Source organism: Podarcis cretensis (assembly GCF_951804945.1).
Source record: "Podarcis cretensis genome assembly, chromosome: 13".
Classification (NCBI taxonomy): domain Eukaryota; kingdom Metazoa; phylum Chordata; class Lepidosauria; order Squamata; family Lacertidae; genus Podarcis; species Podarcis cretensis.
The window spans coordinates 21816482-21938377 of record NC_137182.1 but is presented as its reverse complement, the minus strand read 5'-3'; the positions used below and the strand labels follow the sequence as shown (position 1 = coordinate 21938377).

The 121896-nt window shown below is 47.6% G+C and overlaps 3 protein-coding genes and 2 long non-coding RNA genes across 10 annotated transcripts; 2 read left to right on the top strand and 3 right to left on the bottom strand.

Annotated features, from left to right (window-relative positions):
• Positions 1-518: 518 nt before the first annotated feature.
• SLC35B1 (solute carrier family 35 member B1) lies at positions 519-22864 on the bottom strand. The gene is made up of 10 exons (XM_079949674.1): positions 22787-22864; positions 21599-22065; positions 18895-18998; positions 17065-17195; positions 15719-15749; positions 13682-13842; positions 10496-10622; positions 5180-5286; positions 3541-3694; positions 519-928 (listed from the first exon to the last, which is right to left on the bottom strand). Exons 1-10 carry the CDS (start codon positions 22847-22849, stop codon positions 876-878), a joined length of 1398 nt encoding a protein of 465 aa, XP_079805800.1. The 5' UTR covers positions 22850-22864; the 3' UTR covers positions 519-875.
• LOC307201202 lies at positions 22074-24354 on the top strand. Its single transcript, XR_013832643.1, has 2 exons — positions 22074-22430; positions 23255-24354. It is a non-coding gene; the product is annotated as an uncharacterized lncRNA (long non-coding RNA).
• FAM117A (family with sequence similarity 117 member A) lies at positions 23329-62945 on the bottom strand. Of its 2 annotated transcripts, none has more exons than XM_079949824.1 (8): positions 62729-62945; positions 42715-42887; positions 32616-32705; positions 30849-30962; positions 29470-29604; positions 28216-28444; positions 26168-26288; positions 23329-25042 (listed from the first exon to the last, which is right to left on the bottom strand). In XM_079949824.1, exons 1-8 carry the CDS (start codon positions 62832-62834, stop codon positions 24700-24702), a joined length of 1311 nt encoding a protein of 436 aa, XP_079805950.1. In that variant the 5' UTR covers positions 62835-62945; the 3' UTR covers positions 23329-24699. The 2 variants fall into 2 exon arrangements, with proteins under 2 accessions (XP_079805950.1, XP_079805951.1); XM_079949825.1 differs by lacking the exon at positions 62729-62945 and adding an exon at positions 56898-56952.
• An 8568-nt stretch (positions 62946-71513) lies between these two features.
• KAT7 (lysine acetyltransferase 7) lies at positions 71514-101650 on the top strand. Of its 3 annotated transcripts, none has more exons than XM_079949593.1 (15): positions 71514-72172; positions 76013-76160; positions 76946-77122; positions 77960-78199; positions 78317-78399; positions 79611-79700; positions 81311-81409; positions 83914-84024; positions 89950-90141; positions 90334-90423; positions 91602-91742; positions 93955-94048; positions 95228-95374; positions 96464-96570; positions 98468-101650. In XM_079949593.1, the coding sequence occupies exons 1-15, from the start codon at positions 72158-72160 to the stop codon at positions 98567-98569; spliced, it is 1836 nt and encodes a 611-aa protein (XP_079805719.1). In that variant the 5' UTR covers positions 71514-72157; the 3' UTR covers positions 98570-101650. The 3 variants fall into 3 exon arrangements, with proteins under 3 accessions (XP_079805719.1, XP_079805718.1, XP_079805720.1); XM_079949592.1 differs by having other exon boundaries at positions 83914-84042; XM_079949594.1 differs by lacking the exons at positions 93955-94048; positions 95228-95374; positions 96464-96570; positions 98468-101650 and adding an exon at positions 93848-93948 and having other exon boundaries at positions 83914-84042.
• Positions 101651-103059: 1409 nt separating this feature from the next.
• On the bottom strand, positions 103060-110076 carry LOC307201056. Of its 3 annotated transcripts, XR_013832494.1 has the most exons (4): positions 109850-110076; positions 107066-107165; positions 104270-104323; positions 103060-103289 (listed from the first exon to the last, which is right to left on the bottom strand). It is a non-coding gene; the product is annotated as an uncharacterized lncRNA (long non-coding RNA). The 3 variants fall into 3 exon arrangements; XR_013832495.1 differs by lacking the exon at positions 104270-104323; XR_013832496.1 differs by lacking the exons at positions 103060-103289; positions 104270-104323 and adding an exon at positions 106442-106786.
• Between the last annotated feature and the right edge of the window lie 11820 nt (positions 110077-121896).

The following is a 121896-nucleotide window of genomic DNA, read 5'->3' as shown; positions in this document are numbered from 1 at the left end:
CTTTGTCCAAGCAACTGGAGACTGCGCCTGCATCAAGCCAACCTCTTCTCTGCCCTTTTCATGCCTCTTCTGGTTCTGGGAAACCATGGGGGAAGGGGAGATTGTTGCAGCAGGAGAGACACCAGTGACTCTTCACCGGCCTGATTCATCTCTCCCTCTTGGCCTCCCCTCCTCCTCGGCTGCTTCAGCTCTGATCCCTGACTTCACTCCGTCACAGATACTCCCTGCTCACAAAGCCCTGTTACCTCTTCAAGCTTCCGACAGCTCCTCTCCCCTGTCTTCTCCCTCATGGTCATCTCACCGCCGCTCCCCAGGCTATGAGCCTTCTTCCCTTGGAGGTTTCCCAAGCTAGTTCCTCCCACCATTCCTCTGTATCCAACCAGCCCATGACAATCAGCAACATCTAGAGGGCCAAAGGATCCCCACATATGAACTGGAGGACGTCCGTGTGACTCCCACCCAAAGCCTCCAAGAGTGAAGGACCACAAGGTGACAAAAAAAGCAAGAACACAAATCTCTCTCAATCTCTCCTCCTTTTATTTATTATGAAGGGCTCCTCTCCTTTCGTCAACTGCTTCTCTTTTTTGCCACCTGCCAACCCCAGCTTCGATTCCCAGCGCAGAGGGGAGGAGGCAGTACACGTGGAAACCTTCACGTTGTTGATTTCAATTAAAACAAAACCTTTGATTTCTCTTTTAAAAAAATATTCCAAGTTTCTTGGAGCCGCACCAAACTAATGCCCAGCCCACACTCCCAATAAAACCCCCTCTCCCCCAAAGCAGAAGTCCATATCCGATAATAGGTGCCGGGGAGTAAGACAATAAGTTAACAGTTTGTTCAGGTTGAGGTTTCCAAGAGAAGGACCCACTGCTGTCTTAATGTGAGGTTTTCTTGGACGCTTTCCCGTATCTGGCATCCAGTCCAAGTCCTGCAGAGAAACAAGAGGGGAACGCGGCTTTAAGAGGCCATCCTCACAGCTGTAGGTCGTTCCTGTGGGTGGGTGTGATTTTATTTACAATGAATGGGAGAGAGAAGTGCTTCTGCCTTCGCCCCCACCGGCCAATTACTCTCCAAGAGCCATGCTGGCTTTCAGAAGGCAAAACTGGCACCTTTGACGCTTCCCCTTCTCAGGCTAGGAGGCTGCCTCAAACAGGAAAGCTCCCTGCTTTTGTAGGGATGGTGAAAATGTGACTCGTGTTGTGTGCAGGCTGCTTGAGCTGACCGACCCCGTAACCGATAAGCTCCTTCCTCCTCTCATTTTCCCCTGCACATGTTCACACATGCAGTCATTTCCTTTCCATTTGGTCCCCCCCCCTGCAGTTTTTAAGGAATTGAATGCAAGTCCGTATATCTCTGGGTCCCCACCCCAGTCCAAGCATGCATACACCTTCCCCTTCTTTGTGGGTGGGGCCATTTGCAATCCGTAATATAAATTTAAATATTGTATATGTATGTGTGTGTGATCTATCTATCTATCTATCATCTATCTATCTCAGGCACCAGGAGAAAATGCTCCTCTTCAACCAGGCCTTTGGTTGAATAGTATTCTACAGTCTTTTGAATGTGTCTGTGCAAAGGGGTGGGTGGGGGGAACGTTTTGCTGTTTTGTTTTATTTATTTTCGTGCTTTTAACCTGTATTTTATTCTGTGAACTGCCCTGAGATCTTATGATGAAGGGCGGTATATCAATCAATTAATCAATCAATCAATCAAATAAATAAATAAATAAATAAATAGCATGCAGCCTCCAACTATTTTATGGAATGACACACTCTCTTTCTTTCTCCACGCACAAAAATGCACATTTATGCTTATACATTATGAAAATACATTATGAACACACGTGGTTCACACGACTAGCACAACCAGGAGCTGAGACCTTCTCTCTGACCACAGTAGTCTATAGGACAGAAGGTCCTACAGTGGTACCTCGGGTTACACACGCTTCAGGTTACAGACTCCGCTAACCCAGAAATAGTACCTCGGGTTAAGAACTTAGCTTCAAGATGAGAACAGAAATTGTGCTCCGGCGGCGCCGCAGCAGCAGCAGGAAGCCCCATTAGCTAAAGTGGTGCCTCAGGTTAAGAACAGTTTCAGGTTAAGAACGGACCTCTGGAACAAATTAAGTACTTAACCGGAGGTACCACTGTATTTTCATTATTCATTCTATGATAGCCTCCTTTTCTATACCAATATGTATTCATGTGGCTTGTTATTAGGAACCAAAATCTCGGGAAAGGGAACAATCTAGTGCTCCCTTGGGGAGCGGCCGAGGGCCCGTAGGATGCTGTGAACCTCATTCCCTGTGGTTGGCGGGTGACATGCGTGAAAAGCAGCCTCTGCAGAGGGGCTATGAAGCATCTCTGTTGCTGTTGCAGACCTGTCCTCTATGTAGAAAGGGTAACAGTGCTCTGGGGACATCATGGTAGTGTTTGGATCCAATGCCCTCTGGCCACGTCCCCTGGATCTGGGCTTATGTTCCTTCCCGTTGCTGGTAAGCAAGGGGAGGTGGGGAACGCACAAACCTGCTCCCTCCTGACTTTTTGCCCTGGCTGGTGAGAGTGCAGCAGGGTTTACAAAGTGGCGGTTCCTCCGCCCGGCGGCAGACTCTCCCCAGCAATCCTTGATTTTACAGAGCATCGTGGCAGTTAAATAAAACAGCTGCGGGACAAGACCCTGTTAGATGGTCCTGTCTTAAAAATGTTTTCTGAACGAATTAAATAAGTAAATAAATAATCCCCTCTCCCCCCTGAAAAACTCACCTAAAAGCTTTTCTGCTTTCCAGGCGACATAACCAAAAACTAGAACCCGAAAACCTTTTCCCCTGGGGAATCGGCCCAGATCATTTGCTCATCAGATGACCTCCCCTACCTCTGGTGCCCACGGAAGGTGCAGGTTGGGTGCTGGTTGTGGCGCTTTGTACTTAGAAGAATGCAGTTCCTGGAGAAGCTTGACATTACACACAGCGCCAGGCAAATATTCCCACCCGCCTCTTAATTTGCCCAGGCCTTCCAGCGTCTTTTATAATGGGTTTTACTATTGTCTTTACAGCTCTGCATGGATTTTATTGATTTTATGGCTACTGCTCCCGTGTATTTAATGCTTTATATGGAAATTTTTTATTGCCTTTTGTTATTCTAAATTGGATGCCACCCTGGGAATCTGTAAATAGATTTTTTAAAATTAATAATAAAACCATTCCCCGCCCCCTAACTCCCCAATGAATGGGGAGGAGAAAAGGATAGCACCGTCCTGCCTACAGACCGTCACAGGGAGGGACTAGCCAGGCTGCCCCTCCCAAGAGGAAATGCCACTTAAAGCACCAGACTTTGCAGGACCGCTTTGGCAGTTTTGCTAGGAATTGCAGAGTTGGAAAGGACCGCAAGGGTCATCTGTTCCAACCCCCTGCAATACAGGAATCGCTTCTCCAAGGTGGGTCTCGAACCCATGACCTTGAGATTAAGAGTCCCATGCTCTACCGACTGAGCTGCTGGAAACGGAGTCAAAACTCCCCCAGAAACAAATGGAGCTGAAACTTACCAAGGAATACTAGGATGGTGCCCACCCACTGCAGGCCGGTGATCGGATTGGCAAACAGGATGACCGATGCCAAGATGGTGAAGAATTTGCGGGTGGTGGTGACGATGGAGCAGGTCAGGGGCCCAAAGTATACCACAGTCATGAAGATGAAACTCTGCAATGAGACAGGGGCAGATGCGCAGTCAGGCTGGATACGATACGATACGATACGATACGGTATCTTTATTGTCACTGTCCCATACAGAACAATGAAATTGAAAAATCTACATAAGACATTCAAAAAAACCCTAAAAACTCTAAAACCCCATTTTAAAATACAATATACTATAGAGACTCCTTATGCTGTGTTTAGAACCAGAATTGCATTTGGGTAGAAACTGTTTCTCAGGCGGCTAGTCCTGGTCTTTATAACCCTATACCTTCTTCCAGAAGGCAGAAGCTGAAAGAGATAATTTCCAGGGTGTGTACTATCCTGCACTATCTCTGCAGCTTTCTTATGGCACCTGGCAGCATAGATTTGATCCAAGGTGGGAAGAGTGCACCCAATTATTCTCTCTGCAGTCTTTACAACCCTGGACAGCATTGTTTTTTCCCTGGCCGTGCAGCTCCCAAACCATACACACAGACCATAAGTTAATACTCTCCACAGTACAATGTTAAAATGCCATCAACGAGGGAACAAACAACAGCAACACAGATTTTGCATCCTCCCAGGTGGTTTTGCTGCGGGACGTGCCCCTGCGCTGTCGAGTTTGCACGTGACCGGACGCAACAGTGGGTTACATGGCCCTTTCCCCTTGGAGTACTGGGAAGAGGTAGTGCTGCTTTTCACCCACCTAGGCCAAAAAAGATTTGGGCAGAGTTTCCTTTTTCAGAGGCTGTGTCCTCCGCTCCCTCTTAGGGAACGTGGCAGCAGCCTTGCTGCTGAAGCAGAGAGGTCCAAGTAAAGAGGAAAAGCAGGGACGTGATTCCCACACGTTGCAAGGAGCCAAATGGGTGGCTTCTGAACCCAGCATGGGAGCAGAAAGGCAAAAGGCACTCTCTTGTTGATTTGCACGTCAGAGCAAAAGGGATCTAGGTGAAAGGGGCGAAGATGACAGAAAGCCCAGCTGCAGAACATGCAAGAGAATGGCCCCTCCGAGCACACGCAGAACGTCTTTTCCTTGCCAGCAAAGCGTCAAAGTCAGACTGCAGGGACAGGATGAAGAGGCAGAGCCTTAAGAACACCCCACAAAATGGCCTGAGCTGCAGTCTCTGGGAATCATCTGCAGGAGTTAAAAGGTATCTGTAGTGCACAGGACTATTGGGAGAAGATACACAGATTGTCCCCTCCTGATTCACATGATGAAGGCAAAGACCCTTGCCTACCCATGTACAGGAAGATCTTTTTCATGAGCAGTGGGGAATCATATCAGGATAACCTAGAGTTCGCTCTATGGTGGTGAAGCGCATCCTGGGAAGGGCTTCTCACTCTGGAAATAGTCCCATGAACAACCTACCCGGAAATCCATGTACTTCAAGCAGCAGACTTTATCCTACCTTTCGCCAAACGCCTTGAGAACAGAGCAAGAGTTAACACACACATCCTGGGCTGGTTAAAATGAAGAAATGCACAGAATAGCAAACGCACGCCACTCACCTGGCCCAGGGCGCTTGTCAGGCCAAAGAGGAGGATGTTGTAGATGATGCTGGGGTAACGCTCGGTGAAACTCAAGAATTCCCAAAGCTCTCCTGTAAACAAGATACCTGCAAAGGGAGGGGGGTGTTTAGAGAAATAGAATGTGCTCTCCTGTGTCTGCTTTAATCAGTAGATGTTCAAAGTTATCTGGCTCCAACTGCTGTGATGGATCGGGCCGGCAATCTACAGGGCTCAATGGTCTCACTTGACTGGGACTGGCCAGTTGACAATATTCAACCACCGAATTTTGGTGGTTCAAAACCATAAAATACTGGCTGGGGAGAAATCTGGACCTGGAAGAAACTGCTGTCTTTGTGTGTTTTAGGTGTGCATTAGGAATACGCCAGAAAGGTAACTGCAGCTGTGTTCACACGCATCTGTGCATATTGTTCTTCTAAATATTTCTTCCCATCTTTCTTCTGTAATTAAACTTGAGGCAGTGTATGCAGGGTTCGCAGATAAGTCTTCCATCCTGGCACAGACCAGAAACAGACAAGTGATATAGAGAAAAATCTAAGTCGCCAATAGCAGCAGTTTATCAGAATGAATCTAAATAATTTGTGTGTGTGGTTGTGTGATCATAAAAGATGAAATAGAAACCATATAAAAGCATTCTGATTCTATTGGTGGTTTGGGTGTTCTCTCACATATTTATTTAGAATTCAGCTCTCTCCCCCCCCCCCTTTAAGTGCCTTTAAACTTTCCTAGGCAAAACATTTATTTATGCTTACAGCCCAATCTTCCCTTCACTCAGGCAGGGGGTAAAAACAGGCAGGTGGATCCTGAAAGAGCTTGCAGGATAAGGCTACGTCTAACCAGAACAGCTACTTACACTTCATAAAGCCTAACACCCTACAGCTCCTCAATGAAAATGAGAGAAGTGTGCTGTGGAAGAACAGGGGAGCAGGCTCTTATTGAACAAACATATCCCGTTGTTCCCAAGCTTTTTGGTGATATGGACAAGATGACTCAGTATCACCAGTTACCTAACAATGATCCTGTGTGCAGCAGAGGTGCTGCTCCTGTTCATAACACCTGGAAGCACATTATGGTGGAATCTCCTCCTAACTTGCCCTGAGAAAAATGCCCTCCTCTTTTCTATTTGGTATGGTGACCAGACTACAAAATAAAGGAGCTTTTTGTCATTTAGGAGGGGAGCATGCCAGCTTCCTTGAATACACGAAAACTGGAGCCCTGATTTTCCCCCCAGTGGCTGCTGTCATGTATTCCAAAAGGAACACCCTCCAAAATACACAGGGTTTGTGTGTGTGTGCGCGCACTGCTTAAGAGGTTACGCATACAGATAAACAGCATGTAAATTATGTAAATATATAAATAAGCTGCAAGGATTGGGATGAAATCAAAGCACTGAATCCTCTCCCACCCCCTGAAAGACACACTGCAAAGTGATTCCTTTCCACTTCAGCCCCACCCGGTCCTTCTTCCTGTGCCAAAATGGCTGGAGACTCCCTCACAACTACTTTTAACTATGGCAGCCTTGTCTGCAGGCAATTCAGGCTCCAAGTATTTCCATCCACTTTCGACCAGCATTCTGCATCCTTGACCATCTCCTGTTCCACAAGAAAACAGGTCCTGTCTAGCTCGCAGGTAAGTCTGCAACGCTGCAAGCAGCGTCTGGAAGAGGAAAAAGCCAGTCCCTCCTGCTCCTTGCTCAATGAGCTATTTTTGAATTCGACGTGCCCGCCTAGCTGCTCCATGTTTTCTCATCTGCCATCACATGCAAAAGCCTCCAGCCACCTTCAGGAGAGAGAAAATGAATGGAGCAGAAACCTCCATTTTTCAGTACCAGGGAGGCCAAAGGCAGCATGTAAAGCATTCAAATGGGGCCCGCCGGGCCTCTCCACTTGGTTCGCAAGGCCATCTTGGCCAATGTCACAGGCGCTTCCCAGCCAAAGGAAAGCTGGACAGCACAGTTGGTTAGAGCATGGTGCCAATAATGCCAAGGTTGCTGGTTCAATCCTGATAAGGGACAGCTGCATTGCAGGGGGTTGGACTAGATGATCCACGGGGTCCCTTCCAACTCTACAATTCAATGGTTTTACATTGCAGATAGTTACGTCTTTATTGTCAAAGGTAACATCGCCACTCTGAACAAAAAAAATTCCTTCCAGTAGCACCTTAAAGACCAACTAAGTTAGTTCTTGGTATGAGCTTTCGTGTGCATGCACACTTCTTCAGATACACGTGTATCTGAAGAAGTGTGCATGCACACGAAAGCTCATACCAAGAACTAACTTAGTTGGTCTTTAAGGTGCTACTGGAAGGAATTTTTTTTGTTTTGACTATGGCAGACCAACACGGCTACCTATCTGTAACCGCCACTCTGGATACCTACGCACACCAATCTAGCGTCTAGGCAGCTATTCCAAGGTCCACGCTCTATGGAGCAGTTGCAGCAACACGGGACCAATTCCCCTCCGCCGGTTTATGTCCCTTCTCTCGACGGACTGCGTGCACACAGCCAGAGACCATGCCTGTGTGGAAACATCCTCTGCTCCTCCCTTTTCAACCCCCTCTTGGTTCTGGGAGACAGTGTTGAAGAGGGTAGGGAAGCCCTTGCCCCTTCACTTTCCCAACCTGCCTCCTCTTCTGACTCATCCTGTGGCTTCACCCTCCAGCTCTGAAGCTTCCCCTGGCTCTTGCCTCCTGGCTGGTACAGATTCCTACAAGCCACTGCCCCCTCTCCCAAGTCAGACTCCAGCCCCGCTTCCCCCGTGGCACATTCACCAGCATCCTGCCAGTCCCTGACAGCCAAGCACACCTACACCGGTAGTCATATGCGTGACATCAAGCGTGGGACAGGTAAAGGTGTAGCAGAGTCAAAAGGCAATTTTTGCAAACAATGCCCATCAGCTGGAGACTCCGCCTCCTACCTACGGGACCGCCTCTCCTGGTATGCCCCACAGAGAGCCTCAAGGTCCATAAATAACAACACCCTAGTGGTCCCGGGCCCTAAGGAAGTTAGATTGGCTTCGACCAGAGCCAGGGCCTTTTCAACTCTGGCTCCGGCCTGGTAGAACGCTCTGCCTCATGAGACCAGGGCCCTGTGGGATCTGATTTCTTTCCGCAGGGCCTGTAAGACAGAGTTGTTCCGCCTGGCCTTTGGCTTAGAGCCAATTTGATTCCCTTCCTCCCTCTCTCTCTCTCTTTTTTTCCTTTTCCTTCTCCTCCTGCGATGAGGCTACATTTTAATATTTTAATGTTCCATTATTTTAATGTTGTATTTTATTTTTGTTTTTAAGTTTGTAATCATTCATCTTGTTTTTATTCTTGCTTGTAAGCCGCTCTGAGCCCGGCCTTGGCTGGGGAGGGCGGGGTATAAATAAATTATTATTATTATTATTATTATAAAATCTCAGAGTCAAGGGACAGGAAAGGTCCCAATCACAGGGTAGCGTCACCATCCTCCCGGGACCAGCTTCTAGGCCAGGAGTGGGAAACTTTGTGGCCCTCCCTATTATTTTGGAAAGAAGTGAAAGCTGGACCATATTATATTGAAAGAAGTGAAAGCTGGACCATAAAGAAGGCTGATTGCTGAAGAATTGATGCTTCTGAATTATGGTGCTGGAGGAGACTCTTGAAAGTCCCATGGACTGCAAGAAGATCAAACCTATCCATTCTGAAGGAAATCAGCCCTAAGTGCTCACTGGAAGGACAGATTGTGAAGCTGAGGCTCCAATACTTTGGCCACCTCATGAGAAGAGAAGACTCCCTGGAAAAGACCCTGATGTTGGGAAAGATGGAGGGCACAAGGAGAAGGGGACGACAGAGGACAAGATGGTTGGAATAGTGTTCGCGAAGCTACAAGCATGAGTTTGGCCAAACTGCGGGAGGCAGTGGAAGACAGAAGTGCCTGGCGTGCTCTGGTCCATGGGGTCACAAAGAGTCGGACACAACTAAATGACTAAACAACAACAACTATTATATTGAACTACAACTCCCATCAGCCTTAGCCAGCATGGCCAATGGTCAGGGATGATGGGGGCTGTAGTCCAGGAGCACCAGGAGGGTGACAGCTTCCCCAAGGCCACCAAGAGATGACACAGTTAAGGATGTGCCGCCAGGAGGAATGGTCTGGTGTGCTGTCAAAGATTGGCATTTGAGAAAAAAGAAATAAAGCTGATCACCCTTCCTCTTCCAGTCAGGAAGACCCTTCCTCACAGGTTAGACTGGCTAACAAACCCTGCAAGGCTGGTGTTCTCTGTATTTTGGGGTTTTTTGCCTGGCACTGTGGACCACGGCTTGACTCACCTGGAGAAGGAAACTGCACAGTTTAATACTTAATAATTCATTTGAAGATGACAGGCCAACCGGCTTCCTTTCCACTTCTACAGAATTCATTTTAACACACTGCCTTGTTTTAAAATAATATACAGGGGAACAATCATTCTCCAAATTACTTTGGCTGCAAGGGACTGCTCCTTTTCATTAATTATCAGCTGTTTCTCCTAAGGCAGCCTCAGCGGAGAGGTCTAACAATTGCATGGGGGGGGGGGAGCCAAACTGCAAAGGTTTAACTCTTGGAAGCCTAGCAGAATGTGGAAACCACCCAGGTTGCTGGAACGAGGGAGACGCCAAACGGCGGAAACAGGCTGTTGCTGCCAAGCTGCAGTGGGACCCCAGGCAAAAGTGAGTTGCGCGCAGCACAGGAATGGTTTTTTGGGAAGGGGAGTCCTACAGGTGACATTAGCACCACTCCATGGCCATGTGGAGAAATGCACAGCAGTCGCAACCCAAGGGAGGCAGCCCTCAACATATTCAGAATTGGAAGGGACCACGATGGTCATCTCGTCCAACCCCCTGCAATGCAGGAATATTTCACTCAACGCAGGGCTTGAACCCACAACCCTGAGATGAACAGCCTCATGCTCTACCGACTGAGCTATCCAGTTTATTTAAACTGGCTTCCTGGGCAGTCTAGCTGCCAGCCAAGGAAAGGTTCGCCCTAATTCAGCAAACAGCAATTTAGGCGTGGAAACAGGTTCCTGCAGGTGAATTTACTGGACCCAGGCATATTGTGTATGAGCAGGAAGCGGGACAGAAAATGCACACCCCCATGCCTTACATGCCACAAGGATTCTGGCGTATCCAAGGCTCGTGTACTAACCAGGCTTAGACCTTCACCCTCTTTTGCAGGTACAGTCACATGCACTTAGCCTTCGGCTGCTTCCATGACGGTGCAGATCAGGGCTACTGAGGTCAAACTAGGCCGTCCTGCTTCTCCCCCCGCTCCCTGTGCCACAAGAAAGTGCTTACCGGCTCCGAGGAACAAAGTTGACCACAGATTGACATTCAGCATCATGTGATTGGAACCAGTCTGGTAATGAGCTCTCATGTGGTCCTGAGACACTCCGGTCAGTCCATCCAAGGTCAAGGATAGTAACTAGGGTGGGTGAGAGAAGGAGAAATCACACGCACATGTACGCCTGCTAATTTCGGCACGCTGGGCTGAACAAAACCTGCTTAGCAAGGGGATTAGCAACACACACATTCCCCCACAAACACAACACTCAAACAAGGATACGCCAAATCTGGTTCTGCAGCGCAGAAATGGGTGGTGTTTTCCAAGAACAGTGAACTGCAGCTTTAAGGAGAGGCCGATATCCAGCCTTTAGAGTGGGAAAGCTAACACATCTAGGCAGTTACTAATGAAGATTTAAGAATCTCCAAGTCACACGCGCAGCTTCCCAGACACTTATTCCTGCCCCCTTGTTTTCCATACCTGCCTTATCTGCATCTCCCTCTGACCTCCCTAAAAGCCTCAAACAAAAAGTACGCTTGTGTTCAATGATGACAACAGCTACTCTACAAAGTGGTAAGGTGGTCTCCATTTCCACATACAGTGGTACCTCTGGTTACGTACTTAATTTGTTCCAGAGGTCAGTTCTTAACCTGGAGCACCACTTTAGCTAATGGGGCCTCCCACTGCTGCCGCGTGATTTTTGTTTTCATCCTGAAGCAAAGTTCTTAACCCGAGGTATTATTTCTGGGTTAGCAGAGTCTGTAACCTGAAGTGTATGTAACCTGAAGCGTATGTAACCCGAGGTACCACTGTAAGTGTATGGATTAATTTAAGGCACAAGTACGGAAGCCCACCACCAAGTCAGGTTATTAATTTAAATCTCCCCCCATCCCAATTTTCACACTATGGAGCTACCAGCTGCCAAACAAAGTCAATGAACAAAAGATGGAGGAGTCATCTTTTTGCACCCATGATTTATTGAGTATACACATGTGCGCATGAGTGTGGCCTATATGGTTGGCCACACCCGCCCTGTGCCATGCAGCTCCTGGAGGGCTGGCAAAGAGCAGCCTGGTCCTCCAGCTGAGAAAGGTTAGCCACCCTGCTTTAAAATCTGAACGCACTTTAAGAATGCGCCCCTTCTCCAAGGCAAACCCCTTGCACCACAGCAGCTTCCTTCGGTTGTTGCAGCTTCATCACGATGCTATGCACTGGGATAGTGGGAATGTGCCTTGTTTGCCTTGCCCCCTGCCAACCCCAGCCCCTGCCACCACCCACGTTGCTGTAGGCCCAAAGGGGGGGGGGGCTCTTCTGCACCGCCCAGGCATGCTCCCCATGCAATTTCCCAATGATTGTAGATGGTGACAGGTGCAGACTGGAAAGGCTGTGACAGAAGAGGAGGCCCCAAAGAGCACTGGCCACTCCATCCAGGAGTAGCAGCAGAAGGGAGCAGAAAAAGGAAGCAAGAACAAAGGAAGAACAAAGGGAAAATCCCTTTCAAGATGGTGTTCCCACCTTTTCTATTTTGCCGAGCCTAGAGCAGCTGGCTAGAACAACCTGTAGAGGAGCTGGCAAGAAGCTGAACTGGAGAGAGGGGTTGTCCCAGCCCCAGTTGTAGGCTCTCAAAGTTTTTTACTCCCTGCCAGTGGAGAGGTAGGTGAAGCCAATCCAAACAGGATTTCCCCCTTCCTTCAATAGAGGAGAAAGGGCTGTTTTATAGGTGAAATGTGAGCACGATCAGAACCCACAGAAAATGACTCACACAAGAAGTGATCGACTAGAGCATCCCATTCAGCGTTGAGGTATGGAAGGCCTTAACACGAAGAAGCCTCTCAAGAGTCATAGAATGATAGAATTGTCTAGTTGGAAGGATCATCTAGTCCAACCCCTTGCAATGCAGGATATGCAGCTGTCTAACGCAGGGATCGAACCCGCAACCTTGGCATTATCAGCACCACGCTCTAACCAATGAAGCTATCCAGGCTCCTGGACAGCGATATGGAGCTGAAACAAAAGCTTCAGTCCAACATCTGGAGAGCCACAGGTTCCCTGCCCCGTGGCAGAGAAAACTCCCTGTTGCTATTATTAGCACACTCCCGAAGTGTGCTAATAAATTAACCATCACCCAGTTCAGCATGGCCGACTACGCCAGCCTTGTATTTAAGCACGTGCCTGGGAGCTCCAGGGCTGAAGAAATGAACCTATGTTGCCAATTCTCGTAGAAGACCAGCTCCTGTAGATATCAACAAAGGTAACTTGGATCAAACAGAGTGTCGGTGGTGTTACGCTCAAGGGTTAGGTATCAGCGAGGATAAGTTTGATCAAACGAAGTGTTGGTGATGTTACGCACAAGAGTTAGACAGGGTGCCGGCATTTGTCACCTGTTTTGCCCATGAAGTCTCGGGTTTCTTCAGTAAATTCTCTCTCACGGTTTTGAAATATTTATAAACATTTGAGTCCATAAGTTACATTTCTTCTTAGATTAAACTATAATATTTAATTTCTTTCTTCAGGAAATTCTCTCTCAAGATTTTGGTGTATTTACATTCATTCAACTTCATATGCTAAGTTCTCTCTTGACTTAAGCATTTATTCATTTACTAAGCCGACACTCCGTTTGATCCAACTTGCCTTTGTTGATATCTACAAGAGCCTGGCTAAAGGAACCTTTAAAGACTGAATCTTCCTTTTGGACACAATCTGAATGAGTTTTCTGTTTGTGGCTTCTGTAGTAGATCTTGTACATAGCTCTCTCAATTTTTGGATTATTAATATAAGATTTAGAACGTAGAATGGTTTGTTAGTGTTTTGTGTGCCGCTTATGTGCTGGGAGCTCCAGGGAGCAAGGCACTGCATGCAAGTGAGTGAGTGGACTGGCCACAGAGAGACTGAGAACTCCTTACCTCCTCTGTGCCCAGCAGAGAAACTGAATGGGTCGCCAGAGGAAAGAAGCACCCCTTCTTGAGCATCCAGCACAGAAACACAGCAGGCTGCTGCAAAATGGATGGAGTTCTCCATCTCTCCTTTGCCAGCACCCAGTAGGCTAATAAAGGAAGGAAGTGGCAGGCTGGTAACTTGTGTGGACTTATTCTACAAGGGTGGCTTAATGCTCCAGGCATGGGTGCTCCTCCTGCTGCGTCCAGCACCAATTGAGCACCCTGCCACTGCTGCCACAGACTTATGAATGCTCAGGGGCTTACCAGCAGGAGTTCTCCATACCCAAAGAGATGGTCGTCCCCGATGTCTCCTCCCTTTTTTGGTTTGTACATGAACAGGGCCACGCCTGTGACGATCAGCAAGACACACAGGTATTTGGACAAGGGGTATTTCTTCCTTAGCACCGTCACCCCCAGGAGCATGACTAGAAAGAAAGGAACCATGGGCAAGGTGAATCCCTGGGTGGCTCTGTTAGGAAATATAACCAACTGTTGACCTTTGCAGACTCTGCGACGTCAGCTTCCGTGCTGCGGCAATCTTGCTTCCCAAAGAGCAGGAGACACAGGCCTGTCTCAAGAACAGGAACTGTCACACTGAGTCCAAGTGACGCTCTAAACCTGCTGAGTCTCTGCCTGGTCCTGTGAGAATATGGCCTTGGAAACAGCCCCGGTCAAATAAACAAAAGATGCTTTCAGATCTGCATCTGGAGGGATCCCACGGGGCTACAAAATGTGGGTTGGCATTGCCCAGCTTGGCTTTTACAGGCTCCCTTCCCTCCCAGGAATCAATCTGTGGGGAGGACCCAAAATGAATTCTCCAACCCTGTTAGCACAATGGTTCTCAAACTTTTCCCCCTGGGCCACACTTCCAGAAAAATTTTTGCTCGTGCCACACCAAGCTATTTTCGGTAAGATATACATTGGACAACAAAAAGGAACTCTTAGCGGTGCCTGATTTATAACATAGAACACAACTAGTTTATAATATGGTCCTGGGGCATCCAGAAAGTATAAAACAATGCAGCTGCATAAGAACACGAATCACCCCCAAAATATAATTATAAATGACCCTCTGGCATGAGCCAGCCTATGCCTGGTAATCTCATTTATATTCAGTCTAATTAAATGTTTATTTGATTGTCCTGGAATTTTCCCACCATACTTGCCATCCTCTCCTGTTGCACCATTGCGGTGCACCACTCCATGTGAGAATCACAGCATTTCTAAAGGATATGCAGATTGTCAGTTCCTACTTAAGGGCTCCCTGGGCGTCTGTAGTAGCAGAACCTCTACTAGTACAGTCAAACCTCGACTCCCGAAAACCCGGAAGTAATGCTCCAGTTTTCAAACGTTTTTCGGAAGCCAAACGTCCGACGCGGCTTCCGCTTGAGTGCAGGAAGCTCCTGCAACCAGTCAGAAGCTGTGATTCATTTGTCGAACATTTCAGAAGCCGAACGGTCTTCCGGAACGGATTACGTTCGACAACCGAGGTTTGACTGTATGCAATGTTTTTGTAAAGAAAGAAAGGTGAGAGACGTTGCATGTTCTTTGTAGTTCATGAAAATCTTTAATAAAAATTATTTTATAAAAAACCAAAAGAACCTGCATTGTATTAGGTGCTGCGTTTCATTAGTTATCATCTTGAGCCACCTTTCCCTCCAAGCAGCTTAGAACAGCCTGTATTATATGAGGCTCCCAGCCCACCCTTTACTTTCAGAGGTGTATCTGGAGCCTTTAAACCACACTCTAACCCCCTTTGCTGCTCAGGTTTGGCTTTTGGTGAGTGGCATTAAGGGTCACTTTTAATTTGACTTGTGGTTATTTAACATTTAGCACACTTTCCGTTTTCATTCAGCTGCATCGTTTGAAAAGTGTTGCTACCTACCCAATCCTTCTGATGGATGGGACAGAATGCATCAATACCTGAAAGTGAAGCACTGGAGGGGTTGCTTTCGACACGGGAGAAATCTAGGTTCAGATTTCCACTCAGGTCAGATAGTCACTGGCTGCACTTAGGCAAGCCATTACCTCTCTGCCCACCTCAGGACTGTCTGAGGATAAACATGCAATTCTAGGCTCATTAAAGAGACGGCAGGCAGCAAACTCTCAAGAGCCTCCCCTCCCCTCCTTGCCATTCCAGTCCTTAACTCTGACTTCTGGGGTGAAGTCTGAATCTGGGAAGCAAACGTAGCAAAACCAAGCAGCAGGGATGCAGATTTTGTCGATATGCTCAACTCAACCACATAGTTGCTCTGCAAAGAACAAAACATGGTTCTGGTTACCAGCACAGGGGCTACGTACCTGGAATAGGTTTACAGGACTTCCCCAGCACCTACATGGGAGAAAAGGGAGAAATTTATTTAGACCTAACATTCCATAGCCTCACCCTTAGCAGCATCAGTCAGTGCCTGAGTCAACTCCGCCCCGGAGAAAAACTGATGCTTGAGGTGCAGAAGATACTCATTGAACAGACACGAAGAATCTCTGTTCTTTCCTTTTGCAAACTCATCACATCCGGCACCCTCTTTAAACTTCTATTCCTTAATTTTAAAAGCTCTCACATTCTGTGCTCTATCTCTACTCTATACTCTCTCCCTCCTTTCCTTCTTTGCTAACTCATTCTTCCCTCTCCACTATTACAAAATCACACCCCTCCCTTTTTTACATTGCCTGCGAAATCTTCCTGGTGGTGTTACTGGCCATTCCTGCTTGGCTTCTACATTCCTGAAGCCACGGCTTTCTCGGAATCCCAGCTCCTCCCCCACCTGCAGTGTTTAGTCTCCTGCACACATCTCCAATCTTGCTCATCCCTTTCAGCAATCCCATAAAGGCCATGACCCCTGCTTTGGAACCATGGCCGGTGCAAAAGGCTGTCTGGGTTAAGCAAAATGCCTAGATTTGTAAGCCCAGGGAGGGCTTGCTGAAACAACTGGGCCATCACTCTCGCCTTTGTGCCATGTGTCCAGGCACCTCTCTCACAGTCTTCTGTCTCTGTCAGCACATTGCAGGAGACTCAGGGAACAGACGATACTGTCACTTTGCTCTGGGTTGCAGAAAAGCTTTAAGCAGCATAAGCAGCTTATGCTACTTCCAACTTTACTGGAAGAGGAGCAGACAATGAAAGACCCCCAGAAACCTCTGCAAGAAAAAGTGCGCAGGGGCCTGTGTATGTAGCAGAAAGACGAGGGGAATCTGGGTGAATGTTGAAGTGGGGTGTATGCTGGTCTGGCTGCTTTCTTTTTAATACGGGTGTCCACAAATCCCGGAGCAAGCCTTGTTTGGCAGATTCTAAGCACCAAACTCTTCTAAGGTAGTTAGCAAAAAGGCAGGCAAAATGGTTTGTTCTACTGTTGATATCCCCCCTTGGAGGGTCACACACTGTTGAGAGCCTCTTATTACTCCTGTCTCATTTAAGGACCATTATTTCAGAACCATCATGGAAGAACATCACGTCTGCCACATTTATGCAGCTAGTATCCTGCTTTCAATATATTCTCTTTGCTATTCCCTGGGCTTAAGGTATCATGCATGCAGCAGTGAAAAGGTTGCCAAGCTGTGCACCAGAAAGCAGAAGACATCCCATTTCCCAGACCCTCTTCATCTCCTGCTAACCCCCTTGCTCCCACTAGCAACCTCCCCTTCTTCACCTGAGTTGGGTAGTTGACAAATTGCAGGGCAGAGTTGCTGGAGACCATGGCACCCAGGTAGGAGAGAGAGCAAGCTGCGTATAGCCAGTTCTGTGTCCGATCCACCTTGACGCTGTCAAAAAACTGGATCACTGATTGGGGGAGAAAAAGGTGAAAGAAACAGGCATGTTGGCAACAAAGCAAGAGCAGCCCAACCAATGGCAGAGCTGCATGGCCCTGGCTTTCATATGCAGAAGGTGAAATGGTTAAGGTGCTCATGCCTCTTAACTCTAAAACCTGAACATGGAATAGAGGCAAAGCCATGTCTAGGAGGACCACACAGGTATACATTGGTGCAAATCAGCAGCATTCTAACACTTGTTTCAAGGGGGGAGGGAACCAGAACCCTAAAAGTCTTTCATATTGTTTCTTACAGCCAAACAAGACATTACACATGCAATTTTCTCACAATACTCTTAAAAAAGAGATAGCAGCATCAGAACCCTGTATAACTGATTACACCAGCAGCTGGGATGGTAGGCAATAGAGGGCACATAATCCTTTCCCCCTCAGCCATTTTTTCCCTGACCAAATCACCCTCCCCTAAGCTGTTTCCCCCCCATCCAGGAAATCTCTGTGGAGTATCCAGCAGGCCAATATATATATATATATATATATATATATATATTGGAATAATATTTTATTAAGGGTTTTCTTGTTTTACAGTGTGAGTGTAATGCCTCGTATTTTTTCTCTCCATGTAACATTTTTACAAATCCGTTTCATTTGTTGAGGCATTAGGGGGAAAAGAAAAAAGAAAAAGAAAAAGAAAAAGAAAGGGGGTGGAGGGAGGGCAGATGGATGGGGGTGGGGTCGGGTAGCAGTGTTTCTATTATGCTTAATGTATGTAGAGTTTGGTGTCAGCGTGCTTGTGTTGTTCACTTGTGTTCCTTTGGTGGTGAGAGAGGTTGGGGTTGGCCTAGGGTGTGATTGTTTGTTTGTGATTGGCTGTGGTGATCTTTGTTTTCGTGTGTGAGTGGGGTGGGTGGGTGTTTTGGATCAGGTGCAGGCCAATATTTTTAAAGGAGGGGAGGGAGGAAGATAAAGGGGGCTAAGTTAAGTTGCTTGATGGTAAGACTAACTCTCCCTTCCACCTGCAATGGTAGTTGTGCTGAGGAAATGGATGCACTTGAAAGAGTGTACAACCTTCTGCTACCTTTCTGAAGCCATTTTTGAATGGGGAAAAAGGGGGAGAAAGGAACAGAGATGTCTTCTGCATGACTTTTTGCCCCTACCCTATTTTGAGTTTTCAAAACCAAAAGGCATGTGGCGGGAGAGAAAGGAAAGCGCACAAGCAACAGGAATTCTCATTCACCCGCTCCTCCCTTCCTCAGAGAAAGCTGATGAGGGTGATGCAGAGCTATCAAAAGGGAACTGAATTTCCTATCTGGATTGAAAACAGCCAGCCAAATCTCTGGCTGCAGGTGTTAATCCGATCAGGCCAAAGCAACTCCTTCCTGCAAAGGGTGTGCTTCAAACCTGGTGGGTTTTACAAAAAACTTTCACAAGTAAGAGATAGGCAAAGGGCTCAGAGCAGCCACATCACTAATTTCTTTGGAAATACAGTGGTGGTTAGCATATTGGGTTAGGACCCAAGAAGCTAGGGTTCAAATCCCCACTCAGTCATAGAACCACAATGGGAGAAATCAGGCCAGTCACAGTCTTTGAACCTAGCATACCTCAGTATTCTTGTGAAGATAAAATGGATAGGGGGAGAACCACACATACAATCTTGAGCTCCTTGGAGGAAAGGTGGAATAAAAAGGTTGTAATAAATAAAAAAGTACTTACACAGTTTGGCGAAAATAGCATTGATCACACATTGGATGAAGACCAAAGACAGAGCATATCTGAACTTTTCCTGCTTTGCTCCTTCCCCATATTTGCCTCTTGTACTGCAGGAAACCCAAATTGAGAGGGTAGAGTCAGTTGCAAAGGAAAAGGCATCAAATGACTCAACTTATTTGCACGTGTCAGTAGCAAAGGGTAGGCATGCGCTAGTTTTACGGTGGATTGAACATCTGAGATAGGCCAAGGTACATGTACTTCTTTTCAGTGAGACAAAAGGCATCAGGATCTTTCCCCCTGTGCAGTCATGGGTATCTGAGGGGAACAAAGCACAGGAATGCAATTGGAGGATTGCACTTGTGTCCCCGTCAGGAGAACACACAAACTGTAGGTCTTTTCAGATTTGTGTGGTTTCTTGCAGGGCCACGAGACAACAGCTGCTTTGGAAACAGACTACAAGGAATAGAGAGGGCAGCCCAACTCTTGAAAGTGCTTTAACTGTGGAGGAGGTAGGGGAGAAACAAGATCAAAGCCAGATAATGAGGCAGGGAGGCATAGGGAGAGGAAACACATACTCTCAAACAGCTCATAACAAGTAAAATTCAGTGGTACCTTGGGTTAAGAACTTAATTCGTTCTGGAGGTCCATTCTTAACCTGAAACTGTTCTTAACCTGAGGTACCACTTTACCTAATGGGGCCTCCCACTACCGCCGTCGTGTGATTTCTGTTGTCATCCTGAAGCAAAGTTCTTAACCCGAGGTACTATTTCTCAGTTAGCAGAGTCTGTAACCTGAAGCGCCTGTAACTGAGGTACCACTGTACAGGGGAATCCCTGCTTACGCAGAGGGGTTCTGTTTTAAGTGGGGATTCCCCCGTTCTGCCCCCTTGCAGCGCTGAAAATGACACGTGTGTCTGCAGGAACTCTTGTGCTGATCGTGCACAAGTGGGTTGGCGCTTGTATAAAAATCCAACCTCCTCCTCAAACAGCAACTGTAAGAAATGCAAGAGACGTAAGAAGTAAATCCACCAAACAGAAGGGACAAGCTGCCTTATGCAGAGTCAGACCACTGGCTTAATCTTGCTCAGTACTATCTATACTGAGTGGCAGTGGCTCTCCAGGGTTTCAAACAGGGAATGTTCCCAGCCCTACCTGAAAATGCCAGGGATTAAATCTGGCGCCTTCTGTGGGAAAAGCAGATGCTCTGCTATTGAGCTATAGAGAACACCTTAAACTCACGTGCTTTATTATAACATACAAGTGCAGCTCGTTCGTGTCCCTACAATGGAGCAAATACCGTGGTACCTCGGGTTAAGTACTTAATTCGTTCCGGAGGTCTGTTCTTAACCTGAAACTGTTCTTAACCTGAAGCACCACTTTAGCTAATGGGGCCTCCCGCTGCCGCCGCACTGTGGGAGCACAATTTCTGTTCTCATCCTGAAGCAAAGTTCTTAATCCAAGGTACTATTTCTGGGTTAGTGGAGTCTGTAACCTGAAACGTATGTAACTCAAGGTACCACTGTAGTATGATTTTTTGGTAAGGTCTATATGTCAAACGTCAGAGTTAAGTTTATGTTCTTGCTCACCGCCTTTCCCACCCACTAGCAACTCCCCCACCTCACCCCCTTGCAGGAAGCTAGTGCTGGCCTGGAACTTATTTAGTCATCCCAACTTCGAATTTTCAGCTGCAAAATTCGAATTTCATTTCTTATAGAGATGGTGGTACAGTGGTGCCCTGCAAGACGAATGCCTCGCAAGACAAAAAACCCGCTAGACGAAAGGGTTTTCCGTTTTTCAAGGCGCTTCGCAAGACGGATTTCCCTATGGACTTGCTTCGCAAGATGAAAACGTCTTGTGAGTTTTTTCCCTTCCCCCCCCTTTTTCTAAGCCGCTAATAGCTGCTAAGCCGCTAATAGCGCTAATCCACTAAGCCGCTAATAGGGATGCTTCGCAAGATGAAAAAACCTCTAGACGAAGAGACTCGCGGAACGGATTATTTTCGTCTTGCGAGGCACCACTGTATAAAACAGGGAGAACTTAAAGAGATTGCCCTCAATTTCAGAGGGCCCCTTTGCCCCCACAAGTGAAGCCTCAGGAAATTGCTCCATCAGATGCTTTCCCTTAGCTTTTCACTTAGTCTAAAAAGACCTCACCACACGAACACCACATGATCTTTGTCAACAACAAATTGTCGCTGTTTTTTATGAATATATTCTATATGGTGACTTATGGACCTAATAGGTACCTAAAGCCATTTGCACATGTTGCCATGCAAGCAGTCCATGCAGAATGTAGGCGCCCTATACACAGAAATGGGCAAACCAGTGATACTTTAGGGAGCAGGCTAGCAGGTGGAGCCCATGACTTACATCATAGGAACCTACACAACACAAAACACTGTTGCTGTATGTAGGATTTGATTTCTTTTTTATGTTATATTTTGGAAATGCACACCAAGAGTTTTTTCTCCCTTTATTTTTTTGGGGGGCCCCCAAGAGTGGGGCCCTAAGCTATAGCTTGTTTAGCTTATACGTAAATCCGGCACTGCTCCCCGCCCCCCAAGTCAGTGGAGAGAGTCTGGGGACTACGTTGCGAAGGTAGGAAGACGACGTGTGTGCATATGGGAGGCGGAGGCGGCTTTGAGGTCGCCACCAAGCAACCCCTCAAAGCCAGAGGCGCGTGTCGTGCGCGGCTTCGGGGCAACTTACATTGTCTCCTGCAGGACGCCGTACCAGAAGTAGCAGACGAAGACGCCCAGGCAGCAGAGCGGCAGACGAAACCGCTCAGGGAACAGGGCGCCGCCGCCGCCTCCGGGCCCGCCGCTCACCCCCATGACAGGCACTGGAACCGCTCCCGGCGCCGGCAGCCTCAGCGCCGGCAGCTCCACGCAAACATCCCTCAGCGGTGCCGCCGGCGGGGGGAAAGAGGGCCTCATAGAGGCGGCTGCGACGGCGGCCCGGAAGGACCCCCTCCGACTCCCGGCCGGGGGCTGCCCGCCGCGGCGCCTGACGAGGAGGAGGAGGACGCCGCCGTTTGAACGGGGGTCGGCCGAGCCGCGCGGGGGTTCGCTTGGGGGGGGGTCTTCTCTCCCGCTGCTCCGGAGCGCCCGCGTTGTTTCTTTCGCGCTTGTTACGCGCCTCTTCAGGCGCCGCGGATGGCAGCACCTCGGCGGGGCCTAGAAGGAAGCGGGCGAAAGGTTTAGACGTCGGCAAATGTGGCTCGTCGCGATGGTTCGGGAGGCGGGACCCGCGAGGAAGGGCTTTTGCCTCGTGTCGGAGCCTTATTGCTGGTTCCGGGAGAGGCGGAGCCGCGGGGGGCAGCGGCTAGGCGGCACGGTAACGCGAGGATTTGGGATACACGTGTCAGGGCGTCCAAAAGGACACGCGTTTGCTGCTGCAGTAAATTACTTACTGCGCTTATTTACCGCCTTCCTTCTCCCCCCCCCCAAAGTAATTATAATTAAGGAGGAATAAACGAAGCAGCGCCTACACAGGTACCAAGTGCAGAGTCCTGGCGGGATGCCACTTCCAGTCCCCTCTGGTATGGACGTGCCTTCAATTTAATGCACAAAAGACACACAAGCTGCTTTTTCTTACTTGCTAGCCTTCATCTTAACCTAAAATTACCCCCGTCCTCGTGGCCTTTTGGTTGAGCTGGGAGCTGACATGCGCCTTCCTAACCTCTGCGTCTGATTTTAATGGCTCAAGAAACCTAGCAAATTAATTCCCTTTTAGGGAAGGTTGCCCTAATTAAATCCTGCCTTTTACAACCCAGAGTGGCCTGTTTTGCTTAATTAAGAAAACTGATATGTCTCTTGATCATTAAAAAAGCCAAACAAAAACTTCAGTAGTCATGGTGACTTCCTTTGAAGCTTATATGCTGTCTCAGTTGAACACCTGGTCTTTATAGATGTTACCTGGCTCCCAAATGTCTCTCCTCTGCTTCTCCAAGTTCAGCATGCTATGCAGCCATTGTTGCCATCTACTACTGTTACTCGTCTCTGAACTCATTAGGATGGCCTTGACGTGACATGGGAAGAATGATGTGGCAGTCACAAACCTCCCATCAGCCAAAGTCCACAGCCTCCTGAAAAAATGTTTTGGCTCTTCTGCTCCTCTAAGTTTTAACATGGCATTGCTACCAGTCTCTGAGCTCATTAGGATGGTCTTGACATCATCAGGAAAGGAGATGTATACTTAAAGCCTGTATTAACTGAAATCCCCAGCCTCCTAAAGTATATTATTCCCAGTTTAAGCCAAACGCTTTCACTAGAGATTAGTTAATAGGTTCAACTGATGGGTTAACAAGCAAATACCAACCCAAGAATATGCCACCCATCTGTAGATTTCTTATTCTTTTTACAGAGCTGCAAGTGTGTCCAACACTTCATCCAATCCCACTGACCAATCTCTACTCAGACAAGGCACAGTACAGATACTTCAGATACCGAACAATTTTATTTTTTTAATTGGTTTAAACACCAAAATCTGCAAAAGCCTCTCCAAGACAAGGCAGTGATCCTCCAAGGCTAACATTCTTCCTTAAGCTTTTGTGATACATACATTAAAATTTACAAAACTTCAAAAGTAGCTGCAAAAATACTGTTTTCAAATAGAAAATATAGTTTCCATCTCAGGTTCAAGAAAACCTTTTCAATGCAATCCAGAGGCTTAGCAAAAAGAAGAGTTGCTTTCATTTCTAATACTTTGCAATCAAGGCATCACCAGGTTTAAGGCCTTTCACAGTTGTGCTGTGGGGGGTGGGGATGCGGGTGGCCTAAAATGTAAGTTTAAGTGAACCATGGGATCTTTGGAGTGTTCTGTGCATTAAAAAGTAGGGTTAAAGCTGAGCAGATCCCCCTGACTCATCAGCCAGAATTGTAGTAGTGTCAGACCTAACTGGACTGGCCAAATCATTACAATTAAAAAAAAAGGAAGGAAGTGGATTTGATATGCTAAGAGCTGCATTCCACCAGGGAACTTTAGACATTGTTCTGGCTTCAGCATCAGTTTCCTTTGCCAGAACTGTTGCAAGAAATCAACTCAAGAGGTCCACTGGAAAAGATGTCTGGGGAGTGTATGAAGGGGAAGGGGAAAAAGAGAGAACATTCCCTTATTCTTACTCCATAAGGGAAGGGAGTAAGACTTCAAAAAAGGCACACAAGTTGAATTTCTGTCAATTCAACTTCTAACTGTTACAGCATGATTGGAAGAGAAAATGCTCCTTTCAAGCATTTAGCTGTGTTCCAGTAATGCTAGTCTCATAGAGTGCAGGGCAGGATGCAAAATAATCTCTAGATGTCTCATTCCCTGGAAACAGATTGCCCAGCACAACTCTTGCCCAGCAGCCATCTGCTAGAGCAGCGTACACCAGTTCCTCTGGATACATGTAAACCCTTTCATCCTCCCTAGTCTGTGGAAAGCCTGAGACACATCCTTAGGATAATTCAAAACAAAACAAAACATACATGAGCTCTTGCCTCACCCAGCAAGCAAACAAGAGGAGGAAAAACCCGGTAGCTTATAGTGTGTATATTCCATCAGAGAGGATGAGGGACTCTTTGGACATCGCAATAGCAGGACAGTGACATGAACTTGTAAGGAAATGAAGTGCTTTTAAGTACCAGGAGTCAAAAGGGGGGGAAAAAACTACTGCGGCTGCAGAAAAGTCCAGTGGCAGTCTGCATTTTTTAAGGCAGTTGCTGGAGGACTTGTGTCCTAGAAGTGCTCTGTTCTCTCCATTCCAAGGCACTCTTCTCCACAGGCCACGGAGGGACCACAGATTCATTTGGGGTCTGCCCCTCTGAGCTTCAGACAACCAGGGAGCTGTGGAAGAGGACGGTGTCTTCAGCCTGGTGCCGCTTCCAAGTCTCCAAGCTCAGCGGAGGAGATTTTGGGTTCTCGACGAAGTCGTCTCCCCTCGAGTCTTTCCGCAAACTGAGGATTGGGACCGTGTGAGTGGGCTGGCAGGAGGAGAATGTGCCTGGTGGCATGGGGCTGGGAGAGGAAGAGAAGTCTCTGAACAGGAAGTCCACACTGGGAATAAAAGGCTTCACCAGGCTGAATCGGCAAAAGGCAGAGCCAGTTGGGTTGAAGTGAACTTTGTTCTTATCGGGACAGGAGGGCAGGAAAGTCTGATCAGGGCTTGGAGGCCTGGAGAGGAAGAAACCACAAGGAGAAAGAGATGAGGAATGCAAGGATTGATGCCATCAACTGGCTGGAGTTTCGACTGGTCGTCGTAAAGATCCTTTACAGTGGGAACAGCAAGGAGGAGTGTGTGAAGGAAGAGAATCTTTGACGTTCCTCGGTTTTGCACTTTGGGACATGGGCGGGGAACCTGTGGTCCAACAAGACCTGCACGGTCCAACTCCTATCAGCCCCAGCCATCGTGACTGATGGTTAGGAATGCTGAGGGCTGGTTGGTAGGTTGGATCGTGATGTTTCCCCAACCCCTGTGGGCCACTCACATGTCAATCACTTGACATCATCATGACATTAGGAAAAGCATTCCTCCCTGCACCATTTGCTGTTTAACCTTTCAGCCAAAAGGCTCTTATAGAAAGCCCAAATTTGGGCAGGGTTTGCTGTCACGGCCAGTCAGCTGATTGTTCTTGGCAAGTAGGGCTTGCTGTCAATGCCAATCAGGGGTACACTTTAAGGCTCCCAGTTTGTCATTTGTCCCACACATATGACATCAGGTGCATGGGTGTGTATTTTGGGGGAAGCAGCCTCAGGGGCTAAATTAGGACCACGGGACACAAGTGGTGCTGTGGGTTAAACCACAGAGCCTAGGGCTTGCCAATCAGAAGGCAGTTTGAATCCCCGCGACGGGGTGAGTTCCCGTTGCTCGGTTCCTGCTCCTGCCAACCTAGCAGTTTGAAATCACGTCAAAGTGCAAGTAGATAAATAGGTACCGCTCCGGCGGGAAGGTAAATGGAGTTTCCGTGCACTGCTCTGGTTCCCCAGAAGCGGCTTTGTCATGCTGGCCACATGACCCAGAAGCTGTACGCCGGCTCCCTCAGCCAATAATGCGAGATGAGCGCCGCAACCCCAGAGTCGGCCACGACTGGACTTAACGGTCAGGGGTCCCTTTACTTTTACCTAGGGATCTAGTATTTTACCTAGGGATCTAGTATTTACTTTTACCTAGGGATCTAGTATTTGGACCACAGACCAGAGGTTTCCCAGGGCTGATCCTGTAGGAAGTGGACTGCATTGTATAAGACTGCAGTATCTTGGCCTGCTGTGTCCCTAGAGGCAAGTACCCTTCTCACTTACGCAGCTTCCTCAAAAGCCCGGATTTTCTCACAACCCTCTGGAGGTTCCCGCTTGAACATATAGGTGTGGTTGGGACGAGGAGACAGGGCAAAGGCAAGGACTGGAGAAGAGCTGCCGTTTTCTGGCGGAAGCGGGGGAGAAAAAGAGAAAGGCTTAAATGTGACACAGAAAAATGCAGAACCAGTAATGCAGTAATGCATCTATATCTGGAAGAATTGTTTGCATAATGTCTCATCCAGGTCATTGATTCTAAAGCTATTCTTGTCGTGTCTTCTGTACACTCAGCCTTATTAAAAATCCAGGGTTTTTTATCTGTATAGGCAAAATCCCTATGGAGTCACTGATTAGATGGCAACACTTTTATACTTTTGTTGCAAACTGCAGTGACACATAGTTTTAAACAAATTGGTGGTTGGTAAAGGTGCTTATCAATAAATGTTCACATGCAGATTCGGGGCTGTCTGTGTATCCTGTAAACAGAAGGAAAGTTTTGGGTTTGGTCAGTTTTGGAAGTCTGGCCTGCTACCTCCCTTGCTCTGGGTCTCTGCTTCCCGTTTCCAACTTCACCCTTCGCCACACATTCCCAGTCTTTCTCCCTTCTTACACATTCAGGGGGCACTCCCAGAAACGCCTCCAATATTTACAAGTCCTCCCTCCATCCTTTCCCCCTTCACTGGGGTATCGCAGAATACAGTGGGCTTTTCCCTGCCCTTGCTGCCATAAAAAAAAGAAAAGGTTACAAAACTAGCAGCCAGGTCCATATGTAGGCGGATGTAGGGTGGGATTTTCACCATTTCTCTTCATATAAGACTTGAGAAACTTGGTTTGATACACGTTACAGTCAGGAGGATTCTAAATGCCCAAATAATTAGAACGGCAATTATTTAGGGATAAAAGATGTGATCTCCTGAATGAGCAGGGTCAGATTTGGAATGAAGTTCAAGCCAATTAGATTGCGACCTTGTATAGGCACATCACACTGTCTGCGATCCCTAATATCCGTACTCTTCCCTGCAACTGGTTTGTGGACACTGATGATCCATGGAAAGGGAAGAGCAGGCTGGATCTCTATTTTAGGGTTTAGTTGCTCTGAGTTAGCAATGCAGCGCAAGTCAGTAAAATGAGGTTCATGCTCCATTGCTTGCCTTTGGTTACCCTCCCCCACAATTCCAAGGCAAGTCTATGAGCATCAATGTGCTGTCGCTGTTTATTTCCTTGACATCTGACGGTAGGGTGTTCCACAGGGTGGGTGCCACCACCGAGAAGGCCCTCTGTCTGGTTCCCTGTAACCTCACTTCTTGCAGTGTGGGAACTGCCAGAAGGCCCTCGGAGCTGGACCTCAGTGTCTGGGCTGAATAATGGGTACCGAGGCCTTTTAGGGCTTTAAAGGTCAGCACCAACACTTCCAGACTGTCTTGATTACCCATGCCATCAAACTCACTTCGTGCATATATATATACACACACATCTGAATGGCTGAGTTCAGATGTCTTCTGTAAGTTGTGCAGTTCTTTATCTCCCTTGACATCTGATGGGAGGGCGTTCCACAGGGCGGGTGCCACTACCTCTGCCTGGTTCCCTGTAACCTCACTTCTTGCAGTGAGGGAACTGCCAGAAGGCCCTCGGAGCTGGACCTCAGTGTCTGGGCTGAATGATGGGGTTGGAGACGCTCCTTCAGGATTGGGAGGGTCTTGCGCCAAAAACAGCAACAACAAAAACCCACTTCCCCGAGAGATGGGACTTTTTGCAGTAAGCGTCTGGAAAACTGGGGGGAGATTTGCTTTGATGCAACGTCATCTACACAAACCAATCAGAGCGAAGGCTCAATTTAATAACCAACACCGTCTGACCTCCCTGCAAACAAATCAGGATGACTGTTCGATAAATAGTGATGCCTGGGGAGCACCCTATGCTGTCCTCCAGCTTCCAGGCTGTGTTCTCATACTGGGGAGGGTGGGGGGCAAACAAGGCCTGGAAAAACCTCTTTTAAAAATGTGCAACTTTCTAAGGCTCCCATCATGCCTCTTAGTAGCCCCTTTGTGGCTTACCTTTTCCCTTAGCTTCCACTGGCGGCTTATCCAGCACACTGGGGGAAAGTTCCTCTGTTGCTGCTTGGGCTGGCGTGTGTGGGGACCGCCCAAAGGCAGCTGAAGGGGACGGAGAGAGAGAGAGGCTGCTGCAGCTGCTACTGCTGTGCTCCACCCGCAGCAGTAAGGCTTCTCTGGTGCTTCTCGCCAGCGGGGCTGGGGCTCTGTGGCCATCGGGGACATCCAGGATCTAGAAGGAAGACACTTCTTAAATTAATACTGGTTCACTTAGGGCCTTTTTACCCCAGCTCTTATTTCAGGGCAGCTACTGCAAGAGGGACACGGGTGGCGCTGTGGCTTGCTGATCAGAGCCTTGGACTTGCTGATCAGAAGGTCGGTGGTTCGAATCCCCGCGAGGGGGTGAGCTCCCGTTGCTCGGTCCCTGCTCCTGCCAACCTAGCAGTTCGAAAGCATGTCAAAGTGCAAGTAGATAAATAGGTACCGCTCCGGCGGGAAGGTAAACGGTGTTTCCGTGCGCTGCTCTGGTTCATCAGAACCGGCTTAGTCATGCTGGCCACATGACCCGGAAGCTGTACGCCGGCTTCCTCGGCCAGTAAAGCGAGATGAGCGCCGCAACCCCAGAGTCGGTCACAACTCGACATAATGGTCAGGGGTCCCTTTACTTTACCTTTACTGCAAGATCAACGTATTTATTAGGAGGGGGGGGACCCCAAGACCCTCTCCTGTAGCAGTGCAGGCATTTCGCTATAAACAGCTGTAGTTTGCCCTCCAGAGCTGACGTTGCACATCTGCTGTGACTCAAAGGCCAGCTATGAAGCGAGGGAAGGATGCAATGCAGCCCCAGAGTTCAGGACAACCAAATCAAACATGTGCTCAAAGTGTGTTATGAACCTTTAGGTGTGGTCTGTTTCTAAGTCATGGGAGACGAGGTTAGTACCGTAGGATTCCTCAAGCATTTGGAGATTTCTTTTAAAAATAAAAATAAAATCACCATAGAGTCAGCGGCCCTCATTGAGAAGAAGGGGCTGGCTGTGGCTAGCTGCTGATGCTGTAGGTTTGCCCTATCTGTACTTTAAAACAGCCATAACTGTTTCTAGATGAGTGTTTGGCAATTTCATTGCAGAGAATTTCAGTGTACAGCTCAGCGTATTTCAGGAGTGGGGGCTTTGTATTCAGCTAGTGGTGCAAAAGATGGCAAAAGGGGCCACAAAGATGTGCTCTGCCCAGCAGTTTTGGGAACCAGCCGTAACTCACCCTGAGGAGCTCCTCATCTCCTTGCTCTTTTACAAACACTTCTTCCAGTTCTTGATTGAGACTGTCGAGGCTGTTGTGCAAACAAGGGCTGATCGGCGCAACAGTCAGGGCTGGAAAGGGTGCAGGTGGGGAAACCTGCAATAAGGACATCCAGCAATGTGGTAAAACAAGCCACCGACACCTTTTTGCAAGGAAAGTATTCTCTACAGCAGTGGCTCTTTAAGGGTGTGGCTAGCATGATGGGAAGATTCAAGGAAAATCAAATATCTAAACATTTCAGTATAGTACAGCATTAAAAAAAAATTAATTTGCAGAATGTGGATAGGTTTCTTTCCAAAATCAAGCACAGCTAGCTGTTTCTTTTAATTTTCCAATTTATTTCTTATCACTAAAGAAATTGGTTGTGGCACGAGCACATTTTTATTCCGAAAGTTTGAGACCCACTGCTCTACAGCCAATCATGTCCTTCCCTAATACTGAGCTTCGAATCCCTTTGTTTGCCCAAGGGATATTGAGAGGTCAGGGGTTGGGGACCCTGCTGACGAATTCTATGAAACAGTAGTCAATATCCGGAATCACTGTTCAGTGTTGGACATCGTATTTGTTGAATACACAAAGCTTCATCGTACAAAGTCTGGTACCTCGCTTCAGTTAAAGATTTTCAGAGACTTTGAGACTAAAGATTTCATTTTGTACTTGTTATGGTTTGAAGGAATTCTATAAAGATTATCTATTGCGTACGTACATGGTCATCGTGTTGCCTAGGCATTGCTGACACTGGGCCATGTGGGCAGGAGCTACAACATCTGGAGGGGCACCGGTCAAGTAGGTGCATACTTAATAGGCCAGTTCCACCACTCTGGTCTAGTATGAGGAAGACTCAGAGCACTGGTCCATGCAACCTGTCCCTGACCCATCTGGCAATGCGCTCTCAAAGGTCTCTCCTAAGTCCTGCTTCCTAATACCCTTCTAATCACATGCCTCTCAAACACTGAACCCTCTCCTTTTTTTGGTCCAAGGGATGCCGAGAGACCTGGATCCTGAGAAATGAACCTTGAATGCCTAGTTCAAAGGGCAGCTCAAGAACGATCACTTGAGCTTGGAGCAAGGCTCTTGACCTCCACATACACAGCAGCCAGCACAGGCCAGAAGGAAGTGTGTGTGCGCCCCCCCCCCCAATTCCTCGCATTGTTTTGGGTGGGGCTGAAGAGAACGGTTTTGCCCTCCCCCCCTGAAAATGCAGCAGCAGAATTGAATACTTCAAACTCTTTCCCCAAAATAGCCTCGAGCTCGTCTCTTGCCAACAGTCCATCGACAGCTGGACCCTGTTTTCCTCTGGCCGGATGGGGGCAAACAAAGGAGAGGGATGCGGTGCATACCTTGGCAGGCGAGAGGACACTATGATCCCCCTGGACGGGGGAGATCTGGTCTTTCTCTTTGCTATTCCGGGCACCAAGTTTCGTTCTCTGGAGCTGCTGCTTCAGTTTGGCAATCTGGGGAATGAGAAGGCAACCTGCATTTAGAAGAGGCAAAGGACCTCACAATTTCTTCTGCCCATGCGCAATGCATGACAAGCACAGGGGGCAACTTCTGCAAGGTGCCCTTCCAGTGCCGGCTTACAGCCATGGAAGGGACCCTGAGGATCCTTTTGTCCAAATCCCTACAATGTAGGAAAACAAGCCGTTGTCCCATCATGCATGCAGGGATCGAACCTGTGACCTTGGCATTATCAGACCATGCTCTAAGGAACTCAGCCATCTGGGATAACTTGCTGCCCAATTATCAGATCGTTCTGATAGGACCAGTCGTTCCTCTAAGGAGGTGTCACCTTTTTGAGGTGTTGTCTTTTAAGCAACTGGAAGTCACATAGCTAGGCCTGGTTTTTTGCAAACACAAGCCAGGGAAGCAGCAGCAGCAACAGCTGCTCTGCTTCCTGTGGGCAATGGAGGCCTCTTGTTCGCTCTGCAGGGGGCTCCCTCTGAAATCTGTGGGGCCGTTTCTGCTGTGAGTTTTTTTAAAACACCCACACAAACACAAAGAGGATCCTTTCGAAAGGAAGAGGCAACACCTAATAACCACTATTCATGGAAAAAAAACACATATGTATGTATATGTATATATGTGTGTGTATGTACGTATGTATATATGTATATATGAGAAACTCGATGCATCGAATGTGTTTTACCATATAGCTTTTGCACGGGAAGAAACAAGCACTTTGAACTGTTTGAGAGAACCTACAGGAGGAGTTGGGAACATAGCTTATTCTCTAGGTGGCCTCTAATTTCCCTCACTGGAGAAGAGACACTGCCAGGTTTATTATATTTTGCCCTCAAAGATACTTATGTGAAATCCATTGGGTGCATGAAACCTTGTTTAAAAAATAAATAATAATCTCCTTTTTTATTTTGAGCTAGTTCGAAGGCTTCTGCTAGGCACTGTAAGTAATGCTGAGTTAATGGACCACTAGCCTGACGTTGTCTGCAGAGTCTTGCCTCTTAGGGCAAATGGGGCGCTGCCCCACCCATCTCAGCCTGTCCTCAGCCAGCCCCTACTCCCTGCCTTCTTACTTACAATCATTACAGAGGGTGTCAGCTTACACCTCCGTATAGAACTCAACAAGGAGGATGGTAATAAAGGCAGAATCAGCTGGCTCTGGCTCCCCCTGCTGTTGGGTCCCTTGCCTTCACGCCCTACCAATGCGCACCAGCCACTACTGCTTTTGGTGAGCATGGTGCCTCCTCCCTGCCACTGCTTGTGAGGATCGCAAGCAGCATTCAGCAACAGCAGCAACAACTGGTTTGTTACTATAAACCATGGTTTCCCAAACTTGGGCCTCCAGCTGCTTTTGGACTACAATTCCTATCATTCCTGTTTGCTGGTCCTGCTAGCTAGGAATGAGTTGTAGTCCAACAAGGAGTTGTAGTCCAACAGGAGCTGGAGACCTAAGCTTGGGAAAGCCTGCACAGGGCCTAGTGGGAAGGTTCCTTATTTGACGAAACTACCTGCCGATTTGTATTATCTGTGAAGGATGCTAATTCTAGGTTTCTGGGATGCTCAACACAGGCCAGTGGCTGAGTTTCCTTTGTGCACTGTGCTGTGCGGGAAGCATCTTTTTTGTTTGGCTTGCTAAGCAGCTCTCTCACCTCTCTGCGGTGATCCATGCTACTCCACGAGGCCGAGCGCTTATGGGCAGCGGCTTTCCCCACCTCTGCTTCGTGCCAGGACACAGGAGTCTGCAAAGAAGGGAGCAAAGTGTTCAGCAGAGCACGGCCAGTCCAAGCGAGTTCCAACACGGCAGTCTACTTTGCAAGAGTCATTCTGAAAACACGCCATTGGAGGGAGGAAGCGTCATGCCAAAGGGCTAATTTGTGGGACTTTGGAAAATGGAAAAAAAATCACTTTCCTACAAGAACTAAGAGTACAACCACATTGCCATGCTACCTAGGAAACTCTGGCTGCTGCTCTCAGTGCATCTGGAATCCAGGGCAGAATGCTTGGCCGGTGTTTTCCTACACAACGACGTTGGTATAAAATGTCATGGATTACACAGGCCTGGATGGAAAAAGCCCAACTAAAACTTTCAAGAAAGATTTGCGAACGACTTTCTATGCCTTCACGTCTTCCTTGCAGAGTACGATAGCCAAAATTCACAAAGAGCTTGTGTTCCACACAAGTTGCTTTCAGGAAAATTATCCCAGAAGTGTTCCCAGAGGAGGAAAACCTTAACTCAAGAAGAGTGTTCATCCACATTTCAGCCAGTGAAGTCCAAGTGGAGCTCCGTACCACTTCTTTTTGAGGGAGAATATAAACCACAGAGCCTAGGACTTTCCGATCAGAAGGTCGGCGGTTCGAATCCCTGCGAACGGGTGAGCTCCTGTTGCTCAGTCAACCTAGCAGTTCGAAAGCACGTCAAAGTGCAAGTAGGTAAATAGGTACCGCTCTAGTGGGAAGGTAAACGGCGTTTCCGTGCGCTGCTCTGGTTTGCCAGAAGCGGTTTAGTCATGCTGGCCACATGACCCGGAAGCTGTATGCCGGCTCCCTTGGCCAATAAAACGAGATGAGTGCCACAACCTCAGAGTCGGCCACGACTGGACCTAATGGTCAGGGGTCCCTTTACCTTTAGGGCTGGGTGATATATAATCAAAAACCGGTTTGGAGTCCATATCGTGATTATCAGTTTCATAATTTTCAACCTGGCAATGTACTGCAAATCTTGATGGGTGTGTGCTATACAAAAATCACCAAGTGTGAAAAACTGAAGCCCGCCAAGGCATCTCTCGATTCCTGCAACCTCTTAACTCTGGTGGCTCAGCTCTCCCCTGCCTCATACAGGGGGGCAGCGAATCACAAGAGCAGGTGCCGGCAAAAATCACAACGTGAGAAAAACTGCAAAGGCAACCAACACTTCTACATGGCACAATCCTTATTTCAGACATCGTGATATATCCTTGAGACCTCCGGGTATAAGGCAGTATATGAATTCAATAAATAATAATAATACCTGCATTTTGTGATGTTTAGCTGGTGATATATCACAGTGTTGAAAGCCAGATATCGCCCAGCCCTACTTCCCACATAGCCCTGCAATAACATTTCCAGCAAACCTATAGGCTTCCATGCTTGGGTCTTTATTTAGGAACCGTAGCCCATCACGTCACAAAGTCTCAGGGCAATTTAACACTTCATGTACACAAAACAAACTCTTAAGAAAAATAAGTCAAATGCTACAAGCAAAATCCTAATAGATTCCAAGTAAAGGTGACAATGAAATTAAGTTACTATAGGCAGAACATTATTCAAAGACTAAGGAAAAGCCTTATATTCATTTTATGACACCCAGCACCTCTCATTCAATCTCCGTGACCTGCTTGGAAATGTATTATTATTTATTAAATTTATATAAATTTATCAAAAGATCCCAGGGGGGTGGTACAACATTAAAACCACATCACAGAACATTGGTAATGAAAACATAATAAAAAGCATACTGATATAAAGCCTAATAAAATAGTCATCATCGTAAGTCCCACATTTTCACAGGCCATACATAGACTACTGTATTTTTCGCTCCCGACCATAACATGCACATAGTTTTTAGAGGAGGAAAACAAGAAAAAAAATATTCTAAATGAAACAGTGGATGTATGATTTTTGTGGTTCATGCTGTGGCCACAGACATGGGATCTGACGGTGAGTTTGGGGTAGCCCAATGCAAAAATCCTGAGGATCCATGTGGATCCAGGCTTTGTAACCACATTTTTGCACCACTGCGGCCCCAGGCAACAGTGGGTACGTGATTTTTTTGGTGCAAGCTGTAGCCATGGACATGCTATGTGATCTGATGGTGAGTTTGGGGTGACCCAGTGCAAAAATCCTGAGGATCCATGTGTATCCGTGCTTTGTAACCACGTTTTAAGTGGGGAGGGAAGGAAAAGCACTCAAGGGACAAGGAGCACGAGTGGGGTGTGTGGAGAAGGATGCTGCTAATAATGCAGAAGAGGGATATAAGAGGAGAAGGCTCCTCTCCTCTCCCACTTTGCTCCTTTAAACAAAGCAGGCTCTGCTTCTCTCCCTCCTCCCCGGCTCGCTGGAAAACTTTGCTGCTATTTAGCCAGCTGAGTGGGGAGGAGAGAGGGACAGAGAGCCTGCTTGCTTTAAAGGAGCCAACCGGACAGGAGCCGCTTACACTCGTGTAAGCGGCTCCTCTCCTCTCCTGCTTTGCTCCTTTAAAGCAAGCAGGCTTTCTGTCCCTCTCTCCTCCCCACTCAGCGGCTCTTCTCCCGCTTTGCTGTTTCAAAGCGAGCCACGGAGGAGGGAAGGAAGGGGAACCATGGATCCTCTGCTCACGACTGCAGCAGATCCCCCCGCCATCCGTAGGCATTCGCTCCATAACACGCACAGACATTTCCCCTTACTTTCTAGGAGGAAAAAAGTGAGTGTTGTGGAGCAAAAAATACGGTATTTAATAGCCATAGGCCTGAGTAAAGAGGAATGTTTTTGCCTGGCTCCTAAAGACATGTAATGATGGCGCCAGGTGAGCCTCTCTGGGGAGAGCATTCCATAGATGGGGAGCCACCACAGAAAAGGCCCGTTCTCTTGTTGCCACCCTCCGAACCTCTCTCAGAATGGGGGGGGGGCATAGAAAAGGGCCTCAGGTGACAAGTGAAGGGTCCGGGTTGGTTTGTATGGTGAGAGGCGATCCTTAAGGCTGAGCATTGCACTTGTCTGTTTCCTGCTATTCAAGGGGTTTGCCATGCAAGCACTGCTGGCCTGTGATATCAACGACCCTCAAGGTGGGGGCTGCACAGAAGCAAAGGAAGTAGTGGTGGCAGAATTGCCTAAGTTTGGGCAACTGCTTGCAGACAAGTGGCTTGCCAGACCCCCAGCATTCAAGCCCCCCCCCCCGATTTACAGGACAAGCCACCCTGTCCTACAACCCAGGTGGCTGGGCTGCTGGGACACATTACGCTTCCATCTTGTGGAGCATACTCCAAGACCAGCAGCAACTGAGCAATACCAGTGCAGAGAAAGCTATTAAGGACCAATCACCCTAGAGCTCTGCACTCAAGACCATGGTCTGGGGACAGCTCTGTTTCTCCGGTTGGTCCAGCTGCCAAGGCAGCAGAAGGGGCTTTTCTATCAGCAAGACCGGCCTCCCTAGAAAGGCTGTTGTAAAACAGGAAATCTGGCAGCCATTTCTTATGTTTTTTTGTTTAAACAGCCCTGTTGAACAACCCTGCAGCAGCAAAGGATGCCATAGGCTGGAAAGTTAGTTCGAACCTCTGCAAATCCTGACTGGTACAGGCCTTGCAAGTGGCGGGAGAGGAGTTGCAAGGGGCAGGACCCAGACATTTTGCGGAACTGTAGAATGCCAATGACTCCCCCCTGGCCCCCACTTCATGCCAGGAAAAAATGTGCCCACAAGTGTTGATGCGGAGCCAAGAGTTGCCGCCCAAGCCTTCAGCAAAGCTTTTCGGGAGCAGGAGCAAATAGCAACTGCCACTCGAGGTATTTTTAAAATCTCGAGATAAACCCTTATCTTTCAAGTTATGGAGCGCCGGTCACGAGGGGGAAATTCCACCCATGCAACCCGTGTGGGGGAGGCTAACCCCCCCCCCACGTGCGGCAGCGATGTCTCAAAAAACTATTTGCAGGTGAAACTGCTGCACCCTGGTGCAAGCCTCCTGCCCCGGCTGCAAGAACGGCTGAGCTGCCCTGCCTGGAAATCCCACATCATGTTGCAGCGGAGAGCCCAGAAAGCTTTGTTTTATTTTGCTTCGTTGCTGAAATGCACATCGGCTGGCAGATTTCATGCTCATTTGCGCTCAAGGAAAGCTGTAAGCTGCCTCCATTCCTAAAGTGTACACAAGGGCTTGGAGGAGTATATGGAACAAAACATTGCTCTAAAAAGAATATGTTGATATGCATGGATTAAGTATGTCAAGTATCAGTGAGAACAATAATTAGAAGTGGCCATAAGAGATGTATTGTCCAAAGAATGCAATGATAGTATTTACATTTGAGCTAAAGGAAGTCGAGTTGTGGTGGAGGGAAGTCATGGGGGTATGTAGCGTTTATGTTACAGAGAACCAGGCAGAGGGCCTTCTCGGTAGTGGCACCCGCCCTGTGGAACACCCTCCCACCACATGTCAAAGAGAACAACAACTAGCAGACTTTTAGAAGACATCTGAAGGCAGCCCTGTTTAGGGAAGCTTTTAATGTTTAATAGATTATTGTATTTTAATATTTTGTTGGAAGCCGCCCAGTGGGGTATAAATAATAAAATATTATTGTTATTGTATTATTATTATTATTTGCAGGGTAGGGGGGTACATGTATTTTCTTTAGTTTAATTTTGTATTAGTACAGTGGTACCTCGGGTTAAGTACTTAATTTGTTCCGGAGGTCCGTTCTTAACCTGAAACTGTTCTTAAACTGACGCACCACTTTAGCTAATGGGGCCTCCTGCTGCTGCTGCGCCGCCAGAGCACAATTTATGTTCTCATCCTGAAGCAAAGTTCTTAACCCGAGGTAGTATTTCTGGGTTAGCGGAGTCTGTAACCTGAAGCGTATGTAACCTGAAACATATGTAACCCGAGGTGCCACTGTATTAGTTTACTTGATTTTAATTTTCTGTAACATTTATTAAGAAATAAATAAAAATCAAATACAAATAATAAAGTGTGCACTGGCTAGGGGGTGGAGAGGGAATGTGGGGCAGGAGAGAACACCCTCACACACACACACACACACACACACACACACACACAAGCTGCAAGCTCTTGGTGCTGCTGCCATGGGGGAGGCCTGGCTTTGAGCACCCTGCCCCTGAGGAAACTTTCAGCCATGAGGCAGGAAGTTTCCAAACACGTTATTCTAGTGGTGGCCAAACAGCTTCCGCCGAGCAGGAGAGAAGGGGAGGAAAGTGCTTTGAGAAGACAACCACAAGGTCTGAAACCACAAGGTCAGATAATCTGCAGGGAAGGGCGTGCCTCTCGAGCCTCATCCCCAAGGCTATAAATATAAATAAATCCTTTGTCTTCACAGCAGAAAGCCAGCCACAGCACCCACAGAAAGGCAGGAGGTTTGGGAGGCTCTGTTGAAACGTTAAACCAGCTCTTGCACACAAGAGAAAAAAAGGATTTCAGGCACTCGCTTCACCTGCGACCTGAGCTTGCGCAGTCTGCCTCAAGATCCCCACGCTCCCCCTATGGCAGAGAGGCGGCGAAGTGGGCGCAGCACCAGAACGGCAGGCTGCACAAAGAACGTGCCGGCCTTGGGCTAGGAAGACTCAGGTTCAAGTCCTCGGCTGGCCCAGGCTCTCAACCGAGCTTATCTAAAAGGGTTGTTGCAAGGATGAAAATGGGGGCAACCCCCAAGTTCCTTGGTCTGGGGCAGGTTCAATAAGGAAGCCTTTGTGGTTGTCCAGACTGGCTGCGCGTCTTGGCTAAACCAACATTACAGTCACTGTGCAAGTGCTACCCTAGACCTGCCTTGCACAGGTGGACTTGCATAGCTCTGATCCAACCTCTTCTGTAAGGGTCATAGGTCAGGACTAGAGCAGCTACTTTTCATGCAGAAGGTCCCAGGTTCCATCCTCGTCTTCTCTACCTAAGCTTGGGAAGACCCACATCAGAAAAGCTTTGCAGGATGCTGCCAATCAGTGTTGGCAATACTAGATGGACTACAGGTCCAACTCAATCTAAGGAAGCTTCCCATGTAGAGTGTTACCTCGGGTTAAGTACTTACTTCGTTCCGGAGGTCCGTTCTTAACCTGAAACTGTTCTTAACCTGAAGCACCACTTTAGCTAATGGGGCCTCCCACTGCCACCACGCCACCAGAGCATGATTTCTGTTCTCATCGTGAAGCAAAGTTCTAACCCAAGGTACTATTTCTGGGTTAGCGGAGTCTGTAACCTGAAGCTTATGTAACCTGAGGTAACACTGTACTTCTTTGGTCACCCAGATCAGCAGATGCCATAGGGCTGTAGGTTCCAACATTGCAGGAGACCCAAGGCCTGGTTCTTGCAGAAGCGATTAAATTGTGGGAAGACTCCACCGCTTCACATACACATCAGTACTCCTGCAGGCACTCCCAACTCCCTGCACTTGGAAGTCTAGCACACCAGGAAGAAAGGGTTTTCAAGTTCTCCATGCGAAGGAGTTTCATTTTTATAAAAGCCTATTCAGCAACGTGAGACTCCACGCATGGTTTGAAGAGGTATGGCGCAGGCACACATTTACCGCTGCGCCGAAAACCAGCCCTAAGTCTGGCCAGGAGGGACAGCACGCTTGGTGATGGTACCGCCATTTTGGAATTCTATCCCCAGGGAAACCTTCCCAGCCACTGCTTTGCAGCTTAAGGCTCCCAATTAAAAGGTTTGTTTTTCTAGGATTTAATACCTCGGGGCCCAGTTATGTTGTATTTTTATAGCTTCGTTGGGCTGCTTTTCCAGCTCCCGCCATGCTGTTAACTTTGCCTAGTGGTGGTTTTTTTTTTTTTTTATGGATCTGCCTCCTTTCCAAGCTGTTGCTACTCCGAGTACCTCTCTTAATGGATGAAACGCTGAACCCTGCAGGGAGCCACTCAAGCTAATGTACCTATTTGGTCACTGCTTGCGAGGCTGGTTTTGTAACACGCTCTCTATCTAGGCACTCCAATTAAAAAGGCTAGATTCATCTCCAGCTGAAAGGGGCCAAGGCTGTCCTTTTGTCTCAGAAGGACCATTTGTTGCTCTGCAGAAATATTTATGGGTTGCCAAGGCTTCCTCGATGGCTGGAGGCTCCCCGCTCCATCCAGGAGCACACACGCCTCGCGCTGAGCAAGCCTCTCTTCCATCGCAAGAGCCCTCGATCTCAAAATCAGCGCATGGCACACAGCCCTGAGAAATGTTATATAAGGGTTTTGGCCCAGGGCGGCGAGCCGAGCTGAAAGAGCCTTGGAGCACTGAGCCCCTTTCCAGGAGGACAGCTGCCTCTGCAACAAAAGCCAAGGAAAAGTCAAGCTTTGCCTCTAACCAGCAGAAGCACAACAGGGAAGGCCTTCCCTAGAAAGCCAGACACAAAGAGCAGGGTATGAGACTTAGGAGAGCACTCTCACCCAGCCTGGGCATGCATGCATTTTGCAGGGAAAGGCATTTAGACTTCTAGTTTACCCGGCTCAATGTTTTCCAGCAGAATTTTTTTTGCACAATCTAAGTTAAATTTTAAAGTCCAGCTTAAACCCTTGCACATCTGGTTTTACAAGAGGGTTGCAAAACAGTGACCAGGATATTCCCCTCCCCGGGTGCATAGCCTTGGTTTAGCTTCCGCCAAAGGGAAAGGCGGCTGGGCAATGCTGTTGCTGAACAAAATACGGTCCCCTGTGGGGCAGCACTAAGGGTTCTCAGTACAATGGTACCTCGGGTTACATACGCTTCAGGTTACAGACTCCGCTAACCCAGAAATAGTGCTTCAGGTTAAGAACTTTGCTTCAGGATGAGAACAGAAATCGTGCTCCGGCGGCGCAGCAGCAGCAGCAGCAGGAGGCCCCATTAGCTAAAGTGGTGCTTCAGGTTAAGAACAGCTTCAGGTTAAGAACGGACTTCCAGAACGAATGACGTTCTTAACCCGAGGTACCACTGTACAGTCGCAGGCTGTTGGAGACAGCCCTCACTCCAAGCCCAGCAAATCCATTTCTGCCCATGGGTTGCTTTCTCCAGGTTGGGGGTATTGCTGTTTGGCCAAAAGACACAAAAGACACACACAGTTTTATTTTTAAGTACTTCCATTTCTGACTTCAGGCCCCACTTTAAAGTTCCTTAATGTTTCCTACTCTTCCTTACAACGTACAGCCACCAAATGTGGAGACAGAATATGGGTTGTAGCGTTGGAAGGGACCCTGAGGATCTAGTCCAGGCTTCCTCAATCTCGGCCCTCCAGATGCTTTCGGCCTACAACTCCCATGATCCCTAGCTAGAAGGACCAGTGGTCAGGGATGATGGGAATTGTAGTCTCAAAACATCTGGAGGGCCGAGGTTGAGGAAACCTGATCTAGTCCAACCTCCTGCCAATACAGGAATAGTCAGCTGTCCCATACGGGGATTGAACCCGTAACCTGAAAATTAGAACAAAGAGGTTACGTTCAGCTACTGGGTTGAATGCCTGGGAAGGGCACACCTGTCTTTTACCTGCCTCTCCAACCAAACAGTCCGGTAGCACCCTTTAAGGACTAACAGACATATTAAATGCTTTTGTGGAGTATAGCAAGGATGGGGAACCTGCGGCACTCCAGATGCAGCTGGACTGCACCGCTCGTTGCCCGTCATCCAGCAACTGATGCCTCCTTAGCAACCGCCTCTCGCTTCCCATCAAGCACTGTCTGCTTGACAACCGTGTGGGCTGCAAGTAAGATGAAAGCAGAGGTTCTTCAGATCACCTGCATCGCCACAGAAGCCAAACCCCGTGGTTGTGCAACACAACTGCAAAACAGCCCCTCCAGGCTAGGCCTGGGCGATATATCAATATATCGCCCAGGACCGGGATGAGGAGCAGACCGCAATGTCGACTTCACTCAGAGGTATATTGCTGGTGAAACTGACACCGCCTCCGAGTCCCTCTGCTAGCGACTTCCTCCAGCAAGCGCTGCTAGCAGAGGGACTCAGAAGCGGTGGCAGTTTCACCAGCGATATATCATACTGTGCAGAGGGGAAAAATCTGCATTGGTGAGACGCCGATACAGCTTGTTCCTCCCAATGCATCTGTTAACTGCTCAGCTGAGGAGTGAGCTAACCTCAGCCGAGCAGTTAAAGGATCCGCCAGCCCAGTGCTGGCTCTCACACAAACAGGGAGAGCACCAGGGATGGCTCAGTGGGGGCTCGGGAGCCCTCCCACGCCCCAGCTGAGCTGCAGAAACAAACTGCATTGTCCCAGTCCGCTAGGCAAGGGGCGAAGCTGCCTCAGTTCCCACGGTGAGAGCTACGGCAATTTCAACCATGCCTCGCAAGCGGAGGCCAATGCAGCTTGTTTTTCAACATCGTGGTATATCGCCTGGCCGCGATGTTTGGCTGGTGATATACCGTAATGCTGAAAAACTGTTATCGCCCAGCCCTGCTCCAGGCATCTCTTGCCTGTAGCCAAGGGCCACTCCTGGGAGATGGAGGGGGAAAGTTCCCCCAAGACTTTGCATAGTGTTTACTGGGGCTGGGCACCAAGATTGCCATACTGCAGACAGAACTGTATGGCAACAAATTGGAAGTTTGCAATAAGGCAGGAGACAGTGCTGGGGTGAGTAGGACTGAGAGATAATCTGGTTTTCAACATTGTGATATACCAACAGCTGAACACCACGATGTTCAACTCTGGAATGTATCTTGGCTGCTTCTTCCTTCCCACCTTAGGTTCCTTTTGCCTGCCTGCCTGCGACTTTGCTGTCTGCAGGCCATTTGAACTGGCACGGTTTATCGCCAGCTCAGACTGTCTGAAACCAGTATAGTGATGTGAACACCATAATCGTTTCAGGTAATTTCTCAATGCATCACTCAGCTCCGTGCAGGACAAGGTGAACCTCTGACCTGATCTGGCAAAAGCTTTTATTACGAAGCGGTTAAGTTGAGAGGGCTCGTGTAAACACATCACTGCTGATCCCAGCCTGACCTCTGGGAACACCAGCCCAACCAGGCAACATCTCCTGCCACCTTCAGGATCTGCCCCATCATCCCTCCATGATCTCCCACTGTCCCTGCAAAAAGGTAGCTCCAGTACCTGGGTGGATTTGTCACTCATATGCGCCACGGCAGCTCCTTCCGCATCCCGAGGCCACTGGCCCAAGAGGTACGATCCAAGGACGGTGTCTAGGGAGGAAGTGCGCCTCACCCGGGGGGGCCTGTTCCGGCAGGCCTTCTCGACCGGACCGGCCGCAGCACATGGGACACTAGCTGGAGAGGAAGAGAAACAAGTTAAGAATTCAAAGCATCACTCCTAAATCTCTTCTACCTGCAGCAGGAGCTTATCTGTAATGTAGGGAAGTCAAGCTCTGTGAGGGGGCAAACTACAATTCCCAGGAAGCCAAATCCTTTAAATGTATGGTGCATAGACCGGCCATATGATTTTCCTAACCTTTCTGATGCATGTGCTTCTGAATAAGCAACAAGAACTAAATCAAAAAACCCCAAAGGGAAGGAACAATTATTAGCAGATTCCCTCCGCACCCTGCCAAATCTCCCCAAAATTTTGCAAATGGATGGGGCTGCGTTTTGTTTTTGCATATGCCGTTCATATAATTTCGACACTTTATCTGTTCATTGCCAGAGGTGCCTTAGGTTCCCCATTTGGAGGGAACCCTGGACGTAAATTCCACAGAGAATATATTGTTTTGTTTGATCTCGCTTGTTTGATAAACTCAGAGGCTGTGAAAAGTAACGAGGATTAACATTGGAATGATTTATGGGAACTATCACGGAAATTATGAAAGCGGTAGAGGTATGAGATGATCAGAGCCCCCCAACCTCAGAACATGGGAAGATACCTCCATTTTTTTATATATAATTTGGCATAATACTTGGACTGTTTGATTATTGAATAATATGTATAATTTGGAATATTTAATATGGTTTGATTGGATTGTTAAAGTGGAAAATTTAATAAATAGTATTTTTTTAAAAAAAAAATAGATTCCCCATTTGGATACTCCAGCTTGTTCAAAATTCAGCACCTAGAGTAGTAGTTTAATTAATAAATATTATTAGAATTTATATACGGCCCTATACCCGGGGGTCTCAGGGCGGTTCACATAATAAAATCAAGATATAAAAACACAAAACACCTAATAAAAATAAAAACCACCCAATTACACACACACCCCATTTTAAAAGAGCATAGGATGTAGTAAATCGGATCAACCAAGTGCCTGGTTAAAGAGGAACGTTTTTGCCTGGCACCAAAAGGTGTATAATGAAGGCTCCAGGCGAACTTCCCTGGGGAGAGCATTCCACAGACAGGGAGTATTTACCAAAGCTTGGATTTTGTTTTTTGGACTACGGAGCTCTCTGGTGTTGTGCCGTCTCCGTTGGCTGCCGGTTCCCAAGCACAATCCAAAGTGCTAATTTTGACCTTTAAAGCCCACACTATCCTTAAGGTTGCCTCCTCCCACTTGGATAGCATTTGACGCCCTCCTCTGTGAACCCTCACCATCCAAGATGTGGCGGGTGGGCACATGGGATTAAGGCCTTCTCTGCAGCGGTCCCCAGGTTTGGGAACTCTTCCCCAAGGAAAGCTCATTTGGAAAATGGTCAATGCGCCCTACTTTTTATGGAGGGCAGGTTTACAGACTCAAAAGGCTATCTGGTCCAAGCCCAGTTTCAAGACCCCTAAGAAGGGAGAGCAGGAGGGGTCCTGATGTTGCCAAACAACCGTCAGCACCTTGACAGCAGACCGGATAGGCACCCTGGTCAGCTGGCCAAGCTTCCCCACTCTAGGGAGTTGTATTAGAGTGAAATGTACTGTATTTATATACACAGCGTGCACACACCAGCATGCACAAATTTCATGCAAATCTGAGTCGCTCTTTTTACTCCTCTGATCCTCTCTTGATTTGCTTATAAGATGCTCAGTCAAAACTCTGCTTTTGCTCATCAGCAACTCAATTCTTTTTCCTTTTATTGCTACCGACCTCCTGTTACTTGTTGCACCGCTTTATTGCTTTCATTGCTTATTTACTGTAACCAATTTAAAATTTGTTCGACTGTATTTCATTATTGCTGGCCTTGGGAATTCCAGGACGCAAAGGCTGCCACGCATGGTTAATGGTTTACTGTGAACGCAACTCTCCTTACCATGTACAGCAGCGACAAGCCGGGATATCTGGCTTTAGCTTTACGATGGACCATTTGTTTAGCTCAAACAAGCCATGAGAATAAACCTTGGCTCTGTGCTGTGGTTTGTTTGGAGCAAAACACCACGATCAGACATAAAGCTAAGCCTAGAAGTGCGGCTTGCAACTCCTGTGCCCATGTTAGGGGAGAAACAAAACAGGACCCCTCTCTGTGTTCACAGCATATTCCTAGCTACGGTTTACTGTGACAGGCAAACCGGGACAAAGCCAGGAAGAGCTCACTTGTCTACCTTGAAGGCCCCATGCAGCAGGTCAGCTTTCTAGATTGCAGGAGCTAGCAACAAGTTTCCAAGCGTTTCTTTAAGTCCTGCTAAACCCTCTTCCTGTACAAGTCAGTTGGGAAGGGTGCACCTGTAAACAAAGCACTACTACTGCCCTTCCCCTTTAAGACAGGCAGCATCGACTGTTTCCGAGCACAATTCAAAGTGTTGATGCTGACCTTTAATGCCCTAAACGGCCTCAGCCCAGTATACCTGAAGGAGCGTCTCCACCCCCATCGTTCTGCCCGGACACTGAGGTCCAGTGTCTAGGACCTTCTGGCAGTTCCCTCGCTGCGAGAAGTGAGGTTACAGGGAACCAGGCAGAGGGCCTTTTCAGTAGTGGCACCCGCCCTGTGGAACGCCCTCCCACCAGATGTCAAAGAGAACAACAACTACCAGACTTTTAGAAGGCAGCTGCCCTGTTTAGGGAAGCTTTTAATGTTTAATAGACTATTGTATTTTAATATTCTGTTGGAAGCCGCCCAGAGTGGCTGGGGAAACCCAGCCAGATGGGCGGGGTATAAACAAATTATTATTATTAATTATTATTATTATTATTATTATTATTATTTAATAGCTCAGTCGGTAGAACGTAAAACTCTTAGTCTTAGGGTTATGGGTTCGAGTCGCACGTTGGGCAAAAAGATTGGACTAGATGACCCTCGTGGGTCCCTTCCAACTCTGATTCTATGTGTGAAAAGGACTGGCTGCACCTTCCCCAGGTTTTTCCAAAGGGAAAGGGGGACTCACACCTCCTTTGCAACAGAGGCAATCTAAGCGCCTTCTGAACAAACTGCACCTGTATCCAATTTAGCGTGAGAAACACGCCCCCCCCCAATCCACTGGCTTGCTCAGTGGCCTTGGGCAATTCTCTCAGCTGAACCTTCCTCACAGGCTTAGAGATGAAATACGAGATGAGATGGTGTAACACCTAGCCCTTGGGACAGACATCTAATTGCATCTTAATACATTCGCTTCCCAATTGCTTCTGTACAGGAATGCATCCCCTCCTCTTATTTTTAGACTGTACGCATGTAGGCTGGGCCTGGTGTAGGCCTCCCCAAATTATTACAAGGATCTGCAACTATTTTCTTAGTAAAATGATGATTACTATTTCCTCGACTGTGCCGGGGCAAGTCTATTTTATGCACTTATTTCTGATGCCAACGGCTGCAGCCATATTTAGGAACAGCTGTGCTCTGTGAACATTCCTGCTTCCCAGCATGCCCAGTCCCTGGTCCCCAGCATTTCTGGAAGTTGATAGGCTAAGCCTCAGTTCGGGGACCCAAGATCTCAGCTTTGCCAAGCCATAGCTTGTTGGCAGGGGAGGAACGAGACCACAGCTCAGTTGTAAAAGCACAAACTTTGAAGGCAAAAGGTCTTAATCCCTGGCATCTCCTGGTAGGAACAGGAGAGATACCCTTCTTGGAAACAACCCTGAGCAATGATCCAACTTTATCTAAAGCCACTAGGTAGGCTTAGGCAGGCCACGGTGCCTGATCTTAAGTGTTAATCATAGCAGGTTTTATTACTGAAACCTCAAGAGCCTCTGCACTTTTGATTTCAGATGCGCGAGAGCCAGCTCACTCATTGGCAAAGGAAGCACACTGTACAGCACTCACAAGTGCTGTTAACCACATGGGTCCTATGTGACATTTGCCACCTCAAGAACCTTGACGGATGGATATAAAGCAAGCTGTGCCCTGAACAGTGTCGCATGCAGTTTAATCATAATGGAGACTCAAGACCCGTAGGAAGCTTTGCCTTGTGCAGAGTCAGGCCCCTTAAAAACAGAAGAGATCAGGCCATAGGCCAATCTAGTCCAGCATCACAGGGGCCAAGTAGATGCCTATGGAAAACGTGCAAGGAGGACCTGAGTGCAACTGCGCTCTCTCCACCAGTGTTAGAAACTCAGATATATAAGCTAGGGGCCAAATGGCTCCTTAAACCAAGGTTGCAGTCGCCAAAATGGAATGTCTAGTTGCCATTTGGGGGCAAGATGGCTCTAAAGTCTATTTTTCAAATGACTGTGATTGACCCGCAGTTAAACATCTGGATAGTTCAGTTGACAACTTGAGCTAGATTAAGAACTTTGATAATTCAAAGAAAAGTCACTTGATTCAGAAACAGTCCACATATGTATTGGCCTACTGCGACTTCTTTTCGTTAATGGCAACTGCTCCTGCTCAGGCTGCACAGAAAAAGCATTTTGGTTCCAGACGTTCATTCCGATTGTGTAGATAAATGTAACTGATAGAATCCTACAGGATGGGGTATTAGTGAGTCACAACAGTCCAGGCAGAAGACAGATTATTTCCACACAGGGAGACCTGCCTCTGCATCCTATTCCTAGGCAAGCAAGGTTCATGGTCGCGGTTAAAGGACACATTCCAGCCATGCAAAACAAACACACTTAAGGAAAATGTGGCCTGTGGGAGCGGTGTGTGGCTTGGGGAAGAGCCCTGGGGGCCACACAGAGAGGCATGGAGGGCCGCATTTAGACCCCAGAAGTTGCCCATTATCCAGGCAGTGTTAGAAACTGAGATATGAAAGCTAGGAGCTAAATGGCACTTTAAACCTAGGTTATGGGTGCAGGAATGGAATGTGTAGGCACACTTTCTTTTATAACAAGAATAGAAAGCTGAAAATGAATGAACTGCAGCTAAAATACTATGCTTATTTTTCACATGGCCTAGTGCTTCCCCTGCACACACCCCTAATATTCTTAAGAGGGTCTCTTCTCCAGTCTTAAGAGTAGCTGGAAGTGGAGAGGCAGAAAAGGGCCCTCCTTTTCTTCCATACTCTGCAGTTTTAATCTGAATTTGTAGGCATAGTGCTGCGCTCAGAGCTCAGAAACCAAATGCTAACCAAATTCCCTGTCGCAAAATGTGCCTAAACAAGGCATAGGCAAACTCTGGCCCTCCAGATGTTTGGAATTACAATTCCCATCATCCCTTACCACTGGTCCTGTTAGCTAGGGATGATGGGAATTTGTAGTCCCAAACATCTGGAGGGTCGGAGTTTGCCTATGCCTGGCCTGAACCATGGGTAGGCAAACTAAGGCCCGGGGGCTGAATCCGGCTCAATCGCCTACTAAATCCAGTCCGCGGATGGTCCGGGAATCAGCGTGTTTTTACATGAGTAGAATGTGTTCTTTTATTTAAAATGCATCTCTGGGTTATTTGTGGGGCATAGGAATTCATTCTTTTTTTCAAAATATAGTCCTGCCCCCAACAAGGTCTGAGGGACAGTGGACCTGCTGAAAAAGTTTGCTGACCCCTGGCCTGGAACAATGGGAGTTTCGAACACTGCATCCAGGGTATGTTATTGCCCTGCTCTGTCCAGCTTCCCCATTTCTTGGGGGTTGCTTTTTCATATTTAGCTTTTTAAAGGCTAGACACCCCCGGCTTGCCGGCACAGAGTGCATGCTTCCTTCTCTCACCCAACCAGTTTCTTTCGTAAAGCAAAAAGGGGGGCAGCAGCCACCCCCTTGCATCAAAGTTTTCACCCTCCCCACTTTAGTAGTAGTAGTAGTAGTAGTAGTAGTAGTAGCAGCAGCAGCAGCAGCAGCAGCAGAATACTGGACTATTGGCAAGTAACTGGTACTAGCCTGATTAGGGAGAAGAAATGAAAACGCTGTTATCATGAGCTGCAAAGGCCCCAAGAACCGCATTGTAATACTTCAGATTTATGGAATATCTAACCACTTCACAACACATTATCGTAGCAAACTCTACAGCCCCTCCCACAGCACACGCCTGCGTTATCGATGTACTTTGGGGGGGGGGGTGGAAGCGCTGACACAGACCAAGTGGCACAGAGCCACCCGCAAATTTGTGGTTTGAGCCGGAGAGCTCTGAAGTGACGATTTCCTGGCTCCCAGCTCACTCTCAGCTATCACGCTCCCGGCTACCGTGTTTAAAGCAAAAGAGAAATGCCAACCCAAGCCCCAAGGCTGGAGATTGTTTGCTTTTTCATTAACACGTAAATTAATATGCACTCGTAATAACCAAAGCCGGGACCTCCTGGTACGCTGCCAAGGAGAGATCTCTGGCAGCTCAGATTGAGAGCTCCTGACTCACAGCAGTTTAGCAGCTATTTAAGGCACCCCCTCCACCGGTTGTTGACTGAGCATCAGGCAGGCTCTATTTGAGGCGCATGCAAAGCGCACTCCATTTCAGAGCAGTCGCAAGCCAGCTCGAAGGCTGGTTCAGCAGCCCGAAAGCTCTGCCCTTTAACCCTAGAGATGTGGCCGCTCAGTGGTGAAAAGGCAGTCTGCACAAACTCACGATCCCAGGGTTGGGGTGGTCAGCTGGTAAACGCCCCCCCCCCCATATAACTCACACCTGATAGGCCCTGCCACGCTGAAGGCACCTGTGAAATCAGTGGCTGCATAGACAGACAGAGAGCAGAGCCAAGAAAGATTGCAGTCCCTACAGCTGGCCTGGGAGCACTTCTCAGCTCCCGTCAAAGCAGCACGGCCTAAAAATACACCAGAGGCAGCAAAACAATGCTCGCTGCAAGACAAAGATGGCATGCGAGAGAAGCAGAGGCAGGGTGGGGTGTCCTGTTTACAGCACAGCTCTATTATCAGCCTAGTCCATTAGGCTGGGTTCAGCCCAGCCACACCTGGCTGCATATTCTAGACTCCCATCGCTAGCTGAGCATCTCCGATCTGGGGAGTGGGGGAGACGTCCAGAACAGAACAGCTCGGAGATAAATGGAACCGGCACTATCTTGGACCACCAGTCTGGCAGCTGCCTCACATCTTCGGCTCCTCCATCTGGGACAGCTCCTTTGTAATTCCCTAGTCTTGTTTTACACACTGAACGAAGTTGGGGGCAGGGAATCAGCATTTTGGAGAGGAGGCAAAAAGGGGGGTTCTGCTCCTTCCTCGTGCGCCCCCCAATACTCAGCTGCATTGGCTCTCAGGAAGGCATGCAACAGTCCCTTCCTAGTTCATACGACTGCAAGATGCAGAGGGTCAGAAAGAAAACATCTGGATAGAATTCAGCGGGCTCAATACATACGATCAATGCACACAATGGAATATAATACTGTTGCGTACAATACAACCAGAGCCACAGGAGCTAATGGGAGTCCCACATTCCCTTCTCCACTCGACTTCTGCACTGTTTTTCACTAACAGTACAGCAGGTATCTGAACTGCTGCTGCTACTCATCTCAGCTTGACCCCAATGCTGGAAAGAACTCCCCATTTTTCCTGGAAGGGCAAGGTGGAAATTTAATAATAAAACTGTGTTTCTCAAACTTGGGTCTCCAGCTGCTGTTGGACTACAACTCCAATCATCCCTGACCGCTGGGGTCCTGCTAGCTAGGGATGATGGGAGTTGTAGTCCAACCAACAACACTGCAATAAAATATTCTCTTTGAATTAATGCATGGGTAGCTGAGTTCTCTGAGTGTGGGTGTGCATGCACCACTCTTCTCCAGACAGTGGTCTGAGTGCTGGAAGTGTTTCATGCTGCTGCAAAAACCAAATGTCTCATGTGCGGTCTGGTTCCATAAGTTTACCATGTGCTCAGGCATTCTTACATCATACTTATACGTGCAGCTAAGCATACACCGGTATGAATGCACGTTGCATATGAAAAGAAACCTTAAACAGAAGCAACATTTTTGTAGCCTGGAAGACCTTTCTCCTTGCAAGACCCATCAGCCTAAAGCAGTTGGAATGGCTGAGAAACTGCTCAACGCTTCTGCCTAGGCAGGCATTACAACCTTTGGATGATCTGACAAGCGCTGCCACTGTGGTTTCCATTTATTGCAATACGCAACTGCGGGTTGCCCTTTTCTCATAGCGCGATTGTTTAAACCAAAACCATGAGTGCAAAATAAAAGCTGCAAATTACTGCAACAACCACAAGTCATAAAATAGGTTGTGAACACTAGCTACACTAAGAGTACACATACAAGGTACAACCACAATTATTAGTAGCCTTAGGGGAGCTGCCAAATATAGCACAAGTTGCCAAGTATGACCAGGTCATCTTTCTACAGTAGTTCGAAAGCATTGTATGTTTTAACTGTTAGCCACTTTTGAGTTTCTTCTGGCCAAGAGTCATTAGGATAAAAACAACAGAAGAATTATGCAGCTTTTGTTGATAGCACCCAAGAACTTTGCTATTATTAATTATTATATTATTATTATTATTATTATTATTATTATTATTATTTTGCACTGCATTCTGCAGGGAGGCACAGGCAGCAATAGCCCCAAGTCGCAGTGCAAAACCTTCTGACAAGCAAAACCTTCTGACAAGAGTAGCACAAGGAAAAACAGCAACCTAGCAATAACCCAAAGAAAGTATTAACATTCCACGGAAACTTCCCGTGTAGAGTTCTTTCAGAACCACCACAAAACGAGCACCACAAATCTTCAACACCCGCAGCAAATTAAACATTTAGATCCCCATCTGCACTACACATTTATATAAGCACCACCACACCCCTTTAAAAGACATGGACTTCCCCAAAAGAGTCATGGGAGCCATAGCCTTCTAAGGATGTTGTTGGGAGTTGTTAGGCGACCCCTGTTCCCCCTCGCAGAACCACAATTCCCAGAGTCCCCTAGGAAGAGGGATTGATTGTTAACTACCGCTCTGGAGAATTGTAGCTCAGAGAGGAAAGGGGGGGGGATCCTAACAACAGTCAGCAGCCTTAACAAACTACCATTCCCAGGATTCTTTGGGGCAAACCATGGCTGTTTAAAGCGGCGTGCTACTGCTTTCAATGTATATAGCACAGATGAAGCCTATTATTATTGTGAGCAGCCTGGCTGCAACAAGGAAGCGGTAGTAAACAGTCCCAGACTCTGGACACTGTTGAAAGTCAGGAAAATTGATACTGCCAATTCTATGCCAGCCTTGGTGCCCTCCAGGCATTTTGGGCTCCCAACAGTGTGGGCAATAGTCAAGGCTAATAGGAGAGCACCAGTTTTTTGGGGGGATGGGGGTAGGAAGATACTCTAGATCAGTGTTTCCCAAACTTGTCTCTCCAGCTGTTTTTGGACTACAACTCCCCTACCTGGCAAGACCAGTGGGTCAGGGATGATTGTAGTTGGAAAACAGCTGAAGACCCAAGTTTGGGTAAGCCTGCTCTGGGTTCTCCCCTCCACCCAGGCACGTATCCTACTGCTTACAGTTCCACTAGGCCCAGTAGCTAAAACATCCAGCTCATAGTAGAGACACTCTTATTTTCCATTCTTTGCTAGGCAGGAGAAGAGCCAGCAGTTGTTCACAATATAAAAGCTCTCTTCCATCAGCTCCATCCACCCACACCGACGACGCAAAGTGGAATTTTTGTCCTTCGGCATCCAAACATTTCCACCCGGCCAAGAATACGCCCAGTTTGCTCTATTTGGCAAGCAGCATCCCGACTGACCAACCAACTAACCAGCAACCCCCAGCCCTACACACACACACACACACACACACACACACACACACACACCCTAACTAGCCAACATGCCTGGTGCTTCCAAAAAAAACCAAAACAGTGGTTTCCCTCTCTGCTCTTGGACTGGTGCACAGCACCTAGGCTGCAAGGAAACTATTTGGCGGAGAGGTTCCAATGAAAACCCCCAGCGTCAGATGGATGAGTCACCTCGGTTTTTTGTAACAGCAAGTTCCTGAAAAGTGAAATATCACCACAATGTGCTGCAAGCCAAAGAGAAATGCTCCCTTTGCCCTGGTTGAGAAGGGGATGACTGCCAACTACCGCTCATGTCTGTTCCGAAGCCTCTGCTTTGCTAGTTTCCATAACCTACTTTCTTATCAGCCGATTAGCAAGCAGGGACCGGTAGATTCTGCTGCTGCATTTTAACTGCTTAGACAATATCTGGGTAGAAGCCTCAAGTCTTCTGGCCCAAACTACTCCCACCAATTCCATTTTGCTCCCAGAAATCCAGAGTTCCGGCACTGGGCGGGTGGGGAGAAAGCCTTCTCTCCTCCAGATAGTGGCACTGAGTGGCCCAAACTGTGGCAAGCAAGAATGACCACTGGGCACATGGGGGAAACCCTAAGTGACCACACTGCTCTCCTGGAGCCAAAAGCAGCATGGAGAAAACAGTGGTGCTTCTTCCACCACCCTCCATTGGTTTGCCTGGGTCCAACAGTCCTTTGGATTCTCCCCCTCTTAGAACTTACTCCATCAAACAGTAATTGCACCCAGCTAAATCAGCAAAAGGGATGAGATAGCCAGTCTCCAGCAAGAAACATGGGTAATGTTATGGAAAAGCTGGTGCCTGGATTTCCTTATGCCCCTCTTGTGACATGCCTCTGAGCTTGCAGTCCATTATTTCAAAGCCTTGAGTGCTTCGGCAGAGAAAGAGAGAGAGAACAGTACATTAATGGAAGCAATTGGTAAAATTCACCAGCCAGGGCTTACACTTAAGAGTGGAGGTCAAGAGGACTAAGGTTGGCAATGCACTTTGGAATGCCTACTTTCTGAACATGTGCAGAGGTCTTCTTGAGGAGCCACAGCCCACCCACACCCCATATATCCAGGCAGCAGGGGGAAGTTACTACTGGACGGAGAAGCTCGAGACATAAGCACCTTTAATGGGGAGAATAAACTATGCCAACAGCATCCCCCTGGGGTGAGGTTCTTGGGGTGGGGCAGAGGAGGATAACTCTCAAGCACACTACCTGCAGGGTGAATCCTCCTCTACCAAGACTAGCAAGATCCTGTCTGCTCAGAAGCACAACCTATGTTAGCAGTTTGTATGTCAGCTTCCACAGAACTGTTTCCATTAAGCGGTGACTAATCTCTACTGTTCCGGCACAAATGCCCCATCAGGATCTCAGCTCTGCATTTAAAGGCTGTCAGAATGCCAGATTTAAGCCATCTGTGCAGCGATGATGCCATGCAAGACTGCTTGGCTCCCCCCACCCCACCACGATACACGAGAGGGTACTAAAGGCATAGAAACGAGCAACCTGGACCTCAAACGCAGGAAAAGTTGACAGATTTTTTTTTTCCAGTTTACAGAACTGAGAGGAATTAGCTGGTGGCTCACACGGCAGTTTTACTCAACTTAGACCGAAGCAAGCATCACATTTTCCAGCTTGGTAAGAGAACGAGACCAGGACTGAAATCATGGCTTTCGTTAGCATCCACTCCACAATTAAGTGCCTTCTCGGAATCAAATGCACCAGCAACAGGCAGCTGCCACTGCCACGCCCTGCCCGTCTGTTTCATGTTTAGATATCTAATGGGTAAAGAAAGAGAGTAACTTTGCTCTTGAAGAAGAGGCCAGGAGCAGAACGACATGCTACACCAGGAGTGGGGAGTCCTTCATCCTCCAGATGCTGCTGGACTCCAGCTCCCATCAGCCCCCACCAGCAAGGCCTGGGGTGCTGAGAGATGCAGTTCAGTAACATCTGGATTCCCCCCACTGATGCTAGACACATGTGCATCTTATGAGAGCATGCCAGTGGAGATCCCTAGGGGGAAATAACCACTCACTACTACTTCAATTTAAATTACCCTGCCCTAAAACGTAGTTTTTCTTCCATAGTATTAAAAACTCAGATACAATATAAAAGCTAGGGGCCAAATCGCTCCTTAAACAGAGCTTGCAGTTGCCAAAACAGAATGTCTAGTTGCCATTTTGGGGGCACAACAACTCAAGTCTTATTTTTCAAATGACGGACTGGCTGACATCTTGCTAGTTCAGATGACAACCTTGAGCTGGGTTAAGAACCTTGAGAACTTTATCTGGGGACAGTCCAAATATATATCATCCTATTTCTTCTGGGGTTTTCCCCCCCTTAATGGTGACACAGACCATTCATAATGTAAGAATATTCTTCACAACTGAGCAGGGCAGTAGGGTGGGGTAAGTGAAGACAAGCTGCAACAATGAACTGTAAGATTGTGCACTGCTCCTGCTCAGGCTGCACAGAAAAAGCATTCTGGTTCCTGAAATTCATTCTGATTGTGCAAATAAAATATAACTGAAAGAATTCTACAGGATGGGCTATTAGTGTGTGAAAACAGTCCAGATCCAGTTATCTCCAGACATGCACCTCCAGATGTTGGAGATGTCAGGCGTCAACCTGGTGCCCAGAGATCTTCACAAGTGACAGTCAGGTGGAAAATGCCCCTGGCTCCTGGCTAATTTCAAACACAGACACCCAAAGGAGCCGAGGGGGACTTAGCAGTAAAGTGGTGTATGCACAGAAAGGTTATCTTAGCAGTAAAGGTTATCTTAGCAGGTTATCTTAGCAGTAAAGTGGTGTATGCACAGAAAGGGCACCTGTCCTCCAATACATCATTACAACTCTTCCTGCTCCTCATGCTTCTGTGAGATGGAGGGAGAACCTCCACCTGCCTTTTGTTGTGTTTACAAGAAACATGCAGTTGGGCCCCACAATCCCAGTACCACAGTGTGTTAAGGCTGCTTATGGAGACAATGAAACCTTCCCACTTGGGAGCGCAGACACACTGCATGCAGGGCAGCACTGTGGGTGCAGCTCTGTTGCATGCTAGCATTCTCGGCCTGCTCACCTACAGCACTTTGTACCACTGCTGCCTACTTTGCACCCAAGGAGACCCTAGGCAAGCAGCAATAAGGGATTCTTCTGCCCCCCCACCCCAGAATGCATTTTATAATCAGCCAAAGAAGGCCACGCCCTACAACAGGCCCCTATCCTGCAGCCGCGATGCCAGACGCATGGTGGAGGTGCCAGTGGGTCACACTCTGGACCTATGCTTCTTCTCTTGAAGGGACAAGTCCCAGCAACTGTATGGATCGAGAGACTGCAATGGCAGCCACCAGACCTCATATATAACCATCAGAAACTTGTTGCCTGGCCCTCAGCCACCGACTGAGCTTGCTGCAATGCTAAAAAACCGTTCATAAACATCCTAATTGTGGAGTACGAGAGAAAGAGACCACCATGCAATGCTGAAATCAACACTCCTGCTGAAAGTGAATTGGAAGATCAACTGAAGGGTTTTTTTTGGGGGGGGGGGGGGAGAGAAAGTGTCTCTGCATATTAGGGAAGATGGGCATATTAACCGTTTGATGCTGCAGCCAGGCCATAATTGTGCCAAACCCCGGAGTTGCTCCTCTATAATCTGGCCCTAATGGAGCACTCCACTGATTTTATTATGGTTCAGGGCTTTTGGCAGCTGAAGAGATGCATTTGTCATCTGGCGATGGGCATCTGGTAACTGCAGAGCATTCTGCTCTCAAGTTCTCTGGAGCAACCTCCCTCAAAGCACAGGGACAGGGGAACCGCCTGGCCCAGAGAGGCTGAAGAGAAGGTAACAAGGAGGGAATCTTTCACATAGGCATCAGGCACCATTTTTATCCTTGGTATTTGCAAGCAGCCTTTTGTACTATTTATAGCAGAAAGCGGTGCATATGTCTTAAATAAAACGAGGTGGCATGAGCCGTTGGTGGAAAGAGGCGCGAACAGCTGAATTTCCTAGGTGGTAAAACACACACACACACACACACACACACACACACACACACACAATATGAAAACTTTGGCTGAAAGCCTTTTTCTTTTTTAAAGGAGAGAATAACTTGCCTCCTTCTACTTTTGCTCCAATATATTCCAGCCAGTGTCTTGATGGGTTAGAAGATGGTAACAACCCTCTGTTGCTGTTGTGTTTGCAGGATACTGTATTAATGAAGATGGGGTGATCGTTTTAAGAAGAGGTAAATAAGAAAACGAAACGAAAAGGTGACTCAACAGGGCTTACATAACCTTGAGTTGTTTGCCCTGCGATAATAGGACATAACTGACAATACTTACCTATTGTGCATGGATTTGATTGCCAGATACAAATGTACATTTGTAATTTCCTTACTTTGCTCTTGCCTCCGTGATAAACCTTTTAGCGCCTGTTGAAACATGTGATATGAAAAAAACTCGAGCCGGGTGATGCAGTTCTGTGGCAAGAACTGTTATCAAACCATAGTGGATCTTGTCTTCCTTGGGGCCAACTTGTTATTCTACGGTTTATTTACCTGCTGCTTTTTTGGTTCAAGGGTTCAACCTATGAATACAGGTTAATCGCAACAATATTAAACAACAAAACCACAAAGCACCTACCAGCCACACAGACAGAGCTACAGAGCATTCCACCTCTCACTTAGCAGCCAAGTTAACTCATATCCCCATCCCAGCTGGTCCAATGTCTCAGTAAGTCCATCTACAACAAATCACTCCACGAAGAAGCGACCCAAAGGGACAGTCTCTTACCCTTTGGGGTTGCCCCACTGACAGCAGCTTGCTGTGTTTCCAAATGAGTAGGCTCAAGCTATGGAAGTGGCCGGGTTCTTGCTCTTGATGGGAAGGGCTGGTGGTGTTGTTTGGTGGTGTTTTCCAGGTGCAGCAGAGCAAGGCTGGGGAATCTAAGGTTGCTATCCATCTCCAGCCAGCAACAGTCCTTCCACTGCTACCTGCCTTCTCTTGGTAGCCGCTTTTCTGTTCATGTGCATCCAGCGTTCAAAATTTACCAGGTGCATTTTGCACCTGCCGATCAGCCACTTCAGGCCAAGTGAAGATGCCCGGGTGCCATCTGGGGGTGCATGCCAAGGGATCCTTGGATCGTGACCGTTTTCACACACTAGCAGCACACCCTGTAGAAGAATTCTGCTATATTTTGTTCTGCACAATCAGAATTCCAGGTGCCAAAGAGCCATATTGAAAAATATGACTTTCGAGCCGCCTGACCCCAAAAATTGCAACTAGACAATCCATTCTGGCAACTGTAACCCTGGTTTAAGGAGCCATTTGGCACCTTAAGCAAACACTGGTGATAATCCTCCCACGATTCCACTGCCAACCATCTCCAAATGAAAACAGGACTGAGGTTTCTTCCTCCTCCTTTCCATTCTTGTGCTCTTCAATAACTTTAGGATTGCTAACCACCTAACCGGGGGAATAACCACTACTACCACAGCCTTACAAGATTTTAGTGCTTCTGGGCCCGTTGCCAGGGTTGTGCGAGCACCAGGATTGGGGGCTAGCTGCCAGTTTGAACAGAAGCCGGAAGCATCATTTTCACATAGTGTGCAAGGCTGAACTGTGTCACCCAACACGTGTGTAACCAAGGAGGCAGAATGCTGAGCTCAGAGCTAGCTCATCATTTCCGCAGGAGCTGTGGCACAAGGGGCTGCAGGGTGAATGTGCTTTCTCTGTAACCACCCACCGCAGGCTCCCTAAAGATGAGGAAGGCAGGGTGGCGGCAGAGCAGCTTGGTGGCAGATGTCAAGGGGATTTTTCTCACGCCCACTTCCCTTTGCCCCAAAGAGAAAGAAAAAGCACAGGCTGTGCCCACTGTATTCACCACCACAGGGAAGATTATTGATATTAATTCTGCTCCATCCACCTCCTCTGCCCAGGTGCCATGAGAGCACACATCCTATGCAAAGCAGGCTGAGAACTCCTTTTTTTGGGGGGGAACCCAACCACCTCTGCATGCGAGCCTATTACCTGCCTTGCCATCTCGTAGTCCTTTCATTCTACCCACTCAGCCTGAAATATAAATTCGCATGCCTCTAAGGCACTGCGTGTACTTTCCCTGGCACGGCAATAACTACTTTCTGCAAATGGGAGTCATTTGTCAAGGCCCTCTGTTACCAGGTAGTATTTTTTTTAAAAATGGAACACAAAAAACACACCTCGGTCCTAACTAGTACCAGAGTCGGAACTGGATAATGAAAGAGAAAATGGGATCTAAGGGATCAGGTCTCACTGAAAATAGATGGCATTTCCCAGCCTCCTAATTTTGATAAGCAGCCTTGAGGGGATCTAAATCTTACAACGCTGCTAATGCCTTGTGGGATCTCTGGAGCAATTCTCCGTTTTCCATTGGTTGCGCTGGTAATAGAAAACAGAAGCATGCGTGTGTTTAAACTTGGATCTGCCACGATCTTGCAGAAACGTGCGTGGGAGGGGGGCAATTTAAAGAGCAAAGCAGGAATGCAATATCTCCACTGCATATCCTTTTTGCTTCTCAAGTAGTAACCTCTCCCCCCCCCCCGCCCCGCTTTTGTGAGTTTCTGCAGATCTGGGTGCAAACACTCAAATCTCCTGGCATCAAGCATCATCTGACCCTGAGCTCTCGGTTCCTTATTTAAACACACTCAGCTTGTATTATGTACACAAAACACAAGTGAAATCTACACTTCTGTATTCCCCTTTGAGCTGGCAAACACATGCCCTGAACTCCAGCCATTTTGCTGATAGGAATGTTGTTACATGAGGGTCCCCAGGATGCCTTTGTCCACCAGAGGGGGAAATACTTTCTCTCTAGGAAGAGTTTCTCTGTGTGTAGTGCAGGGTCTGAAAGGAATTACTAGGGAACAGAGGGTGTTTTTACAGAACACCCCCTTGCTAGGACAGAGAGAACATGGCTGTGATGTGCGTCAGCTGCTCAAAATAAGGCACTAAGGAGTTATTCAGTCTTGTCCCACAGCACACACAGCCTTACTTTTTAACACTGGGATTGAATTCCTTCAGTTCAGATCTCACCATTAGCTCCTTTAGGTGATTCACAAAGTAAAAAAGATACGCTCCTTTCAAAAGGGGAAATGGAAGAATGCAATCCTTTTTTTATTAATCAAACATCTTATTAGGATGGGTTTCAATATTTTCAAAGGAAAACATTGGCATCAATACACTAATAAAATAGATATAAAGGTACACCTTTAATGAAGAGCAGCTAGGCCAGAAATTGGGGCAATTTCTTATGGAGTCTGGCCATAACATTGCACTCTACTGATTTCATTATGGTTATGTCTTTGGCAACTGAAAATAATGCATTTGTCAACTAATGATGGGACAGCTGCCGACCTCAGAGTGTTATTAATTCCCAACATCATAAAACAAAACCCCACCAATTAAGTGGTAAATAAAGAGTTTAGCAGTTTCTCCAATAAGATGCACATCCACCAAACTGGTCAAAAGGCGACTCTGTTGTGATCAGATCCACCTTCACTGACATGTCTTACTGTTAGAGATAACTGCAAAGTTCAAAAAAAAAAAAAAAAAAAGCATCCAAAAGCTGGATCAATGGTTTGATGTGACAGCTAATACAGCCTTGCAGAGCCTCAGCTACTACATCAAAACAGAGCTCCCTGAAAGAACTTCACTCCTTTGCCAGCAAGCTGAGCAACAGATTCTAAGACTAAAATGTGCAGAGGTGAAAAGACTTCACTCAAAATGCACTGTTTCCTCAACTTATAAAAAACAACACAGCACTATGAAGTGTTCTGGCGTACTCTTCGGGATAGGCCTGGAAAAAACACATATTCCTACAAGAATACAATCTGAACGAACAACTGTTAATGCTTTATTTTCACAGTTCAGTCTCCTTTATGGGAGCTTTCATAAGGTGTTAGGTACATATGAACTGCAACAGGTACATATGATCTGGCACTAGGTACTCACCCTAAGATTAAACAGGCATGGCTTTCTATTCTTTAAAACAGTAAGTCAAGCAAACCACAAGAGAAGTAAAGGAAGATCAGTAAGCCAAGCCAAGCTCCCCACAGAATAAGAGAAGCCCAGCTTCCCAAAGCACAAGCACACAGCGTCTATACGCCTTAGAGAAGAATTTAGAGGAGGGGAACAGCAAGAGACTGAGGTTGCCACAGGCACAGGCACATCCTTATCTGTTTCCAACTTCTGATCAATCCATCATGTAAATGCGCCGACAGCTTTAGCTCCTGCTTTTTGCTGTTATGTACAGAATCACCTGAATAGGCTAACCATTTTGTCTGCAAAGGAAGACTGGCCACGAACTGGCTGGTGCTAAATCAAGATGACCCAGATACAGTTGCCTCCCCCGCCCCCCCCAAAAAGAAAAAACCTTGCAGAGAAAGGAGGTGGTAGCATATCATAGCAATGAAATCAAAGTGCAGCAGAGAGGGGAAAGAGTGTTATAATGGGGCACCACTACTCCCCATCTCTGTCAATGTTCTGTCCTACCCCCCCCCATTTCCCCAGAATAAATCCTTCTCCTGTCCTACCTACATTAAGCTCCTACCGTGTTCCTTAGCCATTTATCATAGCCAAGTACACCGAATACGTAGCAAAACACCCTGCTACTGCTGCCCCCATTACTTCCACATCCCTCCCCAGGTGCTTGCTGCTCCCACCATTTCACAACACAGAAGCCCTCAGCTGCCACTGCTCCTCACTGATCTCGGCCTAACTTTTCCACACCCACTGTTTGACCTGCCCTATAGCTTCCTCTGTTCCAAGACCATTTGCAAATGTTTTTACAAATCCCCACCTGTTCAAGCAGCCTCCATTTTCACAGCCCAGGAAAGCCACTAAATATTCCCTCCGAGACCTGAACCTGCTTGGTTCCACCTGCAGCACCTCCATCAATTATTAGTCCTCTAAAAAAAAGATGCTACAACTCGTTTTTGTTGCAGCAGGCTATTATGGCTCCCCCTCTAGAAGCTGATCCCTTTTTTTTCTTCTACGCTCCCATCCAAAATTTGACCCATCCCATTTCTTCACTGTATATACATATTTTCATACCTTCTCCCATATAGGTATCCTAACTTGGGCCACAAACAGAGCTCCAGCCTGCAATGCAAGCAGCTCCAGGGAACCCCCACCCCACCCCAAACAGCACAGCCCACCTTCTTCCTCCACACCCACGTTGTTTTAAGCTGCTCTTTTCTGAGCCTTCTTTCAGCTGTGCAACGTCTCTTTTTTCCCTTCAAAATAATACAACTCTGGCTGCATTCCAAAGCGTGGCCACATCATATGGCAACAATGATACTTGCAGCCTATTAATCTCCAACGTTGTGTTTTAGCCTTCTCCAACACTCGAAGGGTAGGCCTTTTTCAAGGGAGCTTTTTGGTGTGGACACAGCCAAGCCAAGCACCAACAGTATAATATGTAGACATGATTTTATGAGGGGTGTATGTGTTGGTTCATCCCAATATGCATTACTTTACATTTTCTTGATGGGAGAATCTCTCCTGGAGTTTTTGCTGCCTGTTCCAACCCAGCAACTTGGGTCCCTGCAGATTGCCTGAACTCAATCATGCTTAATAAGCTTATTGTCAGCTGTAAACTGGGGGGAGGGGGGTCCCCTCATTGTTCATACCCTGCGCTCCCTCGACTTAACCTTCGCCCCTTCAACTCCACAGACCAATTGCCCTCAGATGAAGGGCCGCATACAAATTTAATAATTGCCCGACTACCTCAGAAACTACCTCAACCCCCCTCGCCTTCTTTGCACATTATTTTAATAGCAATTCGCATCCATTGCTTTCTCAGCCCCCCCAATCCCCGAACCCATCACTTGCCCTCATGCCCCCCTTTCTCCAACATGGCTCCCCCACCTTACCTACTCCTCTCTACTGCACCCCACCCAGCTGCTCAGCCCCCCCCCCAACAGCCCTCAGAAACACTTTCTACCCTCTTTCTACCCCCCCACCTCGAACTTACCGGTTTTATTCCCCTTCTTCACTGTTTGCTTGCTTGCTTGCCCACCTACGGCCCCAAACCTGTTGCCCCCTGAAGCGGCTACCTACCCTGTCCCTCCCCCCCCCCACCACGGAGTTAGGCCTAGCCAGGTCTCGTTTAACGGACGCCCCCGCCCCCCCGTTACCTGCCCGGCCCCCATCTCCGCCTCGACGGTGCTGCAGCTGGAAGGGGACGGTGGCCCTGAGCGGCTGCAGCCCGCCCCGGCAACACGAGGAGGTGCCTGCCGCCATGGACCAACCCCGCCACCTTCCAAGCTCCGCGGGCGAGGTGGCCGCGCCAGCAGCTTCCCGAGCGCCCGGCTGCAACCCCTCTCTCGCCGCCTCCGCCGCCGCGACTGAGCCGCCCGCGGGACGCCCCTGGCACGGGGTCCCCTTTTCAACGCGCTAGGGGCGGGACCCCGCACGGAGGATGCCGGTCATTGGCCAGGGGAGTTAGGTTGGGCGGGGTCCCCGTTAAAAGACCACGCCCACGGAACCGCCCCCTCTGCCCGCTCGCCGTGCACAGAACGGAGGGCCAATGGGGAGGCTTCGGGCTGCTTTGCACGCAGCGCGCGACCTCTTCCTCCTCTTCCTGCAGGTTTGCTTAAGACGGTCCTCATAGACTTGGGCTGGTAAGGCTCCTATGCAAGGCTGCTCGGCTTGGGGGTTTCTAGAGTTGTGGTGGGGTTTTGTGTGCGTGCGCGCGCGTGCCCCAAAAGTAGAGGCGGGAGCGGGGGAAATGCAGGGTTGGTTTTTTGTTTTGTTTTTTTAATGCAAGCTGCGATTCGACCGAGCAAAGCAGCACTTTATCTCTCTCCCCCCCCCAAAAAAAAACAACCAACCCCCGAAAGGAAACAGCTGGCGTTCCTTCTAAATTCACCTTTTATATCCTGTGGGAAATGGGCGTAGCCGGGGGAGGAACTGCCCCCCTAAATCAAGCAAGTAAATCAAAACACTTAACTAAAAGTACACATTGTAGAAAGACGTTGACAGATTTTTCAGTGCACACTGGGTCAAAAGAAAGACATTTAAAACAACCGTTGTTGAGACATTTCGTTCCAGATCTGCACAGAGCCAGGCAGAGGATGGTGACGGGTGGGCGTCCTGCTCCCCCCCCCCCCCATGCATAAATCCTGGCTACAGCCGTGGTTTGGCAACACGGTGGTTATTAGCAGTGGGGGCATGTCTTAATCAGCAGAAATGTTTCGTGCTCAGAGTGCCGCACCCCCTCTAGGATTGCTCCAGGATTTGGGGAGGAGAGAGCTCTCAAGGAATAAAACTCCATTCAATAGCCAGGGCACCCAAGCAACAGTTGGAATCCATCTGAATTTGGGAGTAGTAAAGTTATCTGGTTTTCCATCCCCACTCTCAGGTCTTGAACTCATAAGAACACTGAACTTGAGCGTTGACTTGTAACACAAAACTAGCAGCCCCATGAGAAGCAGCCTTAACATTCATTTCCGTGTACAAAGAAGGAATGTGGATATTTGTCACACGTCGCTAACCCATATGCTATCGCTGGCATGCTCTGTCCCCACCAACAGCCTCTAAATGCAGAGGCCCTGACAACACAGCCCTATCTGTAACCAATGATCTCTCTCTCTCTCTGGGCCTACGAGGCATGTGACAAGATGGCAAACACAGCTTGCGAGGAAGCACAGATGTTGCAGGAACACTGATAGAAACTAGGCCAAAAATTAGTGCCAAGTATACGAAGTGAGGTGGGACGCAGGTGGCGCTGTGGGTTAAACCACAGAGCCTAGGACTTGCCGATCAGAAGGTTGGTGGTTCGAATCCCTGCGACGGGGTGAGCTCCCGTTGCTCGGTCCCTGCTCCTGCCAACCTAGCAGTTCGAAAGCACGTCAAAGTGCAAGTATATAAATAGGTACCACTCCGGCGGGAAGGTAAATGGCGTTTTTGTGCACTGCTCTGGTTCGCCAGAAGCGGCTTGGTTATGCTGGCCACATGACCCGGAAGCTGTACACCGGCTCCCTCGGCCAGTAAAGCGAGATGAGCGCCGCAACCCCAGAGTCGGCCACGCCTGGACCTAATGGTCAGGGGTCCCTTTACCTTTACCTATACGAAGTGAATGGTGGGATAGCAAATAGATGGGAGACTAGGAGAAGAACTGGCTTGCACCGGTGCAAGAGATAATGCACTTGGCAGTCAACTTAGATGAGATGGAGTGCAATATTGGACTGTTAAGGAGCAGAGGTTCAGCGCTTCTGAAGTTTAGCAATTAAATGTCAAGGTGGGGAACGTTTTTTTCCTCCTCAGTTTACTTGGAAGTCTGAACGCTCCCTGCATTCTTAAGCATAATGAGGCAAAGCCTCCTTTCTGACTATTTTGCTATTATAGGTAAACTAGGAGGAGGAAGTCAAAATTCCTAAACAAGGAACTAAACTGCATCCCCAAGCAAACAAAGGAACAAATTAAAGGAGCTGTGATAAAATCTGGGAGTGCAATAAGTCATGTAAATAACCTGCCTTCCTTCCATATTTATTTATGCTTTATTATTTTGAAAGGCATTTTTACCTTTACTAGTCTTCTCTGGAGTGTCTGCAAAGTAGCTGATGTGGTGTGCCTATCTCTTAAAGAAGCTAGAGCAGACTCCCTGAAGCCTGAAGGAGATAAGAGGCAGGGATAAAGTAGCAGCAGGTGCTCCTGTTTCTGCAAGACAACTTCCTTGCACAGAACCTCAGGATAGATCTCCACATCCTAGCCCCCCCCCCCCAGTTTGTAAAGAGCCAGACGGTATACAAGAAAGACTTGCCAAGTGATTCACAGGTCAGCACTAGATTTAAACCATTCTTACAGGGCCAGAGGAGTCAAGACCTAGCATATTTACTTGCACATAAATTCCTTTGAAATGGATGGGCCTTGTTTCCATACAAGTGTGATGAACACTAAAGCCTTGAGACTGCTATGCACATGTACTTAGATGTGACTAACCAGCCGGTTTAAAATTGTTTCAGTGTCTTACAGGATTTACATTTATTTTATTTTTATAGTTTTATTCTGTTACAAGCCACCACCCTGGACTCTATTAATGCTTGTCAGTAAACAAAATAAAAACCTACTTCAGTCTCTGGTCCTGACCAAATAAAGACAGAGGGGCAGCCATAATAGATCTGTTGCAAGACTAACTTTCATTTTGTAGCACCTTAAAAAAACTAACAAATGTCTTAACATTGAAGGAACCCAAAGTCTCTGTTTTTATGTGGAAGTAAGTCCCACTTAACATAGTGCAATTTATTTCCAAGTAAATATTCAAAAGACCAGTGTGCACAATTTATTAAAGCCCCAGAAATGCCTTCACCTAAAGTGGGTCCTGCAACAATTGTTTAAAAAAAGAAAGAAAAATGGGATAGAGAAGGGACAGCGTATGCCTATACTACAAGTTTGAATTACTATGGAGTAAACCACTCCACCCTCAAATCCTGGGAATTGTACTTTCGTGTAGAGGCAAAAATTAAGTGCTACAGACCTCTTCATCTTACAGCTCAATTCAAGGTTCTAATACTGGAATATGGAACCTTTGACCTTCCAGGTGTTGTTGGACTCCAACTCCCAGGAGACCCAGCAAAGATGGCCAATGTCAAGGATGACTGGAGTTGTAGTCCAGCAACATATGGTGGGCACCAGGCTCCCAAGTCCTTGTTCTAGTATGTCTGTAGTGTGCATGTGCTTGAGAGGAGCTACACATCTTAAAATGTAAGTCCTAGATTTGGACATCGGAGCTACCCACTTGCAAATTGTTCTTATGTTAGGTTCTTATGCCTTTGGAACAACCTCCATTGTAATTCAAATAAAAGGAAGATTGATAGCTTCTGCCTATCAGAACACAGTTGTAGTTTTGCCTAGGTAAGGAGATAGACCAGGGCAGCACTTGGCTTTTGTATTTTCAGAAATGAGAAATTAGCCATTTTATTTTTCTCTCTCCTAGTAGGCCTTGGTACAACCTGAAGCCTCCATATCATAGCCTCAATTGAAAGTCCAGTTGCAACCTTTATCACTAGCTTCCTCCATTTTTGTCGCCCTGATGAAGGGTTCTGGAGAACTCGAAAGTTTACCACACTATCTTGTGACATTTTGGTTGGCTTAAGAAAAGTATTACCCCAGCAGTGTTTTGGATTACGTCTTAAGGACCCAAACCGCTGCTTTGCTTTTTGTAGCACCCCGGAGTATATTATAATGATGAAGATGCATTCCTTATCCTGGTTTTATGGTTAGACTGCTGACCTACTCCCTCCCACGTCCTTTCTGCACCATATCCTGTCTCCACCCACTCGCACAGTTCAGGTTTATGGTGCAGCTGAGCCATTTAACCTCATTGCATCAATGATGGTCCAAGTGCAAGAACACTGACGTTCGCATCCCACCCCCCAGCTGGGCGACACTTTCATACCAAACAGGCTCGGAGCATTTAGCTCCCTTTGGGAGTTGAACCACCATAAATTTAGCATTTGCATTTTTTTAACTGCTTATGTCTGCATCTGGCTTTAACAAGTTTCCATGTTTTAAGAGGCATAAATTCAACTTGCTGATAAGTTGCATGCCTAATTAAGACAGTGGGGAGCTCACCCGTGGGTATGAGTAAGCTATTTATCAGTAGCACTAAGACAAGATAGGCTACTGATAGCTTGGATTTCAATATCAAAACTCTACTCATGCTTAATTACAACACTATTACTAAATTCCAACCTTATTACCTGTTACTGTAATCTAGCTGTATTCAGAAACCTGGATATGGGATACATGGACTAGACCCACACAGCATCTCAAACAGACTTACTATGCCACTGTCTGAGGAGTGCCACATAGACTTTTTTTATTCTTTGATTTTAATCTGTAAACCTCCTGCTGTGGCAATTCTTTTTAAACTGACCCAGTTGTTTATGCACTGTTTTTACTGTTTATGTATCGTGTTTTTTAAACTGCAATAAAAATGAGATTTTAAAATCTGGACATCACCTCAGGGACCCATTTGGGGCTAAAAAGATGGGGGTAGAAATGTTGTGTGTTTGGTTGGTCCCCCCCTTATTTGAAGTTTTGAGCCAAATGCACCAACAGGGTATCTCATAGGGTATCTGAGTGACATGAATGGTGATGACTGGGGGCCCCCAAGCTTCTTTTAAACACACAGTTCTTTAACTCCTTCTTTACTGAGAAATTGCAAGAGAAATTCCCAGGGAGTCTCTGCTTGAGCTGAAACAAAGCTGTGGGGGCATACATTCTGTTGGCAAATAAAGGCACAATATTTCAGGGAACGGTAGGGATGGCTCAAGAGCATATGTTCTGTGGGCATAAAGGGTTCTGTGAACTTCATCTGAACCTCTGAAATGAATAAGGCACTAGGAACTGAAAGTAAAGAACCTGGAACAAGCCTCAATTGCAGGGTAGCTGTGAGGACAAAGAACAGAAAGATTATAAAGCCGTACAGTATGCACACTATATTTGAAGCATCTCCTGACCCCCAGCACAAGGAATTCTGGGCACTGTAGTTTGTTAAGATTTGCTGAGAATTCTGACTACTGTGCCTAGAATTCTCTGAAAGAATGTGCTTAAAGATAACTAGCTGTTTAGGATCAGACTACAGTTGCAAGCACACTTCAGAGTGTGGTGCTGATAATATTGAGGTTGCAGGTTCGATCCCTGTATGGGACAGCTTTTTATTCCTGCGTTGCAGGGGGTTGGATTAGAACTAGATGATCCCCAGGGTTCCTTCTAACCCTACAATTTTATGATTTTATGAGGACTCAGAATTAAGCACTGACCTACGCATAGCTACCTGGTGGTTGGAGAACCCACTTTAATGGGGCTAAAAGGTAAAGGTAAAGGTACCCCTGCCCGTACGGGCCAGTCTTGCCAGACTCTGGGGTTGTGCGCCCATCTCACTTAAGAGGCCAGGGGCCAGCGCTGTCCGGAGACACTTCCGGGTCACGTGGCCAGCGTGACATCGCTGCTCTGGCCAGAGCCAGAGCCAGAGCCGCACACGGAAACGCCGTTTACCTTCCCGCTGGTAAGCGGTCCCTATTTATCTACTTGCACCCGGAGGTGCTTTCGAACTGCTAGGTTGGCAGGCGCTGGGACCGAGCAGCGGGAGCGCACCCCGCCGCAGGGATTCGAACCGCCGACCTTTCGATCGGCAACCAAACATGCTTAGGAACAGGCTACAAATCTCAAGTAAGGCTTACAGCTCATATTACAGTAAAAGATTTGCATTCAGGCTTCTTAGATGTAAGCCCCACAGAACGCAACTGGTACTTCCTTCTGCATAAGCATGCATACAGGTAGGGGCCTGCCAAACCTGTTCTTTATAAATGATACAAGGCACCATATTTAACAATGATTTGTGTATTAGTTGATTAATTGACATATGAATAAAGCAGTATCGTTTAGTTTAGATTATGCATGCTGCTATACCATTAGAGGACTTCTCTCTTACTGTAAGGTAAAAAGCAAGGTTTTTCAGAAAACTGCACGACCTGACACCCCCCCCCCAATGTTCTGTATTAACTTCTTTTTTTAAAAAAATGCATTGCCCAATTAGTCAGAAGTTTTTTAGAAGTTTTAAACAGACTAATCGACCTAATTAATGGTCAGATCACTTCCTGGTGCAACTGGACTTCTCCGCGACCCTTCCCCTCTGCAGGGAGGTGGGACCAATTCAGATGGTCCGCCCCTGCTACTTAATGGATCCAAATGGTTTCCAGAGAGTGGTAGGAGATGTTTTATCCCATGTTGATGGCCTTTCAGCTGATTCCCTGGTGGCCCGCTGGAATGTGGAGTTAACCAGGGCTATTGACTGTTTGGCTCCAAAGTGCCCTCTCCGATTGCATGGAGCCCGGAGAGCCCCGTGGTTTTCCACGGATCTGAGGGCAATGAAACAATCGTTGAGACGGCTAGAGCACTGGTGGTGGATAACCCATTCTGAATCTGACCGGACACGGGTTAGAGCTCAATGTCGAGCCTACCAAGTGGCGATAGCGACGGCGAAGAAGACTTTCTTCACCGCCTCTATTGCATCTGCAGAAAACAGCAGCAGGAAACTCTTTCAGGTGGTTCGCAATTTAGCGGAACCACCTGCTCCATCAGGGCCCAGTACGGGCCGCATGATCTCCTGCAATGACTTTGCAAAGTTTAAAGTCACTCAGATTCGAGAAGAGGTAGACTCCACCGTGGGAGCAGGGCCGGGGCGGGAGAGTGCTAGAGTCCTGTCTAGTCAAGTTGTGTGGGATCAATTCCAATCTGTTACCCCCGAGGATGTGGACAGGCTGCTTGGACGAGTGAAACCAACCACCTGTCTCCTGGATCCTTGCCCATCCTGGTTTATAAAAGCTTATAAAAGCTAGCCGGGAAGGACTGGGCGATGGGCTTCGTGGGGTGGTGAATGCTTCCCTCCGTGAGGGAGCCTTCCCAGACCCGCTGAAAGAGGCAGTTATTAAACCGCTTCTTAAAAAACCATCTTTAGATGCGGCCACAATGGCCAACTATCGCCCAGTCTCAAATCTTCCATTCTTGGGCAAGGTGATAAAGAGAGCGGTTGCCGAACAACTCCAGGCACGCCTGGAAGAAGCGGACCATTTGGATCCCTTCCAGTCGGGATTCAGGCCTCATCATGGGACTGAAACTGCCTTGGTCGCACTGGTTGATGATCTCCGGCGGGCTAGGGACAAAGGTGAGAGCTGTTTCCTAGTTCTGCTGGATCTCTCAGCGGCGTTTGATACCATCGACCATAACATCCTTCTGGACCGTCTTGAGGGGCTGGGAGCTGGGGGCACTGTCCTACAGTGGTTCCGCTCCTTCCTCCTGGGCCGTGTTCAGAAAGTGGTGGTGGGGGATGAGTGTTCAGACCCCTGGGCTCTCATTTGTGGGGTGCCTCAGGGTTCTGTCCTCTCCCCCATGCTTTTCAACATCTACATGCAGCCGCTGGGAGAGATCATCAGGAGGTTTGGGCTGGGTGTTCATCGGTATGCAGATGATACCCAGCTCTACCTCTCTTTTAAATCAGAACCAGTGAGGGCAGTGAAGGTCCTGTGTGAGTGTCTGGAGGCGGTTGGAGGATGGATGGCGGCTAACAGATTGAGGTTGAATCCTGACAAGACAGAAGTACTGTTTCTGGGGGACAGGAGGCGGGCAGGTGTGGAGGATTCCCTGGTCCTGAATGGGGTAACTGTGCCCCTGAAGGACCAGGTGCGCAGCCTGGGAGTCATTTTGGACTCACAGCTGTCCATGGAGGCACAGGTCAAATCTGTGTCCAGGGCAGCTGTTTACCAGCTCCATCTGGTACGTAGGCTGAGACCCTATCTGCCTGCGGACTGTCTCGCCAGAGTGGTGCATGCTCTGGTTATCTCCCGCTTGGACTACTGCAATGCACTCTACGTGGGGCTACCTTTGAAGGTGACCCGGAAACTACAACTAATCCAGAACACGGCAGCTAGACTGGTGACTGGGAGCGGCTGCAGAGACCACATAACACCGGTCTTGAAAGACCTACATTGGCTCCCAGTACATTTCCAAGCACAATTCAAAGTGTTGGTGCTGACCTTTAAAGCCCTAAACGGCCTTGGTCCAGTATACCTGAAGGAGCGTCTCCCCCCCCCCCCCCATCATTCTACCCGGACACTGAGATCCAGCATCGAGGACCTTCTGGTGGTTCCCTCACTGTGAAAAGCCAAGTTACAGGGAACCAGGCAGAGGGCCTTCTCGTTAGTGGCGCCCGCCCTGTGGAACACCCTCCCACCAGATGTCAAAGAGAACAACAACTACCAGGCTTTTAGAAGACATCTGAAGGCAGCCCTGTTTAGGGAAGCTTTTAATGTTTGATGTATTTTAATATTCTTTTGGAAGCCGCCCAGAGTGGCTGGGGAAGCCCAGCCAGATGGGCGGGGTATAAATAATAATAATAATTAATAATAATAATAATCAACGAGATGGAGCCTTAGATTTAGTAATTCAGCCCCTTGTAACTTCTCCAACATCCCAAGGGTTACTGAAAGAGATAATCGTGCACCCTTTCCTTACACATAGGGGAAGCACCGCCTCCGTTGCCCAAATTAAAGATGGGTTTTCCACCACGAAAACGCAGGCTGGGCCCCTAAACAAAGATGGCGGATCCAGCATCGGGGCGAGTGCAAACCGCATTGCACTTGAGGTCGCTCGACCTCGAGTGCAGGAAACCACCAACGGTGCCCACCTCAAAAATGGCCGCCCCCGCTATAGCGAGTGGAGGAGCTGCCCACAACCAAGATGGCCGCGGCACTTCACCGGCGACTGGTTCTCAGAGGCGCCAATCCCGACTCCAAGATGGCGGAGCGCCGTCGGCGTGAGGTGAGGTTTGTCTGCGTCACGTGACAGGCAGGACGGGGGTGTGTGTATCCCCGTCGTGTGTCCCGGCGGAAGAGTGAAGGGAGTCGGCTGAAAGGTCGCAGCTGGAGGGAAAGGGAAAACAAAGCGGCGCGGCCTAGCGCTGGAGAACCGGAGACACGCCAGTCACCACGGATACAGCCGGAGCCAACGCGGCGGCCGGGGCGCAGCCACCCTCGCTGCCTCCGCCGCCTCCTCCGCCGAGGATGTCGCGTAGGAAGGTGAGAGAGCGCAAACCGAGTCAAACCCCCTTCCCGTCTCCTCTCCTTTAGCTGCAGAGACCGTCAGGCTCGAAAACCAGTTAAAAACGTAGGCCTTCAAGCCCCTGCTTCATCTCGCGTCTTGATTGGTCGCCGCTGCCTCCCGCCGCAACTTCTATGGCCATCTTCGCCATCAGTCAAGCGCAGCCCCCACCCTCAACGGTTATTTGTTTCCCTCCACCCTTTCGGTGATTGTTGTGTCCCGCCTCCTTTCGCTGCTCATTGGCTCCGGCGCTGAAATGCCATTGGCTGCTTTCCCTATCACTTCCTACTGGCGCGGTTTTCTTTTCCCCTCCTCCCCCGTCGCTCCTGTTCCCAACGACTTCATACTTGGCTAGGTGCCTTGGGAGTGGGTGTTGAAGTAGCTGCTGATTGGCCGGGCATTCTGGCCTGAATTGGCGTCCACGGGGTCCCGCCCCTCTCTTCTTTCTCCGTTTCCCATTGGGGGACAGGGTCGCGTAAAGGTCCTCCTCCTCGCTGTTATGATTGGAGGAGAGGGAAAATGGCACAGAGGGTTCAAAACACAACAAGCAAGATGGACTGGTTCATGTTGATGGGTAGCAGCCATGGCTATAGTTTTGTGCCTACTCGGGTGTAAGTCTCATGGAATTCAGTAGGGGTTTCTTATAAGTAAATCTTCTTACAATCGGGCTGCATGTATAAAAGGATTGATCATTCTGGCTGCAAATCTAAGGCTTTTTTTTCAACTATCTAGTTTTAAGTACAGATAGAAATAGTTTTACTTCAGGAGAGTAGAAATTTTACATATTTTTAGAGGACTTTATATAGTCTCTTGGGACGCAGGTGGCGCTGTGGGTTAAAGCCTCAAGCGCCTAGGGCTTGCCGATCGAAAGGTCGGCGGTTCGAATCCCTGCGGCGGGGTGCGCTCCCGCTGCTCGGTCCCAGCGCCTGCCAACCTAGCAGTTCGAAAGCACCTCCGGGTGCAAGTAGATAAATAGGGACCGCTTGCCAGCGGGAAGGTAAACGGCGTTTCCGTGTGCGGCTCTGGCTCGCCAGAGCAGCGATGTCACGCTGGCCACGTGACCCGGAAGTGTCTCCGGACAACGCTGGCCCCTGGCCTCTTAAGTGAGATGGGCGCACAACCCCAGAGTCTGTCAAGACTGGCCCGTACGGGCAGGGGTACCTTTACCTTACCTTTATATAGTCTCTTGCAACAAAGGAAGGGAGGCTGCAGTGTGAATGACAGTTCACCAAGAGGTTTAATAATAGGACATGTTTCGTAGTAGCTGTATCTTGAATTGGGCTGCAGTCTTTGAACCATCAAGTCTTTTAACTTGGACAAGAACCAAGTTTTGCTACCCCGTACAGATCTAGCTTAAAAGAGCAGATTTCTAGCCCACAACATGTTAAACATGCAGTTGTTGCTCACAAGGAGTTTGGAAGGCTCAAAGTTCCAATCTTCGTATTGCTTTTTAAAATGTATTTCTTTTATGAGACACACATATGCATATATACCATGGGGGTTCACCCGATTTCTACCTGCTTAGAATCAGCATCTGGTCCTTCCAGGTTGTTCAGTGATCTCATTAGTCTGTATATTAAAAAGTGCCTGTTTTGCTAAAGGTTCACAGCAACAAAATATAACATTTAGCAGACCAGTTTTGTTACTTGTGCAGATTGTCTTAAAGCAATGAGTAATAGTCTCATTTCATGCAAGTGGAAAGGAGGAACAAATATTGGGGGAAAGAAAGTCATGGGGAGAGAGAGAGAGAGAAGGGGTAGGATAACCTACTTTAGGCTCTGGTCCTGACCACATTTGTCTCCAGCTGCACCCACCATACAGCTCCACAATATATTACCCCCAGGTAAATGTGGCTCTCAACAGAAAAAAGGTTGACTGCCCCAGTCATAATCAGAAATGAATTGGGATGGCACCTGCAGCATTCGAAGACCCAGCTTCATATCTGTTTGAAGTGCTATATAAATGAAATCCTCATTCCCTGCAACTCTAGATTATTTTCTCCCCCTTCCCTGGTATCCCTCTTGTGTCACACACATCGTTACAAGTGGGGAAATAGAGTCAGAGGAAAAACAAAAAACAAAAATAAGTGGGAGGAATTACAATAGAAATTGGAAAGCATGATGGGGGAATTTGCTCTCATGGTCAAACTTAAGGTCCTGAAAGAATCGTGAGTCAGAGGAGGGCTATTCTTTATGCTTGTTCAGTCCTGCAGTGGAAGCCAAATTGAGATGTTTGCCTTTCCCTGCAGTGTGCTGGCTTGTCTCACATGCTTGAGTCTCTTGTAGAGCCATCTGTTCTGCAGCCCCCCTCTATGCAACACACCTGGTGTCTGCTCCTGCTCTGACTACTGAATACATTGCACCAACTGTGTGTGAGGTGAGGGTGCTTTCTGTTGTGTACCTGGATTGTGTACAAGCTTCCTTCCTTTCCCACCTACCCCCTACAGGTAGCAACAGAACAGATTTCCCTATCACTGCATTTCTGTCACCTGTTATATTTCTGCCTGCCCTACCCGAACCAGGCAGCAACTCTTGAATGTGTGGGAAGTGGCTGATGGGTGAACGGTCTTTCATCTGTTGCAATGTTGTGATCCTACAAAAAGAGAATTGTTTTGTGACAGGTTCAAATTTGATGCCAATAGTAGCAGACAGTGAGTTCAAGAGCCAAACTCGGCTACTCTTTCCTGCAGAGCAGAGAATAGGCTGCCATGCGTGTAGTAAAGGATGCATTGTGCTGGCAAAAAAGGAAAAAAGTTATTGGCTTTAGGCTGGCTGTTTAAAAGGAGCAGCAGCTGTTTCTACAAATACAATGTTTGTTTCAGACTTGAGGAAAGCTAGTCTGTGTAGTAGGTTTGGGAACCTGTGGCCCTCCAGATGTTGTTGGAGTATAAATTCCATCCTGCCTAACTGTTGGCTGTGTTGGCCAGGGCTGATGGGCATTGGAGTCCATCTGAAGAGCAACAGGTTTCCCATCCTTGCTGCATAACATTCAGTCTTAAGTGGATTGCTGTGTGCCCCTGGATGAATTGTTCAGCTATAGCTTTTATTCCCTGGGTTTTGAAATCTCATCTCTGTTTGGTGGCAGTTGCAAAAACAGACTTTTGCTCAGAGTGTGTTGATTCCTGTGATGTGAAGATTGTGGTATACACAGACTGGGTGGAGTTGCCACTTTTTGTCCAGTCCTGTGTCTTTCTAACAACAGAAATCAAGGAGGTGAACCTTTACCACCACTTGTCTTTATGCTAGGAAGAAGAAATGCCTGCACACTTGAGGCTTGCTAATGCACTGTACCATATCCTCCCCTATTGTGTTGACTGAGTAAGCATGAGACTTGGGCTACAGGCACAATATGCAGAAGACTGTTTTGAAGTTGTGGCTAGCATACAATCGAGCTCATTTCTTCTGATGGGATTGTTCCTGTTGCCTTCTAGACAAAGTTCTGGGGAGTTTGGTTTGACCTATGCAATCCCTTTTGACTGAAATCAGAGATCAGTACCGTCACCGTGTCCCATTGCAATCCCATATACTAAATGAGCACTCACATATAGGTGTATGCACGGTCTGGACAGCAAGAGCGCAGAGAGAAATATTCTTGTGGATGTGTGGAGATTCATCAGTGCTTTAGCCTAAGCGTTTTGTTCCAATCCATTGTAAGAGGTTTCTATTTTGGCTTGGTATTTCTGCAAGCACAGTGCACAATGCTTTCTAGTTTACGATATCCGTTTTTCTGAAACGTTTTAGTTAGTGCTGCTCCTCAAAGAGTAGACCCCAGATAAAATGATGCGTGTTGCTTATGTGGCTGAGTCTTTGGCCTTTCAGAGGAACGCTGGCAGCAGTTCTGACGGAACCGAAGACTCCGATTTCTCCACGGACCCAGAGCATACAGACAGTTCAGAAAGTGACGGGACGCCACGCCAGTCTGCGCGTGTGACTCGCTCTTCCGCCAGGCTCAGCCAGAGCTCCCAAGGTAGAGCGTTTGAATGTTTGGTCTTAAGCCTTATTCTAAATGGCATGAGCTGTATAATAAGCTGGTGTCTGCCCTCCCCACCCCACTCCATATGCAGGCACAGCCAAAATCTTAATTGGAGACAGGCTAGCTTTAGTCCCACCCACCTCTGAAGCCCTGTAAGTCATTGCATGTTCTGCATTAACCACCTTGTGGACCTGCAACAGGTCAGTCTGTAAGAGAATGATCTCTAAATAATAACACCTTTAAAACGAGTTTGAGCATCAAGTTGAGGATATTGATGGGTCAATAATTAGGATTCTGTCTCCCTGGAGGATTTCCAGACTTCTGTTTGGTGCATGCAAAGAAGCAGCAAGGAGAGGCATTGCAAATGTTGGGTATTCCAGTATTATTCCTATATTCCAGAGAGAGGCTGAGAGAGTGGCTCTGAGACCAGAGCTGAGTTGGGATTTGAACCCAGGATCTGCTCGCTCACATCCGTAACTTACACTGGCTCTCATAAACGCAAAATCTGAACTTGGACGTGGAGTAGTATCAGAAAGAAGCTCATTTATTACCTTGCTGTTCTTTGCTCCTTAACTTGTGCTTTTGAAAATCCTGGCTATATTAAAATTCTTAAATCCTCAGAACGTATGTTGATGATGTCGGGAAGGCAGGCTGCACTGTGTCCTTCCATGCAGGGGACAGATGTTTTTGCAGTGTGAGTGTTGCAGGTGGTTTATCCCAATGAAACACCTGTGTGTGTGTTTCCCCACTTCCTTACCTCCCCATCCTCTTAAAACTAGATTCCAGCCCGGTTCGCAACCCACCATCGTTTGGAGCAGAGGAGCCTGTTTATTCCACCCGGAGGGTAACCCGTAGCCAGCAGCAGCCCACACCCGTGACTCCCAAGAAATATCCCCTTCGACAGACCCGCTCGTCAGGATCTGAAACGGAGCAAGTGGTTGACTTTTCAGATAGAGGTTTGTAAATGGCTGGGCAGGATGCAGAGTGGCTAAAACTGGCACAGATCATGCTGAATTTCTTTTACCATGTTCTTCATCGGATTTCTTTAGAACTTTGATGACTTCTAGGTTAGGTTGAGGGGCACTAGCTTAGCCAAGGCTGCTTTCGAAATACTAGTTGCTGTGTTGATCCCAAAGAGAGGGAAAGCACAGCTGAGATGATGCCCAGTTGAAATCGCCTTTTATCTGCCCCTCTGATTTCTTTCTCCAGCTCAGGATCACCCTGGCAGTTTTGGTCAGGAGAGCAACAATACATTTCCTAGTACAGTACAGTCATACCTCAGGTTACAGCCGCTTCAGGTTGCATTTTTTCAGGTTACGCACCCGCTGAAACCTGGAAGTACCGGAACGGGTTACATCCGGGGTTTTGGCAGTCGCGCATGCGCAGAAGCGCCACTACGGGTTGCGAACGTGCATCCTGCACGGACCACATTCGCAACCCAAGCGTCCACTGTACAGTGGTACCTCAGGTTAAGTACTTAATTCGTTCCGGAGGTCCGTTCTTAACCTGAAACTGTTCTTAACCTGATGTACCACTTTAGCTAATGGGGCCTCCTGCTGCCGTCGCGCCGCCAGAGCACAATTTCTGTTTTCATCCTGAAGCAAAGTTCTTAACCCGAGATAATATTTCTGGGTTAGCGGAGTCTGTAACCTGAAGCGTATGTGACCCGAGGTACCACTGTATTGCTTTTTTAGGCCTGGCATTTTGACCTACAAGGGATTCTGGGGAGGACTCCCCCCCCCCACCCCTGTTTATTGGGCTCTGCTTACTTTTGTAACATTGTGGCTCTACAGACACTAAAAACGCCGCTGACCACGATGAGTCGCCACCCCGCACACCGACTGGGAACGCCCCGTCTTCCGAGTCCGACATCGACATCTCCAGCCCCAACATGTCTCACGATGAGAGTATCGCCAAGGATATGTCCATGAAGGATTCGGGGAGTGACCTGTCCCATCGTCCCAAACGCCGCCGATTCCACGAGAGCTACAACTTCAACATGAAATGCCCGACACCCGGCTGCAATTCATTAGGTACGGTGGAACCTTCCATGATCTGAGATTTCATTAGCGGACTCTCCTCTTGCCCAAATCCCCCACGTGCCCTTTCTTGTTACCAGCCCTAAGGCGTGTTCCTTTGGCTCTCCACAGGACACCTGACGGGAAAACACGAGCGGCATTTCTCCATATCTGGATGCCCACTGTATCATAACCTTTCAGCGGACGAATGCAAGGTAATTTATTCTCTTGGAAAACGAGCTTGTAGCAGTGGAAAGAGATCAGTCAGGAGGAATGGCATGGGGAGCGGAGAGAATTACAGCACAGTTCATCCCACCCACCGCCTCTCCTCTTTTCAGTGCTGCTTTGCAGGAGAGAAGCGGTGCTCGGTGTTTGGACACACAGCATGGCCATGTAATGTGCAGCACAGCCTTTGCCAACTTGCTGACCTTCAGATGTTTTGGATTACCATTTCTATCAGCGGTGCTGGCTGGATCTGATGAGAGCTGTAGTCAAAACCATCTGGAGAGCACCAGGTTGTCAAAGACTGGTGCAGTTCCTCTCCTCTGAGCGTTGTGATTTGTGACACAGAAACAAACACGGGGACAAAATTCTCACGGGAAGCACACTATTTGAAGCATACGTAGGAATTTCTGTTCTCAGGCTTGTGCATGGCTGTCCAAAAATCCAGCAAGCCTATGATTTGAGTTTTAAAATGGTTATTTGAAACTTGAATCGAACCCTTCGTTTGTAGGCTTTGGGTGAGTCTGTATGTTGGTGTTCAAAATTTCAATTTACAAATTTCCTTTTTGTTTTGTTTTTCCAAGAAAGTTAACATTTTAAAAAAATTAATATGCTGTTGAAGAACAGCTGTTTGCAGCAAATGTCTCTCTGTGCATGATATTCAGAGCCTTTTTTGCACGTGACTAAGAAATTATTTACTAGGGACTCTGGTGGTAACTGCTGAAATGAACTTGAGGTGGTAAAATGGGGCAGGGAGAGGTGATCAGATTTTCTCATATTGAATGCATGTGTAGGAATTAGTTAAATTATTCTTTATTTTGTAAAATTATATCCTACATCTTCAGCCACCATGGTTTCCAGGGCAGAAGACAATGCAAAAATACAACAATGCAATCTAAAAATCCACCTGTAATTTGGGGCAGAAATTCCTGATGGAGCTGCGTAGCTTGAAGTTGGGCTTGAGCCCTGCCTTGAGCTCTTTTGAAACATCAAGCCTTGTTTGGTCAATTGTGAATTGAGGGCTTATGGCTCCTTGGATGTTCCTTTCCTTCCTGCAAACCTCAGAGATGCCTGGGCTCAGGGCCAGCAGTACCTTAACTCTCTCATATTGTGGTTTTGGTTGGACTGTTCTTACATTATCTGAGCAAGAATTTGCATGGCGTGAGAAGGGAAGGATTGATACGATCTCTCTCTGGATTTCAAGGTGAGAGCACAGAGCCGCGATAAACAAGTTGAGGACAGAATGCTGTCTCACCGACAAGATGATAACAACAGGCATGCTACCAGACATCAGGTACTTCCATCTTACATTTTTACTTTTGCACCTTTATCAAGTATGCACTGGCTTTGACACCCCAACAGGACCATCTTTTTTCTAGCGATCATTGACATCTCAGTTTCAGAGGACAGTTAAAAAATAAAAAAACCCAGAATCAAAAGCAATTTTGTGTGGAAATTCTGTCTGAACCTGTGTCTACTTATCTTGCTGACCACATTTTCTGAGTAATCTAAAACTTGTGTGGAGGAACGTTCCATGCTTTAGTTTTACCAAGAAAAGAATAAACATGTTAGTTTCTAAAACAATTAAATATAACTTGCCCTGTGATAACTTGAGAAGAATTCATGATTTGTGCCTTGTTCGCGGGGTGTGGTTCTTTAGATTGAGATTACTCTGTGCATGTTCATCCTTCAGCTGTAGCGATAGGTATGTGTGAAACCCCACCAAGATCTACGGGTATAGGGCAGTATACAAATTTAATAGATCATAATAATATGTTTTGTATCCTTTCAAATGCCATACACTTCACTGAAGGCAGTTCTCACAGTCATCTCTCTGTTGCCAAGTGAGGGACATGTAAATAATCCCTGATATTTTTCAAGCACGGTCCCAAGTATACCATCTTGCTATACCGAGATAAAACACACATAATACAATGCAGTGTGGCAAGAGTCCTGTTCTGCCATCCAGTAATAGTTCCCAGTGATCAGGCTCATGTTGGTTTGCAAGGGATGGTCTGGACCAGGGGTCAGCAAACTTGTGGGGGGCCGGACTATATTTTGAAGGGGGGAAAATGAACAAATTCCTATGCCCCACAAATAACCCAGAGATGCATTTTAAATAAAAGGACACATTCTACTCATGTAAAAACACACTGATTCCCAAACCGTCTGCCGGCCAGATTTAGAAGGTGATTGGGCCAGATCCGGCCCCCGGGCCTTATTTTGCCTACCCATGGTCTGAACCGTTTGACATGGAAGTGCAATAGACGAGCATCTAACTCCTGCAAAAGCATACTCAAAATAATAGCAGGTTAGAAACTTGACAGTGCCATGGTCCTCTGCACCTGCCAGATTGCTGGCAATGCGAATGTTTCTGGGCATGCTCAGCAGACTTCACAACACCACAGCCAACACCCCTCCTCCATAGAATTTGGTATCTGGCTTAGTGCAGTTTGATTCAGAGTATTTTTTGCTACATGAGCTGGTGTTGTGTACCAAAGAAACATATATCCCATTATGTATGGAGTGGAGTGCAAGAATCCATTTCAGCGCAGACACACTTGAGCTGCCAGACCCATGCAGCGGGAGCAAAGTATACACTTGTGCCATATTGCACATGCGACATTCCGTGTCAGAAAGGTGTGGCCTATAGCACAGAGTTGGAGAAACTGTGGCCCTCCAGGTTGTTGCTGGACTCCAGCTCCCGTCAGCCCAGCACAGGTCAGGAATGGTCAGGAATGATGGGAGTTGTAGTCCAGCAACACCTGGAGGGGCCACCCAGGCTTTCCACCTCTGTTATAGCATATGAAGCAATAGTTGGCCTGCTTTGGGGTCAGAGGGCTCAGGATCCTGGGCAGGTTGCCGCCTCCTATGCATGTCCTGTGTTTGTCATCCCCTGTGTAGGCACCAACTGAAAGACAGCTAAGGTACAAAGAGAAAGTAGCGGAGATGAGGAAGAAGAGGAATGCTGGGCTGACTAAGGAGCAGAAGGAAAAGTACATGGTACAGAAGCGCTCTCTCTCTCTCTCTCTCTCTCTCTCTGGAGTGTGTGTTTGGCAGAATCAGGCCACCCTTAATGTCATGGTGTATTTCACACCCTGCATAGAGGGAATAGTTAATTTCTAACTGAATCTGATCCCAAAATTCTAGGTATTAGTGCTATACAGTAGAACCAAAACAAGAATAGGCAGCCATGAGCTAAACACTCCTCCCGTTATTTCGATTCGGATTGTGAATTCCAGCCTTGCTGCTTCCCATCCCTTCTTGCATGCAGACCTTTGTGTCCTTTGGCCCTGCGCGAGGCCGTAGTTGGAGGGGGGTGGCTTATAGGCCACCCAGCCCAGCCTCCTGTGCGATGTAGGAAATTAAGTGCTGGAGCAACCCCATCCAATTCCTGCACAGCTTCTGCATTGACAGCCTCTAACAAGGGAGAGCCCACTGCCTCTTTAGGTAATTGGTTCCCTTCCTAAACTTCTCTTACCATTAGGATATTTCTCTTAATGTTCAATCAAAATCTATTCTCTAAATCCACTGGATTTAGTCCTGCCCTTTTGGACAGCAGAGAACAAGCCTCCGCCCTCTTCTGTCGGACAGCCTTTCAAGCAGTTGAAGAATGCTTCCGTAGATTTCCCCTCTATTCTCCCCCGCCCCCCAGGTTAAACATAGTTCCTTCAACCTCCCCTCATAGGAGTTGTGCTTTGTGCTATATCTGTTGCCTCCCGGTCCAGTCGGTCTCCACTGAGTGGGGAACCTGTAGCCCTCCAGACGCTGCGGAACTACAACTCCCATCAGCCTCTGCCAGCAGAGCCAGTGGTCAGGAATGATGGAAGCTGTAGCCCCAACAACACAGAGGAGGGGCTCTGTCCAACTCTTCGTGACCCCATGGACCAGAGCACGCCAAGCACTCCTGTCTTCCACTGCCTCCCGCAGTTTGGTCAGGCTCATGTTTGTAGCTTCGAGAACACTGTCCAACCATCTCGTCCTCTGTCGTCCCCTTCTCCTTGTGCCCTCCATCTTTCCCAACATCAGGGTCTTTTCCAGGGAGTCTTCTCTTCTCATGAGGTGGCCAAAGTATTGGAGCCTCAGCTTCATGATCTGTCCTTCCAGTGAGCACTCAGGGCTAATTTCCTTAAGAATGGATGTGTTTGATCTTGCAGTCCATGGGACTCTCAAGAGTCTCCTCCAGCACCATAATTCAAAAGCATCAATTCTTCGGCGACCAGCCTTCTTGATGGTCCAGCTCTCACTTCCATACATCACTACTGGGAAAACTATGGCCTTAACTATATGGACCTTTGTTGGCAAGGTGATGTCTCTGCTTTTTAAGATGCTGTCTAGGTTTGCCATCGCCTTTCTCCCAAGGAGCAGGCGTCTTTTAATTTCGTGACTGCTGTCACCATCTGCAGTGATCATGGAGCCCAAGAAAGTAAAATCTCTCACTGCCTCCATTTCTTCCCCTTCTATTTGCCAGGAGGTGATGGGACCAGTGGCCATGATCTTTGTTTTTTTGATGTTGAGCTTCAGACCATACCATATGTTTCGCCCTATAGGACACACTTTTCCCCCTCCAAAAATGAAGGGGAAATCTGGGTGCATCCTATGGGGCGAATGCAGGCTTTCGCTGAAGCTTGGAGAGCGAGAGGGGTCGGTGCGCACCGACCCCTCTCGCTCTCCAGGCTTCAGGAAGACATCCGCAGCCTAGGCAGCCCTGCGGGAGTTCCCACAGGGCTGTCCAGGCTGTGGATAGTAGCCTGCTTCCGTAACGCCGGGAGCACTGAAAGCAGAGCACCCGGTGCTTCGGGAACACATCCGCAGCCTAGGCAGCCCTGCGGGAGTTCTCCGCAGGGCTCCCCACGCTGCAGATAGCAGCCTGCCGCCCGGCGGGCAGGCAGGGCGCCCTGAAGCAGAGCGCCCCGCGCGCCGGGCAGACATCCGCAGCATGGGGAGCCCTGCAGGAGTTCCCCGCAGGGCTCCCCACGCTGCGGATAGCAGCCTGCCGCCTGAGGCAGACATCAGCCAGCCCCACAACCTCAGGGAACAGCAGGGAGGCGCAGCGCCGTTCCTCGACCTGGTTTGGTTTCCCCGACCTGTTTTTTTTGGGGGGGAATAAAGGGAAAAAAAATTTCCTTTATTTCCCCCCAAAAAAACTAGGTGCGTACTATGGGACGGAGCGTCCTATGGGACGAAAAATACGGTATTTTGCGCTCTCCTCTTTCACCCTCATTAAAAGGTTCTTTAATTCCTCCTCACTTTCTGCCATCAAGTTTGTGTCATCTGCATATCTAAGGTTGTTGATATTTCTTCCGGCGATCTTAATTCTGGCTTGGGATTCATCCATCCCAGCCTTTCGCATGATGAATTCCCTCGGCCTTCTACTTCCCTCAAAGCAGGAGCCAGTATAATTTCGCTGTCCAGCAAGAAAGGGCAGAGAGTGGAGGCTGAGGGGATCCACTTTCCCCAGGACAGGCAAACTATTTCTAAGAGATTATTTCTGCTGTTTGGTGTAGGAGCACCGGCAAACCTACGGCAACACCAGAGAGCCCCTTCTAGAGAATCTGACCAGTGAGTACGACCTTGAGTTATTCCGACGAGCGCAAGCAAGAGCCTCTGAGGATCTGGTAAGAGGACTGGGCTGGGTAAGATACACATCCTTCCACCTTCTAGGCTTGAAGTAAAACCATTTGTACTCTTTTTTGTGCTTAGCTGAGTGTGAATCGCTTGTGACTCCGTTTGGACAGAATCAAACTTCTGAGCAAGGGGTGGGGAGAAGTGAGCAAAAAGAAGGAAAAGTATATTGGCGTATCCTCAGAGTCTAGAGATGGGCGACAGCAGTTATGTATAAATAAATGGGTTCCTTCCTCAAAAGAGCTCAGAAATTCAACAATATGCATTGCATGGAGGGAGGAAACAGGGTAACGGAGAATCTGAGGCAACTGTTGCTGGAGGTGTTTGGCAGTGGGCCCTCGCCAATCACGGCAGCTGCGAGGGGAGGACAGTTGGGCAGGGGGCAGAAGCTTGAATCAGCAGAATGGACAGAGAGAGCTGTGTGGTGTAGAGAATCTTGGTGGTCTCTCTTGGTTCCTGAGCCTGCGGAGGATTGAAGAAGCAATGATGGATCTTTAACTGGGTACAGGTTGTGGGTTTCTGACTCCTCAGTTCTGAGAACAAGGTATTTGAGGAGCTGTATGTGGATTTTTTGTCTTCCGAGTTACTGTTACTATATATGTGCTCAGTATTCCGAGCTTGGCTCAGCCCACTGGTCCCAATCTTTCGCTAGTCCGTTTCAGTTGCTGTTTTTCCTGGGAATCAGAGCTCTTGACCCCACTTTTGTTTGTGGGGATGGGGACCGCAAGCAAGTGCCACTCCCACTGTTACCAGACTTAAGCTTGAAGAAATGAGGAGAGGGGCTCGGTTTCCAATTGTGGTACACGCCCCATCTCTCCGTTCATTGATGCTTTTAGATTAATGTGAACTGAAGGCTAAGTGTATTTATGGCAGAACAGCAGAAGGAGATAAAGGAGCACCGTGGAACCATTCACATAGCAGAATGAAAGAGGATTGCCAGATTCTCAACTGCTGTGCATCTGCTTATATTTTTAGAGTGTATCTATTGCCCTTCAGGAAACACTTCAAGACAACTTACAAATAAAACCGTTTTTTAAAGTATAGAGGTACAGCAGGCCATTTCTTGGAAGCAGGCCCTTTCTGGGATGTTTCCACTACAAACCATTTACTAGATCAGTTAAGGTTTTCCTTTCTTTTTTATCGTATCTTTCTTTACAGTGGTACTTTGGTTTAAGAACAGGTTAGTTTATGAACAACTTGGATTAAGAACGCTGCAAACCCGGAAGGAGGTGTTTTGGTTTGTGAACTTTGCCTTGGAAGCAGAACATGTTCCGCTTCCTGTTGAGTGTGTTCCATTTGTAAATTGAGTCACCTGCTGCTATGGGAAAGCACGCCTTGGTTTAAGAACGATTTGGTTTAAGAACGGACTTCCGGAATGGATTAAGTTCGTAAACCAAGGTACCACTGTATTTGCAATTTAAATCACTCATAAACAGTGATTTGTACACAGCTGATTTTGTTTTTTGTTTTTACAATCTCCCCACCAGCATCAAATATCTATTTAGTTTTCCCTCCTTGTTGGGGGTGGGCAGGTGAATTCTATGTCTTTGACCAGCGTTTTGAGCTTTTTGGGGGCTATGGCTCCCATCATCCCTGACCACTGGCCTGTTGGCTAAGGATGATGGGAGTTGTAGTCTCAAAGCAGCTGGTCACCCAAGTTTGGGAAACCCTGTCTTGGATGAAGGGCAGGTATTAAAGACACTGCAGTTGCAGTCCTGATGCACCATAAGAGCTGCAACAAATGCCACCTAATGGTTTTGCATTGGCCTCTTTTTAGATTTGTGATGAAATAATCAAAGCACATTTCCCAATGAGACCAGCCTCTCACACCGTTTTCTTTTTTTTTTTAATAATAATTAAGAAAACGCTAACAAAGGGCACATTTTAAAAAATGACAACGAAGAGGCGTGTGGAAAGTGGACCGATCAATTGTGTGGGAAAGCTCTGGCAGCAGAACAAGGTTTTTTTTAACCTGCCGATGGCAGCAGAACGTGGATTCAGTCGGACCGGGGCTATGTCAGCTGAATGGCAGTTTCGCTGTAGATGCACTGGTCCTGCCAAAGGACCTCCAGAGAGAAAATGCCTAGAGAGAAAAGACGATGCTTTTGAAACCCCACTGCCTATCTGGAGATGCAGGTTTTAGGTTGCTTGAGGCTTAAGCTACGTCTTAAGCGGAGTTGCATCATTCTGCTTCTTTCTCAAACTCAAAGCAGGCTGGGGTGGGAGACTGTGCCTGAGAAGACATTCAGGTGGGAATATGCACCCTTTCCCTCCTGGTCCTTTCCCAGCTCAAAACCTCCCTCCCCAAGCTTCTTTTCCATTTGAAGAGGATGGGGTGGCTCCTTCCCACCTCCCCAGAGTGAAAAAGCAGCTTGAGTACAGCAATTTTGAGCTGCAAGACGACGAGAGCGCCATGGGTTAAGCAGGCTCTCTTGGCCTGCCCGTTTTCTGCTCAAAGCAGACCGAGCTGCTTAAGGTTTAAATAGAAAAGAAAAAAAGCCTGGAGGAAAGAATTGCAGAACTACATGTGCCATAATCTTTGGAAGCCAAGATATGCAGACGTATATGCCCAGCCTCACTGTTTCTGAGCCAGCATTTCTTGGCCCTGCTGTTGGGGTGTGGATGGCTGTGTTGACGTGCCCCCGAGGACCGGCGCTGAAAAGTGTGAGAAGATGAAACAGCTTCATAAGTGTTCTCGTTTGGAAGAAGTGCCACTTTCTTTCCACGGTGACAGTTACACTGAGCGCGGGCCTCCACCTCGCTGTCTTTTGCTGCGTAAGGAGCTGCCAGACTTCCGAAAGCAGTTGCCCGAGGTGCAGTCTGCATCTCTTCGGTTTCCCAGCTTGAAGAGTGCCAGAAGCCCTGGGGCAAGAGAATGGATCCTTTTTCATGTTTGATTGAAGCTCATTTGATGCTTTCCTTGTGATATGACCCCTCAGGCCCATGCTTCTCCCCCAAAAGATTAGGGAGAGACTTCTGGCAAACGTAGATCAAAGCATACACAGCAAATCAAAAGGGGCAAGTACACCGTGGTTGGCAGTCCAGTGTGGCTTATCTTGGGGTTCTGCTAAGAGTGGACCACCACTTCCAGAATAATGCTTTGGTACTTCTGTTAAGTCACATGGAAGTGCTGAGCCCCCTGTTCCATGTGGCCACGGTGGCTTTGAGAACAGCACTTTCTTCAGATTTGTGTTGGGAGTTAATCTGAAAAAGACTGCAAGCTGCAGAGACCTCCAGGCTTTCTGCATTGTTCAGGTCTTGGGGAGGGGAGCTTATTAACTGGCCTTCCAGATTTCCCGTCTCCAACGGCTAACTGTGATCAGAGCTGCACAGCAGGTCAGGTTAACCACCGTGATGCCAGGGAGCCATGATTTACCACCAACTTCCTCCCCACAACCCCAGTCCTCAAGCCTCAGCAGGAATGCAGCGTTAAAAGCTGCACATATGCCAGCTCACCTCTGCTGCTGTGCCCCCATCTTGTTCACAACCAGAGAGGAAGAAAATACACACAGGCTTCGAAAATGAAAGGCAAGCGGGCAGTGTCTCCAGATTTTTCTCAGGACTTCTGAAAACCCGGCCCAGGATGTAAAGCACGGAGTCAGTGTGGTCCAGGGCAGAGGGAAATCACAGAGCCCCAATAGCTGCTTGTTAACCACGGCTTCACCCGCTTGTGCCCTCCTGCATCCTCAAGGAATCCTGCCTCCATTGAATGCCATTCAGGGGAATGTGGGTGGTATCTGGGTTTACGAACTTAATCCATTCCGTAAGTCCGTACTTAAACCAAAGCATTCTTAACCAAGGCCTGCTTTCTCATAGAAAGTAATGGAAAATGGATCTAGACAATGCAAAACAACCCCTAAAACAGCAATTTAATATGAACTTTACTATCTAACACAGGCATAGGCAAACTCGGCCCTCCAGATGTTTTGAGACTACAATTCCCATCATCCCTGACCACTGGGTCCTGTTAGCTAGGGATGATGGGAGTTGTAGTCCCAAAACATCTGGAGGGTCGAGTTTGCCTATGCCTGATCTAACAAGACCATTGATCCATAAAAGGAAAGCAATAATCAGTGTACTGTACTATAAAATAAATAAAACAGTATTGTAGATTAAATAAATTAAAATTACTTTTTTTTCTTATGTGCACTGATGATAGTCATTGTTTGGATGGGGGGCTTTTATCCATTTCTGCAGTCACACAATCAACCAGTAGCTGAACTGGGTTCCACACAGTCACAAAAACAAGTCACAGAAGCGAAGTCACAAGTCAGTCCCATAAAACAAAGAACAAGTCGCAGTAAAAAAAATGAAAAAGCCACACAAACAAAAATGCAAAATAATAATAATAGCAAAATCAAAAGCTCCAAATATCACCTCTGTGTTGCGTGGCGCTTGGTACTCAACAGCTGACAGACTCAACAGGAAGCCTCTGATTAGCAGCAAGCGACTCAGTTCACAAACAGAAGACACTCAACAGGAAGCGGAACATGTTCTGCTTCCAAGGCAAAGTTCACAAACCAAAACATCTACTTCCAGGTTTGCAGCGCTCTTATTCCAAGTTGTTCATAAACTAAGCTGTTCTAAAACCAAGGTACCTCTGTACCTTGGACACAGAACCTGCAAATACAGAGAAGCGTGAAGACATTGAGTGAACACTGAATAGAGCTCTTTGAATTGTTATTTTTTTTAACTTGCCAAAAGACTCCTATAAGACCCCCAAACACACTGGGAAATTTTATACCGTGAGAACATTTTAAATCCTTACCACAGGGATGGGCTGGAGTGTGTCCTGGGACTCTGATGATACTTGTTGTTTGCCTGGCTGTAGGATGATGATGGTAATGATGATGATTATTTGGTATATAAGCCGCCCACGAGACTGGGTTACCCTGCCACTCTGAGGGGCTTCCAACAAACTAAAACCCAACAAATCAAACATTAAAAAGTCTGTATAGAGGGACGCGTGAATGTGAAAAAACCTTCACTACTGCACAAAGGTGAAAATGACATGTTTTGCTCTGTCTGCATTTGCCTCTGGTCTCATCCCCCATGATCATGTGATCTCAGAAGGTTGTTCAGAAGGGAATGACCATCTGCCATGGATGCTTTAGCTGAGATTAACAGGGGTTGGACTAGATGACCCTTGGGTCCCTTCCAGCATTCTATGAATGTTGCCCTCAGGCAATTCCCTCCACAGCTGCTCTCAAGGCACCATGGTGAGGAAGAGGAGACAGAGGCTGCGGCTGCTGTCCTCTACTAGACACCTTCACATTGAATTTACACACATGGGCTTGATCCAGCCTAAATTAGCTTGCCGTCCTATGTGCACTAAACTGGGGTTAATTCCCATTGAAATCATTGGGACTGAATAGACATGGCCAGGATGTGAACTTGAATGCCTTTGAAATCATTGGATTCAGGTAGTCTTGACTTTTAAGTTCCATGGATTTGAAAGCGCAGTTAACTTGGGAAGGATCCAGACCGTAGTTGGCCAATTCCGTACAGTATTTCACAAGCTGCAGAGTTCAGTTTCCTAACAGTTTCAGTTTTCTGTTTGCAGCAAGTTTGTAGACCTTAAGGCTAAATAAAGAGAGACTTGAATGTGGGTGGGGCAATTTGCATTTCCAAAGATCGGAGTGGGGCTTTGATGCTTTTTATAGCTCTGCCGCTCCCTGCGATTAGTGAAACAAACTGCAAAATAAGCAACTCCGCATAAATTTCCTTAATCTGTGCTATCACTTATACAAAACTCAGTTCTTCCCGATACTGGAGTTTGTTTTGATTGCAGAGGAGTTTTGGGGGTGGGTGGGAATGTTTTCTCTTCTCACATGGGTCTAGCATAGATCGTACGAATAAAAAGCATGGTGAACTGTTTCTTTTTTAAAATAATTTTGATTCCCCTTCTCTCTCAATAGGAAAAGCTGCGACTTCAGGGCCAGATCACAGAAGGAAGCAACATGATCAAGACAATTGCTTTTGGCCGCTATGAGCTGGACACATGGTACCATTCTCCCTACCCAGAGGAGTATGCGCGACTGGGGCGCCTCTACATGTGCGAGTTCTGCCTCAAATACATGAAGAGCCAGACGATACTACGCAGGCACATGGTAAGCGTTGGGCACACCGCCTTTTGATTGGCTGAGCAGAAAATGTGTAGCTGCTTCTGCTGCTATGTTATTGTGCCCCCTAGTAAGTATCTTGTTCTTCCCCTCGCGATTCTCTCTTCCGTCTCTTTGCGCTTCTGATGCCGTTGGCCACACTAGGCGACCGTGCTAATGCTTGTGCAATGCTCTCCGTAGGCGAAATGTGTCTGGAAGCATCCTCCGGGTGACGAAATTTACCGTAAAGGCTCCATTTCGGTGTTTGAAGTCGATGGGAAAAAGAACAAGGTAACATACTTAACTGGAGTTGGTTTCAGAGGAGGAGGAGGAGAGAATTTGTGCAACACATTGTCTTTTGTGGGCCATAGGCAGGCTGCCCAGCTGGCTCTCCTTGAAGTCTGTCGCCCCAACCTGTCCCAGCTCTCCTTGAAAAATACTAAGCCTCTCATTAGGACCAGTGCCAACGGTTGGCATTATTGGGCATCTTGCGAGAGGTCACACCCAAGCAGGGGCCCATTGACAAGAGCCCTGGGACCTGCTGCAGGAGAGTGTCCTATAGAGCAAGCTTCCTCAACCTCATCCCTCCAGATGTTTCGAGACTACAATTCCCACCATCCCTGACCACTGGTCCTGCTAGCTAGGGATCATGGGAGTTGTAGGCCAAAAACATCTGGAGGGCCGAGGTTGAGGAAGCCTGCTATAGAGGATGTCTTGCCCTAAGACCTTCCAAAACCTGGATATGGTACCGGTCATTATATTGGTCTAATTCCATTGCCTTTGAGGGTATTAGACAGGTAGTCTTGCCTGGCATACTAGTGTCCACAGAACTCCAGCATTATTATTATTATTTACTAAATGTATATGCTTGTGCATGCTTGAAGCAGACTTTATCTCAGACCGCTACCACAGTTTTTTTAAATAATTATATGTCACCCATTGGCTAGGTTACCCCAGGCACTCTGGGCGACTCCCAACAGAATATTTAAAAACACAGTCAAACATCAAACATTACAAACATCCCTTTACAGGGCAGCCTTCAGATATTTTCTAAAGGTTATATAGTTACTCCTTGACATCTGATGGGAGGGCATTCCACAGGGCAGGCACCACCACCGAGAAGCCCCTCTGCCTGGTTCCCTGTAACTTCACTTCTCACAGTGAGGAAACCGCCAGAAGGCCCTCAGAGCTGGACCTCAGTGTCTGGGCTGAACGATGGGGGTGGAGATGCTTTTTCAGGTCTGCAGGTCAGAGGCTGCTTAGGGCTTCAAAGATCAGCACCAACACTTTGAATTGTGCTTGGAAGCATACTGGGACCAGTGCCAGAAAACCAGAGATGGGCCAGTCACAGCTTCAAAGAAGCAGATTTGGCCAAAGAGATTTTTCAGGATTTGGGGGCAGTGAGAGTGGTGCCTAGAATTGGCCACCTCTTCCCAACACATCCTTGACATGCCTTCTGATTCTTCCAGATCTACTGTCAGAACCTCTGCCTTCTGGCAAAGCTCTTTTTGGACCACAAGACCCTGTATTACGATGTGGAGCCCTTCCTCTTCTACGTCATGACGGAAGCCGACAATACCGGCTGTCACCTGATAGGCTATTTCTCCAAGGTCGGTAACAGCCTCTTGAGCTCTGTTCCACAACCAGGGCACTTGCCACGACTTGGGCATTAAATCAGAACGATGGGCCTGCTTTGGAGAGCAGGTTCAAAGGCTGGGCACTGAATCTGTAAGAGTTGGTTCGTGAAATATAGTTAACAGCGGAAAGCAAGCTTATAGTCCAAAGACAAATGAAAGCCAGGCTGCTTACTGGAATCTTATTCAGGCTTTGTTACAAGTGCAAACTTCTGGTGCCAAACAGAGCTAGTTATTCTTGGTATTCACGAGGCTCCTCCACCCCACTTATAGTTGCATGTGCAAACACCTGCTTCCAGTAACGTTCATAAGAGCTGGGTTTCAGAGGTATATTAATCAGAAATCACACATACCCCATTTCAGATCCTCAGTGGGATCAGTTCTGACTGTAAATCTGCTGAGTTTTCTTGAAAAGACTGTTGGGTGGTGGTTCTGTTCATTGGTTTGCTGGCTTAGAATTGGTTCAACATCAGGTTTGTGGACTGAATCCTCATCTTTTAAACCAGTGATGGCCAAACTTGGGCCTCCAGCTGTTTTGGGACTACAGTTCCCATCATCCCTGACCACTGGTCCTGTTAGCTAGGGATGATGGGAGTTGTAGTCCAAAAACAGCTGGAGGGCCAAGTTTGGCCACCACTGTTTTAAACAGAGAGGGTGGCTTCTAGCCTGCTCCTCAGTAAGGGCTTGTTAGCCCAGGCAGCCAAACTCTCCCATCTCAATCTTAGTCTCTGTTTTGTTGACAGAGGAATATTGCAAGCCCAGGTGTGATGTGAGGTTAAATGAAGGCCTGGTGTGGGTTCTGTTTGTTCCTTTACATTTGACCTGAATTCCCAGATACAGTGCTTTGTCATGCTGATCAAAATAGAGCACAGGAACAATTTGAATTACACTTTCTCTGGCAGCGTGAGAGGCCATTTTCGAAAACAGCCATTAGAACTATTGATTCTTTTTAACTTTGGTCTCTGACATGCGCAGCAAGGCCACTAGGAGTGCTGCATCAAAAAACTTTAATAGTTTGCCATTGGACGTGCAGCACTTTCAAGTTTTTGCCTCATGCATTTTTACATGATAGGTTGATAAAATCACCGTTTTGGTACAGATTCAGTGAAAGGATTAAACAAACAAATTCTGTAAGAGAAATTGACTGTTTTGCCCAACTCTCAATTTGTGCGGGTTTTGAACACAGCACCCTGAGCAATAGAGACGATGCTTGTCTAAAATTCAAGGGGAGGGAGTTTGAAAGAGTAGAGGCCACCACACTAAAGTCCCAATTTGTATATCCTATGGAACAGACCTCCTAATAAGATGGTATCTGCAGGATGCCTTCTCATAAAGTGTGCAGTGATAGATTGGGCATAAGAAGGGGTAAGACAGTCTTTTAGGTATCCTGGTCCCAAGCTGTACAGGGCTTTGTAGAAGCACCTCGAACCTAGCTCAGTAGTCTTGTGTGCATCCTGTTACAGGTATTAAGGATGAAGTTGAAGGTTACGATCACTCACTTCCTTTTCCAGTTTGGCATTTCCCCTCACAAATAGTTTGGAATCTACTCATCGCCCAGGCAGACATTTGGGGAAATGGCCACCACAGCCAAACAAGGCCAATTCAAGTTGTCTCTGTATGAGCTAATATCAAAAGAGCTTTTGCTGGCATTCCCAAACCCTAAGGGGAGCTGATGTTTGAGAAATGCAGGCCCAAAGCCGGAGTAGGGAATCTGTTTCAGCCCGAGGGCCACATTGCCTAGCAGGTGGGACAAGAGGGTGGAGCCAAAGATGTTGCTTTTGTATAGTAGACTACATCCAGACCATGCAGAAGAAGGCTTTCGTCATCCACACCTGTCCATCTAGGCCGGGCATCCCCAAACTCTGCACTCCAGCTGTTTTCAGACTACAATTCCCATCATCCCTAGCTAACAGAGAGGGTGCAGAGCAGGACCAGTGAGGAGTGTGGCCTGGGATGAGTCTTGAAGACCCCATAGAGAGGCCTTGAAGGTCACATTTAACTCCTGGGCCCGAGGTTCCCCACCCCTGGTCTCAAGGCTCCTTGGGTGTCCAGGACTAGCTTTGTGATTCTTTGCATTGCAGCCATTCTGTTTTGATCAGCTTGCAAAAGCCATGCATTTGAACTTTTGCCACGATGTGATCAGTTCTTGTCAAACATGACCCTTCGCGGCTATACTGTTTACTTCCAGGAGAAGAACTCATTCCTCAACTACAACGTTTCCTGTATCCTGACGATGCCTCAGTACATGAGGCAGGGTTACGGCAAAATGCTCATCGACTTCAGTAAGTGTGGACGGACACGCGCTTTTGTTCTTAATCCAATGCTTACATACTGTCACAAATCAGATGGTTTCATAGCCTCAGGTGTGACACAGAGCAGTTGAGGGGGTTTTTAACGCAGCATGGTTGTTAGGGTTATAACTTTTTGACTTTTTTTCTTCAAAACAATGATTTCCTTTATCGTATAGGGATGAACTTTTGCTTAGAAACACTAAGCCATTATGGACTAATTTTTCTCAGTTGTGAATAAAAGGTCACCCTGAAATGAAAGTTGGAATCACTGTATATGTAATGTTACTACTCAGAAGTATTAGCACTTTTAAAAACTTTATGGAACTGTTTAGGACTTTTACAGCTGTCTGGAACTTCCTGAAACTATTGGAGAATCACTGGAAGCAGGAGCCATCCGTACTCCAGATACCAAGAAGTAATCAATGCTCAATCAAAGCGATGTGGGAACTTTATGGTGCTTGAGGCAGAAACAAAACAAACGGCAACCTTGGTTTATTCTAAGCAGTAAGAAGTAATGCATAATGTACAGTATGTGGCGCAGCAGCAGCAGGAGGCCCCATTAGCTAAAGTGGTGCTTCAGGTTAAGAACAGACCTCCAGAACGAATTAAGTTCTTAACCCGAGGTACCACTGTATTATAATATACTGTATGCTATGCATATTACATAATGCATTATAAAGTTGCATATACAAAAATCAATTTTTTTATTTCGGGGGGACCTTTTTTCAAGAGTTTTGGAAATGAAAGTTCATTCCTTTGTTTTTAGGTAAAAGTTCATCTAACTAATCTTAATGGAGCATGAGGTTGTAAAAAAGTTATAACCCTAATGGCCATATGACCAGGGTCTCAGGGCTGTTAAGAGGTAAATAAACGTGGTAGCTGCTTTCTTAGTGATCACCATCTTTCCATAACAAACCCTTTTTGGTCGAGGGCCAGTTAGCTTGGAAGCAAAATTTGGCCGCCTCCAAAATAAGGTATTTTCTACGTATTTTCGAGGTGCTTTAGCTTTGCAGTAGCACAAGCTTTTGTGATGTTAAAAAAAATGACTTTTTAAAAAAGACTTTAAAATGAAACTGCCTGACAGGGAGCTACGAGCTTTTGACAGCAGCTATGGGATGGTTGACCACTTGAATCAGGTTCCAGACAGTCTGCTTTGTTCTCTTTCAACAGGCTATTTACTCTCCAAAGTGGAAGAAAAGGTTGGCTCCCCAGAAAGGCCCCTCTCAGACCTGGGCCTTATTAGCTACCGTAGTTACTGGAAGGAAGTTCTTCTCCGCTATCTGCATAACTTTCAAGGCAAAGAGATCTCCATTAAAGGTGGGTTCTAGATGTTCCTCCCCAGTGCATCAGTAGCAAACAGCACCTTTTTAAAACAACAACAACAGCAACCCTTCTAGTCCAGGGGTCGACAGTGTGTGGCCCACGAAGACCGTTTTACTGGCCCACGAGCCACTCCTGAACCAAGTCGCCTGCTCAACAAGTTCCCCACGCGCAGTGTGGTGCAGGGACTTGCTGAGTGGCGCGATAAATTGCATCTGCGCACACACTAATAATAATAATAATAATAATAATAATAATAATAATAATAATTTATTTGTACCCCGCCCATCTGTGGGCGTCTTCCACAGAGACCAAAAATACAATACACTAAAATGTCACACATTAAAAACTTCCCTGAACAGGGCTGCCTTAAGATGTCTTCTGAATGTCAGGTAGTTGTTTATCGCTTTGACATCTGATGGGAGGGCGTTCCACAGGGCGGGTGCCACTACTGAGAAGGCCCTCTGCCTGGTTCCCTGTAGCTTTGCTTCTCACAATGAGGGAACCGCCAGAAGGCCCTTGGCGCTGGACCTCAGCGTCTGGGCAGAACAATGGGGGTGGAGATGCTCCTTCATACCGGAAGTTGCTTCTGCGCATGCCCAGACGCCGAAAATCGCTTCTGCGCAGAAGCGATTTTCGGTGTCTGGGCATGCGCAGAAAAGATTTCTGGCATCACGGACATGTGCAGACGCAATTTCCAGCACCGCACTGTGCCGGTCCAGCCCACAGTCAGTAAGCCTTGCCAACTCCTGTTCTACTCTTTCTTCCCCCAAACTGAAATGTAATTTCTCCCACCTTTGCTCCTCGAACGCCAAAGGAGCAATGTGGGGTCCTGAACCCCTGTTTATATTCCCCTGTATACTGAGATTCTGCTAGCCTTGCTCATCTGCTTCCTACCTACCTTTTCTCAGCCATCATTCTTGGGGATCTTGTCTGGAGTCGTGGAAGACGTTCGGTCCTGATGCTTCTGTGCATTTAAATCTGGAGTTGGCAGGAGACAGCGAGAGCTCTCTTGGTGGTTTGTCCCATATATCCCCCTCGCCCCCAAGCCCCTCAGTAAAACACACTCTTTCTTCTCTGTTTCAGAAATCAGCCAGGAGACAGCCGTCAACCCTGTTGACATTGTTAGCACTCTGCAAGCGCTTCAGATGCTCAAGTATTGGAAGGGCAAACACCTAGTCTTAAAGAGGCAGGTAAGTTGTGGTGCTAATACCTGCGAGAGAGGTATCTACCTCTCTTGGGTCGCTGTGTTTCTCTCAAGAGATTTCTAAGAAAAGCATCACTCTTCCGCCCAGGATTTGCTGTGAACGAAAAGCAGAGAGCCCAGCTTAGCGCAGAAACCTATGGCAGGATTGTTTTGTGCATGTAACCAGTCAGTGGTGAGAAATTGCTATGTTTACAGTGGTGTCCAAACTTTTTTCCAAGAGGGCCAGATTTGATGAAGTGAAGGGCCGTGAGGGCCGACCAAAGGGCCAACTAAAGTTGTTGACTTTTTTTAGGGTTTAAGTTGTTGAGGTTTTTGTAGGATTTTACCCCAGGAAATAAACTGCCACAGGGGCCGGATTAAACCGACCAGCGGGCCGGATTAGGCCCCTGAAACAGACTTTGGACATGCCTGGTTTAGGGCTAGGGATGGCTACCAGGAAAAGTGGATGTGTGTAGCTTCCCTGTTCCTTGACTCCCCACCCACAGAGTCTCTCTTTTCTTTCCTTTCCTGCCTCTGTATTTCTGCTCATGATGGTTGCTACTGCTCCAGTTCCAGCTGCCGTGGTTCTTGACAACGTCAGACATGGGCCCAGTTGGTCACAACAAAGCTGCTTTTATGGAGTAGAAAAGCCACGGCAGTTTAAAAGAACAAAGTACAGACAGACCGCAGGAATGAGGTTCCAGTGAGCCAGTGTTTCTCCAGCTTGGGTCCCCATCTGTTGCTGGACTGCAACTCCCATCATCCCCCAGCTAGCAGGACAAGTGGTCAGGGATGATGGGAGTTGTAGTCCAACAACAGATGGGGACCCAAATTTGAGAAACACTGCATTAAGTGAACCCTCTTGTGGCTCCCGTTGCATGCTCCCTCTGCACTGCATATCTCATTTACCTTTCAGGAGACATTCGGGTTGTTTCACCCATCAGTCTCTTGTCTACAGTGTCGTTTGAAGTGCCTTAGACTAGAGTCAACTCACCTGGTAGCCACAGGTGATAAGGAATTGCATGCCAATGAGTGATGAACCTGCAGAGTGGGAGGTGCAACACCACATCCTTTTTCTGCACCATGGGGGATTTTCACTCCTTTGTCACCCCGCAGGAGGCTACTAATATTTTTTGGGCAAGCTGATGAGTTTTGTGGGCTTAGGCTGCAAACCTAATCCTTTCCACTTAGGAGTAAGGCTCACTGAATTCCAGTGGGACCTACTCCTGAGTAGACATAGTTAGGATTGTGCTCACAAGTAAGTCTCACTTGTTCAGTGCAAGGCTTACTCCCCAGTAACTGTGGTTAGGGTTGCAGCCTCAAATGTTTAATTGCTACTTAGCTAGCACACAGAAAACCCTGCCTGCTAAGCAAAATCGCCTCCTTGCTACATTCGTGATGGGGCTCGGCAAACATCGGGTTAAGACGATAACCAGAATGTGGAGAGATCAACAAAATCAGCCTTCTTCCTTCGTTAAGTCTTCTCTGCCCTCTCCTTCCATCTCTAGTCTCTCTAGCATAGCATTAAAACACCCAGATATTTCAGGCTCCTGCAGCCCCCCTCTAAAACATCAAGCCTGAAACCCCCCGTGACAAAATTTGACCTGCAGAAAACACAACACACAAGCAGGAAAGGTCCAGCAGAGTCTAAAAAATGGAGTTCCACGTTTGCACGATGGAAACTGAAGTTACTACTCGACAGTTACACAGAAAGAGAGTTCTCCTAGTATGGAAGCCCCGGCTGATTAAGCTGGGTCATTTTGCAGCACAAAACTACTACGGTGCTTGTTTCCTTGAATTTAGGGGCATCCTTATCCATGCTAGACGCAGCTCTATCATCTTGTTAGCAGCTTCCCCCAGACTTTTAACCTGCGCCTTCCCTTTCTCTCTCCCTCTCCCTTCAGGATCTTATCGACGAATGGATAGCCAAAGAGGCCAAGCGGTCTAACAGCAATAAAAGCATGGATCCCAGCTGTTTGAAATGGACCCCTCCTAAGGGCACTTAATTTGACCAACCTCTCTGAGAAGTGTGGACACCTCCTCGCCGCCGACCACCACCACCACCATAACCCCCTTTCCTTTTCCAGCATTAGGAACTTCCTTTGGGATCGCAGAGTTGTGACTTGCTGTTGGTACCAACCCTCCCCTCTCACATGCCTTCAGGATGTTTCTCTTCTCCCCGGGACCGTTTTGACCCAGGTCCTTCCTCCGTACGGCAAGGTCGGGAAGATCAGAACGGATACAGTGTTAATGTGGCCCCAGGAAGGGGCAGTAAGATCTTCCAGCGCACCGTTGCAACTTTCCGCTCCGTGAACCACAAGGCCCTAGTCCATAAGATGGTGTCGTAACTCGTAATTTCTTAGTTGTTTCAGCCTCCTGCTTCCATGCAGCCTTGAAGGGCCGGATCGGCACCTGCTGTGAGGTGGTAAAAGTCCTGCACGATACAGAGTGTGGGGCACCCGTGATTCCCCATGTAAAGAATTCCATTTCAGTAGAAAACCAGCAGTAACAGGGATAAAGAATCTAGCAGGCTCTCTATCTCCTGTCCTAGTTTTCTAACCACGGGGGGGGGGGGGTTATACAAAGGAGAGCATTCAAAATCAATTATCTCCCATCAGTCATATGAAATTTTGGTCCAGTCCATTCTACCCCACATTCCCACCCCCCTCTTACTCTGCTGCACTTTTGGATCCAGCCTAAAGGTGGGTTTGTGGGACCATCCCCCTCCCCATCACGCTGCAGGTGGAAATGATCAGACACCCCCTTGGGCTCCTTCGAGACCATCAATTTCTCATACCCGTTTGCGGGTCTGAGCGCTAACTGGATATTGCACACCAAGCATGTGCAAACAGCAGTTGTTTCTTCCTTCCCAGCAGGCCAGGAAATCTCCAGGATGCTCTTACTGAATGTGGGGACGCCCTTTGGCTGCTTCCCCTTCCCTTCCCTCGAAAAGTTTGAACGTTAAGGCCATGCTGCTATCTCTGTGGGCCACACAGCTGAGTCCCCAGTGGGGGAAAGCGGCCTAACGGAAAAAAGCACCACTTCCCTCACTCCTGCAGTAGTTGTGCCCTTGCCCAGTGTCGCCTAACATGGAGCTCCTTGCTCCTTCTCCGCAGCTGCTTTTGAGTGCTCTGACCACAAACCCTTCTGAAGAGCCAGCTATAACTGTTCCTTTGCAGGAGGAGAAATGGCAGGACCAGCAGCCCTTACCATCCCCCTTGTCCTGGTGCCTCCTCACCGCTTCCGGCCTTTTTTGTCCTTTGAGCTTCCGCCCGCTCCAAAAGAAACCCGCACCTAACAGGCCAAGGAGCGTGCATTCAGCCACACCCCTGCGGCTGCTCAGAGAGCACTGCCAGCTGGACGCCGCTCCTTTTGCCAGCCTGTTCCTGCACAGTAGCTTTTGCCGCCCAGCTTTGGCGCTACTTTGAATTGCGGCGGCGGTCTGATAGTGCCAGATCTAGGCAGGAGTTAGCTGCAGTCGCCTGGCTTGCCTTCATGCGGTAGTAGTTTAGTTCCCCCCGATACGTTTTGGCTCCTTTTGCAGTCCATGCTCCTGCATCTCTTGAACCCTCTGTGCTCATCCGGGGACCACCCTGGACCTTTTCCCACCTCCATTCTGGCCGAGGCAAACAGCCATTGTTCTTAAAGGATTGCCAGGGGGGAAATCATCAGCTTCCATTTTCCAGAACGTGTGCTTATTTCACCCATAGATTACGAGAGCCCCTAAGGGCCACCACGGCCAGGCAACCTACCCCCGTCATTTCTGACCTTCTCTACTGATTTTGCTTGATGGTCTCGCAGAAGCATGAGGTCCCCCAGAAAGGCTGGTTTTCTCCCACACTTCTGGGATGCCGTACCTGGTTGCATGCGGGTCCTCGTCCCAAGACAAATTTGCCCTTAGAAAATTGGTGAAAATAGTTCCAAGAGCCTGGGAAGCGTGTGTGCAAGTACACATAGCATCAGTTTGACAAAAATAATGGGTGTGCCCCTTTTCAAGGGGAGCCCTCCCATCTTTTAAGTGATTGTCACTCCCCGGCTTGGGATGGAAACCCTTGCCTGAGCTTTGTGGCACTTGTTCCCAAGGACTGGAAGGGGAAAGGCATGAAGCTTGTGCGGTAGGTGGACCTGATGGGCTGTCTGTTAAAGAGGAGAGTGCTTGGCCGTTTAAAAATGTCTTGTAAAGTCAGAGATGGGGACTGCAGCTCCCATCAACCCCTGCTTAGGGGATGATGGGATGAGCCATAGCTTCTCCATCCCTGCTCTAGGTATTAAGCTCACGAATTCGCCTTAAGTGTTCAGAGACCAAAGGGAAGCCTCCACCGAGCACACTTTGCCTAACCTTGCTATTCACAGAGAGGGCAACCCATTGAAAAGCTGCAGCCAGAGAGGTCCCTTTCCTTACAGAGTCAGAAACCTCTTGACAGGTTCGCTCTTTGAAGGTCTGTGCCCCTCACACGCCATTGGCGTGCTTTCGGAATTGCGAATCGTCTGGTGGCATTTGCCCTGCACTGCAGAGTCGCCTGGTGACACCCCACCATTTGGGGGGCCAAAAGCCCACCCCCTTGAACGCTGAGGTGCTTTTGCACAAAGCCCAGGGTCTGAGGGCACATGTCACGGGCCACAGACCAAGCTGCACTGTGTGTGTGTCACATGCAGCGCAACCAAAGAGGCCACAAAGGAGACGGGTTTGTGTGTGTGTGCGGGTCACATATTTGCCCCCCTGCACCACCTCACTCCGGGTTGCATCTTAGTACTGTTTGTCATCCCTAGAACATAATTTTCTTTCCTTCCTAGAAATTACCTTGGCACAAGCCTTTGGACCCTGAGGATGCCTGGCCAGAGAGCGCAGTGTGTTTTCACTTGTCTTTCAGACTGCCGTCAGTCGAATGGATGTGTTACGATCCATTTCCAGAAAGTCTGGTTTTCAATTGTAAGGTTTGGCAAACAAAACAAAACCCTTCCAACTTGAAGCAAAACACCCTGAGGGCATAAATAGCCATCCTTTCGCCATGTCTTTGGCCTCTAGTCTGCTGCGTGTGTAGAACACCACCTCTTTGTCTCTAGCCGAATTTCTTCTCCCCCCCCCCCCCCAAAAAAGAAACTCCTCTCCTTGTCTCCCATCTTGGGACAAAATGGATTCCAGTTGAAAGCCGATCCCTCTAGCACAGATCTTTCCGCAAGCACTCCTGTGGTTGGCTCTCGTGTTTGGTTTTGTCTTTTCATTGCCATCCTAAATCTGCCAAAGTTTAGATTTCTGTGCACATTACTGGCAAGTGTCATCCAGCACCCTCAGCTTCTAGTTTTTAGCAAATGGTGAGGTGGCGCCCTCTCAGGTGGGGAGGGGAGGTTGGCCATTCTTGTACAGAAGTGAATCTCTGTTTCCTGGATATGTTAGAATATGCTACCAGTGTATCTACTTCTCAATAAAGCATGTTCTCTGCTCTAGTATTCCAAGCACGATCATTCCTGGGGGGAAATGTCTGTGCAATGTGTCGATCTGAGCTTTGGACTTTTGGAGACTTCCCTGCCATCGCCCGTTTTGCAACAAACAAAACTGATCCCCTATAAACTATGCAGGTGAAGCCATTTGCTTGTATCGGTTTCTGGCATGTGTTTCTTTCCTGTTTTCGCTCACATTCTTCCAAGTTCCGGGAATACAGTGGTACCTCAGGTTAAGTACTTACTGTAATTCATTCTGGAGGTCCATTCTTAACCTGAAACTGTTCTTAACCTGAAGCACCATTTTAGCTAATGGGGCCTCCTGCTGCTGCCGTGCCGCCGGAGCACAATTTCTGTTCTCATCCTGAAGCAAAGTTCTTAACCCGAGGTACTATTTCTGGGTTAGCGGAGTGTGTAACCTGAAGGTATGTAACCTGAAGCATATGTAACCCGAGGTACCACTGTATCTGACTTTTAGAAGACATCTGAAGGCACCCCTGTTTAAGGAAGTTTTTAATGTTTGATGTTTTATCGTGTTTTTAATATCCTGTTGGAAGCCGCCAAGAGTGGCTGGGGAAGCCTGGCCAGATGGCAGATGGGCAGGGTAATAATAATAATAATAATAATAATAATAATAATAATAATAATAATAATTACTACTACTCTCACTCAGCCCCAGTGGTGTCTGGTCTAATGGAAACAATGGAGCACCTACCAGTACCTCAATCTGTCCCCACCTATCTGCCACCTGACAACTAGTTCTGCGGGACAAAGGCTATTATCTGCCAACTTCTTAATTTTGAGTCAAATCCTTGCAAAACTCAGCAAGGAACAGGCGGCAGACAAGACTTGGAATTAGTTGACTGTACCTGTCACTGGCTCTGGCTTGACCCGCTCGTCACCTGACCAGTCCCAATGAACGCCAGTTGCCACTGCCAACCCCATTTAAAGCCACAAACTCTACGATGGACTTTTTTTAAAAAAACAACAACCTGCCACCTCTCCATCTTGGCTTTATTTCACAAGAACGTGGTGCAGAGAAAGCGAAGACAGCCCACAGATTCGCAAATACATTTATGCTACCAGGCTGGTGCTTAACAACAGAAGGAGATATAATGGGAACTGTAAAACACGCAAAATGTTTGCCATTCTTGGCTACTCGAGAAACAGGTGACGTAATATCCACAGGGGCTGTAGAGCAGCGGAGGAAATGGTACCAAGTAGTAGATCTCGCTTAAGATGCCCACGGTGGAAGTAGCTCTCTGCTTGCCCGTTCCTGTGTTGGCTCTGGGAGAAGAGAAGAAATTGGGGATCAGCAAAAAAATAAAAACACAAAATACGTAATTTTTTGTCTTGCCTGAGGCAAAGATGTTGCTCTCAATAAAATTCCATAACAACAACAATGCTTGACCTATTTAGACAAATTCAATCTAATCACTAGGAGCATAATAACCAGTGGCAGACTTTGTGCTTTCAAATTTTAGCAGGGTCCTGTGCAACACCAAATTTTGGCACCTCCCGTCCCCTGCCTCTCTCCTTACGTTGTAAGTCATTGTTACGGTGCCCAGTGCAGGAGAATCAGTCACGCTCCCCTAAATCAGCCTCTGATAATAACACCACTAAAGGTAAAGGTAAAGGGACCCCTGACCATTAGGTCCAGTCGTGGACGACTTGGGTTGCGGCGCTCATCTCGCTTTATTGGCCGAGGGAGCCGGCCTACAGCTTCCGGGTCATGTGGCCAGCATGACTAAGCTACTTCTGGCGAACCGGAGCAGCGCACGGAAATGCCGTTCTACCTTCCCACCAGAGCGGTACCTATTTATCTACTTGCACTTTGACGTGCTTTCAAACTGCTAGGTGGGCAGGAGCAGGGACCGAGCAACGGGAGCTCATCCCGTCGCGGGGATTTGAACTGCCGGCCTTCTGATCAGCAAGCCCTAGGCTCTGTGGTTTAACCCACAGTGCAACCCACATCCCAATAACATCACTACTAACCCAAATACAAGCAAACAAATTAAGTTAATTGTTTGAGCAGATCAACACTTGTGATTATTGAATTTCTTTGTCACATAGCAGAAATTTCTGTTACTATTGTCTTTTTATTGCTTATTGCAAACTCCCTGGAAATTATCAATGGAAAGGGCAGAATATATATATATATATATATATATATATATATATATATATATATGCATGCGCATTAAGGGGTTGGGTGGGGTGGAAACGATGAGAAATGTAGGGAAATGAGACCCTCAGTCTCAACCCACCTCAAGAGGAGCATCATCATCCCATCAGCCCTCTAAACATCTCTCCTTGTTGCCCTAGGGTGGCAAAGAGAGGGGCACAGGTTGGCAAAGAGATTAGGCACTTTCTGAGGGCTCTCAGATGCATTTGGGGAGGAAGACGGTTAGCAATGTATTTGGGACACCCCTTTGGGTGTGCTTCTGCTGGATATACTATACCTTGACTGTTCCCTGTGAAAGCTGGACATCTCTCCTCAAAATTATGGATATCAGAAAAAGTGGAGAGGGCCACTTTACATGTCACAAACCTAAAATACATATAAAGCAGAGTGGAAGAGCGCCTTGGCATGCAGAATGGGTCCTAGACAAGTGGCTGAGCACCTGACTTCGCATGCAGAAGTTCTCAGATTTGATCATCTCCCGTTAGGGCTGCATGTCATGGACTGGTTGGCTGCAGAGGAGTGGCTGGAGGAACCATCTAAGGAACCCCCAAGAGAAGAAGGCTTAGAGGCTGGGGAGTGGTGGTGGGATGATGGTGAGTGGTGGGAGGCAGCTGCAGGCACCTGATGTGGCCCACCCAGGGGCGACGTGGCACCCATAGGGAGGGGCGCATGGTGCCCATAGGGACGGAGTGCGCCGAAGGGCCTCAGCTGCCCTACGGCTGAGGGGAGGCAGTGGGCGGACAGCATGGAGCCTGCGGGTGCCGGAGATGCGTGGCTCAGCCACGCTGCAGGCCCTGCAGTGAGTGCCACCCGCCATCTTGTCACACTCCCCCTCAGGGTGACACCTGGGGCAGACCTCCCCACACCCACCCTTCCTACACCCCTGGTGTAGAAGACTGGGAAGAGGAGGTGTCAGAAGCAGGAGAGGTGACAGGGCTTAGTGAATTGAGAAGAAGAGTTTGGATTTGATATCTCGCTTTATCACTACACTAAGGAGTCTCAAAGCGGCTAACATTCTCCTTTCCCTTCCTCCTCCACAACAAACACTCTGTGAGGTGAGTGGGGCTGAGAGACTTCAGAGAAGTGTGACTGGCCCAAGGTCACCCAGCAGCTGCATGTGGAGGAGCGGAGACGCAAACCTGGTTCACCAGATTACGAGTCTACCGCTCTTAACCACTACACCACACTGAGTCTGAGGCAGGACTTTCCAGGATCCAATCAGAAACTGGGACGGCTTCTGTAAATGTGGGACTGTCCCTGGAAAATAGGGACCTATGTTCCTTCCTACCTCTCTGCAACACTTTTCCAGAGAGGGGAAAATGCATTCTGCCTCTAGCGAGATCATGGAGCTCATCTTAGATGAAGAATCCCCTGGGGAAAAGGTTGCCTTGCCACCTTCCCACCCCTCTCTGAAGGAAAAGACAGAGATTCATTTGGCACAGCTGTTCCCAGCATGGAGATGCCGAGAAAAGAAAGGTTTGGTTCATTTATAACCGCTGGCTGTTAAAGGTACCAGTGTAGGCATGAAACTGGGGTGTGTGTGTGTCTTTTGCAACCCAAGGGCCGCATCGCCTTCCGAGGGCCACAGGCCAGCAGTGGTTAGAGCCCAGAGGCAAAAGTGTGCAGGGCAATGAATGGAAATATTATATTTTTAGGCTAGTTTCCACACACGAACAAACCCCTCCATCTTGGCAAGCTTGAGGTATTGGGTTGTTGTTTTTTCAAATATTGTATTTTTCTGTTGCGAACCATCCTCAGATCTATGGATAAAGGGTGGTATACAAATTAATAAATAAATAATAGAAACACTCAATACGGATTATATGGGAAAATATTATAGCAAGAAAATAATAATAACAGGTTAAAAAAATACTCAGCAGTGGATGTTACAACATGAGATTATGCAAGGTAATGAAAATAATTTGGCAGCGTAAAAAAAAACAGTTAAGAGGATAGCAGATAGGAAACCATGGAAAGAGTGAAAGGGAAGTTTAACTCAAGATACAGAGGATTTAAATAATCTTGGAAGAATGTAAATATGTTATTATTACTATCATATGTTTATGTTTTATATCCACACTATCTTTTTCTTATTATTTTAAGTATTACTGTAAAGTAGTATGTGTCGACGGCGAGATATAACAGAAAAGCAAGCAAGTAAAGAAACAAACAAGCAAACAGCAAACAAATAATAATAATAATAATAATAATAATAATAATAATAATAATAATAATAATAATACAGTCGTACCTTGGATCCAGAACACCTTGCGAGACTAACATTTTGGCTCCCGAACGCTGCAAACCCAGAAGTGAGTGTTCCGGTTTGTGAACATTCTTTGGAACCTGAACGTCCGACATGGCTTCTGCGGCTTCCGATTGGCTGCAGGAGCTTCCTGCAGCCAATCGGAAGCCACACCTTGATTTCTGAACGTTTTGGAAGTCGGACGCACTTCTGGAACGGATTCCGTTCAACTTCTGAAGTACCACCGTAAACAACGCTCCATACCCTCCAACATTTCTCTGATGAAAACAGGGACTTCCACCTTCCGGGATCAAATCAGAAACCGCGACGGCTTCTGCAAATCTGGGACTGTCCCTGAAAAACAGGGACACTTGAAGAGTCTTCGCTCAAGGAGGGTGCAGGGCACGTCTCGTGAGGGGTATGGCCTGGGTAGAAGGGGTGGGGTGGAAGAGAATCCAGAGGGACACATAGCAAGACCTGGAGGGTCAAGGTTGCCCTCTGGGCATGAGGCATCCCCACCCATTGTTTAAAATGAAAAAGTAGACACTCTAACAGAGCACTCCCTGCCAGAGACAATGCCCAAATGCAAGGGACTTCTCCTATAAGGCCGACTTGCAAGGACTCCTTACTCACCTCTGGCCCGTTTCCCCATCAAGCCGTAGAACTGCTGGAGTTTTCCCCTCTTCACTAAGTCAGCAAAGTCCTGGAAGGCTCTCCTCTGCAGACGGTCATCCTGGAAAAGGCCAGAGGGTTTTTTGACTGAGGAGTGGCTTGAAAGGCAAGCAAGAACTCATTCTCGAGAAGCACCCCAAGGAATGAGGCCAGGATGACACCTCCTGATTATTTCTTGGAATCCGCACAGCAGACGCAGGTTCTCCATGTTTTAAGAAGCAAGTTGCTAGACCTCATGGCACGAACATGCCATCATACCTGATCCAGGGAAGCTGATCTCTGTAGGTGGAGCTGCTGCTCAAGGCACAGCAAAGCTGGAAGCACAGGCACCAAGCCATTCTGGTAACACAGACAAGATATCCAGGGTTGCCACTGCCAAGTGGAAGCCAGAACAATTGTGTGCTCACAGCCTCTTCTAGCTCTCTAAGCTAGGGCAAGTACATATCTGAGAAACAGGACCCCGTGGGACATGGATGCTAAATTTGTGCCTCCCGTGAGATACGGCTGCATGTCAGCTCCTATTATATCTGACCATTGGCTGTGCTGGCTGGAGCTGGTAAGAGCTGGGAGTCCAGCTGCATTTGGACGCACACACACACTGCACTCTTGGACCACTTTAGAAGCATAGGTGTTAAGCGTCCCTTATTTGGCGGGACAGTCCCTTATCCCAGCACCATGTCCTACTGCTGTCCCTTATTGATGATGTCCCTTAAATAAGCTACTGAAGGTAATGGGGCCCTTTCTATGTCCAGCTGTCCTTTGTCAACAACAAATTGTTGCCTTTTTGTGTTGAATATATGCTATATGGTAATTTATGGACCTAATAGGTATCTAAAGCCATTTGCACGCAACAAAATATGTATTTTATCAAAGTACCGTATTTTTCGCTCCATAAGACGCACCAGACCACAAGACGCACCTAGTTTTTGGAGGAGGAAAACAAGAAAAAAATATTATGAATCTCAGAAGCCAGAACAGCAAGAGGGATTGCTGCGCAGTGAAAGCAGCAATCCCTCTTGCTGTTCTGGCTTTTGGGATAGCTGCGCAGCCTGCATTCGCTCCATAAGACGCACACACATTTCCCCTTACTTTTTAGGAGGGAAAAAGTGAGTCTTATAGAGCAAAAAATACGGTAATTGTTGATCCCTTATTTTGGCTGCTGATCCCTTATTTTCAAGGCTGCTGGTCCCTTATTTTCAAATCTGTAAGTTGACAGCTATGTTTAGAAGGCAAGGCAAATCCTGGGAACTCTTGAGGGGTGCTGGGAGTTGTAGCTCTGTGAGGCCTGTACCCTGAACAAACTGCAGTTCCCAGGATGCTGATCCATGGCTGTTAAAGTGGTGCAGGAGTATTTCTAATGGGTGGTGCAAATGGCGCATAACAGGTTCTCCAGCCCTGAGGCAGGAGGATTTTGTACAAAAGAGCCTGGGGCATGAAAATGCAATGTTTATCAATGTGGGAATGTACACAGTACCTCTGTGCCTTGTGTTTTGTGCCAGGCATGGTTAGGTACTGGTTCCGGGTTCAAAGTATGTAACCTTCCGAACAGCACAGCACACCTGATCTACCTGATCAGGTGTTCTTTGTAACTCAAAAGTGTCCCACCTTCTGTATTGATGACAATGGTTTAAGGCAACCTCTTGGTTGACCTCTTTTGTGTTTCACAGCTGCCTAGCATGTAAGATTATTTCCTACATGACTGTCAACAGGAGAGGTCCTTGCACACCACAGCCAAAGTGAAACACAGCGACCGATTTCTTTCAAACAGTCATACAGTGGTACCTTGGGTTAAGAACTTAATTCGTTCTGGAGGTCTGTTCTTAACCTGAAACTGTTCTTAACCTGAAGCACCAGTTTAGCTAATGGGGCCTCCCGCTGCTGCCGTGCTGCCGGAGCACAATTTCTGTTCTCATCCCGAAGCAAAGTTCTTAACCCAAGGTACTATTTCTGGGTTAGCAGAGTCTGTAACCTGAAGCGTCTGTAACCTGAGGTACCACTGTATATCCCAAGTTTCACTCAGAGGACTTTCACTGCAGCTTACAATTAAACAACAACAACAACAACATCATGAAACATCACCAGTGGTTTAAAGCACATGCACAAAGGTCTATCTTGTCATAATTGACTGTGCAAAGCATCCTATTTATAATTTACACACTCCCGGCTGCCCAAAAATAATACCGGTAATTTGAAATTTTGGTAAGCCACCTTGCCGGCTATTATGCTAGACAGTGGAGCATAAATATATCATTATTTGACCTTGTATCTCATTATTTTTTTTGCATATTAACAGGTGTAGAACTTATTGCACAGAGTGTTGATTTGTCCAGTAAATCGATTAATGTATTAATCTATTTAAATACTTAAAAATCATCCTGGAGGGTTGGGGGGAGGGGAGAATGTTATCAGTCCTGATGTTCTGTTTCCCCACATTTGCAGTAAAATACACCCATCAAAAAATTCACCACTGCTTTCATTCCTTCAGTCTCTCAGTCTTTAATACCACGAACACCGAGGCTGCGATCCAAACCCCACTCGCTTGAGAAAGGGAGCCCCACTGATTTCAATAAGACTTGACCCTGAGCTGGCATTAATGTGTTATCGAAAGAATTTCCGATCGTAGAGGAACAAAGCGATACAAGGCAAAAAAGAAAAGAGAGAAAAAGAGAGAAAAGTTGACACGGTTACGCTCGTGCTCTCACGAAATACCTCCTGTGCCCAAATCCAGGAGTAACCCAAAGTTACCTTGGGGGCTAGGTCTCTCAAAGAGGGCTTCTCTTCTTGTGATGCTGGCACAACCACTGCTTCCCCTTCGAAACGAAACATCTGCAAAGATAGGAAGATCAGAGCCAAGAGTAGTTTGAGAGTGCCCATCTTGTCTGGCTGATGATCCCTCCTTCGACACTGTCTTTTGCCAGTAATCAGAAAAGCAAGGGAGTTTTAAAAGAGGGGGAAAGCTGCTGCTTCTCCCACAGTCTGTCTCTCTCTCTCTCTCTCTCTCTCTCTCTCTCTCTCTCTCTCTCTCTCCCCCCTTGCAGAGCTCAAAAGCTACAAGTGCATCAATTTATGTCTCCTGCTCTCTTCTTTGCTCCTCCCAGTCTTGTCAGTGTCCCCTGCTCTGAGCCCACCCCCTTTCCCCATCTTCTGGTTAGTTATTTAACCCTGTCCAGGAGACTTCCCCCTTCCTAGACCTCTGAGACCTCTATCCCCCCCCCATTGAACTCAAGCTCTGGTGTGGATTCCCCAAGCCCTAACCCCTAAAACAAGAGCAAGGCAGAGCCCCACTGGATCCAGGGGTAGGTTTGCCATATTTCAAGAAGTGAAAATCCAGACACAAACGTTCTTAAGCCTTTGAAGCTTTTGAGCTGTTTTTAAAGAATTTCACCAAAATCTACACTTCTGACATGGGTTGCCATACGTCAGGACTTTCCAGGACACTTCAGCAATTTCTCCCTGGACACTGATTGCAACTGCTGTGGTCTAAACCACTGAGCCTCTTGCGCTTGCCGATTGGAAGGTTGGTGGTTCGAATCCCCGCAACAGGGTGAGCTGCAAACAATTAAAAACATTGGCAGGATTGGAATAACACTTGTAATGTAGTAAGAACTAGGGTCTAATGAGGATTTTAAGAAAAAACGGAGGATAATATGAGATGAGGATAATATGGGACATGGGTGGCGCTGTGGTCTAACCCACTGAGCCTAGGGCTTGCCGATCAGAAGGTCGTCAGTTCGAATCCCTGCCACGGGGTGAGCTCCCGTTGCTCTGTCCCTGCTCCTGCCAACCTAGCAGTTCAAAAGCACGCCAGTGCAAGTAGATAAATAGGTACCGCTGCAGTGGGAAGGTAAACGGCATTTCCGTGCACTCTGGCTTTCGTCACGGTGTTCCATTATGCCAGAAGTGGTTTAGTCATGCTGGCCACACGACCTGGAAAGCTGTCTGTGGACAAACGCCAGCTCCCTCGGCCTGAAAGTGAGACAAGCGCCACAACCCCATAGTCGCCTTTGACTGGACTTAACTGTCCGGGGGTCCCTTGCCTTTACCTTTTACTCCAACTATGTCTGTGAAATTCCGGGTGTATGGCAACCCTAATTAGCTCCAGAACCTCCATGGAAATTCGCTTCCACAGGGCTGGTTTCCTATCATCCTCAGGCCAAGGCAGGGTTCTGTGTAACTGAGGATTGGGATTCAAGATGACCATGACAGACTGGAGAACTGGGCCGAAACTAACAAAATTAATTTCATGAGAGACACATGTAAGTGGGGGAGGGGGAATGGTCTACCCCGGGTGTCACCCTGACACGGGTGACAAAATGGACAGTGGCATTCACCTCAGGGCCTGCAGCGTGCCCAAGCCACATGTCTTGGGTCCCCGCAGGTTCTGCGCTGTCCACCCGCTGCCTCCCCCCCAGCCGTAGGGCTGCTCAGCCCTGCAGCACACCCCACCCCGTCCCTCTCAAGGGCGTCATCCCTATCAGGGCCATGTGCCCCATCCCGACCCTATGGGAGCAGCGCACCCCATCCCTATGGGCGCTGTGCACCCTGTGCTGTCCGGTCCCTATGGGTGCACCCCCTGCCCCATGGGTGGTTTGCCCCTCCCCTATGGCCGTGCCACCCCAGCTGCCCAAGAAGCTTCCTTCGCTGCTGCATGTAAGGTCATTGTGCTGGTGCCGTGGGTTAACCGAGAGGCGAGGTCCAAGTCCAGTCCGTGGTCGAAGGAGCAATATGAATATTTATTGAAATTTTTTTAGAATACAAAATGCAAAAATAATAAACAATATAACATGGATCATAACACATTTTTCAGGCAGTCCATAAAAGCTGAAGCTGGGTGCAGGGCAGGGTTCAGGCAGGAGCTGGTGACCAACAATGTTGCTCCCGCAACCTGGGACTGGGGCTGGCTGGCTTTTATCTGCCCCGAGGCATAGGGCAGCCCCGGTTCACAGGTGACTCGCCTCTCCTGGCCTGGAGGCGAGCACTCCTCCTGCGGGAACTTAATTCTCTCCGCCTCTCTGCCCTCTGCAGCTCAGGAGAGGCTGGAGGGTTACCGGACCCAGAGGCAACCTCTGCTTCCCCTGATGGGGCTGAGAGTGGAGCACCTGCAGGCAATGGGTCCTCCATCACCTCCGGAGCCAGAGCAGACTCAGCTGATGCCTGCAGCTGAGGATCCAGCACAGGTGAGGACCCTTCAGGCTCAATCCCCAATCCCGGCTCTGCTGGTTCTGGAGGTGGGGAATCCTGCGCAGGCTGGGATTCCTCAGGTTCAGCATCTGAATCTGAATCCCAGGCCATCACAGCCGTATACCTAGGCAGGAATTGCCAGATGCACAAATATAAGATGGGGGACACCTGGCTTGCTAGTTGTGCATGTGAAAAGGATGTAGGCTTCTAAGTAGAGCACAAGCTTAACGTGAGTCAACAGCAAAGAAGCTAATCTAATTCCAGGCTGCATCAAGTGAAGCAGAATGTCCAGATCAAGGGAAGTAATAGTACTGTTCTCTTCTGCCCTGGTCAGACCACACTTGGAATACGGTGTCCAAAAGAAGCCTGGAAACGATGCCTATGAGGAACGGCTAAGGGAGCTGGGCATATTTAGCCTGGAGAAGAGGAGGTTAAGGGGTGATATGATAGCCATGTTCAAATATATAAAAGGATGTCACATAGAGGAGGGAGAAAGGTTGTTTTCTGCTGCTCCAGAGAAGCGGACACGGAGCAATGGTTCCAAACTACAAGAAAAAAGATTCCACCTAAATATTAGGAAGAACTTCCTGACAGTAAGAGCTGTTCGACAGTAGAATTTGCTGCCAAGGAGTGTGGTGGAGTCTCCTTCTTTGGAGGTCTTTAAGCAGAGGCTTGACAACCATATGTCAGGAGTGCTCTGATGGTGTTTCCTGCTTGGCAGGGGGGTTGGACTCGATGGCCCTTGTGGTCTCTTCCAACTCTATGATGCTATGATTCTATTCTATGATTCTATAAGTGTAAGGAGAAGGAAGGGAATTTCCTTCATATGTGATGGATGTGTACTAAGGTGAAAGCCTACTGGGACATAATATATAACGAATTAAAAAAGGGTTTTTAAATGCAATTTCAATAAAAAAAAACCGGAGGCGTTTTTGCTAGGTATAATTGGAGATGAAATTCAAAAAAAGGATGTGAATTTGTTTATGTACGCCATAACGGCTGCAAGGATACTTTTCGCTCAGAAATGGAAACCGCAGGAACCTCCAACACTAGAAGATTGGAGGAGCAAGATGGTGGAATACGTAGAGTTAGCAAAGTTGATGGGGAAGATCCTGAATCAGCGCGACAAACTGTTTCAGAAGGACTGGAGCAAATTTATATTATATATGAAAGAACATTGTAAACATCTGAAAACGTTTGTAGGAAAGAGTTGAAATGTTTTGTAATGAGAATATACGGAACTGATTTACATTTAATAAGGGGAAATACAAAAATAAGAGAGAAGGTGAAAAAGTGGTTAGAGAAATGCTAAGAAATAAGTAATTATGTATGGAAATCAGAAAGAGGGGCGGGGGGAGGTCGATGCTCTGCTAGAGCAATGTTTGAATTTATTGTATTGTGTATTGAAACTGTGATTGTGATAAAAATGAAAAAGCAATAAAATAAGTATATATAAAAAAGGAATACAGTGTCCAATTCTGGGCAGCACAATTTAAGAAGGAGGTTGACACGTAAGAACTCTTCGAAGCCCTTGTAAGGTGATGGACTCTCCTTCACTGGAGATTTTTAAGCAATGGTTGGATCACCGTTTGTCAGGGATTCTTTAGCTGAGATTCCAGCTTGGACTAGATGAGCCTTCCAACTCTACAGTTCTGTGATTCTAGGATCCTGATCCAAGCCGAGCATATGAAGCTGCCTGATAACCGGATCTGAAGTGGTGGCAGCTGGCAGGACTTAGGAAACGGCCAAGTGATTAGCTGCAATTCCTGCCTTGCAAGGGGTTGGTATGGATGACCCTTGAGACCCATCGCTGCACTTCTAGGATTCTACAGCAGCTGCCTGCCATTAGACCAGGAGATGGGAGGCCTGTGGCTCTTGGACTAGTTTCAAGTGGCTGGTGGACTAATTTCTAAAGCACTCTTCATGTTCTCAGTCAGACCTCTGGCAAGTGCGTTCTGTTCCTCTCCCCACGCTTTGCTTGGCACCAAGAAACGGGAACCCAATCCCATCCACCACCAGCAGATACCTCTAAGAGATTAACAAAAGTTTGCCCACCCCTGCGTTAGACAGATGGTCTCCATCAATGACTGCAATGTGACCAGGTTACACAGATCTTGGCTGGAAAGAAGAGTTCTGTGTAACGCCAAAGCCTGCATGTTGCATTGCGAACATCCATAGACTGGTCGATAATTTAACTTGCAGTTGTTGGCACCCATCTGTCTTGAGCATGGGTAGGCAAACCAAGGCCCAGGGGCTGGATCTGGCCCAATCGCCTTCTAAATCCGGCCCACGGACGGTCCGGGAATCAGCGTGTTTTTACATGAGTAGAATGTGTGCTTTTATTTATAATGCATCTCTGGGTTTTTTGTGGGGCATAGGAATTCGTTCATTCCCCCACCCCACCCCCAAAAAATATAGTCTGGCCCCCCACAAGGTCTGAGGGACAGTGGACCGGCCCCCTGCTGAAAAAGTTTGCTGACCCCTGGTCTCGAGAGACAATGAGCGGTAAAATCAAACCACCGTGTTGGCAGCATCCCTAGTGCACAAACCTGGGCAGGTGTGTATGGCAGCTCTGGGCTGCTCAGATGACAAGACCTCCCTCTCTGCCTCGCTGATGTGTCCAAAGGAAAGCAGAGCAAGACGTTTGGGACCAGTTGGGCTGCAGGAGTTGCCAGAAGGAAGCGTACAAGGCGCCATCCAACTGTCTTAGGGACTCTACTCTGGATTTGTGTAGTGTTTACTCCTGAGCCGTTTCTCCTCCCGAAGATATCCCACAAGGTTGAGGATCAGAGCTTTTCCTTTCCTAGATGGGCTCCCTTCCCAGGAGGAGCCCCACTTGCTCCTCACTTCCTTCTGCAGAATGTGCAGAAACTGCCTTCTTGGCCATTGGACCCACTATAGAAGAAGAAGAAGAAGAAGAAGAAGAAGAAGAAGAAGAAGAAGAAGAGGAGTTTGGATTTGATATCCCACTTTATCACTACCGTAAGGAGTCTCAAAGCGGCTCACAATCTCCTTTTCCCTTCCTCCCCCACAACAAACACTCTGTGAGGTGAGTGGGGCTGAGAGACTTCAGAGAAGTGTGACTGGCCCAAGGTCACCCAGTAGCTGCATGTGGAGGAGTGGGGAAGCGAACCTGGTGCACCAGATTACGAGACTACCGCTCTTAACCACTACTCCACACTGGCTCTATTGCTCTTGACCGCTCATTCTGCTGGAGCCTGTCTTTGCATGCAGGGGAAATCCCTCTTGTTAAATTGTGGGTGAACATACCAGATGACACAGCAATTCTTCAAACAGCTCTTGTTTATTCACAGGCCAGAACAGAACTGAACTGAAGGGTTCAGTAAGCCTGCTTATATAGAGCTCCAGTACAACGTAACTGTAACAACTTTCTGTAACTATCCAATCACTGAACGTCACTTTCAATCCCTTATTTGCATATGTGGTCCTGAACTATCTGCAGTATCCCCCTGCTGGCCCAGGGTGAGAACCTCAGTACATAACACCTCTCATTGAGGGTTGGAGACCCATTGGCTACCCTCTCCTGGTTTAGCCAGCCAGCCAAAGCCATTTCCCACGGTGTGGCTGCTGTCGCATGCTTGCAGCTTCTAGGAGCCACAGGTGAGAGCTGAGTCTGGGACGGGGAGCCAAAGGTGGACAAGCTACTCCAGGAGCACAATATTGTTCTTTCTAGCTGAGTAGGGCAGGTGGCATCTCTCCAGGAAGACGGCAGGCAGGTAAGGCAAGAATGAGGACCGACGGACGTTGGTAGGGCAGGGTCCCATTTGCCCTAATAAACCTGCCTCTGTGGTCCACACGCTGCCGAAAGAGATCTTGTTTTTACTAAGAACCGCATTGTATTTATGCAGAGCTTTTGGGGTTTAATGGAGCCGGTGGGTTTCAGCATCTCTTTTTAGAAATGAAATCACAGCTTCTGGATCAAAACGATGCATCACTCCTTTGGAATGTGTCTGCTTGGGATGCTGCTATGGAGAGATCCTTGTATGGTGTGGTTTCAGCCCAGAACAGACTGGTTCTCTGCTTCAGAGGACAGGAAGGAAGCCAGAAAGCAGCTCAAATGTGCAGGTAGCGTGAATGTGAGACAGCCCAGTTCCAGAATGCAAGAAGAGCCAGTTGGATCAAGCCAATGGGCTGCCAAGTCATAGAATCATAGAGTTGGAAGGGACCCTGAGCACCATATGGTCCAACCCTCTGCAATGCAGGAAATCTTAGCACATGGTCCCCATCCAATTTGAAACCATATTGGACCCTGCTTAGCTTTGCAAATGTGCCAGCAACTTTATTGCCGAACCACTAGGAGGTACATTGATTTCGATGGGTCAACTCGGAGTAAAACTTAACCTGTTCTGTTCTGTTTTGTTTTTTTCTAGTGAGAAAAGAGAAGGGAGGAAATGAAGACCTGGTATATAAAACATTAATACCCTTTTTTGTTATTAGCAGCATGCCTGGAAATTGCAAAACGTTGGAAACCAGTAGACAAATGGACTTTTGAGTTATGGCTCCACAGACTATTAAATCATTTTGCTCTGGGAGGAAAAAATGACGTTCAGTATAAAAATTGGCCAAAGGCAAAGCAAAATCAATGGACTTTTTTTTTTTGCCACCTGGAAGCCGTTCATGGACTACAATTGAGATGCAGAAATGGAAGCTGCACGTCTCAGCTGCCTTTTTTGAGACTGTGGGACGCTGGTTAAAGCGATGATCATCTGGTTGACTTGTCACTTACCTCCTTGATTTTTTTTTCACTTAGATATGTCCTCGAGTGCACTGTGGATGCTCGTTTTCCTGGGGGAAGGCATTTACCCCGTTTAACACTGTTGCTGTTTTGGTCTTCTGAAACTCAGGCTGAATTCTGTTTTGAGGCCAGTCAGGTATCTGAAACACACAGTCCCTTCTTGTGTGGGGCACAGAATAGAGTCATAGGGTACACAGATGAACGAGTAAGTACCAAGGAAAGAACTCGGAATAATCTGCGACAGCAAAAGCAACAACTGAGGTTTGTTTGTACGTAGTCTAATAATAATAATAATACTATATTTACTATTTATATGCCACCCATCTGGCTGGGTTTCCCCAGCCAATCTGGGCAGCTCCCAACAGAATATTAAAAACATCACACTTTAAAAACTTCCCTAATCAGGGCTGCCTTCAGATGTCTTCTAAAAGTCAGATAGTTGTTTATTTCCTTGACATCTGATGAGACAGCATTCCACAGGGCGGGCACCACCACCGAGAAGGCCCTCTGCCTGTTTCCCTGTAACCTCACTTCTCGCAGGGAGGGAACCACCAGAAGGCCCTTGGAGCTGGACTTCAGTGTCTGGGCTGAACGATGGGGGTGGAGACACTCCTTCAGCCCTTGGTTTGAGGGTTATGTTTACTGAAGGTTATGTTTACTGGGGGGGGGGAGTCTTTGGGGAAATAGAAACAGCTGACCCAAGGGATCATCATGTTTCTTTTCCTACCTTTCGTATATCAGTGCATTTCCAAAAGGCATCGCTTGCTCACAGCCCCAGACATGACATTGCTCAAACTCAGCAGAGCATCGATCTGTTTGCACTGCGGCAGCTAAATCAGCACATTCAAAGCAGTTGTTAGGATGCACCTGTTTTTTTTTGTTTGTTAAAAAAACATTCTGTCTCAAATAGGAAGCGGACGGTTCAACGAGAGCATTTGCCAATGGCGCCATCTAGTGCTTTCCGGTTGTATTGCCTCAAAAACTTTGTTTTGCAGGAGGGGTTCCAATCGCATACCAGATATTTAGGTCTGTGCGATTTCTTTTATTTATTTACTGAAATGCATATACCGCTTGATTGCAAGAAAAACCTCGAAAGGCTTTAGAAAATATATATAAAATGTATAAAATAAAACTGTAAGGTAAGAACAGTTAAATAGGAACATCCTAAGGAAAAGCAGGGATGCGGGTGGCACTGTGGTCTAAACCACTGAGCCTCTTGGGTTGCCGATCAGAAGGTCGGCGGTTCGATTCCCCGGGGTGAGCTCCCGTTGCTCGGTCCCTGCTCCTGCCAACCTAGCAGTTCAAAAGCAGTCAAAGTGCAAGTAGATAAATAGGTACTGCTCTGGTGGGAAGGTAAACGGCATTTTCATGCGCTGCTCTTGCTCGCCAGAAGCGGCTTAGTCATGCTGGCCACATGACCCGGAAGCTGTATGCCGGCTCCCTTGGCCAGTTAAGCCAGATGAGCGCTGCAACCCCAGAGTCAGCCACGACTGGACCTAATGGTCAGGGGTCCCTTTACCTTTACCTTTAAGGAAAAGCAAGATGTTCCGGGCTCAAATCAGAAACCAGGATGGCTTTTGTATATCCAGGACTGTCCCTGGAACAAAGAGGGCACCTGGAGGGTCTGTTCTTTTCTTTGCAGTGACTGTATTGTAAGATAAAAAATACTTTTTTAAAAGGAACAGTTAAAAACAAGTATTTGAAAATATTCAGAAGTTGATTAAAACCAACAGTGGCTAAAAAAGAAACATAGCACATGTAACTTCTGCATATCTGCATAGGCTTGTCTAAGGAAAAATGTTTTAAGCAGGAGCTGAAAAGGTTACGGTGAAGGCGGCTGCCTGGTGTCAAGTGGCAGGGAGTTCCAAAGTCTAGCTGCTGCCACACTAAAAGATGGATTGCTTACAAGTGTGGAATAAGCATTTTGTGGCACCTGAATCAGTGCCCGTTCCACTGATTGAAGTGGTTGAGTGGGCATATATGGGGGTAAGTGTTTGTTGCTCTGGCACATCAAATCCAGTTACACCCCCCCCCACCAGCCTATTTGTGATTAGGAAAGTGGGGAGATACACTGAAAAGTGTGGGGTAATGACAGGGGGATACTGTAGATAGTTATGCAAATAAGGGATCGAAAGTGACGTTCAGTGATTGGATAGTTTTAGAAAGTTGTTACAGTAACGTTGTACCGGAGCTCTATATAAGCAGGCTGGCTGAACCCTTCAGTTCAGTTCTGTCCTGGCCTGTGAATAAACAAGAGCTGTTTGAAAAATCGCTGTGTCGTCTGATATGTTCACCCATAACTTAACAGCTTCTGTGCAAACAAATCAGGATGAATGCTCAGTATCCTATAGCCTCCCTGCAAACATGTTTTCTCAATAAAGAACAGGCATGATGCAATTTATTTGAGAACTGTGTGCAAGCAAATCAGGATGAACGCTCATAAACTGGTAATTTGGAGACACCCTTAATCTCCGCAAAACGGTTTCTGCACAGGCACTAATCCCTAAAATCTGAACTGTCAGTTCTGCTTCTGATCTTGTCCGGGAATTTAGAAGGCTCTGGAAGATGGGCTACAGCGCCCTGCTTGCTCCTGGAGTGAGGATCTTCTGCCTGTGTTGTACAAATGCCTCCACTTCTCCCTCTGCGGTAAATAAAGCAAATATTTCAAAGGCACCCGCCGTCTCCAGTGCTCTCCCATCCGAAAGGAACTCAGATCAACAGCCTTTGAGCTTCTCACTGCTTTTGCGCAACGTATTGATTGCTACTTCGTTATAAATGGCCCGCTTTGCTATTTTAGGGAATTTTAAATGGCCTTGAATTCTCGTCTAAGAAATGCAAGTGTGTGTGTGTGTGTGTGTGTGTGTGTGTGTGTGGAAGAGACAGGTGGGCAGCTAGGAAGAGGCAGATCTCATTTTCTCACACACAAGGTGTAACAGCAGGGCTTGGGACAACTGCGAGGTTTACAGAAGTACAAAATATACCGTATTTATTGCTCTATAAGACTCACTTTTCCCCTCCTAAAAAGTAAGGGGAAATGTGTGTACGTCTTATGGAGTGAATGTAGGCTGCGCAGCTATCCCAGAAGCCAGAATTGGCTTGCTGCTTTCACTGCGCAGCGATCCCTCTTGCTGTTCTGGCTTCCGAGATTCAGAATATTTTTTTTCTTGTTTTCCTCCTCCAAAAACTAGGTGCGTCTTGTGGTTTGGTGCGTCTTATAGAGCAAAAAATACGGTATTTTATAAAAAAAAACAATCCTAACTCTATGAGGACAGAGTATGCTCCGCAGGCATGACTGAGGCCCCATCTGCACTATACATTTAGAGCAGAATCATACCACTTTAAACAGCCAGAGCTTCCTCCCAAAGAATCCCGTAGTTTGCTAAGGGGGCTGAGAGTTGCGAGGAGGTCCTCACAGAGCTACAATTCCCAGAGTCCGCAGGGAAGCATAGCTCTGCGAATGATATAGGGGTCTCCTCTTAACTCTCAGCACCACCAGCAGCAGCAGCAACAACAAAATTAATTTTATTATTTGTACCCTCCCCATCTGATTGGGTTGCCCTAGATTTTTGGGGGAAGCCACAACTGTTTACAGTGGTATGGTATTGTTGCTTTAAATGCAGAGTGCAGATGAACCCTGACTGCTGTGGTGCTGGAGGAACAGAGAAGTGCCGGTGATGGGAATGAACAGTCTGGAAACCTGAACAGGAGCATTCCTCCTCGCAACAATTTTGTTGCAAGCCCCACTTGCGTGTTTCTGTTTGCAGATAGCAGGACACAACACCTCTGGTGAGCCAGTGTGGTGTAGTGGTTAAGAGCAGTAGTCTCGTAATCTGGTGAACCGGGTTCGCGTCTCCGCTCCTCCACATGCAGCTGCTGGGTGACCTTGGGCCAGTCACCCTTCTCTGAAGTCTCTCAGCCCCACTCACCTCACAGAGTGTTTGCTGTGGGGGAGGAAGGGAAAGGAGAATGTTAGCCGCTTTGAGACTCCTTAAAGGGAGTGAAAGGCAGGATATCAAATCCAAACTCCTCCTCTTCTTCTTCTTCTTCTTCTTCTTCTTCTTCTTCTTCTTCTTCTTCTTCTTCTCTGTCCCCTTTGTGCTCTGCCCCCTTATGGTTTTCTTTCATTTCTCCTCAACATCAAAGATCCTTTTTTAATGTGTGTATTGTTGTGATGGATGACGTGAAATAGCTTTGGACAGCGCAAGCTAGGGACTCCTGAATCCCAGTTCCACTCCTGTCAAGTACAGTACTATGAATCTGTCTGTTTGGCATCTATCTATCATCTATCCATCTATCTATCTATCTGGATTCAAGTGTGTTCTGCACATTTTGGAAATACTTGCCATTCTTTGTTCCTGGACTAACTCCCCCACCCCCAGAAGGGAACCCAAGGGAAGGGAACATAAAAACAAGGACAAATCACCAGGTCTGGATAGCACCCACCTGAAAGTTCTTAAAGAACTCAAAATGTGAAATTGCTGGTCTTCTTGGAAAAAAGATGTAACTTGTCTCACAGAATCAGCCTTCAGACTTGAAGCCTGGAAAGTGGACCAGGTAACACCAGTTCCTAAATAAGGGGTCCAGAAGGGAAACTACAGGTACATTAGCTTAACACCTGTTCTGTGAACACTGCTGGAAAGCAGTATTAAAGATCATAGAATCGGAAGGAACCCTGAGGGCATCTAGGCCAACTCCTTGCAATGCAGGAATCCTGCCTTAGGCTGTCCCTGGTTGGGTTCAAACCATCAATTCGGTAAAGTATGAGACTCTTTGTTGGGCAAAAGATTCCTGCATTGCTGGGGGTTGGGCTAGATGACCCTCAAGGTCCCTCCCAACTCTACAATTCTATAGATAG

What these genes read in the sequence shown, in the direction of transcription:
- SLC35B1 (XM_079949674.1), bottom strand. Translation starts at nt 22,849, where the DNA reads ATGCTGAACTTGGAGAAGCAGAGGAGAGACATTTGGGAGCCAGGTAAC. An exon ending in TGCTATTTTCGCCAAACTGT is followed by an intron (nt 17,196 to 18,894) that starts GTAAGTACTTTT and finishes TCCCCCAATCAG; the next exon opens with TGATCCAGTTTTTTGACAGC. An exon ending in TGACAAGCGCCCTGGGCCAG is followed by an intron (nt 3,695 to 5,179) that starts GTGAGTGGCGTG and finishes GTCTCATTGCAG; the next exon opens with AGTTTCATCTTCATGACTGT.
- KAT7 (XM_079949592.1), top strand. An exon ending in GGCATGCTACCAGACATCAG is followed by an intron (nt 79,701 to 81,310) that starts GTACTTCCATCT and finishes TCCCCTGTGTAG; the next exon opens with GCACCAACTGAAAGACAGCT. An exon ending in ACCTAGTCTTAAAGAGGCAG is followed by an intron (nt 96,571 to 98,467) that starts GTAAGTTGTGGT and finishes CTCTCCCTTCAG; the next exon opens with GATCTTATCGACGAATGGAT.
- FAM117A (XM_079949824.1), bottom strand. Translation starts at nt 62,834, where the DNA reads ATGGCGGCAGGCACCTCCTCGTGTTGCCGGGGCGGGCTGCAGCCGCTC. An exon ending in TGAGTGACAAATCCACCCAG is followed by an intron (nt 32,706 to 42,714) that starts GTACTGGAGCTA and finishes CCTTCTTTGCAG; the next exon opens with ACTCCTGTGTCCTGGCACGA. An exon ending in GTGTCCTCTCGCCTGCCAAG is followed by an intron (nt 29,605 to 30,848) that starts GTATGCACCGCA and finishes TCCTTATTGCAG; the next exon opens with GTTTCCCCACCTGCACCCTT.